Raw genomic sequence first — 138,298 nt, 5'->3', positions numbered from 1 at the left:
TTGGCCCACCCTTTGCAGATATAACAGCTTCAACTCTACTGGGAAGGCTGTTCACAAGGATTAGGAGTCTGCTTGTGGGAATTTTTCATCATTCTTCCAGGAGAGCATTTGTGAGGTCAGGCACTGATGTTGGACGTGAAGGCCTGGCTCGCAGTCTCCACACTGACTCATCCCAAAGGTCACAGGCCACGCCCCCTGGGGTGGCGAGTGGCGCTGCAGGCTAAGCCTTTGTATCTGTGATTAGAAGGTTGCTGGTTCAAGCCCAGCCTTGGCCGAATAATCACAGAGCAAGGGCCTTATCTCTAACACATAGAGACAGGTGCTACGTGTGTGTGAATCCTTTGTTTGCCAAGATAGGGAAAAAAAAGATATATATATACGAAATACAGGCCACGCCCCTTAGGGTGGCGAGTGGCGCTGGAGGCTAAGCCTCTGTATCTGTGATTAGAAGGTTGCTGGTTCAAGCCCAGCCTTGGCCGAATTATCACAGAGCAAGGGCCTTATCTCTAACACATAGAGATGTGTGTGAATCCTTTATTTGGCAAGATAGGGAAAAAAAGACATATATACGAAATACAGGCCACGTCCCTTAGGTTGGCGAGTGGCGCTGGAGGCTAAGCCTCTGTATCTGTGATTAGAAGGTTGCTGGTTCAAGCCCAGCCTTGGCCGAATTATCACAGAGCAAGGGCCTTATCTCTATCACATAGAGATGTGTGTGAATCCTTTATTTGGCAAGATAGGGAAAAAAAGACATATATACGAAATACAGGCCACACCCCTTAGGTTGGCGAGTGGCGCTGGAGGCTAAGCCTCTGTATCTGTGATTAGAAGGTTGCTGGTTCAAGCCCAGCCTTGGCCGAATTATCACAGAGCAAGGGCCTTATCTCTATCACATAGAGATGTGTGTGAATCCTTTATTTGGCAAGATAGGGAAAAAAAGACATATATACGAAATACAGGCCACGCCCCTTAGGGTAGCGAGTGGCGCTGCAGGCTAAGCCTCTGTATCTGTGATCAGATAGTCGCTGGTTCAAGCCCAGCCTTGGCCAAATAGTCGCAGCGCACATCCTAGAGCATGGGCCTCAACTCCAACACGTACAGACAGGTGCTACGTGTGTGTGAATCCTTTGTTTGCCAAGATAGGGAATAAAAAGACATATATACGAAATACAGGCCACTCCCACAGGGATGGCGAGTGGCGCTGCAGGCTAAGCCTCTGTATCAGTGATCAGAAGGTTGTTGGTTCAAGGCCAGCCTTAGCCAGAAAGTCACAGGGCATTTTTTTTTTTTTTGCCAAAATATTTTTTTGAAAAATGGACTGGGGTGTGGCTAATCCTCTGTGCTTGTGATCAAGTCAGTGTGTTCGAGCCTGCCCTCAGCACAATAGTTACAGGGCAGGCCCTCGAGCACACTGACTGATCCTGCAGTGTGATCTCTCTCTCACTCCACACTCACCACACACACACACACACACCACTCACTCCTCCACACGCCACACACCACAGGGTCAGTCAGTGCTTTCAAGGGTCTGCCCAGCAACCACCCTGCTGAGGGCGGGCTCGAACCACCAACCTCAACCTTCTGATCACAAGCACAGCGACTTAACCCAGTGAGCCACTCACCAGTCCCATTCAGCCCTGCTCTGAATTTAACTTTTGACTCTCAAACACGTACGGGTCAGAGCAAATCCAGTTTACGGATCTGTGGCGATTTCTGAACAACTATTTATCCGGATCCAGTTCAGCCTCAACTTGCTATCTGGCCCCTCAGAATTGGGACACCTGCCTCTACACACACATGAACTTTAATGACATCCCATTCTTAATACATAGGCTTTAATATGGAGTTGGCCCACCCTTTGCAGATATAACAGCTTCAACTCTACTGGGAAGGCTGTTCACAAGGATTAGGAGTCTGCTTGTGGGAATTTTTCATCATTCTTCCAGGAGAGCATTTGTGAGGTCAGGCACTGATGTTGGACGTGAAGGCCTGGCTCGCAGTCTCCACACTGACTCATCCCAAAGGTCACAGGCCACGCCCCCTGGGGTGGCGAGTGGCGCTGCAGGCTAAGCCTTTGTATCTGTGATTAGAAGGTTGCTGGTTCAAGCCCAGCCTTGGCCGAATAATCACAGAGCAAGGGCCTTATCTCTAACACATAGAGACAGGTGCTACGTGTGTGTGAATCCTTTGTTTGCCAAGATAGGGAAAAAAAAGATATATATATACGAAATACAGGCCACGCCCCTTAGGGTGGCGAGTGGCGCTGGAGGCTAAGCCTCTGTATCTGTGATTAGAAGGTTGCTGGTTCAAGCCCAGCCTTGGCCGAATTATCACAGAGCAAGGGCCTTATCTCTAACACATAGAGATGTGTGTGAATCCTTTATTTGGCAAGATAGGGAAAAAAAGACATATATACGAAATACAGGCCACGTCCCTTAGGTTGGCGAGTGGCGCTGGAGGCTAAGCCTCTGTATCTGTGATTAGAAGGTTGCTGGTTCAAGCCCAGCCTTGGCCGAATTATCACAGAGCAAGGGCCTTATCTCTATCACATAGAGATGTGTGTGAATCCTTTATTTGGCAAGATAGGGAAAAAAAGACATATATACGAAATACAGGCCACACCCCTTAGGTTGGCGAGTGGCGCTGGAGGCTAAGCCTCTGTATCTGTGATTAGAAGGTTGCTGGTTCAAGCCCAGCCTTGGCCGAATTATCACAGAGCAAGGGCCTTATCTCTATCACATAGAGATGTGTGTGAATCCTTTATTTGGCAAGATAGGGAAAAAAAGACATATATACGAAATACAGGCCACGCCCCTTAGGGTAGCGAGTGGCGCTGCAGGCTAAGCCTCTGTATCTGTGATCAGAAAGTCGCTGGTTCAAGCCCAGCCTTGGCCAAATAGTCGCAGCGCACATCCTAGAGCATGGGCCTCAACTCCAACACGTACAGACAGGTGCTACGTGTGTGTGAATCCTTTGTTTGCCAAGATAGGGAATAAAAAGACATATATACGAAATACAGGCCACTCCCACAGGGATGGCGAGTGGCGCTGCAGGCTAAGCCTCTGTATCAGTGATCAGAAGGTTGTTGGTTCAAGGCCAGCCTTAGCCAGAAAGTCACAGGGCATTTTTTTTTTTTTTGCCAAAATATTTTTTTGAAAAATGGACTGGGGTGTGGCTAATCCTCTGTGCTTGTGATCAAGTCAGTGTGTTCGAGCCTGCCCTCAGCACAATAGTTACAGGGCAGGCCCTCGAGCACACTGACTGATCCTGCAGTGTGATCTCTCTCTCACTCCACACTCACCACACACACACACACACACCACTCACTCCTCCACACGCCACACACCACAGGGTCAGTCAGTGCTTTCAAGGGTCTGCCCAGCAACCACCCTGCTGAGGGCGGGCTTGAACCACCAACCTCAACCTTCTGATCACAAGCACAGCGACTTAACCCAGTGAGCCACTCACCAGTCCCATTCAGCCCTGCTCTGAATTTAACTTTTGACTCTCAAACACGTACGGGTCAGAGCAAATCCAGTTTACGGATCTGTGGCGATTTCTGAACAACTATTTATCCGGATCCAGTTCAGCCTCAACTTGCTATCTGGCCCCTCAGAATTGGGACACCTGCCTCTACACACACATGAACTTTAATGACATCCCATTCTTAATACATAGGCTTTAATATGGAGTTGGCCCACCCTTTGCAGATATAACAGCTTCAACTCTACTGGGAAGGCTGTTCACAAGGATTAGGAGTCTGCTTGTGGGAATTTTTCATCATTCTTCCAGGAGAGCATTTGTGAGGTCAGGCACTGATGTTGGACGTGAAGGCCTGGCTCGCAGTCTCCACACTGACTCATCCCAAAGGTCACAGGCCACGCCCCCTGGGGTGGCGAGTGGCGCTGCAGGCTAAGCCTTTGTATCTGTGATTAGAAGGTTGCTGGTTCAAGCCCAGCCTTGGCCGAATAATCACAGAGCAAGGGCCTTATCTCTAACACATAGAGACAGGTGCTACGTGTGTGTGAATCCTTTGTTTGCCAAGATAGGGAAAAAAAAGATATATATATACGAAATACAGGCCACGCCCCTTAGGGTGGCGAGTGGCGCTGGAGGCTAAGCCTCTGTATCTGTGATTAGAAGGTTGCTGGTTCAAGCCCAGCCTTGGCCGAATTATCACAGAGCAAGAGCCTTATCTCTAACACATAGAGATGTGTGTGAATCCTTTATTTGGCAAGATAGGGAAAAAAAGACATATATACGAAATACAGGCCACGTCCCTTAGGTTGGCGAGTGGCGCTGGAGGCTAAGCCTCTGTATCTGTGATTAGAAGGTTGCTGGTTCAAGCCCAGCCTTGGCCGAATTATCACAGAGCAAGGGCCTTATCTCTATCACATAGAGATGTGTGTGAATCCTTTATTTGGCAAGATAGGGAAAAAAAGACATATATACGAAATACAGGCCACACCCCTTAGGTTGGCGAGTGGCGCTGGAGGCTAAGCCTCTGTATCTGTGATTAGAAGGTTGCTGGTTCAAGCCCAGCCTTGGCCGAATTATCACAGAGCAAGGGTCTTATCTCTATCACATAGAGATGTGTGTGAATCCTTTATTTGGCAAGATAGGGAAAAAAAGACATATATACGAAATACAGGCCACGCCCCTTAGGGTAGCGAGTGGCGCTGCAGGCTAAGCCTCTGTATCTGTGATCAGAAAGTCGCTGGTTCAAGCCCAGCCTTGGCCAAATAGTCGCAGCGCACATCCTAGAGCATGGGCCTCAACTCCAACACGTACAGACAGGTACTACGTGTGTGTGAATCCTTTGTTTGCCAAGATAGGGAATAAAAAGACATATATACGAAATACAGGCCACTCCCACAGGGATGGCGAGTGGCGCTGCAGGCTAAGCCTCTGTATCAGTGATCAGAAGGTTGTTGGTTCAAGGCCAGCCTTAGCCAGAAAGTCACAGGGCATTTTTTTTTTTTTTGCCAAAATATTTTTTGGAAAAATGGACTGGGGTGTGGCTAATCCTCTGTGCTTGTGATCAAGTCAGTGTGTTCGAGCCTGCCCTCAGCACAATAGTTACAGGGCAGGCCCTCGAGCACACTGACTGATCCTGCAGTGTGATCTCTCTCTCACTCCACACTCACCACACACACACACACACCACTCACTCCTCCACACGCCACACACCACAGGGTCAGTCAGTGCTTTCAAGGGTCTGCCCAGCAACCACCCTGCTGAGGGCGGGCTCGAACCACCAACCTCAACCTTCTGATCACAAGCACAGCGACTTAACCCAGTGAGCCACTCACCAGTCCCATTCAGCCCTGCTCTGAATTTAACTTTTGACTCTCAAACACGTACGGGTCAGAGCAAATCCAGTTTACGGATCTGTGGCGATTTCTGAACAACTATTTATCCGGATCCAGTTCAGCCTCAACTTGCTATCTGGCCCCTCAGAATTGGGACACCTGCCTCTACACACACATGAACTTTAATGACATCCCATTCTTAATACATAGGCTTTAATATGGAGTTGGCCCACCCTTTGCAGATATAACAGCTTCAACTCTACTGGGAAGGCTGTTCACAAGGATTAGGAGTCTGCTTGTGGGAATTTTTCATCATTCTTCCAGGAGAGCATTTGTGAGGTCAGGCACTGATGTTGGACGTGAAGGCCTGGCTCGCAGTCTCCACACTGACTCATCCCAAAGGTCACAGGCCACGCCCCCTGGGGTGGCGAGTGGCGCTGCAGGCTAAGCCTTTGTATCTGTGATTAGAAGGTTGCTGGTTCAAGCCCAGCCTTGGCCGAATAATCACAGAGCAAGGGCCTTATCTCTAACACATAGAGACAGGTGCTACGTGTGTGTGAATCCTTTGTTTGCCAAGATAGGGAAAAAAAAGATATATATATACGAAATACAGGCCACGCCCCTTAGGGTGGCGAGTGGCGCTGGAGGCTAAGCCTCTGTATCTGTGATTAGAAGGTTGCTGGTTCAAGCCCAGCCTTGGCCGAATTATCACAGAGCAAGGGCCTTATCTCTAACACATAGAGATGTGTGTGAATCCTTTATTTGGCAAGATAGGGAAAAAAAGACATATATACGAAATACAGGCCACACCCCTTAGGTTGGCGAGTGGCGCTGGAGGCTAAGCCTCTGTATCTGTGATTAGAAGGTTGCTGGTTCAAGCCCAGCCTTGGCCGAATTATCACAGAGCAAGGGCCTTATCTCTATCACATAGAGATGTGTGTGAATCCTTTATTTGGCAAGATAGGGAAAAAAAGACATATATACGAAATACAGGCCACGCCCCTTAGGATAGCGAGTGGCGCTGCAGGCTAAGCCTCTGTATCTGTGATCAGAAAGTCGCTGGTTCAAGCCCAGCCTTGGCCAAATAGTCGCAGCGCACATCCTAGAGCATGGGCCTCAACTCCAACACGTACAGACAGGTGCTACGTGTGTGTGAATCCTTTGTTTGCCAAGATAGGGAATAAAAAGACATATATACGAAATACAGGCCACTCCCACAGGGATGGCGAGTGGCGCTGCAGGCTAAGCCTCTGTATCAGTGATCAGAAGGTTGTTGGTTCAAGGCCAGCCTTAGCCAGAAAGTCACAGGGCATTTTTTTTTTTTTTGCCAAAATATTTTTTTGAAAAATGGACTGGGGTGTGGCTAATCCTCTGTGCTTGTGATCAAGTCAGTGTGTTCGAGCCTGCCCTCAGCACAATAGTTACAGGGCAGGCCCTCGAGCACACTGACTGATCCTGCAGTGTGATCTCTCTCTCACTCCACACTCACCACACACACACACACACCACTCACTCCTCCACACGCCACACGGTCAGTCAGTGCTTTCAAGAGTCTGCCCAGCAACCACCCTGCTGAGGGCGGGCTCGAACCACCAACCTCAACCTTCTGATCACAAGCACAGCGACTTAACCCAGTGAGCCACTCACCAGTCCCATTCAGCCCTGCTCTGAATTTAACTTTTGACTCTCAAACACGTACGGGTCAGAGCAAATCCAGTTTACGGATCTGTGGCGATTTCTGAACAACTATTTATCCGGATCCAGTTCAGCCTCAACTTGCTATCTGGCCCCTCAGAATTGGGAAACCTGCCTCTACACACACATGAACTTTAATGACATCCCATTCTTAATACATAGGCTTTAATATGGAGTTGGCCCACCCTTTGCAGATATAACAGCTTCAACTCTACTGGGAAGGCTGTTCACAAGGATTAGGAGTCTGCTTGTGGGAATTTTTCATCATTCTTCCAGGAGAGCATTTGTGAGGTCAGGCACTGATGTTGGACGTGAAGGCCTGGCTCGCAGTCTCCACACTGACTCATCCCAAAGGTCACAGGCCACGCCCCCTGGGGTGGCGAGTGGCGCTGCAGGCTAAGCCTTTGTATCTGTGATTAGAAGGTTGCTGGTTCAAGCCCAGCCTTGGCCGAATAATCACAGAGCAAGGGCCTTATCTCTAACACATAGAGACAGGTGCTACGTGTGTGTGAATCCTTTGTTTGCCAAGATAGGGAAAAAAAAGATATATATATACGAAATACAGGCCACGCCCCTTAGGGTGGCGAGTGGCGCTGGAGGCTAAGCCTCTGTATCTGTGATTAGAAGGTTGCTGGTTCAAGCCCAGCCTTGGCCGAATTATCACAGAGCAAGGGCCTTATCTCTAACACATAGAGATGTGTGTGAATCCTTTATTTGGCAAGATAGGGAAAAAAAGACATATATACGAAAGACAGGCCACACACCTTAGGTTGGCGAGTGGCGCTGGAGGCTAAGCCTCTGTATCTGTGATTAGAAGGTTGCTGGTTCAAGCCCAGCCTTGGCCGAATTATCACAGAGCAAGGGCCTTATCTCTAACACATAGAGATGTGTGTGAATCCTTTATTTGGCAAGATAGGGAAAAAAAGACATATATACGAAATACAGGCCACACCCATTAGCTTGGCGAGTGGCGCTGGAGGCTAAGCCTCTGTATCTGTGATTAGAAGGTTGCTGGTTCAAGCCCAGCCTTGGCCGAATTATCACAGAGCAAGGGCCTTATCTCTATCACATAGAGATGTGTGTGAATCCTTTATTTGGCAAGATAGGGAAAAAAAGACATATATACGAAATACAGGCCACGCCCCTTAGGGTAGCGAGTGGCGCTGCAGGCTAAGCCTCTGTATCTGTGATCAGAAAGTCGCTGGTTCAAGCCCAGCCTTGGCCAAATAGTCGCAGCGCACATCCTAGAGCATGGGCCTCAACTCCAACACGTACAGACAGGTACTACGTGTGTGTGAATCCTTTGTTTGCCAAGATAGGGAATAAAAAGACATATATACGAAATACAGGCCACTCCCTCAGGGATGGCGAGTGGCGCTGCAGGCTAAGCCTCTGTATCAGTGATCAGAAGGTTGTTGGTTCAAGGCCAGCCTTAGCCAGAAAGTCACAGGGCATTTTTTTTTTTTTGCCAAAATATTTTTTTGAAAAATGGACTGGGGTGTGGCTAATCCTCTGTGCTTGTGATCAAGTCAGTGTGTTCGAGCCTGCCCTCAGCACAATAGTTACAGGGCAGGCCCTCGAGCACACTGACTGATCCTGCAGTATGATCTCTCTCTCACTCCACACTCACCACACACACACACACACCACTCACTCCTCCACACGCCACAGGGTCAGTCAGTGCTTTCAAGGGTCTGCCCAGCAACCACCCTGCTGAGGGCGGGCTCGAACCACCAACCTCAACCTTCTGATCACAAGCACAGCGACTTAACCCAGTGAGCCACTCACCAGTCCCATTCAGCCCTGCTCTGAATTTAACTTTTGACTCTCAAACACGTACGGGTCAGAGCAAATCCAGTTTACGGATCTGTGGCGATTTCTGAACAACTATTTATCCGGATCCAGTTCAGCCTCAACTTGCTATCTGGCCCCTCAGAATTGGGACACCTGCCTCTACACACACATGAACTTTAATGACATCCCATTCTTAATACATAGGCTTTAATATGGAGTTGGCCCACCCTTTGCAGATATAACAGCTTCAACTCTACTGGGAAGGCTGTTCACAAGGATTAGGAGTCTGCTTGTGGGAATTTTTCATCATTCTTCCAGGAGAGCATTTGTGAGGTCAGGCACTGATGTTGGACGTGAAGGCCTGGCTCGCAGTCTCCACACTGACTCATCCCAAAGGTCACAGGCCACGCCCCCTGGGGTGGCGAGTGGCGCTGCAGGCTAAGCCTTTGTATCTGTGATTAGAAGGTTGCTGGTTCAAGCCCAGCCTTGGCCGAATAATCACAGAGCAAGGGCCTTATCTCTAACACATAGAGACAGGTGCTACGTGTGTGTGAATCCTTTGTTTGCCAAGATAGGGAAAAAAAAGATATATATATACGAAATACAGGCCACGCCCCTTAGGGTGGCGAGTGGCGCTGGAGGCTAAGCCTCTGTATCTGTGATTAGAAGGTTGCTGGTTCAAGCCCAGCCTTGGCCGAATTATCACAGAGCAAGGGCCTTATCTCTAACACATAGAGATGTGTGTGAATCCTTTATTTGGCAAGATAGGGAAAAAAAGACATATATACGAAATACAGGTCACACCCCTTAGGTTGGCGAGTGGCGCTGGAGGCTAAGCCTCTGTATCTGTGATTAGAAGGTTGCTGGTTCAAGCCCAGCCTTGGCCGAATTATCACAGAGCAAGGGCCTTATCTCTATCACATAGAGATGTGTGTGAATCCTTTATTTGGCAAGATAGGGAAAAAAAGACATATATACGAAATACAGGCCACGCCCCTTAGGGAAGCGAGTGGCGCTGCAGGCTAAGCCTCTGTATCTGTGATCAGAAAGTCGCTGGTTCAAGCCCAGCCTTGGCCAAATAGTCGCAGCGCACATCCTAGAGCATGGGCCTCAACTCCAACACGTACAGACAGGTGCTACGTGTGTGTGAATCCTTTGTTTGCCAAGATAGGGAATAAAAAGACATATATACGAAATACAGGCCACTCCCACAGGGATGGCGAGTGGCGCTGCAGGCTAAGCCTCTGTATCAGTGATCAGAAGGTTGTTGGTTCAAGGCCAGCCTTAGCCAGAAAGTCACAGGGCATTTTTTTTTTTTTTGCCAAAATATTTTTTTGAAAAATGGACTGGGGTGTGGCTAATCCTTTGTGCTTGTGATCAAGTCAGTGTGTTCGAGCCTGCCCTCAGCACAATAGTTACAGGGCAGGCCCTCGAGCACACTGACTGATCCTGCAGTGTGATCTCTCTCTCACTCCACACTCACCACACACACACACACACACCACTCACTCCTCCACACGCCACACACCACAGGGTCAGTCAGTGCTTTCAAGGGTCTGCCCAGCAACCACCCTGCTGAGGGCGGGCTCAAACCACCAACCTCAACCTTCTGATCACAAGCACAGCGACTTAACCCAGTGAGCCACTCACCAGTCCCATTCAGCCCTGCTCTGAATTTAACTTTTGACTCTCAAACACGTACGGGTCAGAGCAAATCCAGTTTACGGATCTGTGGCGATTTCTGAACAACTATTTATCCGGATCCAGTTCAGCCTCAACTTGCTATCTGGCCCCTCAGAATTGGGACACCTGCCTCTACACACACATGAACTTTAATGACATCCCATTCTTAATACATAGGCTTTAATATGGAGTTGGCCCACCCTTTGCAGATATAACAGCTTCAACTCTACTGGGAAGGCTGTTCACAAGGATTAGGAGTCTGCTTGTGGGAATTTTTCATCATTCTTCCAGGAGAGCATTTGTGAGGTCAGGCACTGATGTTGGACGTGAAGGCCTGGCTCGCAGTCTCCACACTGACTCATCCCAAAGGTCACAGGCCACGCCCCCTGGGGTGGCGAGTGGCGCTGCAGGCTAAGCCTTTGTATCTGTGATTAGAAGGTTGCTGGTTCAAGCCCAGCCTTGGCCGAATAATCACAGAGCAAGGGCCTTATCTCTAACACATAGAGACAGGTGCTACGTGTGTGTGAATCCTTTGTTTGCCAAGATAGGGAAAAAAAAGATATATATATACGAAATACAGGCCACGCCCCTTAGGGTGGCGAGTGGCGCTGGAGGCTAAGCCTCTGTATCTGTGATTAGAAGGTTGCTGGTTCAAGCCCAGCCTTGGCCGAATTATCACAGAGCAAGGGCCTTATCTCTATCACATAGAGATGTGTGTGAATCCTTTATTTGGCAAGATAGGGAAAAAAAGACATATATACGAAATACAGGCCACGCCCCTTAGGATAGCGAGTGGCGCTGCAGGCTAAGCCTCTGTATCTGTGATCAGAAAGTCGCTGGTTCAAGCCCAGCCTTGGCCAAATAGTCGCAGCGCACATCCTAGAGCATGGGCCTCAACTCCAACACGTACAGACAGGTGCTACGTGTGTGTGAATCCTTTGTTTGCCAAGATAGGGAATAAAAAGACATATATACGAAATACAGGCCACTCCCACAGGGATGGCGAGTGGCGCTGCAGGCTAATCCTCTGTATCAGTGATCAGAAGGTTGTTGGTTCAAGGCCAGCCTTAGCCAGAAAGTCACAGGGCATTTTTTTTTTTTTTGCCAAAATATTTTTTTGAAAAATGGACTGGGGTGTGGCTAATCCTCTGTGCTTGTGATCAAGTCAGTGTGTTCGAGCCTGCCCTCAGCACAATAGTTACAGGGCAGGCCCTCGAGCACACTGACTGATCCTGCAGTGTGATCTCTCTCTCACTCCACACTCACCACACACACACACACACCTCCACACGCCACACTGTCAGTCAGTGCTTTCAAGAGTCTGCCCAGCAACCACCCTGCTGAGGGCGGGCTCGAACCACCAACCTCAACCTTCTGATCACAAGCACAGCGACTTAACCCAGTGAGCCACTCACCAGTCCCATTCAGCCCTGCTCTGAATTTAACTTTTGACTCTCAAACACGTACGGGTCAGAGCAAATCCAGTTTACGGATCTGTGGCGATTTCTGAACAACTATTTATCCGGATCCAGTTCAGCCTCAACTTGCTATCTGGCCCCTCAGAATTGGGACACCTGCCTCTACACACACATGAACTTTAATGACATCCCATTCTTAATACATAGGCTTTAATATGGAGTTGGCCCACCCTTTGCAGATATAACAGCTTCAACTCTACTGGGAAGGCTGTTCACAAGGATTAGGAGTCTGCTTGTGGGAATTTTTCATCATTCTTCCAGGAGAGCATTTGTGAGGTCAGGCACTGATGTTGGACGTGAAGGCCTGGCTCGCAGTCTCCACACTGACTCATCCCAAAGGTCACAGGCCACGCCCCCTGGGGTGGCGAGTGGCGCTGCAGGCTAAGCCTTTGTATCTGTGATTAGAAGGTTGCTGGTTCAAGCCCAGCCTTGGCCGAATAATCACAGAGCAAGGGCCTTATCTCTAACACATAGAGACAGGTGCTACGTGTGTGTGAATCCTTTGTTTGCCAAGATAGGGAAAAAAAAGATATATATATACGAAATACAGGCCACGCCCCTTAGGGTGGCGAGTGGCGCTGGAGGCTAAGCCTCTGTATCTGTGATTAGAAGGTTGCTGGTTCAAGCCCAGCCTTGGCCGAATTATCACAGAGCAAGGGCCTTATCTCTAACACATAGAGATGTGTGTGAATCCTTTATTTGGCAAGATAGGGAAAAAAAGACATATATACGAAAGACAGGCCACACACCTTAGGTTGGCGAGTGGCGCTGGAGGCTAAGCCTCTGTATCTGTGATTAGAAGGTTGCTGGTTCAAGCCCAGCCTTGGCCGAATTATCACAGAGCAAGGGCCTTATCTCTAACACATAGAGATGTGTGTGAATCCTTTATTTGGCAAGATAGGGAAAAAAAGACATATATACGAAATACAGGCCACACCCATTAGCTTGGCGAGTGGCGCTGGAGGCTAAGCCTCTGTATCTGTGATTAGAAGGTTGCTGGTTCAAGCCCAGCCTTGGCCGAATTATCACAGAGCAAGGGCCTTATCTCTATCACATAGAGATGTGTGTGAATCCTTTATTTGGCAAGATAGGGAAAAAAAGACATATATACGAAATACAGGCCACGCCCCTTAGGGTAGCGAGTGGCGCTGCAGGCTAAGCCTCTGTATCTGTGATCAGAAAGTCGCTGGTTCAAGCCCAGCCTTGGCCAAATAGTCGCAGCGCACATCCTAGAGCATGGGCCTCAACTCCAACACATACAGACAGGTACTACGTGTGTGTGAATCCTTTGTTTGCCAAGATAGGGAATAAAAAGACATATATACGAAATACAGGCCACTCCCACAGGGATGGCGAGTGGCGCTGCAGGCTAAGCCTCTGTATCAGTGATCAGAAGGTTGTTGGTTCAAGGCCAGCCTTAGCCAGAAAGTCACAGGGCATTTTTTTTTTTTTTTGCCAAAATATTTTTTTGAAAAATGGACTGGGGTGTGGCTAATCCTCTGTGCTTGTGATCAAGTCAGTGTGTTCGAGCCTGCCCTCAGCACAATAGTTACAGGGCAGGCCCTCGAGCACACTGACTGATCCTGCAGTGTGATCTCTCTCTCACTCCACACTCACCACACACACACACACACACACACACACACACCACTCACTCCTCCACACGCCACAGGGTCAGTCAGTGCTTTCAAGGGTCTGCCCAGCAACCACCCTGCTGAGGGCGGGCTCGAACCACCAACCTCAACCTTCCGATCACAAGCACAGCGACTTAACCCAGTGAGCCACTCACCAGTCCCATTCAGCCCTGCTCTGAATTTAACTTTTGACTCTCAAACACGTACGGGTCAGAGCAAATCCAGTCTACGGATCTGTGGCGATTTCTGAACAACTATTTATCCGGATCCAGTTCAGCCTCAACTTGCTATCTGGCCCCTCAGAATTGGGACACCTGCCTCTACACACACATGAACTTTAATGACATCCCATTCTCAATACATAGGCTTATTTAGTAGCAAAATGGACTTACTGCACTGGTGGCATCCTATCACGGTACCACGCTTGAATTCACTGAGCTCCTGAGAGCGACCCATTCTTTCAGAAATGTTTGTAGAAGCAGCCTGCATGCCTTGGTGCTTGATTTCATACACTTGTGACTATGGAAGTGATTGAAACACCTGAATTCAATTACCTGGAGGGGCGTCCCAATACTTTTGGCAATATAGTGTGTTTCCTTATTGGATTTTTTTTTCTTTCCTTTTTTTCCCTCCACCACCCCCCTCTGCGGAGGACTACTTTATTTCTATTTATTTATTTTTATTTATTTCCTCAAGAGAGGGAGAGGTTGAGAGAAGGGGAAAGAAGGACGAAAACAGAGAAGAAGGGAAATAGAGAGGGAGGGAGGGAAAAGAGGAAAAAAACATAATCTGCTTCAATACCTGCTGATGAGAGAAAACAACAACCAACATCTGTACGAATCACAATGAGCATGTTAAGGAGCAACAGCCGATCAAGACAGTGTGTGTCTGTGAGAACCTGTGTGTACACCTGTGTGTGTCTGTGAGAACCTGTGTGTACACCTGTGTGTGTCTGTGAGTACCTGTTTGTACACCTGTGTGTGTCTGTGAGAACCTGTTTGTACACCTGTGTGTGTCTGTGAGTACTTGTTTGTACACCTGTGTGTGTCTGTGAGTACCTGTTTGTACACCTGTGTGTGTCTGTGAGTACCTGTTTGTACACCTGTGTGTGTCTGTGAGAACCTGTTTGTACACCTGTGTGTGTCTGTGAGTACCTGTTTGTACACCTGTATGTGCCTGTGAGAACCTGTTTGTACACCTGTGTGTGTCTGTGAGTACCTGTTTGTACACCTGTATGTGTCTGTGAGAACCTGTTTGTACACCCGTGTGTGTCTGTGAGAACCTGTTTGTACACCTGTGTGTGTCTGTACCTGTTTGTACACCCGTATGTGTCTGTGAGAACCCGTTTGTACACCTGTGTGTGTCTGTGAGTACCTGTTTGTACACCTGTGTGTGTCTGTGAGAACCTGTTTGTACACCTGTGTGTGTCTGTACCTGTTTGTACACCTGCATGTGTCTGTGAGAACCTTTTTGTACACCTGCGTGTGTCTGTGAGTACCTGTTTGTACACCTGTGTGTGTCTGTGAGAACCTGTTTGTACACCTGTGTGTGTCTGTGAGAACCTGTTTGTACACCTGTGTGTGTCTGTGAGTACCTGTTTGTGTCTGTGAGAACCTGTTTGTACCCCTGTGTGCACACCTGTTTGTGTGAGCGCGCTGGTGTTCAAAAGGTTTCTCCATGTAAATGTCTAGTAGTGTGTGTGGGGAGCCACAGCCCCATCCCTCAGGACATGAAGCAGACACGGAGGAGACCCGGGCCCCAGACATCCAGAGGCCCCCCAGGGCATGGGAGCCCCCGGAGGACCACTGCAGGGAGTATTGCAGCCCTCACCCAGAAAAGGGCAGAGGAGAGCTCCGGAGGGAGGCCATCCGGCAGCCACAGTGCAGGAGCCCCAGGGGGCCGTGGCGGCGAGCCCGCAGGCTCCGCCAGCGGCCGGCCCCACCAGAACAGACCAGGCCCTAGGCCCGGAGATCCCCCCACCCCCCAGCAAGGGCCCGACAGGGCCAGGAGGGCCAGACCCCGCCAGGCAACTACTGAGGGTGAGCCAGCACCCAGCCCCGTACATCGAGAACCACCAACGCACCAGCGGCCGGGGGCCCCTTCCACCGGCAGGAAGTGTGGCGGGAGGGAATAGAGCCCGAGATGTTATTATAGGTGGAGTCTAGGACCCAACCTGACACGTGCGTATAGACAAACAGGCACACACATATACAAGCATACATTCCCACCCTCATGCACACATAAAAAAATATTTACACATTTATCCAACATTTAGACACAAAGAAATGAACGCTATACACATACTGTCACTCCCCATATATACTCTATGTGGACCCCTATTTTTAACTCTGGCGTGGAGACCAGAAGATCACCCCGGACCCCGCAGCAGCCGAGAAGCCCACCAGCCCAGACCCCGACCAGACGGCCAGCTCTTCCTCTCAGCCCCCAGCTCAAATGGCGAACAGAGAACGGGGGTGTGAAAAGACCCCATGCCCCCCTTCGCCCGCTCAGATGTGTTGTTGGTGCGTGTTGTTCTAAAGTGCTTTTAAAACAGGTGAAGGGCATAGCGATAACCATCCCCTGCCAACCAACAGCTGGTGTTAGCTCAGCCCCTCCCCAGAACCCTCAATGTCTATGTGTGATTAAAATTGAGATGTGGGCCCTGGCACCAGAGGTAAGGCTGAATGAACAGACCGCCCTCTGGATGCCATTCTGTGTGCCCACCCCCAAGGCCCTAAATCTATGTGTTGTGAGAGAGTAAGTAATGAGAGTGTCTACGTTGTAGTGTATGAATGAGGTACATGTGGTCGCGAGGGGACAGAGCAGGGATACCTCCCCTGTATCCCAGCCACACACCTGCACCCCAAAGCCCTACGTGTGTGGTGGTGTGATGGAGCGGAAGGAGGGAAGCACTTCGGGATGGGGAGGGAAGGAATGGGGGGGGGGACATACAAAGGGGCAAGCTGGTAAGGGTATATGTGAGTACAGGTGAGAAGCGGAAACATTGCTAGTACTGTAGCGCTGCGGAGACTGACGGTAAAGTATTCGATATGACATCACGTTAAATTAGCAGATTGACATGTATAAGCTAGACAGATGTTAATGGAAGAGGATTAGAGGAAATAAGAAAAATATATAACAGGTTCTTATCTGGACTGGCGTTAATATAACCATCGAGTGGTACTGGGGTCGCGGTACAGCTGCCCATCCACGTAGAGCTGGTCTGCGGCGATGACAGCTCGGGAGCCCTTCTGAATGAAGTTACGTCGGATTGGGAACAGAACTTTACGTCGCTCCAGGATCTCTTTGGGGAACTGGTCGTTTACGCAAAAGTCCGTTCCTTTCAGCTCCCTGCCTCTTCACCTGCTCCTTCTGCTTAAAATATCCAAATTTAGCCACAATAGAACGCGGTCTTAGCGCACCAGGCCTCTTGGCTCCCAGCCGATAAACTCTCTCAAAGCAGATGTTTTTCAGTGTCCGCCGATGGCTTCAAGTGGTTCTTGATAAAGGTTTTGACAGTAACTTCTGCGTCCTCTTCGGCTGATTCCGGAATGCCTGAAAACACCAGGTTATTTCTCATGCTACGGGCCTGTAGATCGATGACAGTCTCTTTTTTAATTTTCTTCATTCGGATGGGTCACATTTTCAGTTAGAGACTTAACCGAGTGAGGCGTTTCCACCTGCTGCTGGCTGAATTCCAAAGATTCCCTCAGGGATTTGAATTCCTGATGTAGAATCTCGACCAGAGCCAACCTCGCGTTGAAGCTGGACAATCGTTTGTCGATTGAATCCAGGATGTTTTTATTAGTGGGCGATGCTGTTCCAGGAGAGTCTGCCGGGCGACTTATCTTGGAGGACGGCGTTTCGCTTTGGGCTGGAGAGGATGTATTTGCGCTCTTCTTCATGACCATATTGTTGAAGTACCAGCCGATATACTCAAAATTCCAAATTCTCTTCGCTGTTCGTTCAGATTTTCCGCCAAGTCTCCGCTTCCCTCTCCTCTTTTTTCCTTATTGTCATGTGTATCTTTACCACTGTTGTACATGTCATCCTGTTGTATCCCCAACTATGCTACTGTGTGTGACCTCCCCCTATTTGCCTGCTGTGTGTCGCTGTGCGTTTCCTTAAGTACGATCCTTAAACGACATTAAAGAAGCAACTTTGTGTCAGTTCGCGCCTACTTACTGTACAGATAATATTCAAATGCCTGTAGTAAACTTAATTCAATAGATCAGGACATAAACAGACGACACTTAAACGCGCTTGATGCAGCTTTCAGTGCAAATGTAATGACGAAGACATCGCTGGAATATATTTCTCGTGATTGGCAGTAAATGAACTTTTCAATCAGTATACCGACTCGTGTAATTAATGTATGAATAACTGAGAATGACCCTGAGCTAAATAGAAACGTCACCAGATAAGTTTGCACATATCAGTATTTAAAGGACATAGAGACACACACTACAAGGTACTACACCGGACGGCGCTCCAACGTAAACATCTAAACACCATCCCTTTTAAAATCCAGAAAATGGATACGCTCTTAATACTACACGGTAACAGCATCACGTTGAGAAACTGGTGCTCTTTCGGGAATTTTGAGGCGGCTCTTAAAAGAGCCTTTGTTTGAAGGTAGTTTCGAGCACAGAAATTTATGCACGTTCCCCACGGATACGGCGAGCCAGCTGAATATCTTTAGGCATGATGGTCACTCGCTTGGCATGAATGGCGCACAGGTTGGTGTCCTCAAACAGACCGACCAGATACGCCTCGCTTGCCTCCTGCAGCGCCATAACAGCCGAGCTCTGGAAGCGCAGGTCGGTCTTGAAATCCTGAGCGATTTCCCTCACCAGACGCTGGAAGGGCAGCTTGCGGATCAGCAGCTCGGTGGACTTCTGATAACGCCGGATCTCTCGCAGAGCCACGGTTCCGGGCCGGTATCTATGAGGCTTCTTGACGCCACCAGTAGCCGGAGCACTTTTACGTGCCGCTTTGGTAGCCAACTGCTTCCTGGGCGCTTTGCCGCCAGTAGATTTACGCGCAGTCTGCTTGGTTCTTGCCATGCTTACAACTTCTCCACACTTGTTAAACAAAACAGTAATTTTCTTCGCAGTAACACAAGCTTATAAAGCAGTAGTAACCTGCTTTGATTGGTTGAGGTTCATTCCACGTCTCCATTGGTACAGCGACGTCTTCGTTCCTCTTCCTATTGGATGAGGAGCTTTGGCGCCCAAAGTCAAATACACCGCTCCCTTTAGCTATTTTAATCGCGAGTGATCTAATAAAATCATGAGAAAATATTTACAAACAGTTATCGAAAACACATACATTCGGAGTTAAATTCCTAAGCAATAGGCATGTTGAAATTGGACTTGTAGAGTAGAATGATATTCAGTAAAAGGACTTTGCTGTACGATATGTCGTATTCACACATGAAACAAAAGCACATTTTGTAACTTGGAGACTGATCATCATCTTCGTTATTGCTGTTGAAACCAAATAACCTATTGTGAGTATTATGGCCAGACCATCGTGCACAAGTGTCATGATTCAGTGTCATGTGCGATAATGATCTAATGTCTGACCCGTTATACGACGGCTTGAGTGTCACTCTCCTCCCCCCATTTTGTACATTACGTATGTAAATAGCAATTAAAGATCTAGACCATTTAAGCCTTCTAGACAGAAACCTCCGCCGATTAAGTTTTAATACATGTAAAAAACTCAGCACTCTGGCAGTTTTGACATTCCGGCTCTTTTACGGAAAACATGGGTGGCTCTTAAAAGAGCCGTTTGTGGTTAACGCAAGTCCAAGATGCCCAGTTTACTTGGTCTTCGCCGGCTTCTCAGTCTTCTTGGGCAGCAGCACAGCCTGAATGTTGGGCAACACGCCACCCTGAGCGATAGTCACACCGCCCAGTAGTTTGTTCAGCTCTTCGTCGTTACGAACGGCAAGCTGCAGGTGACGAGGAATGATGCGCGTCTTCTTGTTGTCGCGGGCAGCGTTACCAGCCAACTCCAGGATTTCAGCAGTGAGATACTCGAGCACAGCAGCCAAATAGACTGGAGCTCCAGCACCAACTCGCTCGGCATAGTTACCTTTACGGAGCAGCCTGTGGACACGGCCGACAGGGAACTGCAAACCAGCCCTGGAAGAACGGGTCTTGGCCTTTGCTCTGGCTTTGCCACCGGTTTTACCTCTTCCGCTCATTATATTGCTGTACTTAGATATCACAAGAATGTCTTTTCCCGTCTCATCTTCTTCACTTATACGACATACAGCAATTTCATTGGCTGCACCCGTTCTTATGAAGTTATCCAATGAAATTGAAGGAGTGAACCGCCCAGTCGCTTAAAGTAATAATTCAATGTGCAGTTGAACTTTCTATAAACAGTATTTCGCGTCCGATAATGAAAAACACTACACACTCATAATTATTATTTTTCACAAAATATATTAAAGGTGTCGTTAGAAGAAATACACTAAGACCTACCAATCAAGGCAGAAATCTTGGTGTAATCATACACTTGGCCTTTAATATCGACAGCTGCATGAGGTCAATTACAAAATCAGCGCACTACCACCTTACAAACAAAGCAAGAATTAAAGATTTTTTGCCTAAACAACACACATAATAGCTTTTAGAATAACACTTATTCGTGGCAAAAAATTATCAGACAGCCGCAGTTCCTCCGGAATGCCGCCAGATTCCTCACTAACAACAAGAAAGTGCAGTATATGATTGATTTTGAAATACTGATTTGGGATTCCCTCGGACGTAAATACATTTCGGATTTACTTGAACAGCACGAGGCACCCACACGCCTGAGGTCACCTGGCGAAGGTTTACTCAGTGATACGAGAATCGAGACCAAACGAGGCGAAGCAGCGGTCAGTTTCTATCCCCCCCGTACGTGGAACAAGCTTCCTCAAAACCTGAGACCTGCTCGAACCGTTAGCTTATTAAATCAGGACTAAGATATTGTTTGCTGCACATTTTCAATAAATAAAATTAGTCGCCCACTCGCTACGATGTAACTTCTATTCAGTCAACTACCTAAGCAGAATTTTACGTTTATATGCAAAATTTATGGTACTGTAAAGTTGCTGGGGGAAACATGGGATTCCAGGATCATTGTATCTCGCATCTCATCATATTATGACTTCGCATATGCATGCTAATGTGAACACACTGCAGCTTTAATGGGAACAAATAACTGTTGTGTCATATTTACCCGACTACGATACACATTTGAAAATGATAAAATAGAAATAAATCCAGATAAAGCTCTACTTCTGAGATCAGTGGGTGGCTCTTAAAAGAGCCTTTTTGTTCTCCAAGGTTTGGAAATCAGCAGCTGTCCCTTCACTTCTTCTTGGGAGCGGCTTTTTTGGCTCTGGTAGCCTTGGGTTTAGCGACTTTAGGCTTGGCTGCCTTTACTTTCTTCGGGCTCTTGGTGGCCTTCTTTGCTGCCGCCGGCTTTTTCGCCTTCTTGGGACTCTTGGTCGCTTTCTTGGCTACCGCCGGCTTCTTTACCTTCTTGGGAGACTTTTTGGCGGCTGTCGGCTTCTTAGCTGCTGCCGGCTTCTTGGCTGCTGAGGACGCCGCCTTCTTAGGCTTCTTCGCCGCCGCGGGTTTCTTTGCTGCTGGTTTCTTGACTTTAGGAGCGGCTTTCTTCGCGGGCTTCTTGACGGTTTCGCTCTGCTTCTTGTTCAGCTTGAAGGAGCCAGAGGCGCCGGTTCCCTTGGTCTGAAGCAGAGTCCCTTTGGTCACCAGAGCCTTAATTGCTAGCTTTACGCGGGAGTTGTTCTTCTCCACGTCGTAGCCGCCGGCTGCCAGAGACTTCTTCAAAGCGGCAAGAGACAGGCCGTTCCTTTCTTTGGAGGCGGACACAGCCTTCACAATCAACTCCCCGACACTGGGGCCCGATTTCTTCGGCTTAGGTGCCGCTTTCTTCTTGGCTGCCTTGGCCGGAGCGGCGGCGGGAGCTGGAGCGACTTCTGCCATCTTCCTATTAACTCTTCACTTTCGGATGTGTCACACAGTCAGCAAACACTGGTCTGTTCGTACTGGTGCGTCACGGCGGGTTCTTCTTAAACTCGCCATGAGAACCATGTAGACTCAACCTAAGCTGTGCATAGCGCGCGACGCCGCTTTCCCTAGTGTTTTCTCCTCGCGTGAAGCCAAATAGTCCAAAAGCTGCATTAATGTTTAGTAAGAAAGGCACACTAAAGACTATAATTATTCATGTTACCGATTGCAGAAATTAGGACTCCATTAACATAGCCTGGATACTGGCATAAAACAAAGGACGTACACGAGGTATAAAACTGATTTCAAATACAATCACACGCGTCGTACTTTGAAGTTAATATGGTTAATATTATGCAAGATATTACAAAATGCTGTTGCTTCAGCGGTGGTTATTTTGAGAGACTGCAGAGAATAAAGCAAGCAAAATGATTCAAAGTGATGAAAGGTTAGCCTACTCCGAGAAGCTAAATTTCACCTGTCTATAGCGAACCCCGCATTTCACAGTGACTCCGTGAAACCCGAAAGTTCTCAGATGCATTTGCGTTGCAGTTCTGCCGTGATGTTCAAAGCTTTGCAATACTGACAGGCGACTGAATTTCTCGTTCCTAACGTGCTTCCATTGTACCAAATAATGGCACAATGAAGCCTTATTCGATGCTTTTCAGTAAATTTATAATTGTCACAGATTAAATCGCAACACGTGCTTTTCTGTCTATTCCACTTCAACATACAGCCACAATATCAACCTGCTTAAACGCAGAAGCTACACAAAGGCGTTTGCTCCTTTTTTATGTTGTGGGTGGCTCTTAAAAGAGCCTTTGGTTTCTATTGCAAAGCGGCAGGGGCTTTACTTGGAGCTGGTGTACTTGGTGACAGCCTTGGTTCCCTCAGACACGGCGTGCTTGGCCAACTCGCCAGGAAGCAGAAGGCGCACGGCTGTCTGGATCTCCCTGGAAGTGATGGTGGAGCGCTTGTTGTAGTGAGCCAGACGGGACGCCTCACCGGCAATACGCTCGAAGATATCATTGACGAAAGAATTCATGATACCCATGGCCTTGGAAGAAATACCCGTGTCCGGATGAACCTGCTTCAGGACCTTGTACACGTAAATGGCGTAGCTCTCCTTCCTGGACCTCTTGCGCTTCTTTCCCCCTTTTCCGGCAGTCTTCGTCACTGCCTTCTTCGAGCCCTTCTTGGGCGCAGACTTCGCTGGCTCAGGCATGTTGTTGCTATCGACTAACACAAGTACAATGATTTACCGCTTACTCGCCCTCCTTATATTTAGGCCATATGCAAATTAGGCAGGGATGGTGAAGAACGCTACTGGGCGCTGAAAGACCGCCCGATAACATTCAAACGCTATTGGCTCAGATCAGCTACTATCGCGAAACCTCTTTCATACGCATGAATTCAGAAACAGATTCAGAATATTTTATTGATCCATGAGGAAATTATGTGGTTACAGTTGCTCCCGAATAATAAGAATATAATTAAGAAGTTAAATGCCAATATTACCATTCTATGTTATATACGCACAATGTACAAACAATATCCTAAAATATTACAGAAAGTTAACTATACACGGGGTTGAATTGAGGTATGTATTTGTAGTGTAGTGTAATACTTGTGCTTATGTGGAGGAGAGATGATTTCCTGTGTCGTTTGTGCCGGTTGGGGGAAAAAACAAGCATTTTACATTCACGGGAACTGAAACGGTCGTTGACTGCTAAGACGATCCTACTTGTACTTTTTAAAAGTACGCCAACTTGCCATAAAGTATCCCAGTAATTGGACTCGGGAAAGCACAGTCCAGTTGAGAATTTCCACCTCTCAAGCCAAGTACCTCATACCCCCCCCAAAGTCAACTAGGATAGTTAAAACCATCTTCTCTCTGTACGAGATCATTTCTTAATCCTTCATCCAAGCCTTTGCTGCGCAGTCTGCAGCAGCTGTAATTTTTCCACTACATTAAAACTTGTGACAATCCTCTTCACTAGTACACCTTGGCGGACTCGAGAATGACGATAGAGGAGTTGCTGAACTACTTGTTAGAGCTACAGCGAGAAAGAACGATTTGTACTCGGATCACGAAACGCGCATTGTATACACCAAATTATTAGTCTTCCCTCCTTTAGGAGGGATTGGGTGGCTCATCTACCTAGAATATGTATTACCAGTCGGATACATGCACAACGTATTTATACCACACACATGACCATTTGCCTTTTTAGAATGAAGTGGGTGGCTCTGAAAAGAGCCTTTGGGTTTGTAGGTTCACTCGCTGTTGCTTTCACGCTTAGCCGCCGAAACCGTACAGAGTGCGGCCCTGGCGCTTGAGAGCGTACACGACATCCATGGCGGTGACGGTCTTTCTCTTGGCGTGTTCGGTGTAGGTAACAGCGTCGCGAATAACGTTCTCCAGAAACACCTTCAGCACACCACGAGTTTCTTCATAGATGAGGCCGGAGATACGCTTGACACCACCTCGGCGGGCAAGACGACGAATGGCCGGCTTGGTAATACCCTGGATGTTGTCACGAAGAACTTTACGATGGCGCTTAGCACCACCCTTTCCGAGTCCTTTACCTCCCTTTCCTCGACCAGACATTGTTGTTTCTGCGTTCAAAATGAAAGTAGATGACTTGTTCTGCGCCCATGTTCTGTTATACACGTAAGCACTACCTGATTGAAACCATGGAGCGACTTCAGGCCGATTGGTCGCGACCGTTCGCTCGTTTTTCTGCAAAAGGTTCCGTATTTCTGTATGCTTAGTAGTTTTTGCCTTGTTTCAACTTCAAAATAATAATTATTATTGCTACACTTTTGGATGTACAAGGGGTATTGGAAGTGGATATACAAAGGGTGTTCTGACATCTGTAAAGTATATATCTCTTTCACTGACGACTTTAAGACATATTTGTTCGAGTTTCTGCAATACGGCAAAATCAGGCGATAAACTGAAAAACATTCAAGGACGCTACACGATGTACGCCATAATAAAGAGGCAGTTCATTCACGTGAATCTGTGACATTATTCCCTGCCGCTGTTATTCCCAGTTATTAAATGAATAGTTGTGTTTATTTAGAATATTCATAGATTCAGGACTAACATAAGGTAGCTAACAGAAACTCAGACTAACAAAAGGTGCAAATACATAGTTGATTACGTTGTGTTGATTACATTATAATGTTTACATTGTAATGATTGCATCATGGATATCTGGCATACTTTTTAATACGTATTCTACGTTATATAGTGCTAAATAATATTTCATATATTTCCCCCTTTGGGTCTCCAAGGAGTCCCACACACAATCCTGTCCATCCAGCCTAAGAAGGAGGGCAAAAATCATATGTCCTAGGGAAATTCCACTCCCAGCCCGCCACAGGCGCGGGCCCCCTTTGGGGTCCATGGCAGGCATGGCTCACAAACTACTAACACTGAGAGTCAACCAACAGCAGCACAGGGGGTACATCAGGAAAGGGAGGGGAGGATCGCCATACAATGACCTCCCCTAGATATATTGCATATACAGCAGGACTACAAAAGCTATTACAAACCCAATACAAAAACAGATATATGTAATACAAAGATAAGTAAAAGGTTAACTAATAACATTGCAGACTATTATAACAGACAGTCTGTCCTAATCAGAAAAAATCCCAGATGTCGTGGGAGGCAGGCATGCTGCAGGTCTCCTGCTCGGAGTATTCACACACGGAACGGCCGAACTTCAGCTATGGACAGGACTGCATCCAAGGTGTCTATGTCGCCATCCGTTTCCGTGTTGGTCCAGGAGGATGCCGCTCCAAACGGTCCTCCCACCACTCTAGACATTGCAGCTATAGTCGCCTGCCAGGCCAGTGCTCTCCCCACTAGGGAGCGAACAAGAGGAACTACACAACAAAAGATTAGTAGCAGAGCAAAAATGAGCACAGCACCCACACAGAGTGCTTTCATAAGGGCTTGCTGCCAATTTCCCCACATATCATACCACCAGTCAAACAACCCGTCATGTTGTCCTGCATTTCTTGCCATCTCACCCTGTAACCCCTGCAACTTTCTCATAGCCTCAGTAAAGGAACCATCTGGGGCTGTATTATTAGGAATAAACGTACAGCACTGATCCCTAAACAGCACACACACTCCCCCTTTTTCTACCAGGAGCCAATCCAGGGCCATCCTGTTCTGCCAGGTCATCAGACTGGTGGCCTGAAGCTGCTCCCCCAGAGAGTATAGTTGGTAAACCTCTGCTGATTATCCATCCATCCATCCATTTTCCAAACCGCTTATCCTATCGGCTCCTCTGCTGATTATATTAGAAATAATTCATCTATTCCACATTTTTGTTAAGAGTAGGCTAAATTACTATTGATTCAAAACCAGCAGCTATCTCACTTCTCGCCTAATATTTCTCTGGAATGCCCCTCAGCTGGCCAATCGCATCTATATATACATTGGGATCCTTCTCATGATTTGCAACAAATCTGCGGGACCTAGACGGTCGTCTTCTAGAATATATATCCACCTGGCTGGCTAACATTACCCTGGCGCAGAGGCCTCCCCTATTATAGGGAAGAGTAGGCCTCAATCCACCCTCCTTACCACACAGCCACCACACATCTGCCAAGGGGCACACTCTGGTCTTCTAGCACATCCAGTGGAACACGTGATAGTTCTCCATTCTGTAATCGGGGACCTTTCACATCCCAAACAGTTCCACAGATTCCCCAGAAGATACCTACCTCCTCTGGCCCTTCATTTGTAAAACACTCATAAAGAAGTCCCTTGAAAAAACTCGATTTGTTCACCATAATATCTTGCTGCCCCCCTTCCCAGGGATTAAACTGCCCACAATGCTTTTCCACCCTGTAAGCATATTTAGAATTTCCCTGATATATCAGACACTGATATGGGCAGTATGGTATGCGCTCTGACTGGTTAGATATGGGTCTGCAGTCTTTCTCAGGAGCCTGCCACTCATGACACAGACTCTTCCAGAATCTCATAATCCTCTCCATTTCCCATTCTTCACACCGTTTATTAGTGTATGGGAACGGGACTACCATCACTGAAGGGTGAGAACCTGCACACAACACACAACCCTCCTGCCCTAATGAAGCGGCGGTATACTTAGCCCATTTATACCACCAATTTCCAAGTGTATGTTTTGCTAACCCATTCAGGTCTACTTCATCCTGGGCATATTCTACAATTTGCTCACTCTCCTCACTCCCATATCTCCTCCCTATTTCTCTCCGCCTTCGCTCATTGTTATCTGAGAGGTTATTCAGCATCAAAGGACCTGGCTGAGTCAGTGAAGACAGTTGTCCTGAACTGACCTGACCTGATATATCTGATATATCATTCACATCAGTAATATCGCTGTCAGCCCACAGCTTCGTGTCCTGTCTGGAGTAGCTGACCTGCTTGCGATGCTCCCTCTTGACCCTCAGTCCATTCTGAACCTGAAACTGGCTCCACCCCAAGCTGTGGAGCTCCTCTGGGAGCTCCATCAGGGCCATCTGAGCCAAGGGCAGCTGCATCCTCTGTGTCGTTTTCAGTGACTGCCTTTCGTGTGGTACTCTAGTGCAGTGGTTCAAATGATACCATGTGTTACTCCCTTCTACCTGTACCGCTGTTGCTGGGGCTCGTGCCACTTTCGCCGGAACATTCGCAGGTAGACTTTATCTCCTGGAAAGATGACTGGCTCCTCCTGGTCTGTGTCTTCTTTCTGTGCTTTCTCCTTTTCCTGTTTGGAAATAGCATTGTGTATTTTGGTTAACGTCCTCATGTACAACTTTAATTCATCCCCCAGCTGATCTAGGCTGGGTCCCTTATATGGCCCCCTCCAAGTCGATCCAGGCATTGGTCTCCCTGTCAGCATTTCATGCGGAGACAAATGCGTCACCCTGTGCGTTTCCATCCGATACGCCATCATGGCTAATGGTAGTGCATCCACCCAGTTCATTTTCGTGGTGGCGCAAATCTTCATAGATTCAGGACTAACATAAAGTAGCTAACAAAAGGTGCAAATACACACTCAATTGATTAAGATAAGATAAGATAGGACTTTATTGATCCCACAGTGGGGAAATTTGCGTGTTAACGCAGCTCCAGCCAGATAGCAAGAGTTTACAAGAGTAAAGAATATAAAAAAATACAAGAATAAGAATATAAAATAAAAATATAAAAAGACCACTAATACAAGAGTAGTAATAATGCCTATGTGCACCCATACACAGTATGAAATATGGGTAGTGGGTTGTGGAAAGTGTAAGTAGTAATAAATATCAACTATTTAACTACTATATCTACAATTTACTACTGAGGTAGTGCTGGGTATTGGCATGTACATATATACACCCGTTCTATGCACCTACATCCATACATTATATACAGATATGCCTCTACATATACGTAAACTGTAGATGCATAACCATAAACATATACATGCACATGCCCATACCTCTACAAGGTGCGTTATGTGCGAAGTGGTAGGTAATGGTGACCTTAGAGGTAGTCTCTGGTGACTCATGACATCATTGTGTTATAGAGTCTAACTGCTGTCGGGATGAATGATCTGCGAAAGCGCTCCTTCCTGCAGCGAGGGTGTATCAGTCTCTGACTGAAGGAGCTGCTCAGCGCACTCACAGTCTCATACAGGGGGTGATGAGGGTTGTTCATGATGGATGTCAGCTTCGCTAACATCCTCCTCTCACCCACCACCTCCACAGTCTCCAGAGGGCATCCCAGCACAGAGCTTGACCTCCGTACCAGTTTGTCAATTTTGCTTCTGTCCCTTTCCATGCATCCGCTCCCCCAGCAGGCCACTGCATAGAAAAGGGCGGATGCCACCACAGAATTGTAGAATGTCCTTAACAGGGTCCTGCATATTCCGACGGACCTCAGTCTCCACAACAGGTAGAATCGACTCTGTACCTTCTTATACAGGACGTCCGTATTTGTAGTCCAGTCCAGTTTATTGTTGAGGCGAACACCCAGGTACTTGTAAGAGTCTCAATGACTTTTTCCTGGATGCTCACCGGTGTTGGAGGGGGTGCCTTCCTCCTAAAGTCAATGACCATCTCATTATAATTTATACATTATAATTAGTTACATTAATTAATATGATTACATTATAATGTTTACATCATGTAAATTTGGCACACTAATATGTATTCTACGTTACATTACACGAAATAATGTTCCATAGTATCGAGGATGTTCTAATGAAACCGTCTATTACATACTATATCAGACAGTGCTCCAGTACAAATACCTAGATAGCCTCCCATTTGAAATGCAGAAAAAGGTTGTAATACTAGACATCAGCATTTGGTAAAGAGAAATGGGCGCTCTTTCGGGAATTTTGAGGCGGCTCTTAAAAGAGCCTTTGTTTGAAGGTAGTTTCGAGCACAAAAATTTATGCACGTTCCCCACGGATACGGCGAGCCAGCTGAATATCTTTAGGCATGATGGTCACTCGCTTGGCATGAATGGCGCACAGGTTGGTGTCCTCAAACAGACCGACCAGATACGCCTCGCTTGCCTCCTGCAGCGCCATAACAGCCGAGCTCTGGAAGCGCAGGTCGGTCTTGAAATCCTGAGCGATTTCCCTCACCAGACGCTGGAAGGGCAGCTTGCGGATCAGCAGCTCGGTGGACTTCTGATAACGCCGGATCTCTCGCAGAGCCACGGTTCCGGGCCGGTATCTATGAGGCTTCTTGACGCCACCAGTAGCCGGAGCACTTTTACGTGCCGCTTTGGTAGCCAACTGCTTCCTGGGCGCTTTGCCACCAGTAGATTTACGCGCGGTCTGCTTGGTTCTTGCCATGCTTACAACTTCTCCACACTTGTTAAACAAAACAGTAATTTTCTTCACAGTAACACAAGCTTATAAAGCAGTAGTAACCTGCTTTGATTGGTTGAGGTTCATTCCACGTCTCCATTGGTACAGCGGTGTCTTCGTTCCTCTTCCTATTGGATGAGGAGCTTTGGCGCCCAAAGTCAAATACACCGCTCCCTTTAGCTATTTTAATCGCGAGTGATCTAATAAAATATTTACAAACAGTTGACGAAAACACATACATTCGGAGTTAAATTCCTAAGCAATAGGCATGTTGAAATTGGACTTGTAGAGTAGAATGACATTCAGTAAAAGGACTTTGCTGTATGATATGTCGTATTCACACATGAAACGAAAGCACATTTTGTAACTTGGAGACTGATCATCATCTTCGTTATTGCAATATGTTTCACACGTATATTCATACATTTCACATGTATGAAGCCAACAAATAACCTATTGTGAGTATTATGGCCAGACCGTCATGCACAAGTGTCATGTGCGATAATGACCTAAAAGTCTGACCAGTTATACGATAGTTTGAGTGTCACTCTCCGCCCCCCATTTTGTACATTGCGTATGTAAATAGCAATTAAAGATCTAGACCATTTTAAGCCTTCTAGACAGAAACCTCCGCCGATTAAGTTTTAATACATGTAAAAAACACCGCACTCTCGCAGTTTTGACATTTCGGCTCTTTTACGGAAAACATGGGTGGCTCTTAAAAGAGCCGTTTGTTGTTAACGCAAGTCCAAGATGCCCAGTTTACTTGGTCTTCGCCGGCTTCTCGGTCTTCTTGGGCAGCAGCACAGCCTGAATGTTGGGCAACACGCCACCCTGAGCGATAGTCACACCGCCCAGCAGTTTGTTCAGCTCTTCGTCGTTACGAACGGCAAGCTGCAGGTGACGAGGAATGATGCGCGTCTTCTTGTTGTCGCGTGCAGCGTTACCAGCCAACTCCAGGATTTCAGCAGTGAGATACTCGAGCACAGCAGCCAAATAGACTGGAGCTCCAGCACCAACTCGCTCGGCATAGTTACCTTTACGGAGCAGCCTGTGGACACGGCCGACAGGGAACTGCAAACCAGCCCTGGAGGAACGGGTCTTGGCCTTTGCCCTGGCTTTGCCACCGGTTTTACCTCTTCCGCTCATTATATTGCAGTATTTAGATATCACAAGAATGTCGCTTCCAGTCTCATCTTCTTCACTTATACGACATACAGCAATTTCATTGGCTGCACCCGTTCTTATGAAGTTATCCAATGAAATTGAAGGAGCGAACCGCCCAGTCGCTGAAAGTAATAATTCAATATGCAGTTGAACTTTCTATAAACAGTATTTCGCGTCCGATAATGAAAAACACTACACACTCATAATTATTATTTTTCACAAAATATATTAAAGGTGTCGTTAGAAGAAAGACACTAAAACCTACCAATCAAGGCAGAAATCTTGGTGCAATCATACACTTGGCCTTTAATATCGACAGCTGCATGAGGTCAATTACAAAATCAGCGCACTACCACCTTACAAACAAAGCAAGAATTAAAGATTTTTTGCCTAAACAACACACAATAGCTTTTAGAATAACACTTATTCGTGGCAAAAAATTATCAGACAGCCGCAGTTCCTCCGGAATGCCGCCAGATTCCTCACTAACAACAAGAAAGTGCAGTATATGATTGATTTTGAAATACTGCTTTGGGATTCCCTCGGACGTAAATACATTTCGGATTTACTTGAACAGCACGAGGCACCCACACGCCTGAGGTCACCTGGCGAAGGTTTACTCAGTGATACGAGAATCGAGACCAAACGAGGGGAAACATGGGAAACCAGGATCATTGTATCTCGCATCTCATCATATTATGACTTCGTGTATGCATGCTAATGTGAACACACTGCAGCTTTAATGGGAACAAATAACTGTTGTGTCATATTTACCCGACTACGATACACATTTGAAAATGATAAAATATAAATAAATCCAGATAAAGCTCTACTTCTGAGATCAGTGGGTGGCTCTTAAAAGAGCCTTTTTGTTCTCCAAGGTTTGGAAATCAGCAGCTGTCCCTTCACTTCTTCTTGGGAGCGGCTTTTTTGGCTTTGGTAGCCTTGGGTTTAGCGACTTTAGGCTTGGCTGCCTTTACTTTCTTCGGGCTCTTGGTGGCCTTCTTTGCTGCCGCCGGCTTTTTCGCCTTCTTGGGACTCTTGGTCGCTTTCTTGGCTACCGCCGGCTTCTTTGCCTTCTTGGGAGACTTTTTGGCGGCTGTCGGCTTCTTGGGTGCTGCCGGCTTCTTGGGTGCTGAGGACGCCGCCTTCTTAGGCTTCTTCGCCGCCGCGGGTTTCTTTGCTGCTGGTTTCTTGACTTTAGGAGCGGCTTTCTTCGCGGGCTTCTTGACGGTTTCGCTTTCCTTCTTGTTCAGCTTGAAGGAGCCAGCGGCGCCAGTTCCCTTGGTCTGAAGCAGAGTCCCTTTGGTCACCAGAGCCTTAATTGCTAGCTTTACGCGGGAGTTGTTCTTCTCCACGTCGTAGCCACCGGCTGCCAGAGACTTCTTCAGAGCGACAAGAGACACGCCGTTTCTTTCTTTGGAGGCGGACACAGCCTTCACAATCAACTCCCCGACACTGGGGCCCGATTTCTTCGGCTTAGGTGCCGCTTTCTTCTTGGCTGCCTTGGCCGGAGCGGCGGCGGGAGCTGGAGCGACTTCTGCCATCTTCCTATTAACTCTTCACTTTCGGATGTGTCACACAGTCAGCAAACACTGGTCTGTTCGTACTGGTGCGTCACGGCGGGTTCTTCTTAAACTCGCCATGAGAACCATGTAGACTCAACCTACGCTTTGCTAGCGCGCGACGCCGCTTTCTCTAGCGTTTTCTCCTCGCGTAAAGCCAAATAGTCCAAAAGCTGCATTAATGTTTAGTAATAAAGGCACACTAAAGACTATAATTATTCATGTTACCGATTGCAGAAATTAGGACTCCATTAACATAGCCTGGATACTGGCATAAAACAAAGGACGTACACGAGGTATAAAACTGATTTCAAATACAATCACACGCGTCGTACTTTGAAGTTAATATGGTTAATATTATGCAAGATATTACAAAATGCTGTTGCTTCAGCGGTGGTTATTTTGAGAGACTGCAGAGAATAAAGCAAGCAAAATGATTCAAAGTGATGAAAGGTTAGCCTACTCCGAGAAGCTAAATTTCACCTGTCTATAGCGAACCCCGCATTTCACAGTGACTCCGTGAAACCCGAAAGTTCTCAGATGCATTTGCGTTGCAGTTCTGCCGTGATGTTCAAAGCTTTGCAATACTGACAGGCGACTGAATTTCTCGTTCCTAACGTGCTTCCATTGTACCAAATAATGGCACAATGAAGCCTTATTCGATGCTTTTCAGTAAATTTATAATTGTCACAGATTAAATCGCAACACGTGCTTTTCTGTCTATTCCACTTCAACATACAGCCACAATATCAACCTGCTTAAACGCAGAAGCTACACAAAGGCGTTTGCTCCTTTTTTATGTTGTGGGTGGCTCTTAAAAGAGCCTTTGGTTTCTATTGCAAAGCGGCAGGGGCTTTACTTGGAGCTGGTGTACTTGGTGACAGCCTTGGTTCCCTCAGACACGGCGTGCTTGGCCAACTCGCCAGGAAGCAGAAGGCGCACGGCTGTCTGGATCTCCCTGGAAGTGATGGTGGAGCGCTTGTTGTAGTGAGCCAGACGGGACGCCTCACCGGCAATACGCTCGAAGATATCATTGACGAAAGAATTCATGATACCCATGGCCTTGGAAGAAATACCCGTGTCCGGATGAACCTGCTTCAGGACCTTGTACACGTAAATGGCGTAGCTCTCCTTCCTGGACCTCTTGCGCTTCTTTCCCCCTTTTCCGGCAGTCTTCGTCACTGCCTTCTTCGAGCCCTTCTTGGGCGCAGACTTCGCTGGCTCAGGCATGTTGTTGCTATCGACTAACACAAGTACAATGATTTACCGCTTACTCGCCCTCCTTATATTTAGGCCATATGCAAATTAGGCAGGGATGGTGAAGAACGCTACTGGGCGCTGAAAGACCGCCCGATAACATTCAAACGCTATTGGCTCAGATCAGCTACTATCGCGAAACCTCTTTCATACGCATGAATTCAGAAACAGATTCAGAATATTTTATTGATCCATGAGGAAATTATGTGGTTACAGTTGCTCCCGAATAATAAGAATATAATTAAGAAGTTAAATGCCAATATTACCATTCTATGTTATATACGCACAATGTACAAACAATATCCTAAAATATTACAGAAAGTTAACTATACACGGGGTTGAATTGAGGTATGTATTTGTAGTGTAGTGTAATACTTGTGCTTATGTGGAGGAGAGATGATTTCCTGTGTCGTTTGTGCCGGTTGGGGGAAAAAACAAGCATTTTACATTCACGGGAACTGAAACGGTCGTTGACTGCTAAGACGATCCTACTTGTACTTTTTAAAAGTACGCCAACTTGCCATAAAGTATCCCAGTAATTGGACTCGGGAAAGCACAGTCCAGTTGAGAATTTCCACCTCTCAAGCCAAGTACCTCATACCCCCCCCCAAAGTCAACTAGGATAGTTAAAACCAACTTCTCTCTGTACGAGATCATTTCTTAATCCTTCATCCAAGCCTTTGCTGCGCAGTCTGCAGCAGCTGTAATTTTTCCACTACATTAAAACTTGTGACAATCCTCTTCACTAGTACACCTTGGCGGACTCGAGAATGACGATAGAGGAGTTGCTGAACTACTTGTTAGAGCTACAGCGAGAAAGAACGATTTGTACTCGGATCACGAAACGCGCATTGTATACACCAAATTATTAGTCTTCCCTCCTTTAGGAGGGATTGGGTGGCTCATCTACCTAGAATATGTATTACCAGTCGGATACATGCACAACGTATTTATACCACACACATGACCATTTGCCTTTTTAGAACGAAGTGGGTGGCTCTGAAAAGAGCCTTTGGGTTTGTAGGTTCACTCGCTGTTGCTTTCACGCTTAGCCGCCGAAACCGTACAGAGTGCGGCCCTGGCGCTTGAGAGCGTACACGACATCCATGGCGGTGACAGTCTTCCTCTTGGCGTGTTCGGTGTAGGTAACAGCGTCGCGAATAACGTTCTCCAGAAACACCTTCAGCACACCACGAGTTTCTTCATAGATGAGGCCGGAGATACGCTTGACACCACCTCGGCGGGCAAGACGACGAATGGCCGGCTTGGTAATACCCTGGATGTTGTCACGAAGAACTTTACGATGGCGCTTAGCACCACCCTTTCCGAGTCCTTTACCTCCCTTTCCTCGACCAGACATTGTTGTTTCTGCGTTCAAAATGAAAGTAGATGACTTGTTCTGCGCCCATGTTCTGTTATACACGTAAGCACTACCTGATTGAAACCATGGAGCGACTTCAGGCCGATTGGTCGCGACCGTTCGCTCGTTTTTCTGCAAAAGGTTCCGTATTTCTGTATGCTTAGTAGTTTTTGCCTTGTTTCAACTTCAAAATAATAATTATTATTGCTACACTTTTGGATGTACAAGGGGTATTGGAAGTGGATATACAAAGGGTGTTCTGACATCTGTAAAGTATATATCTCTTTCACTGACGACTTTAAGACATATTTATTCGAGTTTCTGCAATACGGCAAAAAAAGGCGATAAACTGAAAAACATTCCAGGACGCTACACGATGTACGCCATAATAAAGAGGCAGTTCATTCACGTGAATCTGTGACATTATTCCCTGCCGCTGTTATTCCCAGTTATTAAATGAATAGTTGTGTTTATTTAGCTCCTGGTGATATAATTTACGCATTATCTACCTATCTAATGAGTTTCCTAAGATCTGAGTATTTGAGTCGTGTATGTAGGCCTATATGTGAGTCTTAAAATCATCTAAGGAGGCGATACGTGGTGCCTTGAGAAAAGCTGTTTATTGGTTTCGACTGGATTTTTACACTACGGCATTCTAGACAACTAATTCAACTGAAGTGAATTTATGTACATTGATAACACTATTTTCTTTGACTTAACCACAAGAAAAACTGGAACAGAGCAGATCAATTGAGGATTTAGCAAAAAAATAAATTCAAAGCAAATAATGCCAACAGTGGATGAACTACACGCTGTACAAGACAAGTCAATTTAACGACGCATTTCACTTTAGAAACTGATCATTAAAATGATCATTAGACTTGCAAAGCTTTTATAATGCATATTACTGTTTCATATTCATATTATAGAGTTGATAAACATTTTCTTATTCCCCTTCAGTTTTAAAGTTTCGATTTAACATGTTTTTTAATCCTGTGTACATAGTACACTCAAATTATTCCCACACATCACAATATTCTGCAGTAGCAGACAATAAAAAACAAACACATTTTGTTCTAATCGTATCTCGTCTTATTGAAATGAATTAGTTCGTAATGAATATCTATAGCATTCACATTTTCTTCCAAGAATGTTATAAAATGTCAGTTTGTCTGTTCATAATTACATTTACCTAAGCTAATTAAAATGCAGTACTGAAAGGGACGATATCTTTGATTCTCATGTTTCCCAAATTCCGTGCGATTCGAATCTTTTGTGATTTATTGTTTACATTGGTAAACCTGAATTTTAATTTATGATATTAAAATAACACAACACACTGAGCCAAATTAAATTTATTAGCCATAAGCCGAAAATCTGTTATCGGGTTGTTATTCAATGATAAGATTAGTTTTGCAACTGAATTAGGACAGACTTCAATTACTCCACCTTTTTAACCATTCTGCGTGCGATCCAAGAACCAAAAATTAGGTCTCTTCATTAAAACAGTTCTGAATCGTAGTTCAGCAACAAAAGCAACCGTGTATTTAATCTGTACTTAAAGTGTTAACTTGTGTATGGACACCTCTAAAGAGTAAGACTGTTTTACTACACGTGAAGCACATGTGCATGAATAACGTCGCACTGTAATTAAGGTAAAACCGCACAAAAGAAAAGTATAAGACACAAAAAAGCTGCGTCTGTCATGACCCACAGCTCACCTATTAACCTGCGAGGACAAATCTTTGGAAGCGAAAATCCCTGCCATCTGACATGGAGGATTTGTGGATTTAGTGGAATTTTATTTCCATGGCGAAGATTAAATATCGTTCCACGTTTCTGTACGCGACTTTGCCGGCCTCCATAGTGTCGTATCCTGCACGATCTAAGCGTCTGCACAGCTTTTTATCAGACTCCATCCGCGTGTGTCGGCAGGATGCAAAGGGAAACCTTGCTGCTGGTCTGCATGTGTGCGCTTGTCGCGGCGGGCAGACAAGCGCACAGAAGTCTGTCGAGTTTGTCCCAAAGATCCATATTGATCCCTCTGTAGGAGCCAGATAACACAGATAATAATATTTGAAATATTATCGTGGTGGGCAGTATGCTCCGGTAAATAACGGATATTTCTGAAAAATAGATTAACCTGCGTTGGTGGTTATGTGCAGTGACTGTGTTGCGCATTGCTGCTATTCAAAATTATAAATAGCCAGAATATTTTATACTTACTGTCCAGTAAAATATCAGTTTCGTATAATAGGCCACGTTTCTGAATTGTAGTGTTTTATCACACGTATTTAACAATGTAAGAACGTCATCATACGGTTGTCTCACAATAAATCTGTTTCATTTAGACTCCACAATGTTTACTAATTATGCGTGAATTCACGAAGAGTGTTGCGCTCTTAAATTATTTTGTGGTTAATTCTATGGATACTAACATTTCCCCGGGATTAATTATCTAGAATTTGTACATTTAGAAAATATAATTGGGAGAGATTGCCTGCCCACAAACTGCACCACCAATGACCCCCTCTCCCCTCCCCCAGGAGATTGACAGACTGATGCTCTGTGATGTTCGGTGGCCGGTATAGTTGTGGCCAGTTGTGGTACAATTGGTTGTGACCAGCTGAGACTTATTCGTCCTGAGATACACATATGTCCAGAGCTGAACTATGGAACATTATAGCAAATGTGATGGACTGGTATTCCACCCAGGGTGTACCCCAGCCTCGGAAAGACAATGAGCTAAATAAATACAAACGCCACGAACTAAGAATGCACAGATCAATGTTTAAAGGATACATTCTAGAAAGATTTACACATGCACTGTTGTGGTTTTTTCTCCTTCCCCGCCAAATCAGAAGTCAGAGGGCCGCTTGTGCAGTATCCAGAATTCAGTCTTTATTGCAAAAATAAAGTTACAACCAAGGCTGGACACATAAAGTGTGTCCAGTATTGTTTTACACCAATTTTTATACAAGTTCTTATCATTGTACAATATCTGGTCACTTAAGCATCATCATTACTCCAGCCATTCACAATAATTGTTTTTTCCCTTAATCCACACCCCTAGGTGATAAGTTTGTCCATCATTTCTTTTACCGTTTGGCCTCTCGGCTGAACATAATGGTGGCGCGAGCAGCTCCACTTGGTTTTTTAAAAATGCTCAGCCGTGAACTTCTGGTGAACTCAGGCGAATCCCTTCCTTCAGTAGTAAACCTTGGCAGTTTCAGCCTGTTACACATTGTCTAACTAGAAGGTCGATAATATATTTGTCCTTTAACATAGTGATAAAATATACGCTAATAAAAGTGAATATTCATAGATTCAGGACTAACAAAGTAGCTAACAGAAACTCAGACTAACAAAAGGTGCAAATACATAGTTAATTACATTGTGTTGATTACATTATAATGCAATCATTACAATGTAAACATCATGGATATCTGGCATACTTTTTAATACGTATTCTACGTTATATAGTGCTAAATAATATTCCATATATTTCCCCCCTTTGGGTCTCCAAGGAGTCCCACACACAATCCTGTCCATCCAGCCTAAGAAGGAGGGCAAAAATCATATGTCCTAGGGAAATTCCACTCCCAGCCCGCCACAGGCGCGGGCCCCCTTTGGGGTCCATGGCAGGCATGGCTCACAAACTACTAACACCGAGAGTCAACCAACAGCAGCACAGGGGGTACATCAGGAAAGGGAGGGGAGGATCGCCATACAATGACCTCCCCTAGATATATTGCATATACAGCAGGACTACAAAATCTATTACAAACCCAATACAAAAACAGATATATGTAATACAAAGATAAGTAAAAGGTTAACTAATAACATTGCAGACTATTATAACGGACAGTCTGTCCTAATCAGAAAAAATCCCAGATGTCGTGGGAGGCAGGCACGCTGCAGGTCTCCTGCTCGGAGTATTCACACACGGTACGGCCGAACTTCAGCTATAGGCAGGACTGCATCCAAGGTGTCTATGTCGCCATCCGTTTCCGTGTTGGTCCAGGAGGATGCCGCTCCAAACGGTCCTCCCACCACTCTAGACATTGCAGCTATAGTTGCCTGTCGGGACAGTGCTCTCCCCACTAGGGAGCGAACAAGAGGAACTACACAACAAAAGATTAGTAGCAGAGCAAAAATGAGCACAGCACCCACACAGAGTGCTTTCATAAGGGCTTGCTGCCAATTTCCCCACATATCATACCACCAGTCAAACAACCCGTCATGTTGTCCTGCATTTCTTGCCATCTCATCCTGTAACCCCTGCAACTTTCTCATAGCCTCAGTAAAGGAACCATCCGGGGCTGTATTATTAGGAATAAACGTACAGCACTGATCCCCAAACAGCACACACACTCCCCCTTTTTCTACCAGGAGCCAATCCAGGGCCACCCTGTTCTGCCAGGTCATCAGACTGGTGGCCTGAAGCTGCTCCCCCAGAGATGCGAGTGCCTCCTGAGTATAGTTGGTAAACCTCTGCTGATTATAGTAGAAATAATTCATCCATTCCACATTTTTGTTAAGAGTAGGCTAAATTACTATTGATTCAAAACCAGCAGCTATCTCACTTCTCGCCTAATATTTCTCTGGAATGCCCCTCGGCTGGCCAATCGCATCTATATATACATTGGGATCCTTCTCATAATTTGCAACAAATCTGCGGGACCTAGACGGTCGTCTGCTAGAATATATATCCACCAGGTTGGCTAACATTAATTGGGGAGGCCTCTGCGCCAGGGTAAAGGGAACAGTAGGCCTCAATCCGCCCTCCTTACCACACAGCCACCACACATCTGCCAAGGGGCACACTCTGGTCTTCTAGCACATCCAGTGGAACAAGTGATAGTTCTCCATTCTGTAATCGGGGACCTTTCACATCCCAAACAGTTCCACAGGTTCCCCAGAAGACGCCTACCTCCTCTGGCCCATCATTTGTAAAACACTCATAAAGAAGTCCCTTGAAAAAACTCGATTTGTTCACCATAATATCTTGCTGCCCCCCTTCCCAGGGATTAAACTGCCCACAATGCTTTTCCACCCTGTAAGCATATTTAGAATTTCCCTGATACATCAGACACTGATATGGGCAGTATGGTATGCGCTCTGACTGGTTAGATATGGGTCTGCAGTCTTTCTCAGGAGCCTGCCCCTCATGACACAGACTCTTCCAGATTCTCATAATCCTCTCCATTTCCCATTCTTCACACCGTTTATTAGTGTATGGGAACGGGACTACCGTCACTGAAGGGTCAGGACCTGCACACAACACACAACCCTCCTGCCCTAATGAAGCGGCGGTATACTTAGCCCATTTATACCACCAATTTCCAAGCGTACGTTTTGCTAACCCATTCAGGTCTACTTCATCCTGGGCATATTCTACAATTTGCTCACTCTCCTCACTCCCATATCTCCTCTCTATTCCTCTCCGCCTTCGCTCATTGTTATCTGAGAGGTTATTCAGCATCAAAGGACCTGGCTGAGTCAGTGAAGACAGTTGTCCTGAACTCACCTGACCTGATATATCTGATATATCATTCACATCAGTAATATCGCTGTCAGCACTTCCAGAGCCCACAGCTTCGTGTCCTGTCTGGAGTAGCTGACCTGCTTGCGATGCTCCCTCTTGACCCTCAGTCTGTTCTGAACCTGAAACCGGCTCCTCTCCAAGTTGTGGAGCTCCTCTGGGAGCTCCATCAGGGCCATCTGAGCCAAGGGCAGCTGCATCCTCTGTGTCGTTTTCAGCGACTGCCTTTCGTGTGGTACTCTAGTGCAGTAGTTCAAATGATACCACGTGTTACTCCCTTCTACCTGTACTGCTGTTGCTATGGCTCGTGTCACCTTGAAGGGTCCCTCTCGTCGGGGCTCGTGCCACTTTCGCCGGAACACTCGCAGGTAGACTTTATCTCCTGGAAAGATGACTGGCTCCTTCTGGTCTGTGTCTTCTTTCTGTGCTTTCTCCTTTTCCTGCTTGGAAATAGCTTTGTGTATTTTGGTTAACGTCCTCATGTACAACTTTAAATCATCCCCCAGCTGATCTAGGCTGGGTCCCTTATATGGCCCCCTCCAAGTCGATCCAGGCATTGGTCTCCCTGTCAGCATTTCATACGGAGACAAAATGCGTCACCCTGTGCGTTTCCATCCGATACACCATCAAGGCTAATGGCAGTGCATCCACCCAGTTCATTTTCGTGGTGGCGCAAATCTTCATAGATTCAGGACTAACATAAAGTAGCTAACGGAAACTCATACTACCAAAAGGTGCAAATACACACTCAATTGATTACATTGTTTACATCATCAGTATTTGGCACACTAAAATGTATTCTACGTTATATAATGCTAAATAATATTCCATAGTACCGAGTATGTCCTAATGAAACCGGCTATTACATACTATATCAGACAGTGATCCAGTACAAATACCTAGATAGCCTCCCATTTGAAATGCAGAAAAAGTTTGTAATACTAGACATCAGCATCTGGTAAAGTGAAATGGGCGCTCTTTCGGGAATTTTGAGGCGGCTCTTAAAAGAGCCTTTGTTTGAAGGTAGTTTCGAGCACAGAAATTTATGCACGTTCCCCACGGATACGGCGAGCCAGCTGAATATCTTTAGGCATGATGGTCACTCGCTTGGCATGAATGGCGCACAGGTTGGTGTCCTCAAACAGACCGACCAGATACGCCTCGCTTGCCTCCTGCAGCGCCATAACAGCCGAGCTCTGGAAGCGCAGGTCGGTCTTGAAATCCTGAGCGATTTCCCTCACCAGACGCTGGAAGGGCAGCTTGCGGATCAGCAGCTCGGTGGACTTCTGATAACGCCGGATCTCTCGCAGAGCCACGGTTCCGGGCCGGTATCTATGAGGCTTCTTGACGCCACCAGTAGCCGGAGCACTTTTACGTGCCGCTTTGGTAGCCAACTGCTTCCTGGGCGCTTTGCCGCCAGTAGATTTACGCGCAGTCTGCTTGGTTCTTGCCATGCTTTCAACTTCTCCACACTTGTTAAACAAAACAGTAATTTTCTTCGCAGTAACACAAGCTTATAAAGCAGTAGTAACCTGCTTTGATTGGTTGAGGTTCATTCCACGTCTCCATTGGTACAGTGACGTCTTCGTTCCTCTTCCTATTGGATGAGGAGCTTTGGCGCCCAAAGTCAAATACACCGCTCCCTTTAGCTATTTTAATCGTGTGATCTAATAAAATATTTACAAACAGTTGACGAAAACACATACATTCGGAGTTAAATTTTCTTAGCAATAGGCATGATGAAATTGGACTTGTAGAGTAGAATGATATTCAGTAAAAGGACTTCGCTGTACGATATGACTTATTCACACATGAAACAAAAGCACATTTTGTAACTTGGAGACTGATCATCTTCGTTATTGCAATATGTTTCACATGTATATTCATACATTTCACATGTATGAAGCCAACAAATAACCTATTGTGAGTATTATGGCCAGACCGTCATGCACAAGTGTCATGATTCAGTGTCATGTGCGATAATGATCTAATGTCTGACCCGTTATACGACGGCTTGAGTGTCACTCTCCTCCCCCCATTTTGTACATTACGTATGTAAATAGCAATTAAAGATCTAGACCATTTAAGCCTTCTAGACAGAAACCTCCGCCGATTAAGTTTTAATACATGTAAAAAACACCGCACTCTCGCAGTTTTGACATTTCGGCTCTTTTACGGAAAACATGGGTGGCTCTTAAAAGAGCCGTTTGTGGTTAACGCAAGACGAAGATGCCCAGTTTACTTGGTCTTCGCCGGCTTCTCAGTCTTCTTGGGCAGCAGCACAGCCTGAATGTTGGGCAGCACGCCGCCCTGAGCGATAGTCACACCGCCCAGCAGTTTGTTCAGCTCTTCGTCGTTACGAACGGCAAGCTGCAGGTGGCGAGGAATGATGCGCGTCTTCTTGTTGTCGCGGGCAGCGTTACCAGCCAACTCCAGGATTTCAGCAGTGAGATACTCGAGCACGGCAGCCAAATAGACTGGAGCTCCAGCACCAACTCGCTCGGCATAGTTACCTTTACGGAGCAGCCTGTGGACACGGCCAACAGGGAACTGCAAGCCAGCCCTAGAGGAACGGGTCTTGGCCTTCGCCCGGGCTTTACCACCGGTTTTACCTCTTCCGCTCATTATATTGCTGTACTTAGATATCACAAGAATGTCACTCCCCGTCTCATCTTCTTCACTTATACGACATACAGCAATTTCATTGGCTGCACCCGTGCTTGTGAAGTTATCCAATGAAATTGAAGGAGTGAACCTCCCAGTCGCTGAATGCTAGCGCCGAAAAGTTAAAACATAATTCAAAGTAATAATTCAATGTGCAGTTGAACTTTCTATAAGCAGTATTTCGCGTCCGATAATGAAAAACATTACGCACTCATAATTATTATTTTTCACTAAATATATTAAAGGTGTCGTTAGAAGAAAGACACAGACCTACAAATCAAGGCAGAAATCTTGGTGCAATCATACACTTGGCCTTTAATATCGACAGCTGCATGAGGTCAATTACAAAATCAGCGCACTACCACCTTACAAAGCAAGAATTAAAGGTTTTTTGCCTAAACAACACACATAATAGTTTTTAGAATAGCACTTATTCACGGCAAAAAATAATCAGACAGCCGCAGCTCCTCCGGAATGCCGCCAGATTCCTCACTAACAAGAAAGTGCAGTATATGATTGATTTTTTTGACCTGTTCGAACGGTTAGCTAATTAAATCAGGGCTAAAACATTGTTTGCTGTACATTTTCAATAAATAAAATCAGTCGTCCACTCTCCACGATGTAGCTATTCATTTCACTATTTGTCTGGCTTTCGGGTGTTTTTAAATGTAATTTAATCATAACTATTATGTACTCTACCGCCCTTGTATAGAACTTACCCTGTAGCAATTCTGCTATACAGAAACTTGCATTGAGTAACTTCGTAAACGCTTTAAGGTAATTCCTTAGCCGTTTCAATGTCATGTGGTACATCGCTTTATATTCGTCAGACTACACACGATGCAAATAAAAATCTCTTTTAGGTAAAATAGGATTAAGTCAAGATAAAGCTCTATTTCTGAGATCAGTGGGTGGCTCTTAAAAGAGCCTTTTCGTACTCCAAGATTTGGAAATCAGCAGCTGTCCCTTCACTTCTTCTTGGGAGCGGCTTTTTTGGCTCTGGTAGCCTTGGGTTTAGCGACTTTAGGCTTGGCTGCCTTTACTTTCTTCGGGCTCTTGGTGGCCTTCTTTGCTGCCGCCGGCTTTTTCGCCTTCTTGGGACTCTTGGTCGCTTTCTTGGCTACCGCCGGCTTCTTTGCCTTCTTGGGAGACTTTTTGGCGGCTGTCGGCTTCTTAGCTGCTGCCGGCTTCTTGGCTGCTGAGGACGCCGCCTTCTTAGGCTTCTTCGCCGCCGCGGGTTTCTTTGCTGCTGGCTTCTTGACTTTAGGAGCGGCTTTCTTCGCGGGCTTCTTGACGGTTTCGCTCTGCTTCTTGTTCAGCTTGAAGGAGCCAGCGGCGCCGGTTCCCTTGGTCTGAAGCAGAGTCCCTTTAGTCACCAGAGCCTTAATCGCTAGCTTTACGCGGGAGTTGTTCTTCTCCACGTCGTAGCCACCGGCTGCCAGAGACTTCTTCAGAGCGACAAGAGACAGGCCGTTCCTTTCTTTGGAGGCGGACACAGCCTTCACAATCAACTCCCCGACACTGGGGCCCGATTTCTTCGGCTTAGGTGCCGCTTTCTTCTTGGATGCTTTGGCCGGAGCGGCGGCGGGAGCTGGAGCGACTTCTGCCATCTTCCTATCGGATGTGTCACACAGTCAGCAAACACTGGTCTGTTCGTACTGGTGCGTCACGGCGGGTTCTTCTTAAACTCGCCATGAGAACCATGTAGACTCAACCTATGCTGTGCATAGCGCGCGGCGCCGCTTTCCCTAGTGTTTTCTCCTCGCGTAAAACCAAATAGTCCAAAAGCTGCATTAATGTTTAGTAATAAAAGCACACTAAAGACTATAATTATTCATGTTACCGATTGCAGAAATTAGGACTCCATTAACATAGCCTGGATACTGACATAAAACAAAAGTACATACAAAGCCCCACGAGGTATAAAACTGATTTCAACTACAATCCCACGCGTCTTTCAAGTTAATATGGTTAATATTATGCAAAATGTGGTTGAGTGAGAGGAAGAGCCAACTGTTGCTTTAGCGGTGGTTGTTTTGAGAAACTGCAGATAAAGCAAAATGATTCAAAGCGATGACAAAGATAGGGCTACTCAAATATCTACGACGAACCTCACATTTCAGGGCGACTCCGTGAAACCCGAAAGTACTGAGATGAATTTGCGTTGCAATTCTTCCGTGGTGATATTCAAGCTCTGCAATACTGACAGGCGACTGAATTTTTATTTATTCCTAACCAGTTTCCATATTGCCAAATCGTACATGGAAACTTATTCGATTCTTCTCAGCAAATTAATTGTGACAGATCAAATCGTAGCACGTGCTTTTCTGTCTATTCCACAACATACAGCCACAATATCAACCTGCTTAAACGCAGAAGCTACACAACGGCATTTGCTCCTTTTTTACGTTGTGGGTGGCTCTTAAAAGAGCCTTTGGTTTCTATTGCAAAGCGGCAGGGGCTTTACTTGGAGCTGGTGTACTTGGTGACAGCCTTGGTTCCCTCAGACACGGCATGCTTGGCCAACTCGCCAGGAAGCAGAAGGCGCACGGCTGTCTGGATCTCCCTGGAAGTGATGGTGGAGCGCTTGTTGTAGTGAGCCAAACGGGACGCCTCACCGGCAATGCGCTCGAAGATATCGTTGACGAAGGAATTCATGATACCCATGGCCTTGGAAGAAATACCCGTGTCCGGATGAACCTGCTTCAGGACCTTGTACACGTAAATGGCGTAGCTCTCCTTCCTGGACCTCTTGCGCTTCTTGCCCCCTTTTCCGGCAGTCTTCGTCACTGCCTTCTTCGAACCCTTCTTGGGCGCAGACTTCGCTGGCTCAGGCATGTTGTTACTATTGTCTAACACAAGTACAATGACTTACCGCTTACTCGCCCTCCTTATATTTAGGCTATATGCAAATTAGGCAGGGATGGTGAAGAACGCTACTGGGCGATGAAAGACCGCCCGATAACATTCAAACTCTATTGGCTCAGATCTGCTACTATCGCGAAACCTCTTTCATACGCATGAATTCAGATACAGATTCAGAATACTTTATTGATCCATGAGGAAATTATGTGGTTACAGTTGCTCCCGAATAATAAGAATATAATTAAGAAGTTAAATGCCAATATTACCATTCTATGTTATATACACACAATGTACAAACAATATCCTAAAATATTACAGAAAGTTAACTATACACGGGGTTGAATTGAGGTATGTATTTGTAGTGTAGTGTAATACTTGTGCTTATGTAGAGGAGAGATTTCCTGTGTCGTTTGTGCCGGTTGGGGGAAAAAAACAAGCATTTTACATTCACGGGAGCTGAAACGGTCGTTGACTGCTAAGACGATCCTACTCATACTTTTTAAAAGTACGCCAACTTGCCATAAAGTATCCCAGTAATTGGACTCGGGAAAGCACAGTCCAGATGAGAATTTCCACCTCTCAAACCGAGTACCTCATACCCCCCCCCCAAAAGTCAACTAGGATAGTTAAAACCATCTTCTCTCTGTACGAGATAATTTCTTAATCCTTCATCCAAGCCTTTGCTGCGCAGTCTGCAGCAGCTGTAATTTTTCCACTACATTGAAACTTGTGACAATCCTCTTCACTAGTACACCTTGGCGGACTCGAGAATGACGATAGAGGAGTTGCTAAACTACTTGTTAGAGCTATAGCGAGAAAGAACGATTTGTACTCGGATCACGAAACGCGCATTACATACACCAAATTACTAGTCTTCTCTCCTTTAGGAGGGATTGGGTGGCTCATCTACCTAGAATATGTATTATTACCAGTCTGATACATGCACAACGTATTTATACCACGCACATGATCGTTTGCCTCTTTAGAAGGAAGTGGGTGGCTCTGAAAAGAGCCTTTGGGTTTGTAGGTTCACTCGCTGTTGCTTTCACGCTTAGCCGCCGAAGCCGTACAGAGTGCGGCCCTGGCGCTTGAGAGCGTACACGACATCCATGGCGGTGACGGTCTTCCTCTTGGCGTGCTCGGTGTAGGTAACGGCATCGCGAATAACGTTCTCCAGAAACACCTTCAGCACACCACGGGTTTCTTCATAGATGAGTCCGGAGATGCGCTTGACACCACCTCGGCGGGCAAGACGACGAATGGCCGGCTTGGTAATACCCTGGATGTTGTCACGAAGAACTTTACGATGGCGCTTAGCACCACCCTTTCCGAGTCCTTTACCTCCCTTTCCTCGACCAGACATTGTTGTTTCTGCGTTCAAAATGAAAGTAGATGACTTGTTCTGCGCCCATGTTCTGTTATACACGTAAGCACTACCTGATTGAAACCATGGAGCGACTTCAGGCCGATTGGTTGCGACCGCTCGCTCGTTTTTCTGCAAAGGGTTCCGTATCTCTGTATGCTTGGTAGTTTTTGCCTTGTTTCATCTTCTTGTATGTGTTTGCTTTCAAAATTATTATTATTATTACTACACTTTTGGATATACAAGGGGTGTTTTGATATCTGTAAAGCATATATCTCTTTCACTGACGACTTTAAGACATATTTGTTCGAGTTACTGTAATACGGCATAATCAGGCGATAAACTGAAGAACATCCCAGGACGCTACACGATGTACGCCATAATAAAGAGGCAGTTCATCCACGTGAATCTGTGACATTCTTCCCTGCGGCTATTATTCCCAGTTATTAAATGAGTAATTATGTTTATTTAGCTCCTGGCAATATAATTTACGCATTATCTAGCTATCTAATGAGTTTCCTAAGATCTGAAATTGGAGTCATGTATGTAGGCTTATCTGTGAGTCTTATAATCATCTAAGGAGGCGATACATGGTGCTTTGAGAAAAGCTGTTTATTGGTTTCGACTGGATTTTTACACTACGGCATTCTAGACAACTAATTCAAGTGAAGTGAATTTATGTAGATTGATAACACTATTTAATTAAAAAAATCTAATTCAAAGCAAATAATCCCAACAGTGTATGAACTTATATAAAACAAGTCAATTTAACGATTCGTTTCACTTTAGAAACGTATATTTATGTATTGATTTTGTGTTGGAATTAGTTATTTCGTAATGAATATCTATAGCATTCACATTTTCTTCCAAGAATGTTATAAAATGTCAGTTTGTCTGTTCATAATTATATCTACCTAAGCTAATTAAAATGCTAATTATATTTACCTAAGCTAATTGAAAGGGACGATATCATTTATTCTCATAGCCGCATATGCTACACACCCCTTAACCTCAGCGTTGACGTTCCGCGCTGCAGTCCGGTTAGCGCCATTCTAAGTCAGTGCCGCTTTGTCCCTGGAGAATTAGGACAGGCTAACAAGATCTTGTCGGCTCACTATAAGACCAAAATGACTTCTTCGGGTACTTTTTCCCTTTCCTGTGGTGAGAAAGCCATTCATTCCCTAATTCCTTGCGATTCGAATCCTCTGTGATTTATTGTTTACACTATAAATCTGAATTTTAATTTATGATATTAAAGTAACGCAACACACTGAGCCAAACCAAATTAAATTTATTAGCCATAAGCCGAAAATCCGTTATCGGGTTGTTGTTCAATAAGATTAGTTTTGCAACTGAATTAGGACAGACTTCAATTACTCCACCTTTTTAACCATTCCGCGTGCGATCCAAGAACCAAAAATTAGGTCTCTTCATTAAAAAAGTTCTGAATCGTAGTTCAGCAACAACAGCAACCGTGTATTTAACCTGTAGATAAAGTGTTAACGTGTGTATGGACACCTCTAAAGAGTAAGACTGTTTTACTACACGTGAAACACATGTGCATGAATAACGTCGCACTGTAATAAAGGTAAAACCGCGCAAAAGAAAAGGATAAGACACAAATAGCTGCGTCTGTCATGACCCACAGCTCACCTATTAACCTGCGAGGACAAATCTTTGGAAGCGAAAATCCCTGCCATCTGACATGGAGGATTTGTGGATTTAGTGGAATTTTATTTCCAGGGTGAAGATTAAATATCGTTCCACGTTTCTGTACGCGACTTTGCCGGTCTCCATAGTGTCGTATCCTGCACGATCTAAGCTTCTGCACAGCTTTTTATCAGACTCCATCCGCGTGTGTCGGCAGGATGCAAAGGGAAACCTTGCTGCTGGTCTGCATGTGTGCGCTTGTCTCGGCGGGCAGATCCGACCGGCGTGAGGGCCGCCGGCTGGCAACCTATGGCCAGAGCAGGTGAGGAGAACGCCTTTCGCTCCATGAACGTCAGAAGTGTGTGGAGTTTGTCCCAAAGATCCATATTGATCCCTCTGTAGGAGCCAGATAACACTCCACGGATTTCTGACATGCTGTATTTGAAATATTATCGTAGTGGACAATATGTTCCGGTAAATGACAGATATTTCTGAAAAATAGATTAACCTGGGTTGGTGGTTATGTGCAGTGACTGTGTTGCGCATTGTTGCTATTCAAAATTATAAATAGCCAGAATATTTTATACTTACTGTCCAGTAAAATATCAGTTTTGTATAATAGGCTACGCCTGAATTGTAGTGTTTTATCACACGTATTTAACAATGTAAGAACGTCATCATACGGTTGTCTCACAATAAATGTTTCATTTAGACTCCACAATGTTTACTAATTATGCGTGAATTCACGAAGAGTGTTGCGCTCTTAAATTATTTTGTGGTTAATTCTATGGATACTTAAATAAATTTCCCCGGGATTAATTATCTAGAATTTCTACATTTAGAAAATATAATTGGGAGAGATTGCCTGCCCACTAACTGCACCACCAATGACCCCCTCTCCCCTCCCCCAGGAGATTGACAGACTGATGCTTTGTGATGTTCGGAGGCCAGTATAGCTTGGTTGTGACCAACTGAGACATTGTTCTGAGATCCACATACGTCCAGAGCTGAACTATGGAACATTATAGCAATTGTGATGGACTGGCATTTCACCCAGGGTGTACCCCAGCCCCGTGCCCTGCCATGGACTGGTATCCTGTCCAGGGTGCTGGGAATAATCTCCCCTCTGACCCCTCACTGTTACAGTAGGGTGAACACTTCTATCCTGCATCTTAATCTATAATAGAAAGACATGGTGTAGATGTTCATTTAAAATGCATCTGTTCCTGTCTTTCAATATATGTGCTTTCATTACAAAATGGAATACTACTATATGACCCTGTCCGAGAACTTTTCGAAAATCTTTTAATAGTGTCCTTGTCAGCTTTAATTTTTGCCTGGTAAATGTGACTCGGAGGATCTCAGCACATTAAACTTCTTATCTCTACAAGCAGACTGAGGACAGAATCTGAAAAGTGCGTCACAAGTTACAAGTCTGGCAGGTAAGTCAAACCAGAGCTGATGGAGCGTCTGAATGCAGAAGCGGCCTGCTCTCGAGCGTGTGAACACAGAGGAGGCCTGCTCTCAAGCGTGTGAACACAGAAGCGGCCTGCTCTCAAGCGTCTGAACACAGAAGCGGCCTGCTCTTAAGCGTCTGAACACAGAAGTTGCCTGCTCTCAAGCTTCTGAACACAGAGGCCTGCTCTCAAGAGTCTGAACACAGAAGCGGCCTGCTCTCAAGCTTCAGAACACAGAGGAGGCCTGCTTTCAAGCGTCTGAACACAGAAGCGGCCTGCTCTCAAGCGTGTGAACACAGAAGCGGCCTGCTCTCAAGCGTCTGAACACAGAAGCGGCCTGCTCTCAAGAGTGTGAACACAGAGGAGGCCTGCTTTCAAGAGACGCACACGCTGACCATCGCCAGCTGCTGGTTTATGGCAGAAGGACTCTCCACTGTAATAATATCATCGATTTAGCAGATCATGTAAATCTCCAGGGGTACATGCACTTACTGTGGTATTGGACATTTCCGAGTTAAAAATATTGAATGCATCCTGACAGATGGATAGAGTAATGGATAGAGTAATGCCAGGGAATGGTGTGCTCTAACCTGGGGGGTCGCCATGTTAATTTTTTGAGTTTAATGAGGAAGATGAAGTGGATTGTTATACAGTGGAGTTCCTATTGACATGGAGTGAGTGATTATTTATCAGGTTCATTGCATTTAAGCCATATAATCTGCAAGGGGGGCAAAGGCTTGGTGTGCGTCCTGTATGGGCCATCACACTGTGATCATACTCTGCATTTTGTGGTGTGGCATTTAAAATTACTGGAAAAAAACACATCGCTGAAGCTAATTCAGTGTCAAAACCTAACACAATATAACATTTACTGCCATTACAACAGGTATACTTGAAAAGCGGTCCGCAGAATTCCATGATATGATTCTACGTTATGTGCGAGTCAAAAGTATTAGAACGAGCGGTTTATAACCAACGTAACGCCTTCCTCTCTGAAAATGCACTTGGTGACCCTCATCAGTCTGGATTCAAAGCGGAACATTCCACTGAGACTGCACTTCTCGCCATCTCTGAAAAACGTCGTGGAGCCAAATCCTCCAGCCTGTGCTTGTTTCTGATTCTCTTGGACCTGTCTGCAGCCTTTCACATGGTCAGCCATCAGTTCCTCTTGGATACTCTCTCCAGCCGTGGGATCTCAGATACAGTCTGGCGATGGTTTGCATCTTACCTCGATAACTGGTCATTTCAGGTGGCATGGCAAGGCTCCCAGTCAGCCCCAGGAAGGGTGGCCTTCTCTTCTCCTTATACATGGGTTCTCTTGGGAAGGTCATGTCTGCACATGAGCTCTCCTACCACTGTTACGGAGACAACACTCAACTCTTTCGTTCCTTTCCACCCGATGACCATTAGGTCTCAACTCGACTCTCAGACTGTCTGACTGATATCTCCTCTTGGATGACATCCAACCACCTCAAGCTAAACCCCAGTAAGACTGAACTGCTGTACACCAAAGGCAATTCATCACCGGTTCTTGACCTTACAATTTCCTTCTAAAACTCTCTTATTGTCCCCCCAAAAGCAGTAAGAAATCTCTGTGTCATTCTGGATGACGAATTATCATTCTCGTCACACATTAACAGTCTGTCCAAGTCCTGCAGGTACCCGCTCTACAACATTAGAAGGATTTGTCCCTTTCTCATGAAAATTCCCCCGTCAATTTTAAATTCATCTTAGTTTCTCAACAGTCATACTCACCCCTACACTACATACAGTCACATACATCTCCACACGCATCCAACACTCTACCTCTCACACAGGTGTATGAGGGAGGAGAGTTTGTCTCTGTGTGTGGGTGTCTGTATGTTGTGGGGATGTGTGTATGGTCTATGTGCATGGCTGACCGGTGTGTTTGCGGGGTGTCTGTGTGGATGGTGGGGGCCTGGGTGCTGCTCCGTCCTGGATGTGGTTGGTCTCCTGGGCATGGTTGCTGGCCCCTTTCCTCAGGGTGGTGGCCTAGGGGGGCTTGGGCCTCTCTGGCATGGGTGGGGCTCTCTATCGGGCGCTGTTTGGCCCCCAGCCACCTGGGGTCCTAGGGGCCCTGGCCTTGGCTCGTACAGGAGCGGCCACGCCCTCACGGGGTCGGCTGCCTGTTGCCTCTGGTTCTCATGCACTTTTGGCTGCAGGGGCTGCATCTGGGACCTCCCTCCTCCCCCGGCTGGAGTGGGGGTACGGCTGTCATTAGGACGTGGGGCCCCGGCTCTTCCGTGCTCTTCGGGTTCAAATCCCCAACACTTGCCTTTAAAACCAAGAATGGAACAGCTCCTTACTTGGCAGCATTGATCAAGAATCGTGTCACTTCTCATCCTCTCAGAGCATCAAGCACTGCTCGCCTCGAACCGCCAACACTTAAGAGAGAACGACGTGCATCAAGACTTTTTGCAATGTTGGCGCCTCAGTGGTGGAACAAACTTCCTCTTCCCTTCCTGTCCTCAAGCGTCGTGTGAAGACACACCTCTTCTAGGAGGACCTAGGAGACAAATACCACCCTTACTGTCCACTCTCTCCATTTAAAAGAAATAAAACAAAAAAATCCACTAACACTCTTTTTCCTAACAACTTTTCTATACAACGTTCTTAGAGGTAATTTGATCTTGGCAGCTGTTGATTTTACGTCTAGCTTATAAACTTATAAACTAGCTTATAAACAGTCAAAGACTGCTAAGTACTGGTTGTGGGTCGTCTGGAAAAGAGCGTCTGCTAAATACTGTAAATGTTATCAAAGCTACACACTGAATATCTGACATAAGTTTGTTCTGAATGAAAAAACAATGTAACAGAGTCAGTTTGTTCAAAAGGACTAAACTCAGCCCAGTGCCTGCTGTCTGCTAATCATTTTCACACAACTTTGTTACCACACTTTCATTACCACTTACAGTACTAGAAAAACGCCTGGACACATCAGCTGAGACTCATTTGTTTTTCAATAAGTTAATGCCCCTATGCACACCTTGAGCTTATGAAGTATCTTTTGTTCAAAATGCAGTGACAGATGACCGGTCCCCCACAACCCAATGCTGCAATGCTGTCATTGAAGCCAAAGGGGGTTATTTTGAAGAATCTTTCATTTGAGAAAATTGAGATGTTGAGTCAATTCTCTTGGCTGTTGCAGTATTTGACACGTATGACATCATTGCCTCAAGGCCTTTTACTATAAGGTGAATTACAGCTTAAATTGAGAATTGCATTAAAAGCAGGTGTCCAGTCCTTTGACTGGTGCTGTGTTCTGAAACACAGCAGCGCCATCTCATCACCTGCATCCTGAACTCCGTCTCCCCTTCCCCGCAGTCCCATCCGGAGGAGAAGTCCGGACATGACCAAGTCCCGCACGACGAAGTCCGAGCAGACTTTAAGGATCAGAGAGCACGACTTCACCATGAGGCCTGGCTTCGGGGGTGAGTGCCTCTCGTTTTCAGACTGACATCTCCCTGCATCCCACCTAGAGGAAATGTTGATGATCTCTGCCTTACTGCTGAATTTGCAGCACGTGCAGTCCAGCATAGAGGGAGGCTGGGGATTGGCTGTTTGATTGGTCCAGTCTGATATCCATCCATCCATCCATGCATGCATCCAATCTCTGTAACCACTTGTCCTATTCAGGGTGTAGCGGATGTCAAACGGTTGTGAAGGAATCACGGCCACATCAGCTTCATCTTGGCAACTGTGGTTTACTGTAACATACAGCGCGGTGACCGAACTCCAACACAACGTTTGCTCTCCCCCTCAGCGCAATTCCCAAGCAGCTTTTGACAGACATTTTTTTAAAAACGCAAAAAAATATATAAATAGTAAATACTCCCCAGACTTGAAACTCCTTTTCACAGCCAGAAGGTAATTCTGTATTTGTTTTTGTGATTGTTTCATTATCGGTTCTGATCCAGCACTCTTCTTCGTATTTCTCTCATGCATTAAGAAAACACCGTTCTCTTCTACCGTTATCGTGTTGAAACATTTCGTGATTTTTAAAGGGCCCCCAATTCCAGTTGGCGTTGATGTACAAGTTGAAAGTCTCGACACGATTTCTGAAGTTGATATGGTAAGTCCAGGCATTACCAAAATTACTGGACCGTCTTTTAAAGCCTGTTAACAACACATTATTAATGAGCTACATCAACAACACATATTGTTAAGGTTGTGTCCCTTACGGAACATTAACTTACCGCAAGTCTCAGTGCTTATGGCTGAGAACAGATAATTCTGTTAAGCCATTAAATTGGTAAGTTATGCAACGTTAAATTAATATATTAGAAACCATTAAACACATTGAGATAGATGTATATTGTAGGTTGTCATTGGTGGGATTAGGGCTATGCCTATGGACATGAATGGAGAGTCATCACAAACATATAAATACAAAGGTGTGCGTGTGTGTGTGTGTGTGTGTGTGTGTGTGTGTGTGTGTGTGTGTGTGTGTGTGTGTGCGTGTTTCAGGACTTCACCATGACCCTGTACCTGCGGCACTATTGGAAAGACGAGCGGCTGACCTTTCCCAGCACCAACAATCAGAGTTTAACATTCGACAGCCGGCTGCTGAAGAAGATCTGGGTCCCCGACATCTTCTTCGTCCACTCAAAGAGGTCCTTCATCCATGCCACCACCACAGATAACGTCATGCTGCGAGTGTGTCCCGACGGCAGCGTCCTCTACAGCCTGAGGTACTCGGCAGGCCGATCCATTATTAACGACACCGAGGCGACTCTTCCTGCTGCGTTATGTTCAGGTGTCAGCAGGACCTGACCTCACCGGTCTCCTGCAGCCTCCGAGTTGTGTAACTGCAGTGTAGTTTATGTCACGGATTGGCCTTTGTCTCTGGCCAGCGGATTGGGCAGATAAGCCTGAAACAAATGGAAATGCACATGATTAGGAATTCAGTGCCAATCAGGACAAGCATGTCAGCAATTGCTAGAGTGGTGGATTTGGATAATCTTAATGCTGTTACTCCAGGCAAAGGGACAGCAAAGGGACTTATAGATGTATCTGTCAAATTACCATCCCTTTCCAGAGGAAGGTGAAACACAGCTGGCATATTTCCTGGGCTTCGTTCAGCACAGATCACAGTCAGTCTAGAGTTTGCAAGGGCAGGGGTGCCCAGCGCCTAGGAGGAGTGACACTCTTATTTCCCAGTATCTGTACCTTCATTGGTCTATTCCCCAGGTGTAACTGCAGATTTGGCCTGTTGTCACGTCTTTACCTCTGGATCACAACAACTCCAATGCCTTCTGCTAACGCGTCATGTTCTGTTATCATTACTGCTTTCATCTACTTAAGGCTAGTGAATAGTAGGGGGGGTCCCCTATATGATGTCTGTTTTCCAACAGTTTTGGTCAAGCAATAAAGTACAATATTTTAAATAGTGATGGAATGTTGGAAAAAAAAAACACTGATCATAGCATTTACTCAAATGGTTGAATGACACTGATTTTTGGTTGCCAAGGGTTACAGTCACCGCCATGTGCAACATGGACCTCAGCCACTTCCCCCTAGACACACAGACGTGCTCCCTGGAGATCGAAAGCTGTAAGTCCGTGGTCCATCTGCGTTGCCCCCCACCTTTGCCCTCCCCAGCGCTGAGAGCCCATGACTCCATTCCAGATGCCTACACCGATGAAGACCTGATGCTCTACTGGAAGAAGGGCAATGATTCCCTCAGGATAGACGATAAGATCTCACTCTCCCAGTTTCTCATCCAGAAGTTCCACACCAGCACCAAGCTGGCGTTTTACAGCAGCACAGGTACAGCATGGTGAATACGCCCCCATCCACAACAACGCTCTGATGACCATGGCCACCAAGCATGGCTGCTGATGATTCTTTGGTTCCCCTGCTGCTCCTTGCAGGCTGGTACAATCGGCTGTACATCAGCTTCACCCTGCGTCGCCACATCTTCTTCTTCCTGCTGCAGACCTACTTTCCAGCCACGCTGATGGTCATGCTCTCCTGGGTGTCCTTCTGGATTGACCGCCGGGCCGTCCCTGCCAGAGTCCCGCTGGGTAAGGTACCTCAGGAGTGACTGTTATCCACATAACTTGTAAGAGCTGCTCACGAAGCCTGCAGTGTCCTGCTGCTCCAGAACTGCCCTTTCCTGTGAATGATCCCAGGCATCACCACGGTGCTCACCATGTCCACCATCATCACCGGAGTCAACGCCTCCATGCCGAAGGTCTCCTACATCAAAGCCGTCGATATTTACCTGTGGGTCAGCTTCGTCTTCGTCTTCCTGTCCGTGATAGAATACGCTGCTGTCAACTACCTGACCACCGTGCGGGAACGCAGGGTGAGGACGCTTCGAGATAGAGTAAGGCAGCTGAGAAACGGCGTGCAAAGTCTGTAGGCAAACAGAGACTCCTGGTGTCATATGTGCTTTGAACACATTCGTGACCAACATTAGCAAAATTACAGCTTATCTACTGTGGCCTCATTTTACACTTTAGCAGCAACTCAAAGAGGTATTTACACATCCTTAATTCCACGACACTGTGAAACTTTCTTTTGTTTAATTGCAACAAATATACAAAATGTTTTCCACTGCACGTAAATAACTTTTTAAGTAGTGAGTGTAAACAGGCTTTAAATCACTACCTCCTCCAATTGCACCTCCTCCTGCTGTATCTCCCACTGTACCTCCTGGTACCTCCTCCTGCTATTTCTCTCATTGTACCTCCCATTGCACCTCCTGCAACCTCCTCCTGCTGCTGTATCTCCCATTGTACCTCCTCCTGCTGTTTTCCTCATTGTACCTCCCATTGCACCTCCTGCAACCTCCTCCTGCTGTATCTCCCACTGCACCTCCTGGTACCTCCTCCTGTTGTACCTCCCATTGCCTCCTCCCACCACACCTCTCGCTGCCTCCTTCTGCTACCTCCTTGCACTGCACCTGCCACTACGCCTCCCGATGGCTTCTCGCACTGCACCTCCCTCTGCTTCTTCTCCAGTTGCCCTGCACTTGCGGTCTGGCCCACCCTGATCAGGTGATGCCGTGCAGCAGATATGGTAGCATGGACATCAGCACGGCGAGGAGCTACGGCACTGTGGAGGAGGACAGGGACACGCGTCAGAGAATCTTAGTGCGGCTGGCCCTAGGGGGCGACGGCAGGACCATGTGCCTGGCAAAATCGGCGCTTTGGATCGACACACATTCCATAGACAAGTACTCTCGCATCGTCTTCCCTGGGGCCTACGCCCTTTTCAACATGATCTATTGGTCTGTCTATAGCTAACAGCTACCCGATGGACAGAAAGTACCTTTTACGCAGATTCAGAGAAACAACTTCCATACGCTGCTCAGTTGTAATTACTGTTTACGTCTGTGTGAACAAATGCCATACAGAAATACACGTAGCTGGACATATACAGGTCTCCTGTCTGCAGAATTATCAAGGAGTGTATTTTTGTGTACCAATCTGTGGCAGGAGAGAAGTGTTTGTCTCCAATTCTGCTGCAGCTACCATGCAGGCCTGCCAGCAGAATACAATCAAAATGGCTTTACCTGTTAGCCTGTCGAAGCATATCTATTTTTATAAGGTCGATTTCATCAAAATGATTGATTTTGTTTATGGAGATGACAAACATGCATTTCATAAGAGGATTTAGAGACCACAGCTCAGAATAAGTACAGTTTAATTTCTGAATGTATACATTTACTTCTGGTTGGATAAATCCACTTAACCCAGAAGCATTTCTCTTACCTTTTTCATTCATTCATTGAATATATATTTTCCTGTAATTGATCATGAATGATAAACATTAAATTCCTCCAATAGAAAAATATGTGGATTTTTTATAGATGTTAGATAGGCTGTATTCATCGGTGATTCTCCTATTAGTTAGCGTTACTTATTTTTGAAAGCAAACTGTGTTTGTCATAATTCTTTGATGTCAGATGGTTTCTCACTTAGGATTTTCATGCTTCAGAAACACCCTGTAGTATGAAATTCATATGTGGCAAAATACAAGGTGAAACTGTCCTTTGAAATAAGCACTAGTTCATCAAAAACCACAGCTGTCACTGGTTTCTCCACTGCTCTTTAACGGAATGTTTGTCCGCTGATTGATATTTTTTGGATTTGCCTAGCAATAAAAATACAAACCTTCCACCAACACATTCTTGTTTTGCGAATCATTTGCTATACAGAACACATTTTAACCTCAGCAGTATTAACAGTCAAAATAGTCAACAAAACATTAATTTTTAAATACATAAGGTAAAATTACCATGAAGGTAAATACTAAAGACCTCAGCTGTTACAGCAAAGTAATACCTGTGCTGTTTCTCTCCCTTGCTCACATCGCCCGCCTCAGCACTCCTGTGGGAGTTCATCAGTCAGAAGCCTTTACAGGTGTCATGAGTCCGTGTCATTTAAAAGTTAAAAGATCAAAGCGATAAATGGGCATTGTTAAGAAAAAATGGATTGATAAGCCCAGCTGACAAATGATCCTTTCCAGTGTGTCTGTACGTAAAAAGACACCATCGATGGGTTAAATTACTGCAGGATTAAATTTACACCATGTGCAAGCTGAAAATGAGGTAAGACACTCAGGGAATCTACAATAGTGGGTAAGGACTATCAAAAATGAAAACACTTTAAAAAAAATTTAAAAAAAAACAAAAAACAGAAATGTGTTTATTCATAAAAAGTGATACGATCGTCCAAAAACATGAATTCAGACTCATCCTTCATCAGTCGGATCCCTATGCATAAAAATGACACAGACGTACGCCGTAAGTATGCAGATGCTGGAACATTAATGTGAGCGCAAGAAGGTCACCGGTTCAAACCCAGCCTCAGCACGTCTGCTAAGAGCAAGGCCCTTAACCCCCAGCTCCCCGGGCGCCTCTAGGGGTGGCTGCCCTTCACAGGCAACTTACTCTACAAAAAGATAATTTCCCCACAGGGATTAATAAAGCATCAATCATATTATTATTATTACTATTATTTTTGTTGTTACATTATATTATTATTGCAGAAGATTTGCTAGATAAAGTGCCATCGTTATTGTTGAGATCATCGGTGTAAATTATGGTAACCAAGACCAGCCAATACAACCCCCTGGAACCCCTAAATGGGTGGGAACACCCCCCCGCAACGCTCAGCCTGAAGTTATGCTCATGGTGGTTGAGGTCATTAAAAGTTGTTATATTCATATAACTAAGGATGTCTTGTAATTATTAGTTAATATTTTCCTTGTCTAATACTATGAGAATAGATCAGTGTCCCTCCATTATAGATCACAATCACAAAGGCTTCTCAATGCCATAACTAAATGTAAAAATTTTAAACAAACGTTTGTTTTTCATTGAAGTGTGAGACTGGCAGCTCTCATTATAATATCCTCACAGTACAAACGGAAATAATCAATATCCTTGCAGACAGAGCGGCTTTCGAATTTCAGCCCGCTAGATTGTTTAAAGGTACAGGCACCTCTTATACTGACGGGAAAGGCACAGGGCGTGACTGCAGGCAGCTTGTTCTGGGGTAACCATCAGGCCGAGGAGGCCCCGGCTGGCTGCTGGGGGCGCTGTTGAGGCTCGGGGCCGGCTCCTCCTGCCTGCTGTTGCTGCCCCCGCTGCTCACTCAGCTTGGCCTCCGCAAACTCCTCCCTGACGCGCTGCAGCAGTTCTGGGCAGAGGAGCACGTCCAGTGCGGTCATCGCCAAGGCCTTCGCAGTGCGCAGTGTGTAAAACTGGGCCTCTTCAGCTCCTGCAGGGGGTTTAAGTCGCCTCTCAAACATGCTGCACTGAATCTCTCCTCACTGCCCATTAAATGACATACTCTCTGTAAAGCTTAGAAAAAAACCTATTACACTGTGGATGGGATACCAGTCTATCTGCACCTCCACAAAACTGTAAGGTTTTGCTTTTTTTAAATTGAGTATTAAAACTAGGTTTTGCCATCCATCCATCCATCCGTCCGTCCATCTATCCATCCTCCAGCCACTTACCCAGTACAGGATCATCTGTTAACTATGATAAAATGTGTTTCAAATTTCTAAGGTGAGAGGCAGGAACAGGATGCCACAGAGCAGTAGCGGCTGGCGCCCCCTGCTGTATCGTAGATGTACCTGCAGCTATGGTGTACTCCTCCGTGTGATTCAGCACTGCCGTACCGATATAGAAATACGGGTGGATTCCTGGTGCCACGAACGACACGTTTCCGAAGTCGGTGGAGCCTGTGAAGCAGTCAGGTATTTAATTATGGTCAGTATGCTCTGTCGCAAGAGGTGGAGCCATTACTAACAAATCGTCTCCTCCCTGATCAATATCCATCCACACCTTTTCATTAACTTTTAATTTAACAGACCAGCGGCACGTCCCCATTGACACTCATAATGCTGCGCACACCCTGCGAGGTTACAGGCTGCTCATTAGCAGGTACTATTAATGATTATATAGAACCACCGATATACTGGAACCGCATATCCGCATGCCTTTGGTGTATGGGAGGGACCCGAATATCTCGATGTGTCATTTCTGCCCTTTCACTGCAGCAGTAACTCAGCCCTGAAAGGCCCATGCCATGGTGGACTAGCCAGTCATAAGATCTCACAGTTTCCTCAGCTTATCGTTCTGTGCAGACGTCCTGTGCTGCAGCCCGTGGATTCGCTCTCACCGGAAGAGCTGCTCAGAACCTCTTGGTCGGTGGTGAACTGGACCCCCAGGGCTTTGCCGTTCTCTTCGTACAAGCGGTCCAGGGTGGTGTTACGGAGGATGCTGTGGTACTCGTGCTTTGAATACTCCAGCTCGAGCTGGAAGACGTGGTATGGCGTTATGACAAATCTCAAAACGTTTAAATACGAAGCAGATGTGCGCTTCTGATCGCTTGCAGAGTTTGTCATGCATGTCAAAAAAAGCAGCACTTAGGAGCGGAGAAAACTGTGATTAGCGCTAGCTGGGAACTTACACGGCAGCCCGTTGCCATGGCTGCGGACTGGAAGCACATCTCAGCCTTGGCCTTGATGGTGGACAGATCCTGCCGCTTTGGGGTGCGCAGGTAGAACACAAGCTCGGTGTAATCTGGGATGATGTTGGGCTTTACGCCGCCATGCTTGATGATGCCTAGTGCAGAGGAGAGGAGGAAGCTAAACACACCATCACCGTGTACTGAGCTTAATGCAAGAAATGTCGAAGGTCATGATGACAATGCCAGGTGATCAGAGGGAACGGCACCATGGCATTGCATCATAGCAAAAGCTAGTGGAAGGAGACCCCGTCCATCCTCACCATGGACCCTCCAATCGGGCTTCAGCTGCTGCCGCAGTGCAGACAGGTTGTTATAGGCCAAGACGGCAGCATCCAACGCATTAATCCCTTCCCAAGGGTAGGCAGAAGCGTGCGCTGCTTTGCCGTAGTATTTCGCAGTCACGCTGAAAATGACATCGGAAGAGGGACCCTTTCACTGTTACAGTATGGGTGCCTGTTTATCCTGGTAAAGCAACTGAACATGAGTCTTAAGGGCGGAAGGCTTCATACTGAAAGGTCAGTGTAGCATGCAGGTAATAGCATTAACGTAGACCTTGTGGATTACAAAATCCATTAATTGTCCAAGCTTGATGCGCTTATGTTCTGATTTCCAATTGTGAAGCATGTAGGGGTGCTAAATATCCTTACTCTGCCACTGCTACAGCTGGGAGATAGGGGGCGTCTTCCTGGGAGGGATGGGCCATGAAAACTACATCAATCCCCTCAAAGGCTCCGGCCAGGATCATGTCAACCTTTCCCCCACCTTCCTCCTCTGCCGGAGTCCCCAGCACCGTCACCTGTGGACAGGCGAAAGGTCACGCAGAGATTATACTGCTTCATATTTGATTTATGGCAAACTCGGAGACGGTCGCACATCCTGAGTTCAACGTGTCAACAAGGGAGGGGCTTGCCAATTTTTAGCCAATCACAGTCTTCACTGTATGACATCACCACATTAATTTAGACCAACATTTTCTGTTAAGTGGCAAGGTGCACACATTTATGAAGTATCTGCTTTATTGCGCATGCCTCTTATTAAGGGACACGTCATAGATACAAAACATAAGAACGATGGAACTCGGCAAAATCAGGATGTCCGAGCCGATCAAAGTTCACAGCGCAAGCGGGGACCGACTCAGATGGGATGCCAGGTGATCGCAAGGTCATTAAGGGGCTGATTTGGTCCCTACCAATGCTGAACCAAACCTACACCATGTAAAGAGACCAAACAAGCTTTTAAATGACTTTAATGGAGATTGAGCAAAAAACGTATTACATAGTAAGTATTAAATGCTCTATGACAGCAATGATGCACTGTTGGCATTTAGTGACATTAATTGGTGAACTAGGAGGGAAGTCTAAGAGGTATTAAGGGCCAGGCTCTGTTACTCTCCTGATGTAGCCCACAGCTCTATCATAACAACGAGGTACAAAGTGCGTGTTTTACAGCTGACCGCAAGTGTTACCATACTTTCACCCTAGCTGCCTTTTAAGTCATTACTGTAGTGTACATACGCTGTAGTTAAGCAGGTTAAATGCACAATTATTCTGTTCATAGCTGTAAAGTAATAAAGGGACTTTATGAGTAGCCCCTAGTCATAACTGATAAGCATTTCCAGAACATGGTCACTAACATACTCTGAGATTCATGGTTAAACACTGTTCATGTTGAGGCTGTGTTTTTACTTTTGTGAAAAAACTTTTAATGGATGTGCAATCTGTAACAGAAAAAATGTCTAGTGTATTATATCCATACATAAACCTTCTGTTGTGGGGGTCTGGAAGCCATGGGAGTGAGGCAGGGAAGAAACCAGGGTGGGGCGTCAACCCATGGCAGGGCGCACTTACACCTATGGCTAATTTGGCAACTACTCAGCACATTATTGGACGGGGAAGGAACCAGAGTACCCAGAGGACACCCCACGACGACACGGAAAGAACATGCAAACTCCACACACATAGAACCCTAGCGCAGACTCGATCCCAGGGACCAGAGGCGACAGTGCGAACCACTGCACGACCATGTATTATATGAAATTGTTTATTTTCCCATGTGGCTCGTGTCGACGTACCGTACCTTAGCGCGCACGGGACAGTCAGGCATGCTCTCCAGAACGCCCTTCAATCCCAGCGCTGCGGCAGCTCCCACCTCTGCGATCAGGTTGTGTCCACAAGCATGTCCGATTCCGGGCAAAGCATCGTATTCACACAGAAATGCGATATTGAGCACGTCGCCGCCTTCCTTTCCGCCGGCTGGCCCCCAGGAAGCCCGGAATGCCGTTTCCTGCGTGTAGTGACGCTCTACGTGCCATCCCTTCTCCTCCGAAAAGAAGCGAACCAGTCGGTCATGGGACTTCTTCTCTTCATAAGCTAGCTCGGGGCAGCTCCATATATCTTTGCTTAGGAGAAAGAGGCTATTCTGCGCTTCGTCGATGCACCTGCCGGCTTTCTGTTTGCACTGCTCCAGCTGCTCCCGGGGCACGGTGCAATTCTGCGCATCCATAATCGGCACTAAACGAGCGAATCGGCGAAGGATTTAAAGTATTATGTAGTTAACGGGGGAAATAATCAATGAATAGAAGCAGACGCTTCACTTTTTAATCAATTAATATAGCGACGAATTCTGCTGCACTTACCACAGTACAGTATTTTTAATCAGAGGATAGGCTACTAAAGTCATAAAGAACATTCTTAATAAATAAATATCGCGGATTTCTTACTCAACAAAACAACATGTCCTTTGGTGGCTCGCTATGCTCTGTACCGCTTAGTTTACGGTCTTTTATAGCGAAGCTGTTCTGCGCAATGCATTATAGTAAATGTAGTCAAACCACGAGTGCTTGGCGTATATTATGGTTGAAGACTTCTATTCTTAAAACTACAAGTTCATAGATACTCTAAAATATTTGTCCAAGTTCGCATGAGAAGGTCTACGTGTAGCATTACATAGCTAGTTGTGTGTGGGGTGCATATATCAAGTTTATAAATATACTATTGCGCCATAATAACAGCAGAAAACATGGATCAAAATGCCACGAGTGTTTAGTGTTACTTTTATGTCAGAATGTGAGTGTTTATTAATTCAATGAGGAATTTAACAAATAATCATTTGAATAGCCAGAATAGAAATGGATAACAAACGACAACTGGACTTTTAAGTCAGAAAGACCAAACATATGCGCAATGAAAATTTACGATAACGGAAAACACAATAATCATAAAACGCATGTATAACTAGCCTATTTGACAAATGTCGCTGGAAAAAACGATAACCTATGTTTATATGGCTTTTTTGGGATTCACGTTTTTAGTACAATTCTGATACTTTTAAAATAAATGACAGTTATATCGTTTTCTGTCATGCAGTTTTACTTTGTGAATTTAATCAATAAGTAGGCTATTTTAGGCAATATTTATTGCTACTGTATGATGCGACCAGTTTGGCATTACCAGCATAAACCCAACACCGTAATAGTATCGTAGTAAATGTTGCATTTTATTAGTGACCTGCTCGATTCGGCTTTGTAGGTACAGTGGACCCTCGAGTTACGACCCGGCCTGACATAAGAACAACTTGGGTTACGACCAAAATTTTACTTTTGAATTACGAGTCTTGTGTTACAACCCGAAGGCCGGTCGAGACCAAAACGTGGATCCGCTTGTACGGCTGTAAACAAAGAGCCGAGCTGCCTGAGGGGCGACTGTAAGTATCAGTCTGAGCCCAGATACGCCTGTTTGTGGACGTCATTTCGGTCAGTGCACTGCTACATATAATTAATTTCGCTAATTGGTATCAAAATGCCCCCCAAAAAAGCTAAAAAAATAAGCTAAGGAAGGAAGGGAGGGTAAAGAAGCAATCACGATCGAAAAGAAGGAAATTGTGCAGAAATGAGTGGCGTTCGTGTGACTGTTCTCACTAATATGTAGGCCTACAGCATGTTGAAATCTACCATCTTGACAATCTTACAAAGAAAAAAAATTGTATAAGGAAGCTAGTGTTACTAAAGGTGTTCCTCAAATTAGTAAATTAGTAAGTCGGAGTTAGACGAGGACAGGTGCATTTTATAACTTTTTGGTCAGTACACTAAGAAAATTACTGATGTTTCTGGCAAATCAGACACATTATACCTCCATTTTTTATTATGAAAAGGTTAGGTAAGGGGTGCTTTGGGAGGTTCAGATCGCATTATGGGTCTTATTCCATTATTTCTTATGGAAAAAAACAGTCTTGACTTACGACAAACTAGTTATATGGCAGTTCACTATATCTGTTTTAATTCATCGGCATAAACACATCAAATGTGGGACGCGATTGTATAATGCAGCAACGGACAGAATTCTGAGCACTACGCAACTGCAGCGCTGAAAAATTACTTTGTAATCAAACTTAAATAGTGTTGAAATAACGGGGAAACGGAGCTTGATAAGTAACGCAAATGCATCCAATTACCGGAGGATGATTATAGTGCGAAGTACCGGACGCACATCTTAAGATCTTAGAAAATGCTACAGGTGCACTGCAAGATGACAGCATTAAGAATTACTTAAAGACAAACACCAGCTTAGGGGGAGGCCAAATATGTTTTAATTTATGCACATATACATAAAATTATGTGTATGTCTGCATGTTCACTTAAATAAACACAAATGAACATACAACCTTCCAATTAATAATTAGGGCAGTATGCAAAATGCGCATTTTTCAATATGTGAAATAAATTGTTGCAACAAAATGTTTTGACTTTCGGAACCAAATGTTTCCCATTCTGTATAATTCAACTGTACCAAAGAATGCAGTGCTCCAGCAGTCCAGCTTTCGGAAGGATTCCATGCAGATCTGGATTTTAATGTTCACTTTTGGTTGAAAATGCCCCTTTTGCTTGAAGAATCAGCAGTATGCTGATCAACTGGAACATGTATGAAAACAGTCATGTCCTTCATGGAAAGAGAGAGAGAGAGAACTCAGTGCTGGTAGTTGGAGGAATCGAATGTCAAATATGCAGCAGTTTATCTTCATCTGAGATCAGATATTCTTTCTTTCTTTTTATTATATTAATCTTTCACATTGTCATTCCAGCATTTTGGTTTCCCAGTGATTTCCCAGCGAACGCCTGTGTTCCTGGCCGTCACGGGTTACTCGATTTCGCAGCAGCCTTTCACATTGTTGTCCCAGCTTCTTGGCCTTGTCGGACCACAGGATCACTGGCGTCCTCTGCAGTGCAGCAGACAGATGCCGCTCCAGGAAAATTAATCTCGGGTACCACAGAGGCCACAATCCTTTGCATCACCGACACTCAAAACGCCCACGGTGGCTTCCATGCTTGTGCAAATACATAAGAATATATTCTCACTTCCAGTGTGCCCAGATAGGTACTGCAGCCTATCAGTGAGTCCAACTCAGGGCACACTGTATATTTTCAAATCTTAGGTAACAAAACTATACTTTACTCTTTTTTAAAATAACATGAAAATACACATATTACATGTTTTTACAATATTTACATTTACACAAGTTCATTAAGTCCCTTGAAAACAAGGCCGACGTCCTGCAGAAATCAGAAATGAAAATTCCAAAACTCAAAAAACTTTGTTGCAACAACTGCTTCCGTTTTTCCATTATCTTCGGTGCCAGATTATGTAACGGGTCTGTCCTTTTGGGTCATTTATACTTAAATCCCTTGAAATCATGGGTTTGCCTTGACCTTAAGTAAAGTCTTTAGATGTACTGTCATCTGCTCTCTGCTTTGGTCACAGTGCTGGGGGGCTTTTTCTCCCACCCAGTGACTGGGTGGTTTGGGCAGAACACTAGGTGAGGGGGGTTCGCTGAACTTGGCACCCGCATAGACCTTCTCGCCGTCCCGGAGGCTATCTTCGGGAACAGGCTCGGCGGGGCAGGCGCTTATGATCTTGCTGTTGTCGGCTGCATTGCGTGCCTTTTCCACCTCCTCGTGGCAGAGAGGAGAGCTGGACTTCTGCTGCTGCCTCCTGTCACTCCTCCTTGCCGACGTAGCAGCCCCGGGCGTGTTAACATGCCGGTTCTTCTGGCCGCATCCATTGCGGTTCTGAGCTGCATGTTCATGTTTATTGAGGCCATGAACAGCCGGTACATTTGGCTGGAGCCCTTTCTCAGGTCGGGCTGATTTTGACTTCAGCACCTGCAAATAAAATTTAAAATACATAAAATCAGGACCGTCACAATGTCGAATTTTTATTTATCATCTTATATGTACCGATATTATTAAAAACAAAACATTGAGTTAAATTGATTTCCGCAGCTACAGCACGCAGCACCCGGATGCGCTTTTCAGTGTCATTGTGTTATGTAAACATAGAGAAACTGGAACCGCCGCCGACTCCCTTCATGTCGGACTGCTTCTCCCGCACGTCCACAAAACACGGCGCAACTCGGAGCGCCGCCCCCGTTTGCGTAAAGCAGGCAGGGACCGCTGACGTGCCAAAACACGCCCTAAATGCATCCTATTCCAAACTCCGTCATATTTTCTACTGTCAAAACCGTAGCGGCACGTCCAGCCTCGCCTTCGGCAGTCGCCGATATCGTCAATTCCATCTACGTTTGCATTTTCTACGGAAGCTTGCTACGCACTTCCCGCAGCCTACGGGCGAATACATGCTTTTAAAACGGACACAGTAACTGAAAGCTAACACAACAAAGTCAGATCGCCCGACATTAAAATACATGACGCATGAAGGGGCAAAAATATCGGCGGTCAATATTTAATGTACTGCAGCTGAATATTTAACTTAAACAGGAACTACAAATAAGGACTGCAGATTGTTATTGAAACTGTTTACAAATCCTGAGTGCGTAAGCCCTTTAACTGAACAAGGAACAATAAATTGAAGCATGCTGTCTTTAAATAACAGCATGCAACCCGAATGAAACCCATTATTATCTGATCCTACCTCCTTTTTTGCTCCATGCTTAAGCTGGTGGAGTGTGAGTACAGTGGTCTGCGTCCTGCTGGCGACGCCTTCGGAACCAGCTGCGGGGGACTTTGATCTGGCACCTACGGTGTTGTTGATGTCCGCGAAGCGCGCAGGGTTTGCCCGCAACAAGCCCGGGTGTCTCTGATGCTGCTGCTGCTGCTGCAGGTTGTGGTAGCGGCTCTGCAGCCCGGCCGCGGTCGGACGCACTTTCCTGCCGCCCTTCTTGTGCAGGGCTTGTCGTTTCAGATGCGAGGTCAGTGGCTTGTTCTCGATATTATCGAGATTTAGTCCATCGTGAGAGCTGAACGTTTCCCCAAGCATGGCTGGTAAATCAGGAGGGAGATACATCGACTGTTTGTGTTGTGAAATTCAGCAAACGGAATGTGCCCGGCTAGCGCCGCAGTCCCCCCTCGGCTCGGCCGCCGTGTCTGAATGGCAGCGTCCTCGGAGCGCTCGGCTACACACGGCGTATCCCGAAGTTGGAGATGGCGCAGAAAAAGTGCATGAAAATGGCGTCAGTCACTTCCTGATTGTGAGCACAAACACACGCCCACTACGCTACACAAAGAAATATCAGCAAATGTAGAAAGTATTTCGCTTCACTGGTAGTCCGACGATAATGAACACACAGCCGAAATGAACAAAACTCTAATTCATTAACTAAATTACTGAGAGAAAAAAAAACTTTACCTATTGCTGTTGCCTGTTTACTTAACCAAATTATAATCGACGAAAACTCGAAATAACTAGAACCCAGCTATTTAAATGTATATCCCTTATTTGTTTTAAGATGTCTCCTAACTGTTTTTGTCCTCCTGGATAATTTTAATAAATTAACTTGTCGCTCTCGTTCGATACAGCGCTAGAAAAACTCCGAGCCCGAAGTGCATTCCTGCTATCTAAGCGAAGTCCTAAGATTCCAAGCCAATCAGCAAGGGCCTTGGCTGACGCTCCGCCCATACTTCAGACGTCACAATGTATTAGATACATTGCAATGAATCGCCCAGTTTCGGTACTTTCCAAACTTACTGCATACTGGAGGGTTTGTATGGGTCCCGTATCCGGTTTTACCATCAACTTGCAGAGTCTCCAAGCTTGTGAAACTCTAACCGTGTCGTTTTTTTGTGTCAAGTTCCTCCAACACATCACAGTTAGCCCAAAGTACACGCTTTACGGGGCTTTCCATCTTACCTAGGGCAAACACTTTTATAATATTTTATGCCATATACGCATATAGTTCACGTTTTTAATGTTAAGGGTCTTTCATGGTAATTTCATAAAGTGTATTTTCAAATTGTTCGACAGTTACATGCTACTTGAGCAAAGTATTGTGATGTACTGGAATATAAATTTCATCCCTTCAAGTTAAGATTATACTACATAAAAGTATATGTGTTTGTTAATTAAAAAAAACTAAATTCAAACAGGTGGTCGATCCACTAGCAGTCTGTCCTTCGTAAACAACAAGCCTTTCTCTTTTTCACTTGCTATATCAATGGTTTATTTAACGTGAAATTAAACAAAATTACTACTTAAAGAGGAGTGCTTTTCCAATGAATACCATGTCCTGGGTACGTCATTTACCGGATGTACAATTTTGTCCTTTATTAGCATTCTCAGCGCATGCCTGGTCTACCGCTGGGAAGGTCAGGCTGCTGCTGTCTGTCAGCTCGATAGCTATGTCTGGTTGGTTGGCTTAGGCATTGAAAATCTGCTAGGCAACAACTGCTGTCCTTGTTGCTGGGGTAAAATCTCATCACGTGATGTAGAAGCTTAGAATATTATTGGTCGCTGATTCCCCCCCCACCCCCGCTAGCCATTTTATTTATTTACGTGAGTTAGGATACGTATACTTCATACCATCATACAATCAGCACAGGGACGTTAAAATGCGTTAGAGAATAATTTGTTATAGAAGCAACAATGGATTCTCTTTCAGGATAATAAATATGTTGAGTCTGGCAGAGTCTGAGGAAGGCAAGCATATTGCCAGTATATAGCTAAGCAAAGACAAATAAAAAAAATGCAGGTCATTCTTATACTTTGCTGTAACATTACAACCAAATGTAGTAATTTGCAACAACGACGTTGTAACCATGTTGTGCGACGGGCAGAAAGTAATATCAATAACATGAGGGTGTGTTGTTTCATCAGTACGTCATTTATTACGCCAGAGCGCAGTCTCAACAGATAAGCAAATCAGCTCTATGTGCGAAACTTAAAATATGAAACTCCTTTCCGTTTAATTTTAGATACAGTATGTTGCGTGTCTAACTCACTGTTTTTCTTATGCATGCCTATGTGCTCAAATTAATGCTGAAGAATAAGGATACCCATGCCAAAAATCAAGTAAAATGTTTTTCCGTAGAAATCCATGAACCAAAAATCTGATTGGTAGTAACTCTTCACCAAAATGAAACAGTTTACATAATATAACAATCGCATGAGTGTTAACCACGGTTAGGACGAAAAGCGCTTAACTGCCTGCCTAAATTCAAAATATTGTATTATAATAGTACTTTTTATTGGCAACCGCAGATGTAGAAGTCACGTTATTGTGATGGTTATTACTGGGCATCATACCTTTCGTTTCACACAATATAAACATTGAGATTTCAATGACTAATCATTATTTTGGTATCTCTTTATAAAGTGCGCACAATCCCTCGCTTTCAGGCTTCAGCTACCATCTAGCGCTGTCTTTCGGGTACTGCAGATATTCCTACTGCCAGACCAGTGCATTCTGGGGGGAAATGTGGAGGATTTGATTGTAGTTTAGTCGCGGATACTAAACTGGTTCCCGAAAACATAGGACAGTTTGTGTTTTATTTGTGACACTTGACTTTCTATAGTTTACTTTCTGGTAGAATAGAACTGTACGATATGACTTTATTGGCGAGAGAGACCAGGAATCTTCAGAATTGTGCTAGTTATTTTTTTAAATTTTAAGGCCCAGGAGCCGCGGATCAGAAGTGCTACAGCCCGCGGTGGAGGGTTCATCTCCAAAAGAAGGTCTTTCTAATGTGGGGCTGATCGATTTCTTTATTCTTACAAGGAGTTAATCTACGCAAGAAGCGCTCGAAAACCATAAGATGTCACACTCAGGGGCACCTCCTCGCTGGCGGAATTGTCCAAGAAGGGGTCGACCTGTGGCAGGTGAAAAGCTAGCTAGCTAAACAAGCTGTGACCATTACGCTAGTCGGCACCGCGATGGCGTACATACTAGTTATTTAATCTTTCTATCGCCGTAATGTAACAGACGGCGACAGGTCTCCGGTGCCGTGGCAAGAGAATTGTTCATGAATACGGCTTTGAGCTTGCTGGCTAAGCGAAGCTAGCAGCTGGGTGATTTCCAGGAAATGAGAACATAAGCGCGACTAGCCGGTTAGCCGGTTAATTGAATGGAATCACGTGTCATGATACCGTGCGGGGGTCTTCGAACCGCCTTCCAGCGCGAGGATTCAGCGCGAGCCGGCTAAGCTCGGGCTCAGGCTCGAGCTCGGACAGCGGACGGGCGCTCGGCTCGCGCCGGTCACCTAGTGCTCCATACGTGACGGTCGCAGGGTCCTGTTTTGGTTGCGTTGCAGCTGGATAAAGTGTTTGTCAATAGAGCGAACATCTATCACGCTCCAAAATATTACAGGGACGTTGCAAAGAGAAGCTAAACGAAAATATGCTTTATAATGTTACACTGGGCACTTCCCTGTGCAAAATACTAGGATATGCATGGGTGTTGATGACCTGTTAATCCCGTCATGTTAATAACTCCCCTAGAGAATGTGTCTTGGATTCGTGCCTGTATATTTAGATTTTAACGTCAAGTTCTTCATTATGCATTGATTATCCTGATTATCCCTTTTTAAAATCTTAGGAAGATTTCTGCCCATGAAGACTATGCTGGGGCCCAAATATGATGACCATGTTCCTGAAGAGAACAGATTCCACCCCAGCATGTTGTCCAGTTACTTAAAGAGTCTTAAGGTAAACGATAAGAAAGTGAGCTTCTCAGGCACAGCCTCTGCTGTTCAGCCGCCACTGTCCTCCCGTTTAATACTGGCATAGCATCTTCCAGTACGGGATCGTCCTGTAGTATAAAGGACAGGTGATGTTCTTTAACATTTTTAATCTAAAGTGACCATACTGATTTAAAAGAAATATTTAAGCTATAGTACTGTACTTAGAATGAGTATACTTTGTTTTAATCTTGTTCATCCTGCTTTCAGTATCTAATTGCATGTATTAATGGCATATTTATTGTTGCTCTCGTTATACCAGTCTTACGGTTTCTAAGAGGAATTATCTGTGGCCTGAAGTCTAATGGATAGTGACATTCTTTCCCCTGCTCAGGTCAAGATGGGATTGCTGGTTGACTTGACAAACACAAGTCGATTCTATGACCGGAATGAAATCGAAAAGGAAGGAATCAAATACGTGAAGCTTCAGTGTAGAGGGTAAGGGGGCATAGGAACTCCCCCCCCCCCCCGAATAAACAGACCATTTTATTAAATGATTAAGGGTCCAATACTAGTGGCTTTCCTGTGCCATTGGCACGTTAAGCTGCCTTTCTCTCACATCCGGTACCTAATGTCTGGTTTAGTGCTGTTAGTGGCGAAAAGAAATAAAGGAAGACTGTTTATGTAAAAAAAATAGGTACCTGACAGAACCTTGCATGTTGGATAATGTGGCTGATTGACATCCATCCTCTTCTAGGCATGGTGAGTGTCCCACGACAGAGACAACAGAAATGTTCATCCGACTGTGTGAGCACTTCATGGAGAAGAGTCCGCCGGAGCTAATAGGTAAGGAAGCACACGGTGGGAATTACGCTTTATATGTAATTTGGTTCTTTGCTGGGCAACATCACAAAGGATTGTTCTATTGAGCCTTGGGGAATTTTTCTTTTTACCATTAAGATGCTCAGAATCATATTACAAGGACTCTGCAGAGCAGTTTTTTTATTGCACACATTAATCAGCTCAGATAACCAGAGGCATTTCGGAGGGAGTGTAATCTGTCCATCTTATTGACAAGCCGTGATTAGCCCTCAGAATTGCTGCCGTTTGGTATTTTTATGTCACTTTCTGGTCGCAGTTTTTGCTGCGGTGTTTTGAATTAGCGGCAGGGCACGGAGTCCGACGGCGCTGCTCACCGAGAATGACATCGCGGATGTCTGATCTCCTCCCATGCACAATTGCACATGTGTGTTTCTTTAGCAGTTTAAGCTTGAGTATCTTGGATAAGGAGTTAAAACAATTGAGTATCAAGTATCAGGCAAGTTTCTCTCAGTGGGGAAAAAGTCCTCATGTAACTGCTTATGTCACTGTCAGCGTTTTAGGATCATTTTCAGTGATTTTGAAAGTGCCGTTTTAATGTGACTTGCTGAGATGCCTAACAGAAGTGTCTGCTTAGGTTATTCCTTAAGAGGACAGAGGTTTCTTTGAGGGAATACAAGTATGAATTAAAGAATTCTGCTGTTCAGACACGGACAGCGGAAAAGACTGTTTGCCACCTTGTGGCGATATAAAGTAGTGATACGACATGCAGCCGGACCCGAATTTCAAGGTTAAAACTTTTCATAATGAATTTGTGAAAAATATTTTGGATTTTTTTTTTTAAGTTATTGAAATACTTTGGAGGAACTCCCAGGAAAGACATGATCAGTTTTTATCTTAACATCTAGCAAGTGAGTCTCATTCTTTATTGAGGTTGTAGTGTACGATTTGCAGTGGAGAATCTATTTTATCCGTGAAACGGCATCTTGTCAGCAGTGACACTCGCGCTGAGAGGGACGTATTGTCTGGGTGGCATGTTGGTGGTGATTGATAACCGGCTGCAGGCGTAGTGTTTGTTAGTGACGTATAGCTTTGCTTCTCTCTTATGCTTCTGGATTTCAGCTGTGCTCCTCTTTGAAGTGCATTCTCAGCCCACTTTTGAGTTTTAGCACTGGTCCCATTCACCTATAAATGAAGTTACTATTTTGAGTAGGTAGCATTGCTTGTGTACTTGTATCGCTTTCAGCTTGACCATCTTCCTGGAAGGCTTCGATTGTGATCTGTCTCTGCAAACCCTCTTCAATCATGAGATATTAGACTTGTGGTCTGGGTCTCACGATGGCTAATGCTGTCGCCTCTCATATCCAGGGTTATGGGTTTTAGTCCCACCCCCACCTCTGTGTGTGTTCCCTCCTGTAGACTTAAAGTATGCACTTAGTGTAATCAGTTACCGAATGAAATCTCGTGGTCGGCAGAGTGATTTCACCGTTGGGCCCTGGGACCTGCAATTGCATCAGGACCGGACCCTCCTTTCACAAAATATATGTTGTTTTGGGTAAAAGCCTCTTTGCATGTGAGCTATGAGGGAGTAGCATCCCCGGATTCCCGTTCCATCTGGAATTTCCGAGGATGGGTATCAGGCTCACTCTGTGTCGTCGAAGTTGGATGGATAATTGCGAGGATCAGATTTCTGAACAAACTGCCCTCTTACCCCGCTTAATTTCACAGTGTTGGGAAAAAGTTTGCATTAAATCACCTTGGGGAAAAGCTGTGAATCAGTAGGAAACATGAGCTGTAGAGTGGCCGGCAGGAACGGAACGGAACGGAACGTACGACCGACCATCGACACGAACGCAAGCACCCCCACCGGCTTCAGGTGTCACATCAGCCAGTCCCTGAAGCTGCCACTAGGCGGAGATGTTGCTGTGTTTCAGTGACAGTGTGACAGTGGCTGCCTGTCCTGGTCATGGTGGGTGGTGGTGTGACAGACCAGTACCGCTGAGCTCTTAAGCTCTCTGTAGTGCTGTTTACTATTGGATCTGGCTTTATCACGTGGCCTGATCTCATTTATTTCCCTTTTCACGTGGCCCTCGGTGTAACATCCCTGTTTTCAGATCTTGTGTGCATGAAGGCACAGCACCAACACCCTTCTGCACTAATGCCGAGTTGAGTGAGAGCCAGTTCGCCTGATGCCACTGCATCAGTTCATCTTATCCAGCCTTCTCATAATTTTTGTAAAATCAGGCCAGTTTACTTAGGAACGACCTGGACAGTCCTGTTAGGAATATGGGCCAGTATGACTGTCCTGTTAATGAAATGTCCAGTTTCAACTCGCTTACGTTCCTTCTTCTTCCTTATTTAAATTTCCCTCTGAATGGGAGGATGTCCATTGCGTGTACCTGACTGTGTGTGTGATGTACACTAGAGGGAGCCAGAGCCATGATCGTCAACATCCCTGAAATCGGAGTGAGAGCAGCCATTGTTCCTCCTGCTGAATAAGCAGAGGTAGCCGGTTGTAGAAATAGTGGGGAGATAAGAGACCTTCGCCTCTGCTTCGTGGTTCCTGTGTGTTTGCTTGCCGTGTCTCAGGCTAAGTGACAGGGTTGTCTCTCCTGGTTGATGGCTGAGAGCAAGCTGCCGTCTTGTGTACGTTCGCAGTGGCTTTGTGAGGGTTATGCTGTGACGGAATTAGGACAGCAGCCCGGGGTGCAGTGTCACTGGCGGCCAGACATCTGGGCCGAGAGAGGAGTGGCGCTCTCTGGCTCCCCCTAGTGCCGATACGGCAGGCCAGCGGGCTGGCTGCCCGTTCCGCCAGCTGGTCAGCGCCGGCAGGGGATGCAGCTTAGGACCCGTCTCGCTGGATCGGCTCCCTGAGTGACGATTCAAGCCTGCTGGCCGAGGCGGCCTGGCCTCAGTATGGGAATTTTAAAATGTTTGCCGGGGATGTGCGCATTAGTCTTTTTTGTCAGCCTGGTACATCTTGCATAATCCTGTCTGCCTTTTTCTGCTCTGTCTTGCATTTTCTCTCCGGTTAAACCCAACCGCTGTTTTGGGAGGACGGTGTTCGTCTGGGTGCCACCTGCCTGAAAAGTGGAACAGGGACAAATACTAAGGACGTGAGGGCTGAGCGTGCTGGCTGGGGTCGCCAGGGAGAACCGGGGCAGCTCCCGGCTAAGCCCGACCCGACTCGATACAAGCCGGCCGGGCCCGGGCTCGTGGGCGCCCCATAGTGCCCACACTCCAGCATGGCGACGGCTTGCTCCGTGGCCTCGCTCATGATTTCATACAGTGACTTCTGTGCGAAGTGCTTCTTAACCCTTGGGTGGTTGTTGTCTCCATCAGGGGTGCATCAACGTTAGTTTTTCTACCAGGGTAGTGGTCCCGGTCCGCAGAGACCACGGGGTCACGGGGGGAGGCACTTAAAAGGGGATAAAATTAGTCTTAAAATATGTTCGACTTACTTTGTACTGCAGGCATGTGCTTTGCTTTCAGGAGACGGTCTGTGCCGTGTCGTTTATGAATCTCAGTGCCAAACTGTCCTTGGATTGTACTTCACAGCAGGAGAATTTCAGTTTTGAAAGCTTAGTTGTTAATAAACTTGCCTTTTGAAACGTACAAAGAGCGCAGGGGCGCTGTGATGGTACATTCATACTGCCGTAAAAGAACAACATAACTCCTTTTTGATTTGGGTCTGTACCCAAAGGGGTTCTGATCGGTACAGGAGAGTAACATGTTCATATTTAAACAGGAAGGGGCCACTTCACCTAAATGCTTTTGGGCTGAAGTCCGTTCTCTGTGATATCGAAATAACTCGAACCTGCCGCTGACTTTTGTGGCTAAACCACTTTTATTTTTATGTTTGTCTGTAACAAAACAGCGGCTGGAGACTGACTGAACAGCAGTAATGGTCTGAAATCTCCACCATTGAATGTTACCTGAATTAAAGTTCCTCTTTCTGGACTTGCCTCTGACGCCTGCTCCTGTAAAGTTCATGGAAGCAAATGATTAAAGAGAGAACTGTTCAGATATCACGAAGACTTGTTTGTTCCCGGGGTGTTTTCTGTGATGAAAGGGCTGTGTGAATCACTGTGGGGGGGGGCCCTCAGTCCTTACAGACCCACCCCTGACCCAGTTAATCTGGGTCTCTAGGGCAGTGACCTCCATGCTGCTACTCGTCTGAGCTCCACAAATCTGAAGTGAAACTGATGCGTGTGATTTTACATCTTAAGGTTCCGTGAACGTGTGTCACGCAGACAGTGATACATCAGTGAAGCAGCACTGGCTCGGGAGGCAGTAGCCTGGTGCTAAGTGGTGAATGAGCTGATGGAATCCCTCGTCCTCCACTGCACACAACAGCTGATCATCCACTGTTGTCATCTCCATTATTTTAGTAGTTGTGCCTTTATGTCTGGTGCTGCTAACTTTTTGAATATTGATAAAGTTTAAATTACGAAAATTTACACATGGGAATGATGCCGGTATCTTGATGTTCTAACAAACATTGGCCAATACTGAAATGGTAACTGATATGTCGTGCATTACCACTGAAGAAGGCGGCCCAGATGAAGCTCAGCTGGGCTGTGAAGCTCCCTGGACTGGGGCCTGCCCTGTGTCTCCCTCGTCCACTTGGGGGCGGTCTCCCGTGTGTCTGCTGGTCTCCCTCGTCCACTTGGGGGCGGTCTCCCGTGTGTCTGCTGGTCTCCCTCGTCCACTTGGGGGCGGTCTCCCGTGTGTCTGCTGGTCTCCCTCGTCCACTTGGGGGCGGTCTCCCGTGTGTCTGCTGGTCTCCCTCGTCCACTTGGGGGCGGTCTCCCGTGTGTCTGCTGGTCTCCCTCTCGCCATGCGCTGCCACACGCAGACGTCAAGGTGTCCGTGAGGCTGATGGGTCACATGACCTGAGATCACTTTCTTCTCCACACAGGTGTCCACTGCACACATGGGTTCAACCGGACAGGGTTCCTGATCTGCGCCTACCTGGTGGAGAAGATGGACTGGAGGTAAACGTGCATTGGGCCGAGGTCAGCCTCTGATACACCGAACTCGGGCAACAGAGAGACCTGACAGGATTGTCACTTGCGCCATAAGACCCCCCCCCCCCCCCCCCCCCCCGTGACGAGTAGATGCTAAACGTTTCCATCCGCATCCCTGAGCTCAGCACAGGAAGCCCATAGGCCCCGCCCCTGTCACTTCCTTGTTGCCATGGAAGCGTTACTCACCTCACCGTGAGTGCCATCAGGCTCCGTTTGGGGTCCCGGAGGCTGTCCTCAAGCTGCCGAACATCCCATAAATATGTCAGCATCACCGGGGGCGACTGTCACTAATCGGATAGGGGAGAGCGGGCTCCGGGGTGGCGGGGGGACGCGGGGGGTGTCGGAGTATGTGGCGGGTTCTCTGTGACTGTGAGACAGGACAGCGGGGGCTGACGTCAGAGCGGCTCTGTCCCAGTGGATCGCCGTTTATGGCTCGCCAGAGGATGGCTCTCCCTTGGCCTCGCAGTCAAAGAAGCGTATCTCTCTCTCTCATGTTTTCAGAGCGGTTTGAACCGAGCATTACTGAGTTTCAGTCAAATTAAAGAAGCTTAATCTACCTCAGTGATTTGGGTCGCAGCTGATACCTTTGTGGATGAGTCCGGGCGGCTGCGTCTCGGGTCCTGCGGTGTGTGTGTCCTCGCGCTGAGGTTTCTTTCCCGTCCGCGTGTCCCAGCGTGGAAGCGGCCATCGCCGCCTTCGCCCAGGCTCGCCCCCCCGGCATCTACAAAGGCGACTACCTGAAAGAGCTCTTCCGTCGCTACGGTGACGTGGAGGACTCCCCGGCACCTCCGCCTCTCCCCGAATGGTGCTTCGAGGACGAAGGGGACGAGGTGGATGACGACGGCGGCGTGATTGGCCCGGAGTCTGGGCCTAGCTCCTCGGGAGCCGTGGCTGGGAAGAGGAAGAAGGAGCGTCTGAAACTGGTGAGGAGATGGAGGAGACCTCTGACATCAGTGGGCTCAGGTGTCTGTCTGCCTCTCTGACTGTCTCTCTCCATGTATCCGTCCCCCTGTCTGTCTGCCTGTCCCTATATCTGCCGGTCTCTGTCTGTCCCCCTGTCCTTATCCATATGTCTGCCTGTCTGTCCATCTGTCCGTCCGTCCGTTACTCGCCTGTCAGATTAAAATAAATTTCTTTTTTATGAAGTTCCTGTTGCGATGGCCACAGGATTTATACGGGAAATTTCTCTGAACAATATTGGAAAAAGGTGAAAATAAATGAAGTTCGTATTACCTTGCAGCATTTCCTCCCATTTACTGTCAGGAATAAACAAGGACCGAAAATGTCCTTGGTGTGTTGGGAGTCTTTCACTTGTATGTAATTTAAATTTACATGACTTCCTGCGTTTTGTGTGTTGGGGAAGGTTCTTTATGCCGGAAGGTCCGATGAAACCGTAACAGGTGAAGTGTGGGCGGCCGCTCAGGGTCACCCAGTCGCGCTTTGCTCTCTGATGCCCCCTGGTGGCGATTTGCTTTCCTTGTGGAGACCCATGTCTGCGTCACTTGACCCGTTTCTCCATGTGGAGCATCAGCTGGCCGTGGCGTTTGTCTCGCTGAAACTGCTGACCAAAAAAATCACCCTCCTCTCGTCCTCTCTGGTCCTGGGACCCCGAATATAGGCATGTCAGGGTGTGACCCTGCCCTGTGACCCTGACCGGGATCCATGCTTAGAGGACTGATGTGTGGAAGCTGAAGCAATGTATCCAAGATGGGATGTTAATGGCCTGGGGAAGCACCTGCTTTCAGGCGGGGTCTGTCGTTTGTTTTGGCCGTTACCTTTGTGTGTGTCCATAATGTATCTCAGCAGCCTTTGTGTGTTTGGAGGGAACAGGAAGTCGAATCCTGTTGCATGCGCCCATGGGACCCTGATATTAACACATGGACGGGGTCCCGCCTCATTCGGACCGAGTCCGGTACCGGTCTGGTCATACGGCCTCTGACACCAACGTGCCTTTTTCTTTATTGGGCTGGTTAATTGCTGTCAGAGAGCCCCCAGGAGAGGGTGATCGTAGCTGCTGGTCTTAAGACTAACTCCCCCGCCTCCCCCCCCCCCCCCGTCCTCCTCATCCAGTGTGCCGTGTTCCTGGAGGGCGTCACCGTCAAAGGGGTCACGCAGGTCTCTGTACAGCCCAAACTGGGCGCCGTGCAGAAGAAGTGTCAGCAGTTCTGCAAGTGGGAGAGGTGAGCATTTGACTGTGATTATGTGGCCGCCGGGCCAGTACAGCCCTCCTGACGAGAGAGGGGGGCACTGGGAAAGGAGCCCCTAGCTCCTTCAGCGTTACAGTGAATAGCACAGCACATTGTCAGAATGTTGTTATGCAGTGGTCAGACTCTGGAGGTTAGCGTGTGCTAGGAGTTAGCATGGGCTGCGGGGTATCATGCACTGGAGGTTATCATGCATTGGGAGTTAGCATGGGCTAGGGGTTACTGTACGCTGGGAGTTAGCATGGGCTAGGGGTTACTGTACGCTGGGAGTTAGCATGGGCTAGGGGTTACTGTACGCTGGGAGTTAGCATGGGCTAGGGGTTGCTGTACGCTGGGAGTTAGCATGGGCTAGGGGTTGCTGTACGCTGGGAGTTAGCATGGGCTAGGGGTTGCTGTACGCTGGGAGTTAGCATGGGCTAGGGGTTGCTGTACGCTGGGAGTTAGCATGGGCTAGGGGTTGCTGTACGCTGGGAGTTAGCATGGGCTAGGGGTTGCTGTACGCTGCTCTGCTGCAGGTTTAATTTCATCTGTCTTCTCCATAATGAACGGCTGGATTTTTCACCTGCGTCCCAGGTCAGGCTTTCCAGGCGCCCAGCCGGTGTCCATGGACTTGAAGAACCTGCACTTCCTGGAGCAGAAGGCCTACAAAGTCAGCTGGAAGGCGGACGGCACACGGTGAGTCCCCGGCTCGCCGCTTGCCTGCCTCTCCCCGGAGACCCATAAGATAAAGGTTAGGAATGGCGCAGCTGCTCTGCTCGGTTACCCAGAATGCAGCAGGGAGCTCTGCTCAGGAGGTACCGCTCTCAGTGCCCGTGCTCTGGCAGAGAGCTCGTCCATCTGTGCACACGGAGAGGGTAAAGGCTGTCCACTCCGGTCATTAAGCCGCCTCCCACACAGTCTGAAGTCTGAACCTCTCAACTTCAGCCGCAAACGTCTCTTAGGTTTGCGGCCCTGGCATGCCTCTGTGATGCAGGCTTCTCCCTGTCTCTACACCGGTGTTCCAGAGCTCTCCACTGCAGCTGAAATCCCTTCTTTTTGTCCGCACAAGCGGCTCTTTTGCATTTGCGCCGGTGGAGGATGTGAGCTTGACATGCGCTGCAGTACTTTCTGACTTTAAACCAAAACAGGATTTGTGCAGTGGAGTGCACCAGCCGATAGACCACTTCACACGTAGCCACGTGCAGCGACGTCTGAGTACTTCTGTCTACAAAGGACCCCTAACAAATACTTTAATCTCAGCAGTTCAGCCATTATTTAAATTTTAATTGAATAATTTCTCCGCAACGAAATCAATTAGAAGTACTCCACAATTCATTGAAGCCCTTCGATGCTACAAAAGAGAGTATTTATTTGTACTTTTCAGCCTCGTCTCTGTGTTTTGTTAGTACATTGTATCTTTTTTATTTGTCGGCCCTTTCTGCCGCCACCTGCTTCAGGATGTAGCAGCTCTCTGCGCTATTGGATGTTGGTTTATTTTTGTAAAATGCTCAGATAATCAGAAGACAAGATAAATACAGGAACATTAGAAACGGGGGGGGTGTAAAAGTGCACTTTTTGGGGGGGGGGGGGGGTTATGATTTCCATGGCATTTTTTGATATTTGATAAATTACCATAATTGAAGGTGTCGGGGCTTTGAAAGCTCTGATGCTTCAGTTTCATTGTTGCCTTAAAACGGGGGATTTCGGGAAAGTTAATGTGCGTGTTTAAAGCCCCCCCCCCGCATTTAATCTAATGCCAGTTTGGTTCCTGGTCTGTTGTCGTCGCTTCGCGGTCGGTGCTGTGTCGGCCGTGGCCATAAGGCCGTCTCCGTCAGCTTCTCGTGGCTCGGTGGCATCGGCGTGAACGTGTACCGCGAAGTCCGAGTACCGTTGGCATCACGCTAGTTATTCCGCGCGGCAATCGCTCACTGCAGCCGCCTCGTTGCCATGATACCAGTGCTGCCCGCCCAGTCTGCCGGGCTCAGCCAGGCCGTGACTCGGGGCTGCTTGGTACTGATCATGCCAATGCCGGTGTTGGTGAGCATGCTGTGGATTCCAGCTACTGGACGCCCGGGGGAGGCACACCCTGCTTCCAAACACCCTCTTTTAAATGCCCATTCTTCCCCCCCCCCCCCAAGATGTTTTTGTTTTAGGCTGGGGGCATCGTGCTTGGAATCGGGCCCCATCCGCACATCCCTTGGGTCAGTCTGGTTTCATTCTGAATCATAAACTGACTTCGAAATCTGGGGACGTCTCATGTTACTGCTTTGCAGTCGAGCTGTTTTTAATGATCGGCATACCTGTTCATCTTTCCCTCTGTCCCGAATAGCGACGCGTTCCAGCGCCGCGTGTAATGCTGCGCTGCATTTGGTGCATTGGCGCATGGCGGTGATGGGCTGGCTGAAGCGCGCTTGTGAAGGGGAGGCCCTTACGGCTTGCCAAGCAGTTGCGGAGCCCGGCCGATCATTGGGCGGGGGCCGAGCCGGGATGCCGCTGAGGGCCCCTCCCCCGTCCTGTCAGCAGCTCAACCGATGAAATGCGTCTTGCTGCTGTAGTGAGGATGGGGGAGGGGGATCCAGGGGGGGTTAGGATGGTGTGTGCGGTGAGAGTGTGGCGTGATTGCCGGTTAGCGTTTCCAACACTTTAGCATTTCCGATATTTTCCGTTGTTGGAATTCTGTGTGCCCCCTGGGAGAAGTAACGGCAGGGGTGCTCAAGAGGAACATGCTCTGATTTACCAAATAGCCCTGCCAACACCTACCACCCCCTCCCCCGGCACTCCACTGGAGTTTTATATTAGCACGGGCAGCCCAACCACAGTCCGACGCATTTATTTTTTTTTTGTCTGTATGTTCACTCACTCGCAGAACAGAGAGATTTCTGAGAACATCTGTGTGGGTTAAACATGGACGGGGGGGTCTGAGCCCGATGCGGATGGTGGCCTGGGGAACACGACTGTGAAGGAGAGCAGTCGCACTGCTACATGGTATCGGCAGTAATGCTGCAGTGATAGCCGTATACACGCCTCTGCATTGCGTGTGCTGGGGGGGGGGGGGGTGTTCCGTCGGTTCACTGAGAGGTCTTAGGTTCACGCCCACGGCAGGTCGCCCTTTGATGTCACATGTTAAGATGCGACAGGGCCATATGGCATCAGTGGTGTGTGACGATGACGGTACCCGCGCCAGGATTATCCCCACGTAAACCCGGGACGCCAGCTCTGATCTGGCCGAGATAAATCTCTCATAGGCACAGTCCGCCGCCTCGCTCCTGGGTGCTGGTCCCGATGGTGGACACGTCGGGCTTATCGGCGCCCCCTGGCTGTTCCATGGTGTAATTAGCTTAGATGCTAATCCCCCGCCCCTTTTACGGTGAATTGCCGGGAGGACAATGGCACTGTTCACATGCTAAAACGCGCCCATGAAACCTCTGCAAGACATTTGCTTTGTTACATTATTCCGTAGTTCAGGGGCCTGGGGGAGAGTGAGCACGTTGGATTCGACGGCCTTCCGGACTTCAGGCATGAACAGCCAGCGTGACCCCATGTCCCACAGTGTGAAAAGGTGCCTTTTTCAAAATGGCAGTATGCAGGTCGGCCTGTACGTGTGGTTTATACCGAAGGCACCGAGGCCTTACTTTCCTTTGAAAACGTAATAATCGAGGAATATGAGGAGAAATTCAGTAGACGTCCGTTTGAGGAGTTGCTGAAGTCCTGCCGGGTGGAGGGCTGTCGTGGACGACTAGAGACTGCACAGTTATTAGTGCCCCCTCCTCAGAGCTGAATAAGTCAGACAGACGGAGCCCCAGTCGGTCCCGTGGGGGATCAGCGGTAGCTGGAGTGAAGCTGTGCTTACAGATGAGTGTAGGCTGGCGTCTGTGTGATCGTTCCTGTCCGGCCCCAGCTGAGGGGACCTGAGCCGCTTATCTCGCGGTCGCAGGATGCGCAGTCTGTCGTTTTTCATGCGTCCTCAAGTAAATGAAAGACCCAAGGAGGATGAGATGTCAGAGTGGTCACCGGGGTTTAAATTGTCCGCAGTAATAGTACTACTTTCAGCCTCCGTGACGTGAATCTCTCCCATTGCTCCCAGGCCGGCCTGCTGGAGGTGACCTTGGGGTGTGATGGTCGGATCCCGGGTCAGGGGGCGGGAGGTAACCTCCAGCTGGGTGTGATGGTCGAATCCTGGGCCGGCTGGCTTGTTGTGACCTTGGGCTGGGCTTGGTTGTTCAATCCCTGTCCGGGGGAGTGGTAGCTGCAGCCCTGATTGCAGTTTTTGCGGTCTGTCTCGGGGGGACTGTCAGTGCTGTCATATTAAGCCCCTATGCCCAGGGAAGCTTCTCCATGAGTGGCTTGGGGGCTCTGATCGCCCACCGTGACGCACCATAGGCTTCTACAGCAAGGCCTCGTTTGACACTTAGCACCAGTAGGATATGAATCCCGAGCTGGGCCTTCGTGGTTGGGCCGTCACTGTGGTCCGCACCCAGCGGCCCTGATGGACAGGTCCTCCACACTGGGGACCATGTTTCGTCCCTGTCAGGAGATGGGGCTCGCCTGATGGGGAGGCTGCCTGAACTGACACGGGGCTGCTCTTTCTGCTCATTCTTGCTGATCTGAGCCTGGACCCCAGCCGCTAGCAGGGAAGGGAGTCCAGGAAGGAGAGAGACACGGTGGCTGGGACAGCGCTGGCTGGCTGTGCGATGCGTCGCTGTGGAAACGCGCAGCGGTGCACGCCGTTTAGCGACAGGACGCCTTCATGCTCGCAGACTCTTAAGCAGGCTGGCCATGCCGCTAGCATACGATCAGCACGTCCCGTGGAGCCTGCGTAAAGGGGCCCCCGCCATCGTACCTTGGGGTGCCGCCACTGTCGCTACCTTGAGCCCTGTATCCCTCTGATCTTTGTCGTCAGGCCCATAGGTCACCAGTCACAATTGATTCAGGAATTTCTGTCAGCTTCATTTTCCTTCCCTGAGTCAAAAACCCTGTCTGCCTCTGTCTGCCTCTGTCAATGTCTGTCTGCCTCTGTCAATGTCTGTCTGCCTCTGTCAATGTCTGTCTGCCTCTGTCAATGTCTGTGCCTGTCTCTGTCAATGTCTGTGCCTGTCTCTGTCAATGTCTGTGCCTGTCTCTGTCAATGTCTGTGCCTGTCTCTGTCAATGTCTGTGCCTGTCTCTGTCAATGTCTGTGCCTGTCTCTGTCAATGTCTGTGCCTGTCTCTGTCTGTGCCTGTCTCTGTCTGTGCCTGTCTGTTTGCCTGTGTCCGTCTCTCTGTGTCTGTCTGGCTGTGTGTGACCAACAGACAGGGTGGATTTCCAGACCTGAGAGGCATTAGGGGCTCAAAATGAGTGCCCTCTGCTGGTGGCCCCCAGTACCCCTTCCTCTTCTTAGCCATCAGTCAGCCGCTGTCTGTCGAGGTCATGCTCGATTTAATGGCCATGTCTCTTACAGGCCCCTTACAGGTTTACCGCACACTGAGTTAACAAAAGGCACAAAATGAACTTGTGTGTGAGTTCCGATAAGCCGGACGTGTCCATCATCAGGGACAGCGTCCGGGAGCGAGGCGGCGCACTGTGCCTATGAGAGGTTTATCTTGGCCAGATCCTCTCTCTCTCTGTGTGTGTGTGTGTGTGTGTGTGTGTGTGTGTGTGTGTGTGTGTGTGTGTGTGTGTGTGTGTGTGTGTGTGTGTGTGTGTGTGTGTGTGTGTGTGTGTGTGTGTGTGTGTGTGTGCGGTGTTTAAGCATTTCTGCATCTGCCTGTTGTGAACGTGGGTTTCATGCTAATGCATCCTCTGTCAGTCCCCATCCTGATTACCCTGAAAGCCTCATACACGTTTGTCTGAAACAGCCCCGAAACGCAGCGGGCTTTGCATTTTATCGGTTATAAAATCCAGCAGGTTATCATTATTTCCGGAGTGAATATCTCTGGATTTTTTTTTTCTTAAAAAGAACTAAATTGTTTTGTTGTCATTGTTCTGTACTGGTTTGGGAGAGATGGAGTGGAATGGAGATTTGTGCACCTCTGTCGTGACGCCCCCTAATCTCTCAGACTCGGCCAATGAAAACACAGGTGTGATAATCGCATCCACAGTTGGGTGTGCTCCGAGGCGAGGCTGCTCCGCTCTGTAGGGGTTGGGAGGAAGGCTCCGGCACCTTGCCTGGGAAAAACAGATTCGCTGCTCCCCGACTGAGACGGGAGTCTCGTGCTTGTGGGGGAGAATGAGTGTCCCTCTCCGGAGCCGGCTGGCCGTGCTGGGGCCCGGAGAGCAAACCGGGGCCCGGAGAGCAAACCGGGGCCCGGCACTGTCCCCGGAATGAGAGTCTTGATCCGTGACCAGTTTTGCTTTTGTGGTTTCCTTCAGACGTGCATCAGGGTAACAAGCAGACCTGTTAGTCAGAGATCACATGATAACACGGTACAGAACCAGTACCTGAAGCACTTGCGTGTAACGTAACAGGGTTAGACATGGGACTGTAGGATACTTTCATCCTTAAGATGGCGCCGTTGAGGAGATCACAGCATGTTACGTGACAGTCAGAGTGACATCACTTGCAGATATTGAGTTTTTGCTGTGTTAATATTAGGTCCACCCTGATGTATAACGGCCATGCACGATAATCTTCACTGAAATGTATTTTTAGGGCCCCCAGTTAGGCAATGGGGGGTAATTTTAACACTGAGAACTGCATTTAAAGGGACGGACTGCTTTGTGAGCCTGGCTTCTCGGGTAGTAATGCGCATTTCATCTTTATTTTTCTTTCATTTCTGTGCCGTCGTCCCTCCCCACCCCCCCCCCCCCCCCCCCCACAGCTACATGATGCTTGTCGATGGGAAGGAGGAAGTTTACATGATCGACAGGGACAACTCGGTGTTCCACATAGCCAACCTGGAGTTCCCCTTCCGGAAGGATCCCCGCGTGCACCTCTCCAACACTCTGATGGACGGGGTGAGGGACGGTCTCCGCCTAACACACCGTGTCAGGGAACAGTAACACAGACCAGTTTACATATTCCATCCATCCATCCATCCATCCATCTTCTGTAACCACTTGCAATCAGGGTCGCGGGCATTTTTATTTTCATATATACTGAAGTCCTAATCTTCTCTCATTTAGTGGCATCACACGCATGGTTATTCTTTGGAGTCTCTACCTCTTTTAAACATGCGTGCGTAATAATAATGTCCAATACTGAGTATGTACCTCACACCATCTCCACACCACTCTCCATCTTCCTGTGATCGCTTCCAGATTACCATAGATCCCTCTCGTTGATTGAAATTGTACTTAATCGCTAAGACAGTTTAGGATTGCATTGGGAATGCCGCAGTGACATGGACAGGTAGTGCTGCTGCCTCACACCTGCACAGTGGGGTGTTGGTTCGAATCCCATACAGTTTGTATTTGCGTGTGTCTCTGCCTGTGCGTCTCTGTGCGCATGTCTGTGCACGTGTGACGAGCGGTGGCCCTTCCTGCTGTGCGAGTCACAACCCAGCCCTGTGCCCTGAGCATGGATGGTTCGTGGGCCTCAGACTAATGTCTAGACGCCTTCGTAGCGAAGGCAGTGCTTCCACCGGAGGAGCCAGCTGGCCCTTGCATGGGGGACCTGGTCACTGTGCACGCCCAGTGCCAGCTGCAGGTGACAGATCGCTGTGTGTGCAGCTTCCAAATATACTCTGCTGTCCTGAACGGGGCGTCTGAAGCATGCACTGAGCTCCTGCATCGCTTATGCCGCCGGGGTTTCTTAAAGGGACAGGTGCAAACCCCCTTAAAGGGGTGAGGCTGCTCTCTATTAATAAAGGCACAGCACGCCCGACTGGGCAGTCTAAGGTCTGCTCTGATCTTTTCCCCGCTAATATTTTGCCGGAGCTGTTAATCTGGGGCATGACCTTGTGTCTCCTCTGTTTCCCGCGCCTCAGACATTAATTAGGTGCGGTGGTGAGCAGTGCCTCGCGGGGCCGCCAGCAGCTTCCTCGTCCAGATTGGTGTGGCTGCTGTCAGCTGACTGTTTGGCCCTATGTTCACTAGCTGACGCCGGGGGGGGGGGGGGGGGGGGTCCTGTCTCGCATGACTGCGTTTCATCAGGCCGGCACCCGACCCGCCCAGGTGGATGTCGCGCTCGGACCTGTAGATCAAGGCCCCGGGTGATGGCTGCCTCATTTGCTGCCTCTGACTTATTCATGAGCCCCTTTCCTTAATTTCCGGAACGCTGTGACCACCCCCTCCCCCCCCGACTGTCCCCAGTCGCCTCCTTCCGCTCGTACATGGGGATGTGACGCCGCTCTGGCCGGCCGAAGGCCCTGAAGCGCCGATGCCTTTCCACGTCGTCTTCGTTGTCCCGCCGTCCATCGGTGTCGCACCCAGCCAGTGTCGGAGGGGTTAGGGTGCGAGGCAGGGGGCTGGTTCACGGATTTGTATACACAGGGCACCGTGTATGTAAACAAGAAAACCAGCGGGGTGCAGTGTGACAGGAGACGGGTGCCGGGAAGGGGGGGGGAGAAGCTGCGATCTGACCTGGCAGGACTGGCTGAGACTCCTCTGGCCCGGTTCACCCTGCTGCCTCGCAGTGGCCCAGTGGCACTGTGTAGGGTGCCGGACCTCCACTTGCGCGTCTGTCTGCGCATGTGTGCATGTGACCCCCGCTGACCTGCCCCTTCCTTGCAGGAGATGATCGTGGACAAGGTCAACGGGCAGCCTGTGCCGCGCTACCTGATCTACGACATCATCAAGTTTAACGTGAGTACCCCCCCGGCCTCTGCGGCCTCGCTGAGCGGCTGCTGCTGCGCATTTCAGTCGCAGCTGCAGCATGACTCACCTCACTGCCGCCGTCCTCCGTTCCCTGATTAAGATTCCCAGCAGCGACAGGCCATTTGGTGCCGAGCCCTTCGAAACGGGTTCCCTGAGGATTCCAGGTGTCATGTACGTGGATTTGGGCCAGAGCCCGGCGCCGGTACCAGCCGTGGCGGGTCTGACGGCGCCGCTCGCTGGGTGCCGGTCCCGTGGGGTGGGGGGGTGACTGAGTGACAGAGTGACGAGGCGCCAGGGGACTTGTCATTACCACTGCCAAGGAGCAGCAGACGAGACAGACTGACGGGGAGTGACAGGGTGGGGGAGCGGGGGGGGTGCGGTCCGAAAGGGGCTCCGCAGCAGCGGGGGTGAGCCGAGCCTGTGCGCCGTTCCTAATGACTGCGCTTAACTGAAACACACCGCCAAAGGAGAGACTTTTAACACCGCTGTGAGGATAATCACAGTTCACATCAGAGTGCTGATCGTAATTATACCCCTGGGCTAATTACTAACTCGTACTGCATAACCGGCTTAATCTCGGCGTTTCCCATCCTTCTCAGCCTTTGTGGTAAGGTTGTGTGCGTGTGTGTGTGTTTTTCCCAGAAATTTGTAAAAGTGTGGTTTATTTAGAACAGCAGTTAGAAACTCGCAAAAGGTTAATGATACGTTTTAGCATCCAGTTACGTCGTTAAGCAGTTCGCAGCGGCACCACACCGGCCTGGTGCGCATGTGACAGGCGCGTCCAGTGGAGCAGTGAGGCTTTGAACAGTGCTGTCCTGCAGCACAGACGTGCCTGCAGACCTGCTTTAGCTCTGATGTGGTTCTGTCATCAGTTCTGGCTGACAAGCCGGGACTCGTGTCTGCATTTATATTATATAATCAGTTATGAGTCGGTCAGTTTGATTACTGTGCGGGTCAGTCTTGCGATGCCTTAATGACTCTTTCGTCGCTGCCCCCCCACTCATCTGTCAGAGCTTGTCGTGTCCCACCTCCCCGTTTCCGAAGCAGATCCTGGGCTCAGTGAAGGTGCAGGTGCTGTGTCTCTGTCTGTGTCAGTGTCCGTCTGTGCCTCTATTACTGTCTCTGACTCTTGTCTATGCCATTGTTGCTCTCTGTGCTGCTGTCGCTGTCTCTCTCTCTGTCTGTGTCGCTGTCTGTACTGCTGTCTCTGTCTGTGTCGCTGTCTGTACTGCTGTCTATGTCTCTGTCTGTGTCGCTGTCTGTACTGCTGTCTATGTCTCCGTCTGTGTCGCTGTGTCTCTTGCTGTCCATTGCTGTCGTCCCGTAATCCACCTCTTTTCTGTTTGCATTAGCGGCAGCTAATTAAATTTCCTGCTTTTAATTTCTCCATTTATATCGGATTGATCTGCTCCTCCCGCTGAATTTTCTTCGGCCGATTTTGATCTGGGTGCCGCTCGGGCATTTCGTTAGAGTCACGGACATCAGCGTAAACGCCTGGCCATGTGTTTGTGGCATAGCCAGCGTATATTAAAGCGGAGTTAATTTAACAAGAAAAGCTCCCTTCGTTACACGCGAGCTTTATTACCTGTCAACACGAACCGCTCGCCCGGGATGAACCTCATATTCGGTCTGGGCCGTGGGTTCCGCAGGGGGATACCTTTACGCTTCCTTTAAATCCGTTCTTTTCTTTCTTTGTTGTTAATCCTGTAGCACCATGTGTGAGCGATGGTGGAACGTGGAGCGAGTGCATCGCCTTTGTGGAGCCTGCAGCTTTTCAGGGCCGCGTCTCAGAGGTCTTTTCATCCTCCCACAGACGGGGCGTAGCCTGGCGCTCCACTCCCCTCCACACGGGGACGCTCTTCAAGGCTTTCCTTTCTTCACAGTTTAATATTCTTGTGAAGTAGCCTCGGCTTGTTTTCTGTAATATTTTTGACGCCTCTTGAACGGCATGATTACCACATCGCTTCACCAGCCCGCCGGTGCGAGGCACTGCCTCCTTGTGGCGGCTGCTTTTTCCTCTGCCATCCACTCCATCCCAGTCTTCCCAGTTTTTAATCCTGTTCTCTCCCGATTCCTCCACAGCCCCGCCTGCTGTGAGACCCTTGTGACCCCACACTCCGATTCCCGATTGCCCCGGTTTATGCCACGATTCCACTCGATCCCGCTCAGTGGTTCCCCCGTGATCCCACTCGCTCCCATTTCTCCAGGATCCCGCCCACTGCACTACCCCGCAGTTCCTCTCCGCCTGCGAGTAGCATGCTTCCGGCCTGGGGTGCTCGCCCTCCCACTGGTCCACATGGCAGGAATGGCTAGGAAAATGTCAGCCATAATCAGAATCTTGTGCAGGTTCTGGGCCAGCCTTGGGTTTCCTGTGCAGCGAGTTACACATTTTTATTTTCAAATTATATAATTTTTAGTGGCGGGAGACCGGGGCCTTGTTTGGCTCTGTAAGTGATGTTTTTAGTGTGTGGGGGCTCTCAGCATTTCAGCGATCGTCCTGCTGGGGGGGAGTAAGTGGTGATTTGAGATATTCATCACCATCTGCTGTCGGCGATGGAGACATTAGCATCTTCAATCACACTCACCTGCACCACATACCTACCGGTACGCCTCCCCCCAATTAGGCACTTTGTCCATTCATTATGGGACGTGACTTGCTGTTGTGTTTAGGTCGTTAAGGAAGGCCTGTGCTGTGATGTGCTGTACTGTTATACTGCCTGGATAGTTCACTGCCCGCGGGCTCACAGACGCTGCACTGTCCCTTATTGCCTTTTGATGCTAGAGTACGCACAGTGGTATCAGCAGCTTATCTCTCTCCTGACCCTCTCTGTCGCTCTGGTTTTCTGCTTGGATCTTTTTTTTTTTTCCCAGTGTAAATGCCGGCCCTCTGCAACCTCCGGGCCCAGCTGTGCTCGGTCTGATGCCTGGTGCTCGAGGTCCAGCTGGTGTCCGGGATTTGCCCGTCAAAGGTCACCTGTGGCCTGAGCCAAAGTCGCTCTGCAGTGTTTATGATCGCCTCACAGACAGATTAGCGGATTCTGCAATTTTACTGAAACTGAGCCTGTAAGCTTCTGTAAGCAGCCGTCTCTGTGCCGTATGGGTGAGGGGAATGATGGGGCAGTTCGTGAGATGGGCCTCTCTGCCAAGGCCCTCATTCAGGGGGCGTCTGATACCTGTCAGCCCCCTCTGATCCGTTCACGCCCATCAGCTCCCTCCTCTGACCACGTCTCTACGGTCCTTGCATTGGAACCTCTGTGGTCATGGATCTGTCGTCAGTGGGTCCGAATTTGGCCCAGGCCGTGAGCACCTGAAGTCTGCAAGTTTGTGCGAGTTTTCTTCCAGCATCTTCTATGGACTTCTTATGTCGCCCCCAGCTTTCCGCCGTTGGCTTCCCTGAGTGAGCTCTGGGTCTTAGGGACCTGCAGCGCTCAGGCCCTTATCGAGGATGGATGTCTGGGTGGGTGAGGTTGTGAATGGTGTAGGGGGACCTACCTGGGGGATAATCAGTCCACTGCGTTAGCAGAGCAGCCTGGTAGGTGTGTAGGAGCCCAGCTTAGAGAGGAATGCGCCCGTCACACGCCGCCTACTCTCTGACAAATGGTCACTGTCATCATGAGGGCGTGCTGATCTCTTTCTCAGTCCTTTGAAGGCCTTCCAGATCTCCCCAGCAGGTAGAGTGCTCTACAGCAAGGTCTCTGTTGTTTTAAAGCAGCCAGGGTCAGGCGAGGAGAAGAAAGCAAAGCTTCAGCTCGGTGTGGAGTGTAACCCTCTGATTGGATGAGGTTGGAGCCTAGCCCTCTGATTGGAGGAGATGCACCTTAGCGTTCTGATTGGTGGAGGTTAGAGCATAGCTGATTGGAATGCTCCAATTGGAAGCGGCTGAGCTGGGGCGTAGCCCGTTGATTGGAGGATGCTGGTGTGTGCCCTGTGGCCAGATGAGCGGCGCTCATCTCGGCTTCAGAGGCCCTGTGGGATTTGTGTGAGACAAACAGGAGAATGGGCCATTAAGAGCTACCCGTTGCCGTGGAGATGCTGCCAGCTTATCTCTCTATGAGAGTTTCCTTTTTTCTGTTTACCTGCAAAGCTTTTGGCTGTTTTTTTTGTGTAATTTAGATGCACAGCGGCTTGCATGCTTATCATACCCTCTCTGTCACCGTGTTCTGTTGTCGTGACGGTGTTTAAAAAAACACACACACACACACACACACACACACACACACACACAGTGCCAGAGTGGGTGAGGGGAGGGTGATGTGGAAGATGGAGCCTTGGTGGTGAGTGATGTGCGTGACTCAGGATAGCGGAGGATGGGATGCTGGCTGTGCAGGCAGTGCGCCTCCTGTGGTTGATGTGCGGTACTGACAGTGCGGCAGTGACCTCGTAATGGCCGGTTCTTTTCCATTGGTCATGCATCTTCCTCCATCCTAGAAACAAGACCTTACTCGGTGTTAGTAACCTTGATAGTAAAGCGCCTGTGGTTTTGTCTTTACAGGACCAACCGGTGGGCCAGTGTGACTTCAATACCCGACTGTTTTGCATAGAGAAGGAAATAATTTCTCCCAGGCTAGAGAAGATGAAGATGGGGCAGATCGACAAAACCAAGGAGCCCTTCAGCGTCCGGAACAAGCCCTTCTTTGACATCCACGCCTCTCGGAAGGTATCTCCCGCGTGGCTGCTCCGCCCTTCTCACACGTCTGCTCCCGTATCTCCTGGTCATAAACGCGAGGTTACTGACCCAGGACTCCCCTCGGTCCCCGATGGAGCTGTGGGCTTTTCTCCCCCCCGTCTCTGCTCCTTGCCCCTGGTCCTAATCATCATCAGGCTCTGTCAAGTTGATGTGAGCCCCCTGAGACCATTGAAACGGCACCAGAATATCTGTTACTTTTAATTTCTACTTTATTTAAATAAATAAGGACATTCTGATTGGGATTAACTCTCGCAACCAGCTGTATGCGGCATCCAAATCCTCGAGGGATTTGGAGGAAGCGTAAGGAAATCCAACACGCAGACGCCGCCGCTGCATACCAACGCGGGGTTTCTGCGTCTTTTAATGGCCGGGCTCCCGCTCACTGCCGGCGGGGCTACTTTGAGCAGGGAATGCTGGGTAATAAACACGGGCGCAGTGGTACCGCCTTTGCCCATATCTGTCGTTTGATGTGCTTTCATCAAACAGGCTGGTCAAATTCTGGGCAGTTTCCCGTAAATCCGCAGTATCGCAGGTTGGGAGGGCTTCACCAGATCTGCTGGGAGTCCCGTCGACCTCTGTCCCCTGACGGAACTTTACCCCTGGTGACCACATCACTCAGCTCTTTGTACCCCACCCCGTGTGCCCCCCCAATTTGCAGACATTTCTGGGCCGTCTCAATGGCCTTTTTGACAGACCGCCTCTTGTTCAGGAGATGTTAACAGAAGATGCTGCGGTAATGAAGTCATTCGAAGTGCCCGCCCCTCACTCATGGCCCCTCTCCTTTCGCACTGTGCCCTTCTGTGTGAAGTACAGTGAGATCTCTGTTGAGGAGTGGAAATGTAAATTGCCTTTTCTTCGTTTGGGTCTCTGGGTCAGTGTCTGGCGGAAATTCCCTTCCTGATGTTTTCACTGCGACCCCTTATTGTCTGTGGACTCCAGGATCGCCGAGTGCTGGGAGCACTGGTCAGCGGCGAAGCCTCTGTCCTCTGTGAGCAGTGCTGAAGGTCCCTCCTTTGTTCGGTTTAGACACATAATTTTCCACAGGCACGACCCCCTGCTTTTGCCCCTGTCGTGGGCATGGCTGCGCTGGCTTTTCATCGACCGCTTAATATTTGTGACTGGCGGGAAAATGATCTTTCTGAGCTGTGGACTTAATTTGCCGGAGAGCGTTTATACCTGAGCCGAGGGCGGTTTGTGGAGGTGCCGCTTTGAGCAGGGAATGCTGGGTAATTGGCACCCTGATGTGTTCCCTTAGGTCCTGCATTAATATGAATAGAGAGGAATGCCTTCATTACCGCAACTCGCATATCGAGTGAAGTAAACTTAATACGCAATTACTCCCTCCGTAAGCAAAGCGAGTCCTCATAAATGTAACGTAGAGGAGAGCAGCTGAAGATGCATATAAATGTGCAAAATGTTAAATGTATTCAACATGTAAATATTTTTAATATTATATATCATATAACATGTAATATAAAATATATGATATGAAACATATATATGTACATGATTAAATAATGACACTGTTCCTTTCGGGTTTGGCAGAGTGTCACACAGCACCTGTATAAATGTAAGGACTTAGTACACTGAAATAGTATGAATACTACGCAGTAGTATTAGTGTAGCGTTATGAACGTTAATGATATGTGAATTACGGAGATGGTGATGAAATAACATGTAGGGCTTTGTTTGGTGTCTGCTTCATAATGAAACGTCTCCTGGACGACATCATGCAAGCTCTGCTCCGCCCCCCGTGTCCATAATGTCATACCTCTGTGTGTCCCCCACCCGTGCCCGCATTGGGACAGCTCTGTGTCCCCCTCCCCCATGACCACATTGCCCACGTTCTCTGTCTTATACTCTTCGCGTTTGCACCATCTCCAGCTGTGGTACGGCGCTGGGCTGAAACCTGCTTCCATCAGCATGGTTGTGTGGCAGCAAACAGAATCTGTATTCTCAGATCTTCACAGCGCCACGCACCGTCGGGCCCGTAATCTGTTTGGCGAGCCCCAGTTGGCCCAGAGGAGGGTGTGAGTCCTCCCTGGTAGCGGCTCAGGTACAGCAGTCGCAGCACATCTCTGCTGATGGAGACATTTTCAAACTAGTATCAATTCCCTGGACCCTTCAGTGCTATAGCCTTCTGTGGGTTCTGCGCTCGCGGATTCTGAGCTCATGGGTTCTGCTCGGTCTCACGTTGCAGTTCTCCAAGTACCTGTGGGCATCTTGCATTCATCACCCTGATTGCAACTTCACCAGTGGCCATGATGGTCGTGGTTCCCAGCCTGCTGAGCGGGAAGCTGCAGTTACAGGCTCACTTACTGGGCCCAGGGCCTTCTAGGGCCCCTTTTGGTTATGGTGGGGGCACTGTGGGGGACACGGCATCAGGGCGATTGGCATGCCACACAGACCGCAGCCCAGGCAGCGCAGCAAGCCGCTCCGCCTCTGATCTGACACGGAGCGTCCCTGCTTCCTGAGCAGTGTGTATTATGTTGTATGTGTGCGCTTAATACCCGACAGCAAAAAGCCTTCGACGTGCGTCTCTGCCAAGTCACAGCAGTGGCATTTCCGTGGATTACGGTGACAATGGCATCTTTATCCCGAGGGGCGGAGCCGGCTCCCGGTGCAAAACCACGGCTGTGTCGGCACTGTGGAAATTCGGGAAATTCATTTGCTGAAAAGGGATGCTGTTTAATGCATGTTTTTTTTCTCATCTCAATTAATTCACCCCCGCCTCCCCAAAACGACTCATTCGGGGTTGAGTCAGTGATTCATAGATTCGTGCGTCCATTATGGTTGAGGGCAAACACCCTCCAGACTGATCCTACTTATTCATTCAAGATGCGAAAGTTCATTTGAAGTGACGCTGTCGCCGGGTATCCTGGCTTGGCAGCTCCCGTTTGCTTTCTGGATGCCTCCTCTCACCCACGGCCCGAGTCCGGCCAGGCCGAGTGTCATTTAGATGTCGGGCTGTTTCCTTTGGATTCCAAGAGGGGAAAATGAGTTGGAGATCAAAGAGATCTTGACAGACACTGGCCCGTTTGTAAATGAGGAAGACGTGGGCTGCATTTCTGAATTTCCTCATGTGTCTCATTTCGGAAAACAGACGCTGTTAAAAAGCTAAACCATTTGGAGGGGGGCAAGGGGTCTCTGCAGATGGAGCTGCGTGTTAGATCTGAATGTGCCTCCCTCAATCCTCCTCTCTCTTGTTGGTAGAAAATCCTCAGAATTGATCACATCTCGGAGTTCCTTCATTTTGCATTTTCCTCATTATTATTCCGTAGTACTAATTCCCCTGGTGATGTGTGTACTTGCTATGAATACAATAAGTGTTTGTGCCACCATGTTATTGAGCATGGAAGTCTGCTGCTATCATGGGGACGTTCTGGAGAACAGAATCTGCACAAAATGTAACAGCAGACCTGCAGGCCAGTGGAGTTGATCATTCTAGACTAAGAATCAATAGACAGCAGTGGAGTTGAATGGTTTCTTTTGAGCCACATGTGTAGTGTTCTGTTGTAGTTATGCTCTCATTTTGTTACTATGGCAACATGCCTCTCCAAGCCGGAGCAGTTAGGCCTCTTACCCTCAGAAACGGTCACGTCGGTAATGTTCCTCCAGCCTCTTGTGCATCCCCCATGCAACGCAAATCCATCCCTAGTCCGTCTCGTGCCCCTCTGCTCCTCAGTGAGCTGCCCTGCGTTGTCATGGCATCCCTCTCCGGGCCACACACCACTGCATTCATCTCTTCTCCTCGCTGTATTGCTCCTGTTTTTCTAAGGCTTGGAGTGGTGAAGTTCTTTGAAGCACTGCTGTTCGTGATGTTCTCCCAAGGTCAGAAGAGCCCTTCACAGTTACTGGGAGGCCCCAGGAAATGGCTTTGGGGCTGATAGCGTCTGCATCGTGGACGGCCTGTGCCAGGCGCCTGACTGTTCAGGGCGATAAGACCCCCATACCGGGTCAGGTGGTTCAGCCATGCCTCGAGGAGGACACTTCTGCTGCTCATCTACCCCACCATGCCGGTGGGTCTCCCTGAGTGCTGCTTGCCCGTAGCGAAAGTGCTGGGCGTTCGCTCAGATTACAGGCAAGGTATTGGCTCCCTTTTGATGCTGGATACATTTTCCATCCAGCGGCCTACAGCCCAGCCGGTTAGCACTCTGTTCCTGTGATTGGAAGGTTGCCGGTGTGTCTCACCGTTTGGTGATGTCACCATCGGACCACTGACCAAGGCCCTTAGCCCTCTGCGGCTCCAGCTGTTGTCTTACCCTGCTTGCTCTCAAAAACGTTCTGTCTGTGATGGCTGGGCACCCCATCATGGGTGGGCATCCTGTCCTGTTACTTCCGGGATAGACTCTGGAATGCAGCTTGCCATTAGGCAGCAGTGGACAGGAGCCCCTACCTCTGGGCCTGCCAGTCAGGCGGCAGTGGACAGGGGCCCCTACCTCTGGGCCTGCCAGTCAGGCGGCAGTGGACAGGGGCCCCTACCTCTGGGCCTTCTAGTCAGGCGGCAGTGGACAGGGGCCCCTACCTCTGGGCCTTCTAGTCAGGCGGCAGTGGACAGGGGCCCCTACCTCTGGGCCTTCTAGTCAGGTGGCAGTGGACAGGGGCCCCTACCTCTGGGCCTGCCAGTCAGGCGACAGTGGACAGGGGCCCCTACCTCTGGGCCTGCCAGTCAGGCGGCAGTGGACAGGGGCCCCTACCTCTGGGCCTGCCAGTCAGGCGGCAGTGGACAGGGGCCCCTACCTCTGGGCCTGCCAGTCAGGCGGCAGTGGACAGGGGCCCCTACCTCTGGGCCTGTGAGAATCTTAACCTGCGGTGAGTCAGTTAAAATATCCAGTTGTGAGCTTTCGAAAGTGTCACCTGGTGACTCTGCAGTGTGGCTCTGTGCCCCCGTGCTCATGCTGCCTCGTTAAGAGAGTCGGCCAAAGAGCCCTTCCCCTGCGGAGGGCGAGTCGCAAACGCGGGGCATCCAGTGGCGCAGTCGGAAGGTCACAGGGCTGTGTGCGTGTGAAAGGGCGACGTGCCGCTGGGTTTCAGCCAGATATGGCAAGAAAGCGCTTAACGTCGCTTACAGCAGGCAGCAGGCTGTCTCTGCAAATTAGCGATGGCGGGAACGACATAGAGAGTGACAGTTGGACAGAGCCCTGAGTCAGGGCTATATATCCATGCAAAGTCTTTTGATAGAAACTTCCAGAACTTGCACAGCTTTTGTAAATAACCCATTTCACTTTGCCGGTAGTAATACTTTATTTAAAGCAGTTATCATTATGCGTTATTGATACCTTCATAGTCCATTATAATGCATTCATAAAGTATTATAAACATGGATATACCTATTCATAAAAAGGTTTCACACATAGCCATGTTTATTATGCATTGTGACTGCTCTGTGAAGCTTTCATCTATAATACACTATAGATACCTTCATAATGCATAACATACTGACCACTGTAACGCATTATGAAGGTATGTACTGTAGATGAGCGTTTTATAAGGCATAATGAACATGGCTATAATGTTATGCTTTTTTTAAATAAATATTTATAACTGTTTAATACTTTATGATTGCATTATAATGCATTATGAAGGCATCTGTAATGGATTATACATGGGTGCTTTGAGTAAAGTGTTACCAGATGTCTTTTAGAATGTGTTATAACTGAGGAAAGGTACGGACAATGGCCTCCCAAGCTGGGAGGGGAAAAGAAAAGCAAATCTGTGTGGAAGGGTTGTGGGCATCTGGAGGTAGGTGCTGCCCTGAGTGCAAAGCAGAATTAATTTCTGTCTTTCGGCAGTTTTTAGGCAATTAAGTAATAACAGATTAATGTTTGTTTATGGCTTATTTTTGTAGGACTGCCACCCTGGGTCTCAGATATTAGGGCTTTTGGTTCTTCTTTAGTTTTGTAGTTTATATCAAAAGCGTTTCAATAAGTTTCTCCTTTTGTTCTATGTTTACCTCTGACGTGCTCTCTGAGCCCTGTCTGATCTGTCTGTGTCTTTGTCTGTGAGCCCTGTCTGATCTGTCTGTGTCTTTGTCTCTGAGCCCTGTCTGATCTGTCTGTGTCTCTGTCTCTGAGCCCTGTCTGATCTGTCTGTGTCTTTGTCTGTGTCTTGAATTTCTCGGGCCGCCCCCGTTATCACCTTGCTGCCTGTGTTGTGTAACAGTCCCCCATGACCCTCCAGGCAGCTGCCGTTCCTTGACTCACCATTTCCCCCGTCTCCGTCTCTGGCCGGAAGGAGACCGTCGTTTCCAGCCTCCCACGCGAGCCTCCACATGTCCTAAAAACCGCCGCCTGCTGGAGCCCAGTGTTTCCCCACCCAGCTCTCCCATGTTCCTTGGGGTGTCGGAGCACTTTACTGGTAATGAATGCTGGCTCTGGTCTGTTTGAAGTCTGTCAGTGTAGGAGCTCTCTCACTGCTGGAGGCATCTGCTCGTTGGGCAGTGCGCACTGCAGAAATGCTGTCGAGTGATTTTTTATTTTTTTTATCTTCTGCCTTGTCTGTCTCTTTATTTTTGCTCTCGTCGCATTTCCATCAAGGCCCAGCCTGCACAATTAAAGTCTGTCCAGGGAATTATGGCTGGTGTGTTTCAGCCTGACCTGTAGAAATGGGCTTCAGGCCTTTTCCCCAAACCTCTCTCAAGTGGGGTGTAGTGTTGCTAGGTGGCAGGCAGCTCCGTTGCCGGGACGATGCCTCTGAAATGCACAGAACCCAAACGCGTTCTGTGCTTCGGTTCTCGGTGCAGCCGCAGGTGTCCCCTCTCCACACAGAGAATGCACTCCGAGATTTGGGTAATTTTGGTAAAATTCTGCTTTACACGCCGTCTCCCCAGCTCTGTGGCGGTGCCCCCGGCTGACATGACGCAAACCGTCGCGGTTTTGACCCGTCGCCTCCCTCCTGACATGAACCCAGGACTGACTGTTAGTGGCTCGTTAGTCACCCACCTCTTGGACATTAAGGAGTCGCTGTTACCCTCTGAGCTTCTTTTCCTCCCGGCGTCTTCTAGAGGCGCTAATGGAGCCCTTCGTATAAATAAATTGGCCGTTCGCTGACTTCCTGCGGGGGTAATTCCTCGCCGGCCCGGCGCGCCCCGCCCCCTCCTTCAGCCACGCTGCCACTCTGCTTCCTGCTGCACGGAGCTCTAATTAATGTTTTCGACGGAGAGAAGGCTGTCGATGGAAATTCGGGCTCACACAGGCCGCACGCAGACTAAGGAGCTCTCCGGTTTCTTTGCATCATTCATTGATGTGGTGTTTAGAGTATAGAATAGTTCGACAGGGTAGTGTAGTGTATATTGCAATTATTTTCTTTTTTTAATTGTTGTTGGCACAGACACACAGAGCACTCGAAGCATTGTTTATTTCATTCTGATATTTCATCATGTTTCAAAGTAGCTTTTGACCAAAACCCTTAGTAATAGGATGAATTTGTAATTTCTCTCAGGAATACATCGGGAAATGCTCAGGCTTTAAGCGGAATTTGAACGCGATTACTGGTTGTTCTCTGCATGTCCTGAGGGTCTCCGTGTGCCTCTCCTTAGAGGGAACCTCACGCGATTCAGCGTGGAATGCTGGTATTCCCAGGTCATGCCACTGGTTATCGAGAGCGACCTGTTTCGGGAACGTACAACCATCACGTTCCTGTGCATATATGGGGCAGTGCTGGCTTAATGGTTAGGGAAGCGCACTTGTAATTTAAATGTTGCTGGTTCGAATCCCCGACCGACGAGGCACCACTGAGGTACCGCCCTCAAGCCCTGCTCCACACCAAAGCCCCCTGCTATGTCACGATGTCACATATGGGTTAAATGCAGAGGACACATTTCGTCGCCGTGTGCTGTGGTGTGTCAACAATGACCACTGGTCACCAAATTCTAATTCTAATGTGGGTTTCCCATATAGGGCTAATCTAATATTTTATTATAATCTCAGTCTATTTAAGTGTTGTGACCAGGGTTCATCATCTAGGTTATTTTTTTATAGATGAAGTCCATAGCACCTTTTTGCTTTTATATGTTCTCCTCCTGTGTGAATGCGATGGTGACCTGGAGGTGAACCTCACATTCACTGATGGATACAGGGGACCATTTTCACTCTTTTAAACAGAGATCCTTATTTTTTTCTTTCTTTCTGTGTTTTAATCGTCTGCTTTTTTTTATCTTTCAGCTGCTGGAGGGCAGCTTCACCGCCCAGGTCAGCCATGAAGTGGACGGCCTTATTTTCCAGCCACTGGAGGTAAGGCTCCAACCCGTATCTCCTTCCCAGACACAGACGTCCTTTGTTCCTTTTCTCCTTTGCCTGTGCTTTTCCCCCGTCGATGGAAGTGGCCGTCTTGTGTTTTATAGCCCCCACCCCCTGGATTTTTAGCGCCTTTGGAGAGACATGTGTGCCATTAACTTCGTGATCGTAGCCCCTGAATATGGCCCCCGGCGTGGATGCCTCTGCACCTATTAATCCCTGTCATCGCACGTTGTGGTGAGGTATCGGTGACGCATGCCGTGCGGCTTCTCCAGCGCGGCCATTATGCGCCAAAATTGACATGGAAGTGCGTGGACTGTCAGGCAGCGCAGCCCTTTCGTACGGCCACCGGGTCTGGCCTTCCATCTGCAGTGGGACAGATTTCTCTTCTTCGGTATAAAATCTGCAGGAAGTCCCCCTCCCCTTGCCAAAACCCACCATTGTCCTGTTTCTGGCAAATCCATCACCACCCCCACCAGAATCGGGTGTATTCAGGATGGTGTGGCCCTCAAAGCCCCCGCCGCGCTGCATCGCACCTCCCTGTGAGTGTTACCGCTCGTCATTTTCGCTAACTGACCACGCCGCACTTTTCATTGGTATGCGGCTCACGGTGCTTAACAGGTATAAATTAAAACCTGGAGGTAAATTGTGGTTAAAAAAGAAGAAAATTTGAAAGTCGGCAAGCGAGTGTTTAGTATAAGGAGTCTGCAGAGGGATTTTAATAAGAAAAGTTAAGAAGTTACAGATAGCAGGATTAAATGCAGCATTGAAAGTGTTTTTAATATTTACCACTAATGTTGTGATGTGAGGCCGACGTGGTGGAATCATGCTGCTAATGTTTGGGGCCTGGTGGAGAGAGGCGTCTCCTTGGGGGGGGGGGGGGGGGGGGGGGCTCATTGATGGCCCTGGGACTTAGACAGGCGGTTGGCAACGTACAATGGGGGCCGAGGTGTTAAAAACTTTGTACAAGAGACTTTGCATCAGTTCTAAAAGTTGCAGGGGGCCAGTTTAGTGAGGCCACTTCTGGGATGATATATTAAGGGTTTAATCTTGTTGTTCGGTCTCTAGGTGTAGCTCTTTATTCAGCTTGTGGTCTGTCAGTGCCCTCATTTAGCAGCCCCTTAATAGCCGCCATGGTCACAGTCACTAAGGACCAAGGCGTGTGTCCGCGTTCTAACCCCAAATTATGTCTATATTTCATGGCTCCGGTTTCACCTGAACAGCTCGATCAAAGAAAGGAAAGCAACTTCCCTTCTTTCATCGAAGATTAAACTGAAGTTATTTTGCTCGTCCAAGTTACAATTTAGGTTAGCCTGAAAGATTTAGGCGACAAGACAATTCGGACTTCTCTTTGTCGAATAATCTTGTCATATCTGTAGCGGTGTAAATTAACAAATGAGCGATAGGCCGAGGATGGAACCTTGGGGAACACCGCCTGTACTTAAAGGATAGCACTGTGAACTAAGCTCACAGATAATTTTTATTTTTTATTTTTTTTTTTACCAAATCAAACCACTTTAGGGAATTTCTAGCTTCCGCAATTTGTTTGTATCGGGTATTTTTGGGACCAGGGTGCCAAAAGAGTCTTGAAATGCGCTAATACCAATGCAAGCCTAAGGATACGGACAGGTATTCATCATTTTTTTCATGGTGAGTTCACTTTGACTTATTTCGCAGGAAGCACTTCGTTGTTGTGTGATGGACAGGAATGATTATCTCACTGTTAGCTACACTGGATCACTCTTCCTTTTTTTCCCCCCGTAGCAGGGTGACTAGCTGCCGTTCCATGGGCAGCACTGCATTCAGCAGATTATAACATCAGTCTCCATAGAATATGATGTAATCCATATGTCAGGGGACTCATGAGTGGCAGGGATTTGATGAAAGCTGCTGTGAAGGCTGCCGTATTCTTTGGAGGGTCGATAGACGCTTAGAACAAAGGACATCGACTCATCACCGAAATATTACTGAATGGAGGGGAAACCTGTTAGCTAATTTTAGTTAAAAGAGTATAAATAAGAACAAGGACCCCCCACCCCCTTCCCTCACAATGAATACAATGTAAAAAATCAATGGTGGGGGTTATATGGTTATATTTGGGAACTCGAGCCTTCATTTTGACATGCGATTGAACGAATCACTAGCGTTTTTTTTTTTGAGGGGTTGGGCTTCGAGAAGCACTGCTTCAGTTTCCTTGGTGGTGAAGGCTCTTGGCGGAGGGAGGTGTCGCTTAGGTCTGTGCTGCCTCCTCTTTCTGCTGCTCCATACACGCGTGTCGCAGGTTCGACGCAGCTCGCCTCCTGTGCCATTTTCACTGACAGCCTGTCCATGGAGTTCAAATGGCCACAGCAGTCTGGGAGAGGGTGGTACGTTCTTGTGTGTCTCTGATCTCTCTGAAGGCCGAAGCGGAGCTCAGAAATGTTACTGTGCTCTTCATCAGGTGGGATGAGGTCCATGGCTCCTGCTCAGGAGGTGCAGGTCCTCCCTGGCTGCAGGCGAGTCGCTCGCTGCCGCTGATATGTACGGACAGCTGTCTGCAGATGATTTCTCCAGCTTTCCAACCCCCTGTGTTCAGCAGTCTGTTCGGAACATCATCATTAAGCAGCTGGGATAGCACTCAGAGGCGAATCGCATACAGACTGCTCTGAGACGCAGAACTTGCTCTTCCGGCTTTTGGTGACGAACGGCCATACGGTTCGCTTCAGGCTGAGCCCTAGGGCCTCACTGTGATCCTCAGTGTAACGTTAACATTTTTATTTACGTAATGCCTGAAATGGGGCCTCTATAAGGCTTGCCATATGTGAGCATTATTGATTTCCAATGCAAACTGCGGTGAGTCTGCCGGCGAGCATTAACTGGAGAGTGGCAAGAATAAATTAATTCAGGAGTGCTCAGAATGTTAAAGCGACGACCGGAGGAGGGATTCTGAGGATGGGGGGAGGGTCAGGTTAACTGGCTATGAGGAAATCTGGCCGTGGCTCTAAACCCCAGGGCAATAAGGAGGAAGGTTATTCGTGGATGCGGGGTGGGGTGGGCATGAACAAAAGCCAGCGTTTCATTATTATGTAGCGATCAGCAATGGGGAACAGGTGGCCTAGAGAATGCATACGTTACTCCCATCTGACACGCCCCCTGGCTGGCCACGCCCCATTATAGCCACGCCCCCTCTGTGTAAGACACATATTGCCATGGCCTGCATCTGCTATCTGTCTATCCAGCTTCCATCGTGTCGTGCTCTTTGGTTGTCTGTGTGTGCAAGTATTTGTGTACTTGGGGGTTAAGGCTCTTGCGTAGAAATGTCTCAAGTCCCATCAGTTCCAGGAATACCTCTTCTAGCCTGAAGCCTCTCTATTCCCCAAACGTTCTTAATGCTGCACTTTGTCTGCTGATTAAATGGTTGTCTTATTAGGTTCTTGCTTTGCTGGTAGATGTTGTGTAGCTCCTGCTCCAGTCCTGATCACACTCATTCCTGGTCGATCACTGGAAGCTCAGTCTCAGTCAGTCACGCCGAGTCGCCTCCTCAGCCGACGTTCCATTGCTTCGGTTGTACGTCGCTTTGGACAGAAGCGTCTGCCAAATATGTCGATTGAAATTCTCCATATGTGATATTTCTGGGAGTAATACTCTGATATCTATCAAACAAAAGGAGATGAAATTGCACAAAATAAATTATAGCCAAATAAAACTTACACTGGTAGATAACAGCACATAAGTTTGTATCTGCAGCAAACACGCTGCTTTTACAGCTTCTTAGAGCCGTCAGAGGTATTACTCAGCAGGACTGTGGCCTGTGGAGCTCTTGTGGCCGTTGGTATGTCACTGTGCCACATGAGCGACGGGGCAGACAGACACGTGGGTCAGGACATACTGAAGATGAAATGCTGCCTTTCTCGCAAAATACCCCTCCGGTACCTTGCACTCAAAGGAAACCCCATAATAATTTTTCATGAGGAGAAAGATCAGGTCCTGCTCTAGCCCGTCGCCGTGGGGACACAGGAGGTGCCACTGGCTGTGGTGGTAAACAAGCATCAGACTGTCCCTGCATGTCCCCAAATTTCAGGAATAATTATGGCCGATGCTAAACACTCTGTCATTGTCAGTTACCAACGCTCTGCTGAAGCTGTGAGACAGAATCATGCAAATGGGGCCTGGCAGCATCCTGCCACTTGGTGGTGTCCGATTTGTAATCAGGAACAAAAAAAGGCCTCTTGCTTAAAGTAAGTAAAGTCTCCTTTAGGGACGCTAATTGATCTGTCAGGTGCGTTGTTAAATCTGCGTTCTGCTCCTGCACTCCACTGGTGCTGGGTGTCTTGTTCGCTCCCTCACTCGCCTACCTTTCCCACTGATTAATCGACTTTAGTGTTGCGCGGCGTGTGCTAGGCCCGCAGGGTTCCTGTAGATGTGAGGGTCCTGCCTTCGTTTGATGAATTTCAGGGCCTTGTGTGCAAAGGAGAAGTACCTCAAAATGGTCTTTGTGGTCTCTCTTATTTTTAATTGTGGTAAAATCAGAAGAGGAGTGCAGTGCAGCCAGTTACGTTGGGGGTGTTATAGCGACAAGCCAGGCTAGCAAAAGCTGTTTGCCGGTTGGTGGGCGGGGGGGGGGGGGGCAGTTCTATGTGCTGGTAATTCCAGATACCTTCTGTTTTACGGCACTATATTTTGTTGATTTAAATTTAAGGTCTCCTTCAGACACAGGGTATTGCTCTAACTCAAATGAGGAGGAAGAGGGTGCAATGGTGCATGATTCTTAAGAGTTGTTTTTTTTAGGAATAAAGATGTGCATTTCCAGTTACCATATGTAAGGCATCCATAACTGGTAAAATATACATGAGCTCTGCCAAGGATGTTGCCTTGGGGAATACAGGTAAATTTTTAAGTTGGTTTTAAAATCTTTTTTTTTATATATTTAAATTTTGTCCCACAATGCTTGACAAACACAAATGGTGTGCTGTATCACTTCTCCCCCCAGCCAGAGTGACTCCCTCTCACGACACTCGCTTAATCACGAATATACAAGAATAGTTGAACATATGTAGGTTTTTCTTTTTTCTATTTTTTTTTGCTTTAGTCACCAGCAGGTGTCCAGGTCTGACTCAGAGTCCCTCGGCAGAGACTTCCAGTGAAAGTGGCATGTTTTCGCAGAACTTCAGGGGCGGTAAAGGGGGTGTCGCTCTGTTGTGAGCGTATGAAAATACACGTGCATGTATGTATGTATACATGCGAGTGCATGTACTGTCATGTAATATACTCACTTCGAAGACGCGTCTCTTACCAGTAGTATTTTGTTCGGTTTGGACTTGCACTTTGCGACAGATTCCTTTAGTGACTCGCTTACCGCTGTTTGGATGAGGCCTTACCAGCTTCACTTGGATAGTAAAGATTTATAAACTACCTTTGCGGTCACCGACTATCAGTGCGCTCGCTTTCGTTTTGACATTTTGGGTATCTTGTCAGCCGGTGAATAATAAATAATGTAGTTTGTTTCGCCACGGAGCGCGACCCTAGGATTCTCCCCGCCTAAATCCTTCAGAACACGCCCGAGTGAACATGTTGGCCTGACTTCAACCCCAAGGCTCGGCGCACCGGGCTTATGTAGGGTGGACTTTCAACTTCAAAGCATCCCTAGCCAGTCATGCGTGGAAGCTTTTTGAGTGTTTGCGTCCCTTCAGATAAGTCTTGGCATTCGTCAGCATCCTTGCTGTCTGGATTAAGGCTCTTTGGCCTGCAGTGAGCTCGCTGCATGCTGATAGGTGTCTGTTTAATGTGCGGCAGGTAGGCACTGGTGTTCCTAATCTTTGTTCTTCGTATTAATACTTTAATGTGTCGTTTGGCCTCATCCTCATGGTTGATTAGTCTGCGGTGTTCGTGCCTTGTGGGTGAACGCCGGGTGGTTCTGTGGTCAGGATCCAGGAATCCTGCAGTAAGCTCGCTGCATGCTGATAGGTGTCCGTTTAGTGTGGCAGGTAGGCACTGGTGTAATTAACATTTGCATTTTAATATTTCAGCATGGTGTTTTAGCCTCTGGTCTTATGGTTTGTTAGTCTGTAGTCTTCGTGCCTTGTGGGTGAACATCATGTGGTCGGGTTCTGAGGTGAATTCTAAACATGGCAGCCCCCCAGAAAGAGACCGGTGGAGGTGATGACCTTGGGGTAGGCGGGCCATCTTGCTGTGGTGCGGTGGCTATCTGCCATGAGTGGCAGCTGGCCCAGTGGGTGGTCTGGGTGGTTAACGACCACCGCTATCGCCCATCATGCTTTTGGCTGCAGACCGAGGATTGGCTTCATTGGTCTCGCCATTGAGCAAACCACTTAACTGAATTCTATCCAGAAAATGTTTCCTGCATGGATTGCAAGAATATAATTGTAAATCTGCATTTGCATTTATCAAAATGCAATTAAATAATGCAACCAGGCATTATAGACTGTTTCGTGTTCGTGCACCAACGTCAACCGCTGCTGATCGTCTGGGAAGTTCTGTGGGGCAGCGACGTTGGACTGTGGTCTCAGCTGTGTTTCCAGCGCTGCTCGTCATCTGTCGCAGGTCATGCAGCCGCCAATGTGAACCGCAGGCCTGGCTAGGTGACAGCCTGCCCAGCGGCAGTGCATTGTGTAGGACCGGGCCCCAGCCTGTGCGAGCTGCTGAGGCGCCGGGCGGGATGTGAGACGGCAGCCAAAGGCCTGGCCCATGCTGCTGCGGCCCATCCGTTTTAGCCGCGTGGCGCATTTCGCTTGCCGTATGCCACGTCCCCAGGCCTCCCGGTAGCGGGAAGCGGGCAACGACGGGAACCGGCTGAGCAGCCGTGCGGATCTGGAACCGGCTGCTGCTCGGGGGGGGGGGGCTATTCATTTACACCCCAAGCTGGAAGTGCGGCTTGCTTTGCTGATAGGCTTAACTTAGCGACACTGTGGTTTCTGTTGGTGGTTCCTGCCTGCTTGTCTCTCTGAATGGATATGAGCTCTCCGGTTCCTGCCTGCTTGTCTCTCTGAGTGGATATGAGCTCTCCGGTTCCTGCCTGCTTGTCTCCCTGAGTGGATTTGAGCTCTCCGGTTCCTGCCTGCTTGTCTCCCTGACTGGATATGAGCTCTCCGGTTCCTGCCTGCTTGTCTCTCTGAATGGATATGAGCTCTCCGGTTCCTGCCTGCTTGTCTCCCTGAGTGGATTTGAGCTCTCCGGTTCCTGCCTGCTTGTCTCCCTGAGTGGATATGAGCTCTCCGGTTCCTGCCTGCTTGTCTCCCTGACTGGATATGAGCTCTCCGGTTCCTGCCTGCTTGTCTCCCTGACTGGATATGAGCTCTCCGGTTCCTGCCTGCTTGTCTCTCTGAGTGGATATGAGCTCTCCGGTTCCTGCCTGCTTGCCTCTCTGAGTGGATATGAGCTCTCCGGTTCCTGCCTGCTTGCCTCCCTGAGTGGATATGAGCTCTCCGGTTCCTGCCTGCTTGTCTCCCTGAGTGGATATGAGCTCTCCGGTTCCTGCCTGCTTGTCTCCCTGAGTGGATATGAGCTCTCCGGTTCCTGCCTGCTTGTCTCCCTGAGTGGATATGAGCTCTCCGGTTCCTGCCTGCATGCCTCCCTGAGTGGATATGAGCTCTCCGGTTCCTGCCTGCTTGTCTCCCTCAGTGGATATGAGCTCTCCGGTTCCTGCCTGCTTGTCTCCCTCAGTGGATATGCCCTAGTCATCATTTAGGCGCATTTTTCTTTTTGCTTGTTTTTGCAGTTGGGGGTTCAGTTATGTGGGAAGTGTTCCGGGGAGCTGTGATCCGGGTCCTCAGGCAGAAGGTCAGTCAGCCCTGACCTCTGACCCCAAGGTCCCAGGTCGGCTGTGTTGGCGAAGTCTTCATCTCCATGTCATTGGCTGTATTGTACCTGCCGTTATACCGTTAAGTGGCACAGCTGAAATGTATAAGGTGCATTCCGGTGCACGTGTACCACCCGGTCTATGATTGGGCCACCTTTCTATGTCAGTGTTTCACATACACCGATTTGTTTTCTCATGGATGCCTGATTTCCATCTAGACAAAAAAAAACAAAAGAAATTATAGAGATTAATGACAGAACAGCACGTTGCGCGGTGCAGATGGTTGGGTTGTGAATGGGCAGACATCCCAGATGGTGCTCTGTACAGTGCGAGCTCGCGCACGACTTCCCCGCTACGCCATATTCCACGCGACATTTTTAGATGCGGGAAGAGGTAGGAAGGGGACAATGGACGGCTGGTCCTTGTTTTACTGACCCACACAAACGCAGATGACGCCACGTAGGCATCTTTTCCAGGAGAAGTGGCCGGCGCACTCATGGTTATGGGACAAATAAAACGTGTTTGTCATTTTGCCGATGTTTGACGTTGGAGTGTGGGGCTGCGTGGTCCCCAGGTTGTCGTCCGGCTACCAGCCCCTCTTCTCTGGCTCTTTATCGAGGCTCCATCCCTCTTTATGTTTAGTCCTGCGGGAAAATGGTCCCCGTTCTTCCAAATTAAAATTCCTATCCCTCCTCACTTTTATTTCCTTCTATTGCATCCAGTTAAACCCCCCCCCACCACCACCACCACCACCACCACCGTGTCGGGGCTGGGAGAATCTCGTTATGTCGTGAACAGTTTTTCTTGGACGAGCGGGCTCGCCCGCCATGGTGCGTCTGTCCGAAGGATTTCTTTCAAATCCCCCCCCCCCCCTGGCGTGACGCGCGGATCTGCATACCAGCCGGAGCGCCGCGGGGCCCGCGTGGCGAATGCACACGGACGCTCCTCTTTCACTTCAGCTACGCGTGCGGCTTGTGCTCGCCTGTAATTAAACACTGCCGCGGTTGGACAGATGGCTGGGGAAAAAATGTCCAGACCAAAATATGAAATCACCGGTGTGTGATGATTTCTCTGTTTTGGCTTCCGTTTTACCCCCTTGCCCTCCCCCCTCACCTGAAGGGAAAAAAAGAATGCTGAATTTCACTCTAAGAAAATGTGGCAAGAAAGCGGCCCTGGGGTTTCAGTATGTGGCGCCCCCTTCTGCCTGGGCTCTTGCACGGACGCACGCGAAGGAGAAGCAGCCCAATATTCCTGATCTGCAACCTCCGCCAAGGCGCCGCGGTGAAGGGCGGTGATGTCGCTGGTGACCCGCGGCTGATAGTGCTGGAAATACTTAATGTTTCCTCAGAGGGTTGGTGGCTGTCATTATGAGTGTCTGAAATTACCACAGGAACGGGGGGGGGGGGGGGAGAAAAACAATTTAAAAACACATCAGTGCAGAAGTACATATTGAAAATAAAATAAATAGCAAGTAAATAAGTCATCTGAAGGTTGAGGCTTGTTCGTGACAATCTGGATGCACATGTCAGTTTAAAACTGCTGTTTGGCTTTATTAAGAATAAACCGCGGAAATGGCAAAGGCCGCTGAGATCGAAAGAGATGCTGAAGATGATTGTTAGCTTGTTAAATCAGTAATAATGTACTAACACTGCAAATAATGTAACTGCGGCTGACCGTATCTTCTGTTTGGAACATGACAGAGGCAAAATTTACTCTAATGATGTTTAACGAAGCACGGTAATTAAGCGACTGAGAAATTGTGTGCAGGCCTGCTGTGCTGTTGGAATGCTTCGGAAAAATGCAGAGCCTTAAAAATGTTACTGTAAACTCAGTAAATCACTCCAGTGCAAGTAATTATGCAGTGAAGTTGTATAAAAAAAAATGTCAGTGTTATGCAAACAGAGGGGCGTTGTGTCATATTTCAGCAGGAGGGGTACAGCTGCGCTTTGCGGGGGTGTTGCCTATAGTCATGCATCCCATATTGTGGAGACAGGATCTTCACACGGTGCACAGTCATCTGCAGATATTTTGGGGAGTCTGTCCTTGTTCACCAAAAAACCTCATTTCAGATCTCGATCATCTGGAGCAACTAAGTGATGTGGTGTCGCACTCTTTACATTTAGGCTTTTTCGGGATGATCAGTATGAATGGAGATGTTTCAGTTTTTAGTGCCGCTGCCTGGTTAATACGGCTGGGCTGTTTGATGTCGTACAGCACCTATGCTAAGCTTCTCAGGATGGTGGTGTCCGTGGCAACGCGACTTGAAGACACCGAGATATACACTGCCAAGTCCTCGACGCTGTCGTACGTTTCATCGACAGGGACCCAGAATGCCAGGCAGTCTGTACTGTTCTGAAGTTTCCAAGTCTGAGAGTTGTAGCTGGACTCGTCGGTTGTTTTGCTGAACCTCTGGTGCATTTTTTTTTTCTGGTTGTCAGAGTTGAAGTTTCTCCTCTGAAGGTCAAAGGAATCCATCGTGATGCTCTTTCAGTCTCTACGTCTTGCGGCTCTTCTCAGCCAGCGTCTCCCCGAGCCGCGCCTCTCGACATCACCCACCGGCGCTGGCCGCTTGCTCTCCCTTGGGTGCCCCTGTCTGTAATAATAACAGACCTCCTGTCCCCATGCAGCCTCCGGGGTTGCTGGCTGTGTCTGGCTCCTTTCCTGCACTCGTGGTCCCGGTTAGCTCACTGCCGTTTGCCGAGTCGTTTGCTGAAAAGCGGCACTTGGGCTGTAACTCCTCTCGCCCTTCATCAGGCATGCGCATCCCACACTGCCGCTCCCATCCCCGAGCCTCCCAGTTTGTTAAATTTCCAGGCGTGTTTTCTCTGTAATAAGCCTTTGACTCTGTTCAGAATGAGTTTGAACAAACTCTGCTACCGTCATTCAGTCTGGGGCTACTTGGCTGGTGCTGATGATTCGTCTCCTCCCACTGTTAAAATTCAATACTCTGCTCTTCAGTGTGCAGCTGCGATGTGGGATTTGAACTAACATCCATGAGGTTCCAGTTCCATGTTCTCCATACCGGACTGCCTCTCTCCTTTTAAATATTCATGCGTTTAAGCATGGTCGAGCTTTGGTTTTGCTGGGCAGAGCTGTTTTTGGCACTTGAGGTGCATTGGAATGCCTGTTTTGTTGGAGAAACGGTCTTGTTCGAACTTAAAATCAATATTAAGTTAACCTGTGAAGACTCTGTAATTGTTTACAGTGTCTTAGCAAGCTTAGCTGAACTCAGGATGCTGCTCACAGAGCTGTTTGCCAATTACAGTAGTCGGCTGCAGCGCAAACACAACCCAAATTAACCCAAGCGGACGGCGTAGGCTTTCGTTTTACTTTGCTTTTTAAGGACGGAGTTGTAGCTTTAAGAACGTTCTTCTCCTTTCGAGAAGAATCAGTGATGATGCTCTGGTTGCTAGGTTACAAATGAGATGACCTGACTGTTCCCGGTTCATTTAAATAGTACATTCTACAATAGGTGAGCTTTTCGAATCCATCATGTTCTGCAGTTTGAATAAAATATCCTTGAACGAGCCATTTCTTGTGGAATGCAATGTGAAATTCTCCAATAACCTGCTACCCTGACATGGATGGATGGATGGGTGGGTTTTCCCATGGAAAACAACATTGCTTAGTCCTGTAAGCTTGCAGGATGTATAAGTGCAGGTACAAATAATGTGTGATTTACGTACGTTTCAGTATAACCGCTGTGCAGTAATCATATTTGAATCCTTGATATTCGATATGAGCAGGATGCTGAGTGGTATGGGACTACAAGATGTCTGCTGATTACCAATCCTGAAGGCTGCCAGCTTCCAATTACAGTTTCATCCTGTCCCTCGGCAGGAAATATGCCCGACTTCTGTTCCTTGGATGCACGCTGCCTATTGCAAAAGGGCCCTGGATAAGTGAGAAGCACTCTGTCCCTCGCCAGGTCCTCGGCAAAGAAAAAGCCTTTTTGTATTTTAACACTTTTCGAGGAACTGTCAAGAGAACTTCACTGCCCCTTCCTGGTCCCTGTAGGGTTCAGGCAGTGCCCGGAGTGCCCCTTCCTGGTCCCTGTAGGGTTCAGGCAGTGCCCGGAGTGCCCCTTCCTGGTCCCTGTAGGGTCCAGGCAGTGCCCGGAGTGCCCCTTCCTGGTCACTGTAGGGTCCAGGCAGTGCCCGGAGTGCCCCTTCCTGGTCACTGTAGGGTTCAGGCAGTGCCCAGAGTGCCCCTTCCTGGTCACTGTAGGGTTCAGGCAGTGCCCAGAGTGCCCCTTCCTGGTCCCTGTAGGGTTCAGGCAGTGCCCGGAGTGCCCCTTCCTGGTCCCTGTAGGGTTCAGGCAGTGCCCGGAGTGCCCCTTCCTGACCGTCCGCTAATCATTTTCCCCAATCTCTCCGCAGAAATACCGGCCCGGGAGGTGTGACGACATCCTCAAGTGGAAGCCTCCAAGCCACAACTCTGTGGACTTCCGGCTGAAGATCGCCAAGATCGGAGGGGAGGGGTGAGTCAGCCTGAGTGGTGCTTCCCAATCACAGCCCTGTCTTCCTGAGAATGATGCCCCAAATGTGATTCGCAGGTGTGACGGCGCCCCCGAATCAGCCCTGCGATTTGGATTTCTGATTCTAAGGAACCTGTTGTTTCCCCCAGAAGATGGCCATGTGTGTCACACACGTGTGTTTTTAATTTTATGGCACTCTCCCGAGCCTACGGGTCGTGCTGTGCGTCCTTATGATTTAATTTGCAGAGAATGAGGGTTAATAACCCACGCAGACCTGTCTGTGTCTTTTTTATTTCATTCAGGCCTGCATTTCAGCGGGTGCGATAAAGGCATTTAAGAAGCAGAGATCTGGTTACCATTGTCCTCAGGCTCAGTGGAAACACTGGTTCCATAAGTGACGACCATTAACCATTGCAGCTGACGGAGTCGTGCCCCCCCCCTCCTCCCCGCCCTATAATCATCCATCCATTAATTTACCCAAAGATTAGTTGACATTCAGACTTGTTAGCTTTCTGATCTGCCAACCAAGAGCCTCGTGCTATTTCTATTCTCTCCGTAACCATTAGCGTTGCACATGCTAACATGTCGTGTGCCTCCCATCTGGAGGGAGCTGGCGAGTTAGCAGAGGTATTAATGACGGCAGGCTCACATGTACGTTACCTTCCCTAAGTGTCTGAATGTTTTATGTATTGTGTTTCATGCATTGCCGCTTCTAACCAGTCGCGTTAAGATTTTCATTGCATGCAGCCCCTCCTGTCAAACACTTTCCTGACTGTGCTTTGGCTCAGCCGTGTCTCTGGCTGCTGAACGTTTTAAAGCAGTTCTCCGTGGCTTTCTGCTAACATATTTCCGCTAGTGTGCCGGTTATATAAGCAATGCGTTGAATGGCTTTCTTTGAGGAATGCTATAAAATAGCAGCGTAACATTGAATTGGATATAATAGGTGTCCTTGATGGATGAAACCTTTGCAGCTCTTTCCTCGTATGGGGATGAAAGGCGTAATATTTTAATTAATCTGGTTTTCAGTCTGTGTTCTGGAGCAGTCGCTCCGCATGAAGCGGGTTCACATCCTGACTCGCCTTTCACTCCAGTGCCCCGGGGGTCTGTCTCTGCCAGTGTGTCGCTTGGGTCCAGCCTAAAGATCTATTGTGTTCCTACCGCACAGCCCCCCCACCACCCGACCCTGCAGCACCTCCACCCGCCTGTCATTTTGAAGACCCCCCCACCCCCACCCCTTCCTGTGGTTGCTGCAGCTGGTGGTCTCTCGCTCTGACCCCAGGGGTTGTCTGTTATGTCTGAGACCCCAGCACCTTATTAGACTGGGCCGAGCCGGGTCGGGATGTAGAGGTGGTACCGGTAATGACCCGAGGTGCACTTCCCCCAAACTGGGCTCAGGCAGCCCCCCCGTCTCCCAGCTGACACGCTTCTCTCTCTCTCTCATTCTCTCTCTCTCTCTCTCTCTCTCTCTCTCTCTCTCTCTCTCTCTCTCTCTCTCTCTCTCTCTCTCTCTCTCCCTCCCTCGCCTCCGCCTGCCCCACTAATCCGGCACCCGCTTGTCCCGCGGCCCTTTGCTGTGCTTCTGATTCCCTGACTTAAACACCCGGCCGTGATCAGGCTCCTGAGTACCTGTCACTGTCGATCCGTCGATCGTTTGATAGGAACCATTGTGGGACTGTCATGGCGAGTCGCCTTGTGTCTCCGTGGAAGCGACCTCAGATCTGAAGTTACCTCTCTGTTTCAAGGGCTGTACTGTGTTGTTTACCTGTCTTGTCTGTTCCTCCATTGTTACTTGACAGCGAGCTCTACACCACGCCTGGAGCAGTAGGCGAGCCGTACAGCTTTTTCGTGACTTTCTTCCTCCCCTCGTTCCAATCCCCCTACACTCTGTCCGGCCTTTATTCTTTCCCTCGTTCTGAGTCCTGCGCTATTTCGCGACTTTATTCCTTCCCTCTCCCCCCCCCCCCCCCCCCCCCCATGGAGGTGGCAGTCTTTATGGAAGGTTTCTGGTGTTGAAGGCTGCATCTCAGCCTTGAGGTGACACATCTGTAAACCATGAAAACCCTGCCTTTATTGCTGGGGGGGTTTCCAGCTTCCTCACCCAGCACAGCGCTGCCTGAGGCCTGCCCTTCGCAGCCGGCCCCCGCCGTGTGGCTGTGTGTTTTCTGCTCCCGTCCATCGATCTGCAGTCTGCTGTCACACTGCAGCTTTGAGCTCAGTTTTGCGGGTGTCTTCAGTGGGCTAAACGGAAAGGACACAGGAAATGAAATTGTTCCTGTAAATTAAATATGCTGACCTGCATTTATTCATTAGCAAATAGTGATTCACTTCATTCTAGTGTTTATCTGAGGTTCATCTTTTTACTATGTGATTTGAGTTTCATTTTCAATGAGCCAACAAATCTGTACGAATAAAACAAATGGGACCTTTACCATTAAGTTTACATTACATTTTTTAAATTCCAGTTTAGTATTAAATAGCGTCTGGGGTTAAGAACTGGGTCTCACTGCGGTGGGCAGCTGTTTGCAGAGAAACCGAATGCTGGCCGTCCTCTTATAAAGACCTGGGCTGTTTATCGATACGCGTACGTGGTCATTCTTGTGTTCTCGTTCTCGTGTACTTGTTTGACGTCGTCTTCCATTGCCAAAGTACATTTCCGATACTCAAGCATGAAAATACGGAGTACAGTAAAAATCTCCGGATGTCAGTCTTGCCCGTTGCCAAATATCACAGATGCCTTGGTTGCACCTTCAACAAATGGAACATTGACTCATTGAGTCAGAGTGTCACTTCAATCCTCACCACTGTGTAGCCCCCACCCGGGTGATGCCACGGCAGCCATTCTGCACCAGTACGTTCACCACACAGTAGCTAAGGTGGTGAAGGGGCAGGAGAGGATTCATCAGTTAGATAATAGGGGATGATTTGAAAGGGCCATAGTGGGCAATCTTATCCAGGGCATCGGGGGCCCCCACCTACATGAAGGATGCCCAGGGACCTTTTTCGACCTCAGAGAAGAGTCAGGGCCTCGGTTTCACACCTCATCCAAAGGACGACACCATTTTTACAGCACAGTGTCTATGTCACTGCATTCTGACTTTGGGACCCACGCAGACACAGAATGGGCTACCTTGTCTGTCACACCAACACCTCATCCAATCCCATGATTCACTACATCCCAAGTGCATTCTTTAGATGCAGGTTAGCAAGTACCCCCTGAAATTGACCTTCATTTGGTCATGTGAAGTTGCTTGTTCATGTAATGTGGGTAGACAGTCCCCAGGTATGTGTATTCAGTCCTTCCCTCTTGGCAGGGCTTCACGTCGAATCTCAGGCATATGTTGGGGCTTAATTGTGAATTCATGAGGGGGAAAACTGGCCCCGTTGCCGTGGCGTGTGTCATAAATGGGGTGCAGGCGGAGCGCAGGCTGGCAGTGATGAAGCCTGGAGGCCCACTGTCTAGCCTGCTCTCTTTGGGGTGGGGGTGGGGTCTGACCCCCCAGGCAGCTCCTCTGAATTGGTCTTCAGCTTTTTAAAATTCATCGTCTGCAAAGAGCGAAACATCAGGCTTCGCAGAGGCCCTGAGTTTGCGATCAGCCGACTTCTGGACAGCAGTGTGAGCGTTAAGGGAGCTGTCTGGCGCATTCAGCATGCGGATGTCAGCTCTGTTTCCTCTGTCGCATTCAGCATGCGGATGTCAGCGAGCCCTGTTCTCTCTGTCGCATTCAGCATGCGGATGTCAGCCAGCTCTGTTCCCTCTGTCGCATTCAGCATGCGGATGTCAGCCAGCCCTGTTCCCTCTGCACCCCCTAACTTACCCACCATTCAACTTTTTTTTAAATATTGTTTTGAGCGTTTGACAGAATCCACCCGCTTGCCTAGTGCCCTCTCTGCTGTTACGCTACCCAGCCGTAGGTGGTCAGATCTCGGCATGAATAGCTGCAGTGGAGGCCCCGCGTGACATCAGAGAGGCAGCCAAGTCCAGGCCCGTGAAATCGGGTCACCACTGATCGCCCAGGGGACCATCTGGAGGTGCAGCAGCTGGTCCAGATGCTGAGGCGGAACGAGTCCATCTCCTCCGCTTGTTGTCAGGATCCAGGCAGTAAATCCAGTCTGTCTGGTTCCCATGTGAAGAACGAGAGTGTGAATTTATGGGGGGTGGGCTGGTGTTAGGAAGGAGTAGGCTGTGCTGAGCTGGTTAAGTGCTTAACGTGCTCAGGATCAAATCTGCCAAAGGCTTCCTGAGGACTTGCGGAAATGTAGTCTTCGAATTGGTGGGTGCAGATTGGGTTAGGGTCCCATGCCCCAGCTGCTGTATGGAGCGATAGTGACACCCCCCCCCCCCCTAACCCCCCCCCCCCCCCCCCCCCGGGCTGGAGCTCTTCATGTCCTGTTGGCTTTGAGTCACAACATCTCCATGTTATTTAGTTTAAAGGGAGCCTCGGCACTATGGTGGCTCTCTCTCTCTCTCTCTCTCTCTCTCTCCCTCCCTCTCTCTCCGGTTATTAGGGAGAAAGGGGAACCCCGCCTTAATTATTACCCATCAGCACCCCTGTGGGGCACCGGGTGAACGACTGGCAGCTGTCTGCTGTCGATGCGTCAGGCCGACATTAACCGCCACTTGTCGACATTTGTGACTGGTTCGCCCCCGACAATTAAACCGGCGGTGTGTTGACGGCCCCTGATGTTGCCTGCCAGAGACATGGGAGCACTGGGGCCCGGGTGGGGCCCTAGGGTAGTCGCCCCCTCACCGTAACACTAGGGGGCGTTTCCATCGACCTCAGTTTTGAGTTTTTCGATGATGCAAACTGAAAAACCGTCAGTGGAAAACTAAATATCCTCAAATGTCATTTTTATGCTCGGGGAAAGGCAAAAAAGAAGTAATTCACATATCCATAGTGGAAACATCCATCGATTTTCTTTACTCGCATGCCCTGCGCAGAGTCGTAGCTGTCCGGAACTTGTCCTGAAAATGAGTGCAAGGCAGGGAACAACCCAGCATGGAGTACCAATTCATGGCAGCAATGGAATTGATGAATCAGTGCAGATACAGAACATGGTGATTTAGTTCTTGTAGAGTTCTGGTTCTCTACATTTTTAGCCTCACGACCCACGTTATTCCTTTGTCAATGAGTCACGACCCAAAAACTGGAGGACATGCTGAAAGTCGTCGACGAAGAGGGGTGTGTTCAGCTGTAATTAGCAGTTTCGCTTCTGGAGTAAATAGTGCCCTTTTCCGTTCCGTGGTCCTCTTTTCCCTTCAATGTAGCGACGCTGAGATTTTGTTTACCGCAAATGACCCCGGTGCCACTGCTGCTCTCAGGTTCCTCTCGTCAGCTAATCGGCAAACGTGTCTCGGCTGTGTGTCACCGGCCCCCATGCTGTTCCAGGCCTCGTAGGAACCTGCCTGAACACGCATGTCTGTCTCCGCAGGTTGCTCACGAAGACCGTGGGATTGCTGTACGTCGGCGGCTATGAAAGACCCTTCTCCCAGATGAAGGTGAGACCGCACTGCCCGTCGCTCTGCCACAGCGTCCCGAGCTGAGGCATGTCCTCCAGGCAGGTATCTCTGCTGCCTGTTGCCATTTGGAAAAATGACCAGGAACCAGATGGTGTATAAGAGCCATGATGAAGATGTGGTCCTGGTCTGCTTATTCCCATAAGTCAGTGGTTCTCAAAGTCAGTCCTCGGAACCCACTGCCCTGCTTGATTTCCTGCTATCCCTGCCCCACACACAAGTCCCAGCTGTCTTTCCAGGTAATCAGCCGTGTGTAGGGCAGGGATAGCTGGAAAACAAGCAGGGCAGTGGGTCCCGAGGACCGGGTTTGAGAACCACTGCCATAAGTCATTTCGACAGGATGATCCGGTTGTTTCGCCGTTTAGGGTGTTAGACGTGTGGAGGCACAGGATGTGTTTGGGTTTTGCTGCTGCGTGCAGTGCCCCGTATCTCTGTGGCAGGAAGAAGCGTGTCGCTAATGGCCTTTTGTAAGCAGGACGCGAGCATCGGGCACCTCGCTGTCGTCTCTGCGGCCAGTTTCTTGGTCTCGCCTCTCCTCGTCTCCGCCTCCCATCCCCCTTTGTTCTCTCACTAGATGCTCCATAACCCCCTTTTTTGTTTTTCCCTGCACTCTCTTATCAGGTGTCCTTAACGGGCTAAATCCAGCCCTGTCTGATGTTTTCGTGATGGTCGTGCTGGATGCTGAGACGTCCTGCTGCACTCGCCCGGTCTAGAGGGTGACGTGCTTGATGGTGGCAGCGTTTGCGGGCCATCACAGCCCAGCGCTGGGGGGGGAGTCCTCGTTTCCAGCCATACGTACATCGGCGAGCATGAGAAACGCGACTCCCTCTCTTCCCCAGGCCAGGTTTACAGTCTGCCCAGTAAATCTGGTTCTTTATGGTGCCAGGGGACACATTTCACACAATGCGTGAGTCCGGTCCGTGTCTGAGGGACAATAAAGAGATGTTTGCAGGCTGAAGCAGGTCCAATCCATAATTCGTCCTGTTATCTTGCTGCCGGAACACTGATTTCATATTGGTCACGTTCTCAAGGAAGACCTTAAATGTCATCTTGGGAGGTTTGGGTTTGTTTATATCCACAAATCTAGTTAACCTGACTGTGGAGGTCGGTTACGCCGTAAATTGAGTGTGTGCCGCTCTGATCAAGGTTAAATTGGAGCCTTTATGAGCCTTTTCACAGGGTATGTGGGGTTTTTCGTTTATGACGGATGGTATCAAAACCCCTTGCCTGGCTCGCTCTGTAAGGCTGCACTTTGTAACACGCTCACATCCCTGTGTGTGATGGATGGGGGGGGGGGGGATTGGAGAATCCCAACTGGAAATGAGTGTCATTAATGGTGCCGTGAGTGTTTGGGAAGGGGGCACTCTGTTGTCCGGCAGATGCCCTCGGGGTGTTGATGACATTAGGGTAATTTTTGTAACGGCTCAATGAGCTCACAATGGGCGGAGCCTCTGTGATCCTGACAGCATGGTGGGCCAGCTTCTCCGTAAAGCATAGTGCTTGTGATTAATAACGTGCAGTGTTGGTGCCGTCAGACCCAGGAACGTCCAGGCTCGGGGCCCTCCGCTGTGCGTGAAGACCAGACTCATTAATGCATGATGAATGGGATCTGAGTGGAGGCACAGACAGTGCATTCTGGGTCATGTGGCCCTGTCACATGGTCTGGTGGCCCAGATGAAGTGGTGGCTTTGGGAGGTGTGGCTTTGGGAGGTGTGGCTTAAGCCGATGATGCCTTGGGAGGCGCGGCGTTGGCTGGCATGGCTTTAGGAGGCGCGCCCTGCTGCCTCCTCAGCTTCACCTCCTCCTACTCGGCCTCACCTCCTGCTCAGCCTAACTGCCTTCTAAGCCTCACCGTTTGCTCCCGCATGGAAGCACTACACTCCTCTACCTTGGGAAATGGAATCGGGGGGTGAGTCTGGTATCTCTTGCTCTCCCTGGATCTGTAAGTCGGCTCCTGCAGCCCTGGTCCTACTGCCCGCTCCCCGACCCCCTTTATTCAGATCCTTGAGCGTCATAGAGACTTACTGCTGAGGTGGAATTAACAAGGCGCTGGTTCCAGGAACTCTTCCGCCTCATCCGTAACAAAGACTGACGGGGCACATTTGCCTGGCGCCATGTGGAATACAGACCTTTTCTGCAGATCCAAGCGGCCGCACCGAGCAACACCGGGTGGCTCGCAGAGTTTTTCTCGCCTCTGTGTTTGTAGAGATGTGTAGTAATGGCTTCTATTTTTATCACGCCACGCCAGAAAGTTGTCTAACCTTCCGGCAAGTTATTTTTCTGGGTGATGTAAGCAGGATACATCCTGTGTCCCGTCCCCCCCCCCCCCCCCCCCCCCCCCGGTGCTGAAACACTTGGTTTCTAGGTGGTTGAGTCGCCGACGGACCCACCACGAACATTGGCTGTAATAAAACCAATTTGGCTGGGTTACGTTCCATGTGTCACTAGAGCATGCAGCGCCTCTGATGGAAGACAGGGGGCAGAGGGGCGCAAAACAAACTCTCTTGCTGGCCCCGGTGCCCCAGAGCGTCACCTCTTATTTGCATCCTGCTTGAGGTAATGTGGGTTTTTGGAAGACACCCTTTCTCGTGTGCCTCTCTGTGGTCCGGCGTCTATACTGTGGGAGAATATAAGCAGGATGGATCAAAACTAATCCCTGTTGTCAGATATACACTCCTAGTGCCTCCTTCTGCAGTCAGGAGCGAGAACGTGTCTGGGTTTCTGAGAACCCTGTAGAAGGCCTGATTCCCCCTGCTGAGAGAGAAGCCCTTCAGTCAGTCTCTGCCCTCCTGATCGTCGATGAGGTTCAGCTCCTAGCTCTTTACTGTTGTTCTGCTCCTGGAGTCGGCACCTGGGAGGCGGGGCAGTTGTCTATCTGACCTCCAGCCACAAGGGGCAGTGTTGTATGGAGACAGATCCCATTGCTTCATTTTGGGAGGGAGAGAAAATATATCTCCTTTTCCCATGAGGACAGAGGGAGAGAACAGCCGGCTTGCAGGTGGGGCCCCGGGCCAGGCGGCTCGCAGGTGGGGCCCCGGGCCAGGCGGCTCGCAGGTGGGGCCACGGGGTCCCGGGCCAGCCGGCTCACCTGCACAGACCTCATTCTTACACTTTATATCGTCTATGCGCCTGAGAGAAACGTCGCCCCCCCCCCACCTCTCTGCGCAGGTGACGAAGGAGCTGAAGCAGTACGACAACAAGATCATCGAGTGCAAGTACGCGGCTGAAGAGGGCTGGGTCTTCATGCGGCAGAGAATAGACAAGAGCTTCCCCAATTCCTACGACACGGCCATGGGTGAGGACCCAGGGAGTGTGTGTGTGTGTGTGTGTGTGTGTGTGTGTGTGTGTGTGTGTGTGTGTGTGTGTGTGTGTGTGTGTGTGTGTGTGTGTGTGTGTGTGTGTGTGTGTGTGTGTGTGTGTGTGTGTGTGTGTGTGTGTGTGTGTGTGTGTGTGTGTCCGTGTCCGTGTCCTTTTCTGCACCTCCTGTTTATCTGTGTGTGCAAAAGGAAACTTCCATCTTCACACTTCTACTCTTCTCCTGCATTCCCCAATTCTCACCGCAAAGTGTCAGTGCTGATAACCTTTCCGTCTCGGACTTCAGTCCCAGACTCGGTCGCAGCGGCCCTGAATTCACCGTGTGCTTATCCCGGCGCCTTTTCTGTCCAGGGCGGGGCTCTCGCAGGTCCGTTAAAAACACTTCCTCAGTCATTCGTTTCCCGTCTGTGGTGCTCCGATCCCCGCCTAACCTGAGGGGAGAGAGAGGACTCCTCCATTGCATGTCAAGGCGTCGATTCCGATTACTGCTGCCTGGAGCTCCTTATACTGTCGCGTTTGTTTAACTGGCCCCCGCTTCGCCGCTCCTCTGAAAGGCTCTTGGCGAGGCGTCTGCACATACGATTTCTGGTAAGACGGGAAGGCTGAGGTTTCCTGGTATCTGCTTACAGTCTCACCACTGACTTGCGCTTTTTCTCTCTTGTTCCCTACGCAGTTGCACCCTCGCACTTGGCATTCAGCTGGGTGTCTTTATAACAGGGGTGCGCAGTAATATCCAGAAAGAGCCGCTGCGTATGCGGGTTTCACTGCAAGTCCCTGTTTAGATCACTAATTAGAGGACTGATCGGCTAAAGAGTTCTCACACTTCAGTGTGAACAACTGACCTAAAGGTCATCCCAAATACCTGCATACGCACTGGCCCTGATAAGATCTGCCACCCCTGCTTGCGAACACCGTCATGGAGTAGATTTTGACCAGATGATCCACCCCCCCCCGTCGCTACCCTTGACATCATGGCACTGGTCTTGCACTCTGGCTCCTTACCCGGAGAGGTGAGCGCCCCCTCTGGCCACCAGTGGTAATTCCCTCTGCCGTTTCTTCCCCACAGCTGTGTGCAACAGCATCCAGCAGCCGGTCACCAAGGAGGTGCTGTTCGAGTTCCTGGATCGGCTGGGCACGCAGCCGCGAAAACACCCCCCCGACCCAGACTCGCAGCTGATGCCCCCGCCACCCCCAAAGAGGCCCAACCGGGCCGTACCATAGTACCCCAGTGAGAGGGCTACAAGTTTATGTGGAACTGTGTCATCCTCCCGTGGCAACCCCCTCTCGACCCCCCCACTACCCGCAAAATGAACATCTAAAGCTGGGACCCCGACTGTGTGTGTCAGGCTCCTGGGGGCCTTTGGGACTGTTGGTATGGAAATCGGCCATTTAGCTCGACATTTGATGTCAACGAACCACCCCCATGACTTGGATAATTCATATTAAATTTATTAGATTTGAACTTTTTTTTAAATTTTATTTTTAATTTCTCTTTCCATCTCGCCCAAAAACAGTGCTATATTGGACCAGCCTAAAATGGCGGCACAATCATCCTTCTATGCAGAATGTGTGCGTGTTTAATAGGGATTCAGTCATGTGTCGTTATACAGGGAGTGAAAGGGAGAGTGTTTTGCTTGGGTTAACCTGCGTCGGCCGGGGGTGTCCCCCATTAAACGACGATGCACACTTGCCATCTCTGAGGTCACTCGCATTGAGAAGTGTCCTCCCCTTCAGCGTCTGGGTCGCTGTTATTCTTCTGAAAGGAAAAAACTGATCTTTAATTTCGCAGACCGGCTCTGTAACTGCTGCACGAAATTACAAGCGTCTGGGATGTGCGTTGATGCGTGTGCGTACTTGCATGCATGTGTGCATTTCAGTGTGTGCGTGTGCGATCTTGATTTGCAGTCAGCCACACTCCTCTCTTCCATGGGTCCGTCCTAATTTTGTGACACGCTGATTTGCTGGTTCTGTTGTTCAATGTGACACATTAAAGTAGTACATTTCTGAGTCCATTGTACCCCAGTGTGTCACTTCTGCCTGCTGGACTTTCCTATAGCCCAGGTCTGCGTGTCACTGGCCGGGTTGACGGACACCAGGCTGTCACTGTCACTGTCACATTCTCTTAGAGGGTGATGTTTGCCTGCTGCACATGTTGGACTAACACTCTATCATAGCTGTTCCCCTGGATGTGAGTCTCTCTGCCTGTCTCTCTGCCTGTCTCTCTGCCTGTCTCTCTGCCTGTCTCTCTGCCTGTCTCTCTGCCTGTCTCTCTGCCTGTCTCTCTGCCTGTCTCTCTGCCTGTCTCTCTGCCTGTCTAAGTATATATCAGTGCGGCTGGGAGCAAGTATTGAGTGAGAGGGGCAGTGTCGAATAAGGGGTTTATCACAAGCGGTAGGAGGGGTTAGGTTTGGGGTTAGGGTATCGTATAATAAGTTATAAACTCCTCCTACATTGTGCCTCCTACTCAACAATCAGCTCCTGGCTGCAGCGATATGCCTCTCTGCCTGTCTGTCTGTCTGTATTTCTACCTGTCTCTAAGTCTGTCTGTGCCTGTCTCTCTGTGTTTGTCTCTATATCTGTCTGTCTGCCTGCCTATCTTTTTCCCTTTTACTTTCTTTCTTTCCCTCTCTGCCCCTGCCTTCCTGTCTGTCTGTCTCTGGGCTCGCTCTCCTTCCTGCCTGCCATGTGCTAGTTATGGCACAAGCCCGTTTCCTCGCTGGCAGCCCATCACAGCTCTGCGCTGTTCATCTCAGCATCTTCTGCCCCCCTGCGTAATCTCCACCGCGATGCTCCACATGCAGAGCACGCCCGTTAATGCTTTCTGCACCCAGCGAGCGCCTGCAAAATCGTCTTACTCACTCGGCAAGAGAGGGAAAGATAAAGACCGTCGGCAGAAGTGGTGCTGCGCTTTGCGGAACCGGGGGTCGTGGCGGAGTGCAGGCAGCACCCCGACACCCCGACATGGTTGTCGCATCCTCTGCAGTCTCTGTCTCACTGCAGTCGTAACGCCTGCCACGGCTCTTTTTTGTGGAATTTAATCCAAATCACAGAAATACTGACAGGTGGTGGGGGGAGGGGGGGTTAAGTGAGTTAAACCAACCAGCCCCCCCTTTGTGTGGAAGATCCTGCCCTCTAAGAAACAACTGGCTGCCTCAATATCAAAGGAGGAGGAGTTCAAGGATTCAGCCCCAAACCACAGGGTCCCCTGCTGGGCCGACATCCTCCTGCAGTCCTGGGTCCTCCCTGGATGGGGCAGGGCGGGGCCTCAAAGCGGACCACCCAGTTTTTCTGCAGTGACAGCTGCCTTTCACACCGCCCCCACTTTGATTTTTGAATTTGTTGTTCTTTTGAATAAAACATCCCCTCCAATCAGGGGCTGGCTAATTAGGTCACTGGGGACGGATTTGCGTGCTGGTGTGATTTCCTTGATTATGCCAACCGTGCCATTGTCACAAGTAACGAGCATGTCCCCGGGTGAAAGGTCAAAGAGCTGACTGATCCTCCGGCGGCGGATGTACTTGGAAAGCGCTGACTTCCATCCTGCGATTATTAATCTTTTCGCTGACAGGAACCATGTTTATGGTTTATGGAGTTTGGTCCTGAGTAAGAGCTTCTGCTTTTCCCAGATGGGATTTTAATCGTGCTGCGGGATGTTTTTGCCAGCGACGTACGCATAAAATAAAAAAGACAAATAGCTGTATACCATCAAGGGTGTCTCACAAGGGCACGGAACACGGTAAGGGGCAGTTACCCTTGCCGCCGTCGGCTGTATTTGTGAATCGATCGAGGGAAAAACGTGTTACTTCTGTAGGAGCAGGAGAATTGTGCGTTTGACAGGCAGGAAGGGGAAGAGCATTGGTGAATCGGAAATGGGCTGTAACCTGGGCCTGCAGCGGCGGCAACATCCTCCTAGCGCGTGTCCGGAGGCCCTGTCCCCGACCTGCGGGTGGGGGCAGGGTGGGTGCCTCGCATGTAGCGGCCGCAGGTGATGCAGCCTGTGACCGAGGGCACATACTTCCGTGGCATGATGGGAGATCACTGCAGGGGCGGGGGGAAATGAATCAAAACGTAAATAAATGTGTGATGTGGTGAGCTCTGGGAATGGCTAAATGGGGGGGGAATAACCAGCCACATACAAGGAAGGCAATGAGTGGGGTGGAGAGGCGGAGATCGTGCAGGAAAAACCCCGACCTTCACTGCTGTTGGTATAACAATGACTTGTTGGTAACAACCCAACAGGGGGGGTTTCCATTTGGGTGTCTTAAAGATCACATCAAGCTCCAGTTTCATGTCGTCAGACACCCACAATTCCTGTCCAGGATGGTCCGTGAAACTCTGCGACCCATTTATTTATTTATTCATTTATTTAGCAACCGCTTCTGTCCAATGCGATGTACAAGTGAGGCAGATGTTGCAATTAGTGATGCTTCATCTAAATACTGTAAGTCATTAGTGTGTTTTGAGAGGTTTAACCGCCGTGTGCAGTTTACAGGTGAGTGGCGGCCCTTAGACAGGTGACAAGCCTTGTTGTCATGGTTACCCTGCCTCCAGCAGTCTCCGCTCCATCAGCCGACTCCTTTAAACTCCCAGTCTTGGGGTAAGGTGCCCCCCCCCCCCCCCGTCCGCCCCTAAGAAGGAATAGATGGGCTCTGAGTCCCCTGGGTGGGGTCCCACCCCTCCCATGAGACCCCCCAGCACCGGGGGATGCTGCCTAGGGGAGCCCAAGTCCCTGTGCTTCAGCCACACTCTTTATCCCGATCGGTTTCAAAGTCGCTTTGAAACGACCGATGACACCAGGCAGCAAGCCCAGGAGGAGATGGAGAAACGGGGGGGGCAGCAGAGAGGCCCCCGCTGCTCTCCGGTGACTTTCCAGGGAAAAGATCCAGCCCCCGAGCCAGGATGAGTCACCGTGGCGACTGCGGCCGTCTCCATGACAATTCGCGCCAAACAGATCCGTTCAGAGCTGAAGAAGTCGACCCAACGGCCGCCTCACGGGACTCAGACCAGCGCGTCAATCACACAGGATGCCAGTGGCACGAGTCCCCTGGAGCAGCAGGGGGCAGCCAATCGGGGGCAGGCATAATGAAAAGTAATAATCAGGCCTGTTATGAAAAGGCAGAGAAGTTGAACCCAGATTGTCACTGTTCTGACCGAGGAAATATTGTAATTTTCTGGATGAAGTGCACTAATTAAAAACCACTGGTGAGTCCAATCTGTTCAGTATCCCAACCTGAACCTGGTGAATACAACAGATAAGAGTGATGTGCTTGTAATGTTAGAGATGCTCGCTGCGATTGGCTGACTGCTGTTTACTGGCAGTCATGAATGAGAAGAAACGAAAGTCCGTGATGTCAATCCAAAATGAAGACAAACACAGGGAGAGATGATTAACCCTATATTACCATCATCTGCTGCACAGGACTGCAATTGTATTGTACTACACTAAAATTAACGCAGTTAAAATGTAAAGTTTTCTGCTTGGCCCTTTGTTCTTACAAAAGCGCCATACTGTGCATTGCATGTGCGGAAATGGGAGGCTTTGCGATGTAAACGTCACGTGGGAACATGCATGACCCACAGGAGGGTGGATGTACGGTGGATTTCTGGCAGGTAGCTGACACAAGATATACCCCAAGTGCTCTGTTGAATTTAAATAGCTGAGACCCCAATATCTTCTTCCAGCATCTCTCAGCCTGCATGCTCCCCCCCCCACACACACACACACACACACACACACACACCCCTGGAGCCCAAATGCACTCGGGCAGACCCCCATCCTTATCTGCCTTTACACATGTCCATCTTCTTCGGGAGACGGTCACTGTCATCGTCGGTGCTCGTTTGCCGATGACAGCGATGCCTCTGTGTCTCATTAGGCTCATTTCAGGCAGTCAGAGGTCAGTCGGGGTGTCGCCAGTCTGCTCAGCGTGACGCTGAAATCCGGGTTTGCAGTCTGTTCCACCTTTGAATGCTTTTCAGCGAGTTTATGCTGCAGGGAAAATGAAACTTCTCACCTCAGATGTTTCTCCGCTTTTCATTTTTCCTCGTCTTTTGGGAGAAACTGCAGTAACAGGTAACCCTGAGTGTTAGAATTACCCCCTGTTGTTTTTCACACCCCTTCACATGGGGGCGCTGTGCTGCAGGTAGGGCAGAAGCGTGGTAGGTGGGCCTGACGGTGCCCAGCGATAAGTGAGAGCTGTGTTTCTTGGTGCACATCCAGGTCTGCCGCAAAGGGGAAGGAAGTGAGGACAATTCCAAAGGGGCGCGTAACAAATTTGGAACATAATTGATTTGATCTGGGTTGGGGGCCCAAAATCTCTAGTGGCACCCCTGTACAGACCCACACTATGAAGTACAAAGTGACATGGCAGGATAATGGGGCATCGTTACTAACGGGGTGCAGGGCTTCCCCAGGTGGCAGCCTGAACGAAAACAATGGCTGCCCTTCAGTGGGGATGAAAGCGTTTCCATGCCTCCATGTCTCACACAGATCTGCATGCATGCCGGAATGCGGCTGTCCTGTGTCTAATCAGGTACGTCTTTAGAGCGCATCCGTGCTTGTCAACCAGGAGGAGTGACGATCGGAGCCGCAAGGATATGCAGAGCTGGCTTGCGTTTTCACGGCAGGACGCATGTTTGTTTGCGTTAATGCCGCTTTAGGTAAATCAAAGTGAACATGCGACTCTATGACGCCTTATGTTCCATATGGAAGTCATTCAGTTTTCTCTAGAATGGGAGGCTTGCTTACATTAAAATGCGCTGTCTTGTTTTAGGGCTACGATCTGACTGACATACCTGTTTCTCCGACTGGCTGATGTATGGGAACGGAGAGGAGCATGGTGCTGCATTGCTGGTGCTGCATTGCTAGTGCTGCATTCCTGGTGCTAACCGTTCTGTTCAACGCCGTGGGCGGCACAATCCCCTGCTGATCTGCTGCGGAATACCCCACCCCACCCTACCCTACTCTAATGCGGTTCAGTGCACCTCGAAATTCTTACACTCCGAATCAGGACGTTATGTGACCCCTTGATTCCAAACACGGCATCGTCTATCTCACGGCTGGGTCTTCCGATTTAGCTGTCCCTACCATTTCAGCACTGGGGGGTCGGGGGGCTTTCTTTTTAGGTCTTCCTCGATCGAATAATCCACCTGTATCCTCAGAAGGAGGCTTACGCGTGTCGAAGCCGGTTCAAGCCGGGCCCAACTCGATCTCTGGGGACGAGTGAACGACGGAGTCCGACACAGTGAAAGATGAGCCGCGCAAACAGGCATGCGAGTTTGATTTGAAGCAATTTACAAGCCGAAGCTTTCAGCACTTGAGGTGCCGAATGGGCTGGGAGCAGCAAGCAGAACAGGGCTGTGGAAATATATGTAGGCTGGCGAGTCACAGAGGGCTGCGGCGGGTCTTTGGCACCGTCAATGGGATGTACGTTGTGCGTCCTTGTTTTTAATGGGGCTCGTTTATTTTCCTCTAGAGGTCTGTTTCCTCACCGGAAGGGAAGATGGCTTCTCCAGAATGCATAACAAATACTTCATTCGTAGTTTTTTCAGCCACATTCCCCCCCGATCTTTGATTTGTATTTCTGCAGTTTGAGCAGAAACTCGAGTTTTCCAGCAGTGCGTTGGGGGGGGTCACTTCTCACTGCCACCCTTTTAGAGGAGATTAAAGGTGGGCTTAAAACTTTAAAATTCTCTTGGATAACATAAAAGAGTGAGCGCTGCGGAAAATCACGGAACACGCGCATTATAAAAGCTGATGACTGGGTAAAGCAAAGAGAGCATTAAGATAAAGCGAAGAGTCCTTCAGAGGGATTAACACACAGCACATTTGTGCCTTTTGTCTCTGAATTGTCCTCCGTGTGGCAGCAGGACCAGGTTCGCATGAATCCCGCAAACGGTATCTGCATTCCCCCATGCGGGGCTTCGTGCCAGTTTTTCGGTAATTTGCAAGATAGAAAAAAAACAAATGATGCACAGAGGGTCAGAATTTCGACTGCAGTTTCAGATTCTCACTGGATGCCCAGGTGTAGCCAGCAGTGGAGGAGGATGTGTCCTATTGGTGTTTGGAGAGGGGGCGGGATTAAGCAGCACCCCCAGTGCCCTTATGTTCATGACTGGGTTCTTTCAGGGGCACTCTGACGAAGACGTGGGGGGGGGGGGCGGCCATCACAGGCGGGACGCCACTTCCTGTATTCTCCCATCTGGACAGTGATGTGTGCGTGTGGGAGAGCTCTCCTCCTCTTCGTGCGTTTACACAGGAAGTCGTTGAGGGACAGTGGTACAGCCAAGCCCCCATGAGGAACTGCAGTGCTCTCGCACCTAGATTAATAGGTCCTTCCGGAAAAGCTCGGAAGTGCAGTGGCACTCGGCGATGTGGCAAAAGGAAACTGCACATTTTAGTAATACGTCTAATCTCCAGAGCATCGTGACGACGACGGGCTGTGAGCCCAAAGTGAGACGGCCATGTGCTCTAACGAAAACGTCCTGTGACACGGCCTCTGCCCACGGGCTTTATCCTCACTCTGCCGAGCGGCAGGAACACCAAGACACTCCTCTGAAAAGGACGCTCTTCCCAAGAAGGGTCAGCCAGCCGCCAACCGGAAAGAATCTGCTAAATGCTGGCGCTGGTTTGCCGTCGCCGTCCAAACGCCTCCGTGGAACCTGTTTGTTTACCCGCCAAGCGTTGAATTGTCAGGAACCGCCCACAGGCCCCAGGACCTCCGCGCTCCTCCGCGCTCCTCCGTGTCAGCGGGCTCCACTTCTCTCTGCACCGTGTTTACACCACACCGGCAGCACATCTCCACTGGCTGCGGTTGCTATGACAGCAGGCGCGCGAACGGAGTCTCCGGCGAATCAGGGCATGGCAGATCGTGTCCAATTTTTCTTTATAGATCCCATGCCCCCAGAAATATTAAAAACGGGTCTGCCGTGCATCTGTGGCGTCCCCCTGTGAGGGGCCGCGCTTCTCCTCTGTCATACTGACTGGTCACATGACAGCAGAGCTCTGACCTCACAGGTGGCTCTGAAACATGCTCCACAGGCAGCAGGCCACGCACATGTCTGCTATTATCTCACTGCTCAGCTGATGCTTTCACGCAAAGCGTCTCACAATTTATTCTGCTGGATTATTTAGGAATGCGATTTAGGTTAGAGGCTTCAGGTTAAGTGTATTGTGGGAGTTTTACTTGCACAAAACTGTTCGGAGGGTAGAGCAAAAAATGATTGGTTCAGAGAGATAACCAATCAGATTGTAGAGGAAGTGGGACCAAGACTTCTGATTGGTTGGTCCAGCCTCTGCTAGCTGCTTGTACCCACCTCCTCTACAATCTGATTGGTTATCTCTCTGAACCAATCATTTTTCGCTCTACCCTCAGAACATTTTTGTTCAAGTAAAACTCCCATGAGCGCTTAACTATATTGTGTATATCTACTGTACAGATTTATGTGCATCGCGACACATTGTGCTGAGTGTGTGACAGATTCTCTGTGCCACCCTGCTTAATGAACCACCTCCTATAGCCTCTGTCTGATCTGGTGTCACTTGTGCTGTGCAGCTTTATGTAATGAGTGTCCTCTGCTCCCCTTCACTGGACACAGGGACGCATTTGATATGTGCACAGCACGCATTGGCTCCATGAGATGAGTGTCCCTCTGTTATTCCCCTGCAGAGGGGGGGGGTTGTGTGCTGCATAACAGGCAGCAGATGGGGTCCCAAGCACGTAGCTCTCAGCTGACAATGAGGCGTAAGCGTTGAGGCGGCAGGAGCGGCTCGACACGCCACGTTCCAGCCGCCACCCGGCGCCATGCCAGCCCAGGAAGGACCGATCAGGGGCCTCTCACGGCGTCTGGAGTCCCCTCTTGGCTGGCAGATGGTCCGTGGGGGTGCTGGACTTGGCTCCCTTCCACGGTGGATGACAGAGCGATGTCCCACCTTAGGAATTTCACACCAGGTTGCCCCCACTGCCGCTCCACCCAAGAGAAGGTGTTGTTTGGCTCCACCAAATCCAGTGGACCATCCACCCTTGTCCCTGTGGGGAATTCAGGCACCCCCGTTAATCGTGATAGATGGAACGTGCTTCTCCGTGACCACTTTGAAAATCACACAAATGGCCTGTGTCGTATTTGGTGGTGGGAGAAAAGGTGCATGAATTTATATTTCATACTTGCTATAAACATATGCGATAGATATTGCGTTCAAAGAAACCGCGCAGCAGAAACAAAATGGACAGCAATGAACAGCACTCACAGGACAGATTCGGGCGTTCTGGGAAATTGGGAGCATTTGAAACGGGACACGGGCAGTACTAATGCTAACTGTAACCTGAAGGGCTTTTTGCAATCTCAGACAAGTACTTTAAAATGATATTATTCCCATATTTCCAGCAGTGGCGACGGGCGTTTGCGTGTATTTCTGATGAAAATGAGGAACAGGTTATTCATCATCTGACAGCGGGATAATCAACGAATGAATCTTGACCTGATCTTTTGGCCAAAGAAACCTGAAAGAACCTCAGTAGAAAATATAAAAAGAAACATTTCTAACTGACTTATTGAGTCTTTTCTGCATGCAGGGTTAGTGGTGTCGCTCAGACTGCGGTCTGCGCTTCTTTCTGTGCTCCGGTGGTGGTCAGCAGTAATGTGACATGTAGGCAAACATAATTACGCTGATAAACTGCGTTACCGAACATTAATCGTATTATTCTGCATAGGTGCTCTGAGCTTTAGATATTTCATAATTAGTATTTTAATAGTTTTTTGTTTTGATACTCGAATATTTGTTTTTGATCGTTTCATTAAGTAGGCCTACATGCATATATTAAAATTCAACTGTAGTCTATTAAATTTCATTTTACCGGCTGATTTCTAGTGTGTAGGATAGAGATATTAATACTTATACTGGACAGTTTTTTTCTGACACTTGATTTTGTACACTGGATTTTGATAAAGCACAAATTTAAAATAAGGAGTAACGTCTTAGAGTAAATCTTTCATTTGGACAGAATGATCATGACGGCTGTGAAAATTGTACGTATCGGTAAACATTTGGCAAGGCAGCATAATTTCTTTGGGCGTGAGATGACTGATATCACTCCCTGAATCGGAAAACAGCAATTCGTTTAATGCTTCCACACTTGAATTACTCAAGAATATGATGGTAAAGTCCATTTTCGGCTTACAAATGTCTATATTACTCGCTGTGTGTGACATTCATATCTACATCCGCGCAACTCAATAAATACTTGAGCCTTTGCGGTGATCACACTGCGAAGTAGACATTTCACTCATAAATAACTACAACCCGAAAATGGAGTGGAGTATTTATTAAAAGTTGTACTATTGCGTCCTGGTATTAGGCAAAGCGATGGAAGACACTAGGCTAATTAAAGGTGTACTGCATTAATAATTATGCTACTATAAATTGTATTCAGAACATGAGAAATAACAGTTAATGGCTGATGTTTAAAAGAAGACTTAAAAGAAATATATAAAGGCAGTCATCTGGAAATGGCCAAGAAGCAAAATTCTGAACACCACATCCATATAACGACATAATTGCTTGTGGCTAATTGAGGAAATTCTAAATTTCTGCTCATTTATCTTGTGACAAGCCTGTTACCTCTTTGTCTCCCCGCTGATGTGGGCGAGACTAATGAAGGAGCATAAATTGATTCTGGGCTCGAGAAGTCGGTCTGTATGGAGAAAGAACTGCGTATCTTTTGGCTTCAAAGTTTTGTCTGACGAACAAAAGCAGATTAATAATGTCTCTTAAAATTAGTTGACTGTCTGCTTATATTGGATCGCTAATTATCAAATAAGCCAAGTTAGAAGGGTGAGTGAAGTTTGTAATGTAGGCAATGACGGAATGATTATATCCTATCAGAGGGGGCACGTACTAATTAATCTGGGGGCTGGAGACGTCTTTCTTTTTTTTGATTTCTGACACAGACACAACCAGACGGGGAGCATGGATCTTAGCTACAGTATGTAAGGATGAGCTCCGGCTAGGGCTCTGGGGGGGTTACGTCCCTGCTGTGGGCTTCAGCAGTTATTATAAGATGGGGGTAAAACAGCCAGATGGCATCGGTGCAAATTCATTCGCGCAAGTGCGTCGGCGCCCGGAATTGCGGCCGTGGGCTTCGCCCGGTGATCGCTCTCCGATCGGCAGCCGCTGCTCCGGCCATGTGTGCCCGCTCCTTGAGAGCTGAGTCACGCCTGGAGACGCCGTCGAACTTGGACATTTGTGTTGTGGAGCAGTTCGCCTGTTACTGCGATGAGGCAGTGTGAGATAGCTCGGAGATGCACCGGGATGCGATGTACCGCGAGTGACACCCAGATGGCCATGTGCTGTACTTGCGTCACGGCTTGTCACAGTGCTGGCCTACTGGCTTCCCAAAAATAGAGAAATATTCGATATTCATCATCCTTTATACTATCTCACAGAAAACCAACATCAGATTGAAGAGCCTTGGACTCCTGCCTTGGCTTTTTAATTATAATTTTTTTTAATACAGGCTCTATCAGAAGTGCGTGTGTGTTTGTATATTTTGCGAGCAGTTTCTGCGCTCATACCAGCACTGGACTCCTTGCAGCTTTAACAGTTGTGTAAAGCCGCGCAAGTGCAAACGTTTGGCATGTGGTCTGTTGGCAGGACTTTAGAGAGGGACAGGGTGGCATTAAAATTACACACGCTCCTTTAGTGCATCTGTTTGTCAGAGAGCTTGTGTCTGATGAGGATATGACAGCACCATGCGATTTTTTTTCCCATCGCACTTTTGCCGACTGACACGATTATCACTTGTGTGAACTTCGTTGCTGTTCCTTTCAAACAACGAGAGCGACAGCAACATGCTAATTCTTCACAGACAGACGCTGTTTTAGCGGAAGCTAAGCCAGGTGTCTGTATCGCTCAGCGAGGGAAATGCGCCACTTATCTCCTAGTTCACAGAACAGACTTCCTTCTCCCGCTCCTGGCCTGTTCCTCCCCGGAATGGCAGGCCGGGAGTCACGAACAATATCCGGCCTTCCAGAGGAGCGGAGCTGAGTGTCCTGCTCCCAGCGAGACCGGCGGCGGCCAGAAGGGCTCTTAGGTCCGTTTGCAGGCGGTTCGCCGTCTCGTGAAACTTCGGGTGTGATGCCAGTGCCCTCGCACGGCACGTCAGCGCGAGGACAGTCCGCAGAGGTGAGCCCGGTCCCCTCAGCTCAGTGACTCTATACTGCTGGGGTGTGACATGCGTTGTCATACTCATAGGCTCGGCTCGGTGACATTTTACTGTCGCTGCCGCGCATAACGTGTATCATTTTCATCACAATTGTCGTGCCTGTTCACGCCTAAGAGCGACCATAGCGCTGAGGTGCAAAGATGATGCTTTTCATGCCCCATCTTCCTCCATGCCATTGCTCAATGCAGGCGTTCAGTGCTGAAATACAGCGGGTAGGTCTCGAATGTTCTCATCACAATATGTGCCCCTCTACCACTGATTTGGTTCAGTGCTGTTGCTGGAATGTTCGATAGTCATTGCCGTAGTCATGAATGGGAAATGATTACTGCCACTTCGTGTCTCCTCGCGGACTGCATGAAGTCCTTATATCTAATTAATTCAACTCAGACTCTGAAGTCAGCATGTTTGATTGAGCAGCTCATGCATGTCTGATTAGTTAGTAGGTTCAACAGTAGCATGTCAGACTCGATTCAGCAGCTGGCCAGCAGTGCATCATTGTCCAGGATAATGCAGTGGCTTCCAAGCAATGTGGCCCAGTCAAATGACTAATTATCCAGCTGGGAATGCTGGGCGTCATCTCTAACCAGGAACCGTGGTAATGCTACTATCTAGGAGTTTACTAGAGTTAGCAAATTCAGACAAATAAAAAGTAGCAAAAGCAATTTATTCTCAGGGTGCAACAACATATAGCACTCACTATGAAAACCTGCAGCACGGAGACGAACCTTAATCTAACTTAAGTGGGCAATTAGCTACATAACTACGTTATACAGACAGAAGGGGACAGACAGAGATACACACCCCAGCTGAAGATATGCATAGTGGCCGAGACAGATCTGGATACCGATGTTAATCTCATAGCACCATGTGGGAGCTTTGGATGCAGAATGCCCCCCCCGCCCCCAGAGTACAGGCTGCACATAGTGAGTACGCTAATCACATCTACCATGTGGGGGCTCTGTAAACAGAATGCCCCCCCACCTTGTGGACCCTCCCTTAAGTACCAAAGCAAGCGATGGGTTTTCTTCGAAGATGCCGATACATTCTCTGACCAGATATTGTGGTTATTGTTTTACTTAAAGATTTCGGTTTCATTGCACCGTGATCATCCTTGTAATCTCCTTAAAGATATATAGTATACTGATAAGTCATTGGACAGTCAGGACCCCACGCTAATTGTGTAAGGGATCCACTTGCAGAGTCTCCCACAAATGTAGTTTCCAGAAAATGATGATTCACTCAACAGCAAAATAATATAATGTAATTCAGTGCAGGTATACACGGGGTATGGAAAGGCAGCCCAGATACAAATGATTGACAATTGAAATACAAAATAATACCCTTCTGCAACAAAATAACAGACCTTCCGCAGCAAAGTACTGTGCGCAGGTGTCTGAGACAGGGACGAGGCCGGCCAGGACACAGGGGCATCCCACGAGAGCAGGGACTCACTTCTCTGCATGCTATTCCTTACCAGCCTGGTGGCACTGAATGGACCACCACTGTTTGCCTGACTTTCCCATAGTCAGAATTTGCTGTCTGGATTAAGGTGTGATCGTTGATGTGGCAGCCTGATGACCAAAAGCAAAGCTGGCAGGTGCAGATCCGAGGACGCCGGGCCCACAGAGTCCTCTGGGGTCAGCCGTGTCCCCAGCATGTGTGTTCATGTGCGACCTTCGGATGGACAGGACGGTCCTGATTGAGCCCGGTCTGGTGCCCTGTGTTACCTTCACTAGACAAATATTCCTCAAATTCTCCCTCTGTCATTCTTCATGATTAAAAAATAAACAATTATACTGGAATCTTTTTGGGTATGTTCAGAATAGCAATTATTTCGCGACCTTTATCTAGCTGGGTTCTGTTGTCATGCAAATGTCATTAGTCAGGCGCATTGAGGGCAGAACACATGTGAATTGGTTCCGCTGTTTTTACACGGAGCATTTCAGCACTTTGCATTGTATGCTGAGGGCTCCCCCCTTTTTAAACAGCCTG

General features: G+C 48.3%; 14 protein-coding genes across 22 annotated transcripts; 2 read left to right on the top strand and 12 right to left on the bottom strand.

Annotated features, from left to right (window-relative positions):
- Window positions 1-19,365: 19,365 nt before the first annotated feature.
- LOC125714810 (histone H2A-like) lies at window positions 19,366-19,845 on the bottom strand. Its single transcript, XM_048985801.1, has one exon. It carries the CDS (start codon window positions 19,808-19,810, stop codon window positions 19,424-19,426), a length of 387 nt encoding a protein of 128 aa, XP_048841758.1. The 5' UTR covers window positions 19,811-19,845; the 3' UTR covers window positions 19,366-19,423.
- A 287-nt stretch (window positions 19,846-20,132) lies between these two features.
- Window positions 20,133-21,627, bottom strand: LOC125714808 (histone H1-like). Its single transcript, XM_048985799.1, has one exon. The coding sequence runs from the start codon at window positions 21,606-21,608 to the stop codon at window positions 20,967-20,969; it is 642 nt and encodes a 213-aa protein (XP_048841756.1). The 5' UTR covers window positions 21,609-21,627; the 3' UTR covers window positions 20,133-20,966.
- LOC125714815 (histone H2B) lies at window positions 21,574-22,886 on the bottom strand. The gene has a single exon (XM_048985807.1). It carries the CDS (start codon window positions 22,855-22,857, stop codon window positions 22,483-22,485), a length of 375 nt encoding a protein of 124 aa, XP_048841764.1. The 5' UTR covers window positions 22,858-22,886; the 3' UTR covers window positions 21,574-22,482.
- Window positions 22,887-23,872: 986 nt separating this feature from the next.
- On the bottom strand, window positions 23,873-24,282 carry LOC125714816 (histone H4). Its single transcript, XM_048985808.1, has one exon. It carries the CDS (start codon window positions 24,241-24,243, stop codon window positions 23,932-23,934), a length of 312 nt encoding a protein of 103 aa, XP_048841765.1. The 5' UTR covers window positions 24,244-24,282; the 3' UTR covers window positions 23,873-23,931.
- A 5,909-nt stretch (window positions 24,283-30,191) lies between these two features.
- Window positions 30,192-30,651, bottom strand: LOC125714811 (histone H2A-like). The gene has a single exon (XM_048985802.1). The coding sequence runs from the start codon at window positions 30,635-30,637 to the stop codon at window positions 30,251-30,253; it is 387 nt and encodes a 128-aa protein (XP_048841759.1). The 5' UTR covers window positions 30,638-30,651; the 3' UTR covers window positions 30,192-30,250.
- A 318-nt stretch (window positions 30,652-30,969) lies between these two features.
- On the bottom strand, window positions 30,970-32,220 carry LOC125714809 (histone H1-like). Its single transcript, XM_048985800.1, has one exon. The coding sequence runs from the start codon at window positions 32,200-32,202 to the stop codon at window positions 31,561-31,563; it is 642 nt and encodes a 213-aa protein (XP_048841757.1). The 5' UTR covers window positions 32,203-32,220; the 3' UTR covers window positions 30,970-31,560.
- On the bottom strand, window positions 32,168-33,474 carry LOC125714814 (histone H2B). Its single transcript, XM_048985806.1, has one exon. The coding sequence runs from the start codon at window positions 33,448-33,450 to the stop codon at window positions 33,076-33,078; it is 375 nt and encodes a 124-aa protein (XP_048841763.1). The 5' UTR covers window positions 33,451-33,474; the 3' UTR covers window positions 32,168-33,075.
- A 9,082-nt stretch (window positions 33,475-42,556) lies between these two features.
- LOC125714812 (histone H2A-like) lies at window positions 42,557-43,042 on the bottom strand. The gene has a single exon (XM_048985804.1). The coding sequence runs from the start codon at window positions 43,005-43,007 to the stop codon at window positions 42,621-42,623; it is 387 nt and encodes a 128-aa protein (XP_048841761.1). The 5' UTR covers window positions 43,008-43,042; the 3' UTR covers window positions 42,557-42,620.
- A 344-nt stretch (window positions 43,043-43,386) lies between these two features.
- LOC125714807 (histone H1-like) lies at window positions 43,387-44,765 on the bottom strand. The gene has a single exon (XM_048985798.1). The coding sequence runs from the start codon at window positions 44,654-44,656 to the stop codon at window positions 44,015-44,017; it is 642 nt and encodes a 213-aa protein (XP_048841755.1). The 5' UTR covers window positions 44,657-44,765; the 3' UTR covers window positions 43,387-44,014.
- A 625-nt stretch (window positions 44,766-45,390) lies between these two features.
- On the bottom strand, window positions 45,391-45,923 carry LOC125714813 (histone H2B). The gene has a single exon (XM_048985805.1). The coding sequence runs from the start codon at window positions 45,882-45,884 to the stop codon at window positions 45,510-45,512; it is 375 nt and encodes a 124-aa protein (XP_048841762.1). The 5' UTR covers window positions 45,885-45,923; the 3' UTR covers window positions 45,391-45,509.
- Window positions 45,924-48,547: 2,624 nt separating this feature from the next.
- Window positions 48,548-64,169, bottom strand: LOC125714805 (peptidase M20 domain-containing protein 2-like). Of its 8 annotated transcripts, XR_007383849.1 has the most exons (13): window positions 63,473-64,168; window positions 62,044-62,192; window positions 61,657-61,799; window positions 61,337-61,491; window positions 61,046-61,181; window positions 60,498-60,605; window positions 59,858-60,136; window positions 57,235-57,464; window positions 57,018-57,069; window positions 56,629-56,742; window positions 55,428-56,520; window positions 53,693-55,273; window positions 48,548-52,908 (listed from the first exon to the last, which is right to left on the bottom strand). XR_007383849.1 is itself a non-coding variant. In XM_048985796.1 (8 exons), the coding sequence occupies exons 2-8, from the start codon at window positions 63,896-63,898 to the stop codon at window positions 59,919-59,921; spliced, it is 1,335 nt and encodes a 444-aa protein (XP_048841753.1). In that variant the 5' UTR covers window positions 63,899-63,906; window positions 64,032-64,163; the 3' UTR covers window positions 58,608-59,918. The 8 variants fall into 8 exon arrangements, 1 of the variants encoding a protein (XP_048841753.1); XR_007383851.1 differs by having other exon boundaries at window positions 55,989-56,520; window positions 56,629-56,763; window positions 57,018-57,464; XR_007383850.1 differs by lacking the exon at window positions 57,018-57,069 and having other exon boundaries at window positions 56,629-56,763; window positions 57,313-57,464.
- On the top strand, window positions 53,485-57,685 carry LOC125714818 (gamma-aminobutyric acid receptor subunit rho-1-like). Its single transcript, XM_048985810.1, has 9 exons — window positions 53,485-53,596; window positions 53,727-53,833; window positions 54,407-54,474; window positions 54,870-55,093; window positions 55,873-55,955; window positions 56,031-56,171; window positions 56,276-56,428; window positions 56,537-56,712; window positions 57,371-57,685. The coding sequence occupies exons 2-9, from the start codon at window positions 53,752-53,754 to the stop codon at window positions 57,653-57,655; spliced, it is 1,212 nt and encodes a 403-aa protein (XP_048841767.1). The 5' UTR covers window positions 53,485-53,596; window positions 53,727-53,751; the 3' UTR covers window positions 57,656-57,685.
- A 1,788-nt stretch (window positions 64,170-65,957) lies between the features above and the next one.
- pnrc1 (proline-rich nuclear receptor coactivator 1) lies at window positions 65,958-69,257 on the bottom strand. The gene is made up of 2 exons (XM_048985178.1): window positions 68,320-69,257; window positions 65,958-67,550 (listed from the first exon to the last, which is right to left on the bottom strand). The coding sequence occupies exons 1-2, from the start codon at window positions 68,689-68,691 to the stop codon at window positions 67,080-67,082; spliced, it is 843 nt and encodes a 280-aa protein (XP_048841135.1). The 5' UTR covers window positions 68,692-69,257; the 3' UTR covers window positions 65,958-67,079.
- Window positions 69,258-71,024: 1,767 nt separating this feature from the next.
- On the top strand, window positions 71,025-125,096 carry rngtt (RNA guanylyltransferase and 5'-phosphatase). 2 transcript variants are annotated; one of them, XM_048985176.1, is made up of 17 exons: window positions 71,025-71,050; window positions 71,399-71,499; window positions 72,215-72,324; window positions 72,691-72,794; window positions 73,054-73,142; window positions 78,037-78,112; window positions 78,819-79,068; window positions 80,216-80,325; window positions 80,923-81,024; window positions 87,128-87,263; window positions 88,980-89,051; window positions 93,556-93,720; window positions 101,913-101,981; window positions 114,159-114,259; window positions 119,687-119,753; window positions 122,940-123,066; window positions 124,153-125,096. In XM_048985176.1, exons 2-17 carry the CDS (start codon window positions 71,436-71,438, stop codon window positions 124,305-124,307), a joined length of 1,797 nt encoding a protein of 598 aa, XP_048841133.1. In that variant the 5' UTR covers window positions 71,025-71,050; window positions 71,399-71,435; the 3' UTR covers window positions 124,308-125,096. The 2 variants fall into 2 exon arrangements, with proteins under 2 accessions (XP_048841133.1, XP_048841132.1); XM_048985175.1 differs by lacking the exon at window positions 71,025-71,050 and having other exon boundaries at window positions 71,066-71,499.
- The last annotated feature ends 13,202 nt before the right edge of the window (window positions 125,097-138,298 follow it).

The sequence above is a fragment of the Brienomyrus brachyistius genome, chromosome 19 (genome assembly GCF_023856365.1).
Source record: "Brienomyrus brachyistius isolate T26 chromosome 19, BBRACH_0.4, whole genome shotgun sequence".
NCBI lineage: Eukaryota > Metazoa > Chordata > Actinopteri > Osteoglossiformes > Mormyridae > Brienomyrus > Brienomyrus brachyistius.
The sequence above is the reverse complement of the archived record's forward strand: the minus strand, read 5'-3'. Positions and strand labels throughout refer to the sequence as shown.

Bases quoted from the DNA above. Each gene is read 5' to 3' on its own strand.
- LOC125714814 (XM_048985806.1), bottom strand. From the start codon at position 33,450: ATGCCTGAGCCAGCGAAGTCTGCGCCCAAGAAGGGCTCGAAGAAGGCA.
- LOC125714818 (XM_048985810.1), top strand. From the start codon at position 53,752: ATGACCAAGTCCCGCACGACGAAGTCCGAGCAGACTTTAAGGATCAGA. The intron at 55,956-56,030 runs GTAAGTCCGTGG...ACTCCATTCCAG, and splicing joins CTCCCTGGAGATCGAAAGCT to ATGCCTACACCGATGAAGAC. The intron at 56,713-57,370 runs GTGAGGACGCTT...CTTCTTCTCCAG, and splicing joins CCACCGTGCGGGAACGCAGG to TTGCCCTGCACTTGCGGTCT.
- LOC125714815 (XM_048985807.1), bottom strand. From the start codon at position 22,857: ATGCCTGAGCCAGCGAAGTCTGCGCCCAAGAAGGGCTCGAAGAAGGCA.
- LOC125714808 (XM_048985799.1), bottom strand. From the start codon at position 21,608: ATGGCAGAAGTCGCTCCAGCTCCCGCCGCCGCTCCGGCCAAGGCAGCC.
- LOC125714807 (XM_048985798.1), bottom strand. From the start codon at position 44,656: ATGGCAGAAGTCGCTCCAGCTCCCGCCGCCGCTCCGGCCAAAGCATCC.
- LOC125714813 (XM_048985805.1), bottom strand. From the start codon at position 45,884: ATGCCTGAGCCAGCGAAGTCTGCGCCCAAGAAGGGTTCGAAGAAGGCA.
- LOC125714816 (XM_048985808.1), bottom strand. From the start codon at position 24,243: ATGTCTGGTCGAGGAAAGGGAGGTAAAGGACTCGGAAAGGGTGGTGCT.
- rngtt (XM_048985176.1), top strand. From the start codon at position 71,436: ATGTCACACTCAGGGGCACCTCCTCGCTGGCGGAATTGTCCAAGAAGG. The intron at 71,500-72,214 runs GTGAAAAGCTAG...TTAAAATCTTAG, and splicing joins AAGGGGTCGACCTGTGGCAG to GAAGATTTCTGCCCATGAAG. The intron at 73,143-78,036 runs GTAAGGAAGCAC...TTCTCCACACAG, and splicing joins GAGTCCGCCGGAGCTAATAG to GTGTCCACTGCACACATGGG.
- LOC125714811 (XM_048985802.1), bottom strand. From the start codon at position 30,637: ATGAGCGGAAGAGGTAAAACCGGTGGCAAAGCCAGGGCAAAGGCCAAG.
- LOC125714809 (XM_048985800.1), bottom strand. From the start codon at position 32,202: ATGGCAGAAGTCGCTCCAGCTCCCGCCGCCGCTCCGGCCAAGGCAGCC.
- pnrc1 (XM_048985178.1), bottom strand. From the start codon at position 68,691: ATGTATCTCCCTCCTGATTTACCAGCCATGCTTGGGGAAACGTTCAGC. The intron at 67,551-68,319 runs GTAGGATCAGAT...TTTTATTTGCAG, and splicing joins AGCATGGAGCAAAAAAGGAG to GTGCTGAAGTCAAAATCAGC.
- LOC125714812 (XM_048985804.1), bottom strand. From the start codon at position 43,007: ATGAGCGGAAGAGGTAAAACCGGTGGTAAAGCCCGGGCGAAGGCCAAG.
- LOC125714805 (XM_048985796.1), bottom strand. From the start codon at position 63,898: ATGGATGCGCAGAATTGCACCGTGCCCCGGGAGCAGCTGGAGCAGTGC. The intron at 61,800-62,043 runs GTAAGGATATTT...TGTCATTTTCAG, and splicing joins CCAGCTGTAGCAGTGGCAGA to CGTGACTGCGAAATACTACG. The intron at 61,492-61,656 runs GTGAGGATGGAC...CCTCTGCACTAG, and splicing joins GCCCGATTGGAGGGTCCATG to GCATCATCAAGCATGGCGGC.
- LOC125714810 (XM_048985801.1), bottom strand. From the start codon at position 19,810: ATGAGCGGAAGAGGTAAAACCGGTGGCAAAGCCAGAGCAAAGGCCAAG.